We start from the raw sequence: 144179 nt of genomic DNA, 5'->3' as shown, positions 1-144179 counted from the left end.
TAAAGAAAAAATAATAGAAAGAAAAAAAAAAAAGGATAGAAAGATAGAACCTTGGTGGAATCACCAAGGGTTCCTTAGAATCACACCAAAAATGGTGGAGAACTCACTTCACTCCATGAAAGAAACTCATTCTTTACTCATCAAAATCTTAGTTCTTTTAAATAAATAAATAAACCTAATACAATCTATATAAAGAAAATAAATCAAGAATCATAATCAAATTAAAATACCAAATAAATAACTTTATTTTCGAAAAATTTATTTCTCTTAATTTCCAAACCCTAATAAACTTAAATATAAGACAAACTAAAGTTACTAAACTACCCTTAATATTATATTAAGACCATAGGAAATAAAACATGAAAATAAGTATAAAAAAAACATAAAATTAAAGTCCTAAAACAGGAAATTAAATAAATAACCAATCTAAAATAATCGTGAATGATAAAATGATAAATCTAGACCCAAATAAGTGAAAACCTAAATAATTACAAAATTTTCATCAGAATCTAGAACGTTGTCTTGATTTGCATTCCGCATTAGATTTCCGTGGCACATCTTTTGGGCATTGCTTCGCATCCCAAAAGGTCTTTTTTGGAGGTATTCTCATAATCACATTCTGGGTAAGATTTTGTTATTCTTGTTGATTGGAATCCACCTTATTAATGAGGCATACTCATTATAATCCAAGAGGTTTTTTTTTCTTCTCTTGATTGTTGCTTGTAATTTTTCTACTCATTTTAAATCACGCAAAGAGGGAAAGAAGGTGAAGTTATTCCCAACACAATCCTTCTTCATAGCTTAAACTTGCAGTAGCATATGATCCTTCATGAAGCATTACAAACTTTTCTTAAAACTAACATTAAAGGAAACAAACAAAAGATTTGATAGAAACTATTCATATTGTTGATTAAAGAGTAAATTTTGTACACATAACATGATACTTCTAGCTATTGGAAAATGAAAAAGATTTAAAAAAAAAAACAGTTACGCCTCAAACAAATTTATTTTTATAGAAATCAAATTTACCTTTGGATTCACTTTTCTGATCACTCCCTTTGGGAATTTCCTTTTTATTTTTCGGATAAAAATTCTCATAACCTATTATGGTCACATAAAAAATGCAGAACTAATCAGTAAATGTCAAATACGTGCAACATATAAAGCATTCGAAGCTGAACAGATTTCTTTTTGAAAAAAAAAAAAGTAACTTCCAACTTACTTTTCTTCTTCGGGGTTTTACTGGAGTAAAATCGATGGATTCTAGGATTCGCAAGAGGGGAAGTCAAATCTGATAAATATGTCTTCGAAATAATCCCCTTATTAGCTCCTATTGAAGTCATATAACCTCTTAAAATCCCTAATCCGCCATTCTCACAGCCAAGATAAGAATTAACATGTGGAGATAGCTGAGGCACCTCGTTTAAATACGTAGAAATTCCTCCATTACAAGCCAAAAAACCACTCTGCGATACAGAATTCGATTAACTAGAAACAACAACAAAAAACTTACCTAAAAATCAATCAAAAATCAGAAAAACCAAAATAATAGATAAAATTCTTACTCGTTCGAATTTATAACGCGTAGACCGTGATAGAGATCTTCCGATTTTTGAAAAATTCATCCTTTTGTAGATCTGAACATGAATCAGTAGAAAATTTCGTAGACAAAATGACCTAAAGCGGGAAATTTGGGGATCTAGTAAGCTTGCAGAGTAACTAAAAACGAGAAATAAAAAGTGGAAATCGAGAGAGTTTTATTTACTCGTCTCTGGTTGGTAGTTGGTTGCGAATTCTAATTTTCTTTGGCGGAAACGGTACATAGCTCTGCCGCACGAAGCTCTTCGAGAAACAAATATCTTGAGCGATCGGTTTCGTGCGCAGAGATATAGTTTATTTATCCAATAAGATCGCGCCACAGCTGCCAAACAAATCACTTAAAGACCTTATTAGCCGGTTCTCCTGGTTTGTTTTTTGTAATTGTCTTTCGAAGAATGGTAACCGGTTCTCTGTTTAACCGATTTCTTCTTTTTATCTATTTACCTGTCAATGTCAGGTTCATCGTTCGATACGAGAAGCCTACCAACTCATGTCCGAAGTAGAATGCAGTTCGCTGTCTTTTATGTAGGAAGAGTTTGATGTTATATTGTTACCTGAGAAGCTCTTGTGACATAACTTTTGGGTTTACTAATTGAGTCGTGATAAGCTGACTCCACCACGTGGCATACTCAAAATACTCTCCTGACGTGGCAAGTGCTAGGTTTTATGCCTCGGGATATAAAATGGTACATCCCCATAAATATGTGAAGTTGTGTATCCCGATGAAAGAAAATTTATGATTCTGGCACATCCTACGTCGGGAGAATATTTTGAGTATGTCACGTGGTGTAAGATAATCATTACTCTTGCTAACTCTCATGATCGATTTGATTTGTATATATTCTAGTAATTAGATTTTCTAAGTTGGTTTTTGTAATCCACCCACTAACGGGAAGGTATTCTTGTCGATGGAACCTAATTACCTGATATTCTAAAATTGATTAGTCAATTTTGAATCTATCATCATAGATCGAGTGCTGATTCTGTAACTTAACTTGACAAGGTAATTCAAAAACTCACTAGCGTGGCAACTACAAAAATCGTAAACTTTTTCCCTCGGGATACGAGACTGCACATATTTTATGGGAATGTGTTCACTACGTGAAAATTGGAAAATTCCACGGAAAAAATTGACGAGCAAAGGCTCACGAATTTAAAAAACTGAATTTTGACGGTTTAGAATCGTCGAAATTCTTGATGTTCCCAGATTTAACAGCTTAGAGTTGTTGAATTTCTCCCATCCTTCGTTAATTTGACAATTTTGGCCTATCGAAAAAAAAATTTTAAATAAAAAATTCGATGTCAATTCAACTTCTTGATCCGTCGAATTTTATGAAATTTGACAACCAAAGACCATCAAATTTGAACTTTCTTCACATTGTGATTGTTGTGTATTCCGAGGGAAAATCTATTGTTCCTGCAGGGTACACGTTAATTGAGTTTTTTAGTCACCCTGTAAGTTGAGTTACACAATCATTACACTTATGAATTCGATCATTTTAGGGTCCAATTCGAGATAGTCATTTTAAGATCAAATAAGAATTGGCTCTTGTAAATTTATTTTATTTTCAAACAAAAATTAATATTCTATTTAAAATATATCATATTGTACTCTTAACAAAAAAATAAAATATAAAGAGAATGTCAAATTTTATTTTTGCCTTTTATATACACGAAGTTCGTACATTTTCCACATTCTTATACAAGTTCAACAACAAATAAATATTCTATACCATGGTTTTCTAAGATTTTATACTCAAAATTTTGTTTGAAAAAATGAATGTCAGTCTTGACTCTTAGTTGAGGAATTACAAGTTAAATTAAATTATTGCAACCATAAATAACTGTCTATTTTATCGGATATGATTTTTTTCTTATTCAAAAAAGAAAAACATTATCGATCATAATGTGTACTTGATGGGTACCTGTAGAGTCAATTCCAATTTCAAGGATTTCATACTCAAAATCAAAACCGATTAAAAACGACACCAAGGTTTTATTTAGGTTCTGGTACCCTATATGAGGAATCAACCAAAAATTGACTTGTTGACACCCTTGGGTATTAATGGCTTTAGTAGGCCCCAAATAATAGTGACAATGACTATAAAGACCTACTTTTGTAAAATATGTACTAAAAAGTCCCTTATGAAAAAACGTACTCTTTAATATTCATTTTATTAAATTTTAGTCTAAAAAGGGGTTTTGAAGCAAAATTGCCCTAACTACCCTTTTAAAGATTTTTGAGGTTTAAAGAAATATATTTATTTGAGAATATTTGAGGTACTCATGTGTTTTAAAATTATTGACACACCCCTTTACTGTGACCATTTCTTGTTGATCAATGGAAAAAAGATCTAAAGGAAAAAAAGAAAAAAAATCCTTGTTTTCTTTTCCCAAAGTCAATAATCTTTAATTCACATATATGATGATGACTACAACAATGACAACGACGATGATAATGATGGAGATGAACAAGAGAGGATTTACAATGGGGGCACTTACCCACAAGAATTTTCGAAGTCTATGGATCAGCGAGCTATTGTGATAAATTCTAGTGATGGAAAAAAAAAATCTGCCACTAATGTCCCCACAAAAAAATAAAATAAAAATCTACTCTTAGTTGCCCCAAGAACTATATATATATTTGCACTCTTAGTTGTCCCCATAAAAAATGTATACTTTTGGTTGCTCTCACATGAGTAAAATTCTAGCTCCACCTCTGGAGATGAGTATGATTACCATCATTATCTTGTCTACATACACACACACACACACACACATATATATATATATATTAGATTATTAAAAAATGTAAATAATTTTAAATAACTAAAATATGAGTTTAAAACTTGACTTGAATGTTTATCGAATTGATTCAACTCAAAAATTAGCAAGTAGACTCAAATTAGTCAAATAAAATTGTATTGAATTCATGAATAACTTTTAAAAAATGAAAATATTATTATTTTTTTATTTTTATTTTTATTTCTCACAGAAATATTCATAACCAAATAAATTAATCCAAGTTTTTTATTTGACTTTGTATATTTTTATATCAAATCACTTTGTAAAATTGTTAAAAGGGTATCTTTGGTATTTTTCTTAAAAAAATCTTCAAAAGATTTTTAATGGATTAATATTTTATTAAGCGGGACTTAAATGGTCAATATTCTTTACTATGAGACCATTTGGTACATATTCTCAATAAAGAGTCCTTTAAAGTCGTTCTCCATATAAATAATATACCATGAGGCATTTAGACAACATAAAGGTTTTATGATATACATACAACATCAACTTTCCTTTCAAAATCTAGAAATTCATTTTGATTAATGCTGAAGTGACCTCAATGGGGACATCTTGGCGTGGTAGCGCACGCATGCCCATAGATACATTTCTCCGAGATACGAGTAAAATGTATATGTGGACTTGCGCACACCACCACATCAAGGTGTCCCCCGTGTGTGTCCCCCACTGAGGACACTCTAGCATGATTCATTGATTTTTGGTTATGGTTATTTTTGTTCTCAATTGGACGACAAACCCTCTCATCCTAGTTGACAATTCGGAGGAGGGATTGAGTTTAGGGATGTTAATGGACAGGGTATGATGGCAGTGTTATTTGGGCCTCAAACCACAGTCCAAATCCAACTAGAGTAGCCCATCCAACGACAATGCCAGATTGAGTCGTGTATATATCACTTATGTCCAAGCCCAATGCGTCCCACAGGTGCTCGGATCAATTTATGGACCAGGAGAGTCAAGAATTTTTACTATTTTGTTTTATTTTTTACAAAAAGTAGGGGTATCATTGCAATTATCAATAATGTTTTTCATATTTAGTTATTTACAATGTATTTTATCTTTTTTTGAAAGATCAACAGGGTTAAGGCAGACCCAGACCAACTACAACTGAGGGAACGGGATACCACATGCATCCTGATAAATAACAGAAACAAGGTCACTTGAAAGCAGCCCACAATCTAATTCAGTACAACCAAAGTTATTCTGATAGGAAGCTAGCATATCGGCAGCCTTGTATTTTATCACATATGGAAATAGCGAGTATTTTGATTTTTGAGCTCCAACGTTAGATCGCTAAACTGATCCAATTTAAAAGGTTATTGATTGTAAAAAATCCACCAATAACCCAAATCCCACCCATGGTCTAACTATAGTAAATTATTGAATTATTTATGAACAATTTCTGCACCAAACAAATAAGTGAATTTTTTTTTATTTTTTGAAATTATATAACTAAGCACATTGCTCTTGGAATATTCGTGATTTTCGGTAAATTAGAAAACAATTCACATATAAGAAATAATAATGTCAACTTGTCTTGTTCAATTACTCATCCTCTATCTTGTTAGCCTTGATCAAAATTCCCTCAACAATTTAGAGTAGTTAAGAAGAATAGGATTAGATTGAATTCTCTTGGATAAGTTCAAAGAAAGTGACTAGCGAGAGTGGATAATCACAGAAGTTAAAGTAGGCTCAACCATAAGGGAAAGAAGAGTCAATGTAATTGAGGAATCAATCAAAGTGATCTCGCCTTGGAGAAACTGAGGCAATCTTATTTATGTACGGTAAAGAAGTTCTCATCCCAACTAGAAGATTTCACAGAGTCGATTAGCAGCCCCTTCAATGAACCTAAATAGTAGTTATGTAGAAATTCATAAGAAGAGATAAAGGCTATCTTATATGATCTAATTCATAACTATCCTAATATGCTAATATTTATAAAATGGTATGGTGTTACATTACATCGTAATCCCTCAGACTCATGGCGATTAATAATTTAATCTCATGAAGATTAAAATTTAATCTATACCTATATTGATTTTATCCTAATTTTCGTGAAGTATCACGGTACACCATATTATATTATATCATAACTAATATTCTATCAACTTGATAGTAAAATTCCAAACATTTTGTTCTTCGTCTAATGGACAAGGTACAAATACAAGAAATTAAAAGTCAATTTCAACTTGTTCTTGTTTCTCTTTTTGACATGACGTTGTTTCTATATAATAAAACACAAAGGTAGATTCCTATTTAGTTACAATTTTGTGTAGCACAATAATTGAGATAAAAGAGCAGAGTCTTCACAATCCGAATTTATTGCTTTACCTCTCCTTCGTCATTTAATTTTAATATCTTTTTTAATATTATCTCATCTAACTTTACAAATTTTCATCGTTTACCCATTTAACCCTAAGAGGATGCTCGTGGCTACTATAAGTAGTTAATTAGTCTAGTACTCACTCTTCCTTAACTTTGCTAATATGAGCGAACCCCTTAAATGATCAAAATCTATTGTCATGGTTATATAATCAACCATACAACTAACAAGTGTTCCAAAAACAAAAAACAAAAAATAATAATAAATAAATAAATAAATAAAAATAAAAAAAGCTTTAAAAATAAAAAAATATTAACATTAAAAGTATCTTTAATTAAATTATAAACTACCAGAAATTTTTAATTTTTTTTTAAAGTAACTTTAAAGTAATATTTCAATCTTGAATGACTTTTGTTTTTTTACATTATTACCATCACCAAATTGGTAATCTTTGAGTAAAACTCAGAAAGTTGCGTTTTTCAACGTTCACAGGTAAAGTATGGACGTGGCAATAAATCATTCGACCAAAATCATTGGATTAAACACTTTACACGACATATATGTACCGTACCACCATGCGCTTACGTCACACTGATGGAGACACAGATCCATTTCATCTCCCATCAAAGATTGGCCCACAAAAGAGAGAGGAATTTAAAAATAAATAAATAAATAAAACAAGGGGTTATTTTTTTCAAAGTAAAAGTTTTCAAAAAACTTTTCCCGCGCACTCGCCCACCCAAAGTTGGCGCCGACTTATACGAAAGAACAAAACGTGGCGGAACGTGGATTACGTATCAGACACACGTAGATAAAGTCCCACTACTTTTGTGACACGTAGAAGACACGTGTGCTGATCTGTACTCCATTATTGTTTGGAGCTTCTTGAAGAAGCTAACCCATTACTTTCGACCTATACAAATTGCAGAACCCCCTCTCTTTGCGAAAATTCGTTTTCTTTGATTTTTAACAGAGAGAGAGAGAGAGGTGTTTGAAAGTTGAGAAATGGAGATGAAGTTAGGGTTTGAGATGATAGAAGACGGATGCAAGACTCCAAAGCACGACGAGTCTCAGATTCCAACAAATTTGGAGTGTCCGCCACCTCCGAAGAAGAAACCCCTTTACGGGAAAAAAAGAGATCCACCAAAGAATGGATATTTCCAACCACCTGATCTCGAGGTTCTGTTTTCGATAACGCCAAGACGAGAAGCTTGTGCTTAGCAATGGAAATCAAAGGGAGATTTTTTTTTTTTTTTTTGGTTTAAAATGTAAATATGTACTACTAGTCTTTTGGCCCTTTTGTTGTAGTAGATTGATGTAATTTTTTGTTAATTTATTTTGTGGGAATGTTTTAAACAACATTCTTTATTTTCTTATTATTTGTATTTCATTCCTCCCTTTTTCAGTTATTCTATTTTGTTATTTTGGGGGGAGTTTGATGATAGGCGTTTTAAAAAACGGACTAACAGAGGAAAATTAATTTTGTTGGAAAATAAATCCTCAGAGAACAACCTTTTGCAAGTGAAAATTAATTTCTTACGGATTGGGATGAGAAAATATTTTCCACTGGTGGGAAAATAAGTTTCTGAAAAAGTTGGTGATAAAGTTATATTTTCTAGAAAATGTTATTATCAAGCCATTTTTCTTGCGCAGTCATACAGATTTCAGAGTGACAGACCCGGATCCAAAGCGAATATTTATTTGTGATACCGAAGGATTTTTTACTTTTTTACTCCTTAGCATCATAATCACCATGTTTTCTGCATTTGGGATGATAAATAAATATCAGAGAAAGTAGGCAATTTCCAGAAAACTTTTAGTCAAGCCCATTTTTCTTTGGAAAATGCCAGCGGTTGAGGATCTTTGGGATTCACAAGAAATATATATCTTAAGGAAAATGTGTTTAAATCCCTAGAAGATGGGAATAGACAACTAGGAAATCTGTGTTTTCCTACTCTGTTTTTTCCATCTATCCGTGGATCGCATATCCACGTGTCACCAAGACATGATCTGAAAACTTAAAAAAAAAAACCAACTTTTTTTCATTGGATTTCAATTTTGGATTTTGTTTAAACTTGTGACCTGTAGGCACACGTGCAATAAATACACTTTGGAAATTGAATTTTATACTAAAATGTCGTTTCACAAATTACTTTTTACAAAAATACTCCTAGATTCTAATTTCTAATTTTCAAAGTGTATTTATTTTACTTTAACCTTTGCCTTGAGGAAACACGTTAATAAGACCCTTCAATTTTAAATTTGGGAGTTCAACGGTCATAATTGAACAAAAATAACTTATTTTTTATATAATTTTTTTTCAAATCTAATCTAAAATGGTCGAGGTATCTGTTGACAATAAATTTTACAAATTTATCTGGAGATTCATGAAATAAAATTGTAAATGATTTTATTTATTTTGATGAAAATAAGAGTAAAATCTCAATGTTTTCCTTTGATTAACAGTCAAGTATAAAAAGATGATGTATTTAACTTTTCTTCTCTCTAGACTTCTAACTTTATCGGTTGAGAAAAATGCTTTTGATGGTGGTTTTATTTGTGCTTGATCTTCTATACATTTTCTTATTTCTGGACTTTGTGCTTTATCAGTTGAGAAAATTTTATTAACTTTTGAATAATGACTTTTGAGCTTGACCTTCTGTAGAGATTTATGTAAATTTTTTTCTCTCTAGACTTCGCGCTTTATCGATTGAGAAAGTTATTTTGAGGTGACTTTTTTGTATTTGATTTTCTTAGAGATTTATGTATATTTTCCTCTTTCTGGGCTTCGTGCTTTAATTTCTTGACTTCTGAAGAAGGACTTTTGAGTTTGCTTTTCTGTAGAGGTTTATGTAGATTTTTTCTCTTTGGATTTCATGTTTTATTGACTGAGAATGATTTCTTAGCTTTCGAAGAAGGGTTTGATATTTAATCTTTTCTTTAATCGGAGTTCAGATTTCTGAAGAATTTTACTTTGTCTCTAGAGGAAAGTTTGAGGGCTTCTTCTTCTCTAGAGGGAGAACTTCTGTTTTCTAATAAAGTGATCTAAATCCCCCTTCAAATGAGGGGGGCTATTATATTTATAGACTTAAAAGATAATTTAACTTGCCAATTATATCCCAATTTAAAGAGATTTGATTGGTTTATTTAAATTTTAAACTTGTCCAAATCCAATTTCAAGGATTCTATTGATTGTTATTGGGTCAAACTCATTCATTTTAGTGGAAGACCCAATATTTAATATATGGATCATTTGAATTTATTGGATCGTGGACTTTATTTGTGAAAATCCAAACCTAAATCATATGAGGTCCGTCTCGATTAATGGACCCCCAATTTAAACTTGTGGGCCAAATTTGATTTAAAAGGCTTTTTGTTAATTTAAAAAGTTACGGGGGACCCGTTTAAATTTTGATGCCTACAATGTCATTTGGACTTGTGGCAATCCATATCTTACATGAGAGGTTTGGTTTAGGTTCTACATGGTTCTTCAACCTTTTCACATATGTATGAGGAACAAAAGAGGAAGATAGTAAAGTTAGAGAGGGGAGTATTATTAAAAAATGAGTAAAGAGAGAAAAGCCAGTATAGCTAAAGAGAGAAAGTGGGAGTGGGAGGGGGATAGGAGGGAGGCAATACAATGGATCGTGTGGACCTTACTCATTTTTCTCAATCTTTATACCTACAAAACTGTAACAGAGTGGGATATATCGTTGTTTTTTATTATATAGATTAGAGTTCGTCTGTGCCTACGGCATGAGCATCTTATATAGGGTTAAGGAGGTAAAAGTGAAAAAAATAAAGTTAGGGGTATTGTTAAAAAAATTAAGGTTAAATAGGTAAAAGATGAAAACAATAAAGTGGTTTAAAGATGAAACATAATAAAGTTAGAAGGTTGAAGAGTAAAACCAATAAAGTGGGTCCGTTGAAAATTGTAGCTGAATGGGAGGCTAATCCCCACAAACTTGTAACGGATGAAAATTGTAGCTGAATGGGAGGCTAATCCCCACAAACTTGTAACGGATGAAAAGTTTATCCACCCCACCCCCTCTCCCCCTCACAAAAAAAAAAAAAAAAAAGACTATAGCAATCGTGGGTCCTACAATTATGCATCATAGCTTTCACCCATAATAAACTTCCTTAAAATTTAAATCAACTAAGATCAAGTCCGAAAAAAAGAGTAAGTACAATAGATTTCTCTCTAACATAAAAGATATAGGGTGTAAATCTAGTATTGATACCCAAAAGGAAGAATGATCCATAAAAATTTATGGTCAAGCTAGAACTGAGACATAGTAATTTTTTTCCTTTATTTTGAGTTTACTATTCATGAGGATGGAGAGAATGAGAAAAATGTTGCCCATAGAGTAGATGTATACTTCTAAAGTGCAATGTAATAAACATATATCAATCAAATTAAAAGAAATTTTATAGGATAACAAGAAGATCACTATACTTCATGGAGCTAAATGTTGGAAGATAAAGAAGTGTCATTTTAATAAATTGAGCATAACAGAAATGAGGATGTTTAACAAATGTTGATTCTAGTTATAGTTAAAAGAGCAAAAGGAAGAAGGCTCAAAAGAAGAATTTTTTTTAGCCCACACTACTGTAGCCCTAAATCAAAGGCCCACACTTTTAGTCATTTTCCTGGCACAAGAAGAGTAAAACTGTTTAATTAATGGGCCTGAGCCTGTTTTAGCCAATCCATGGTGAGCTTTTTATAGGAGAAAAATCTGTCTAATTGGAGATTTCAAGAACTGACTAAGATTGGCTCGTTTCTTTTCACTTCTCAAATCTTCTCTGTTTTATTTTTATTTTTATGCTTAAACGATGTTTCCTCACTTTTACGTAATATTTCGTAGTACAACTATACAAGTATGGTATAGCAAACTAGTAAAATCAGGTTCAAGAAGATTATGAAATTTAGAAATCTATTTCCATAATTTAATTCTGGTAACTCAAAATCAGAGTGGCTTCAAAATTAGGTCTGTCAATGGGCTTGGAGGGTCATAATTGGGTGTCAAATTCGTATCCTTAGACCGATCCATCTAATAGTCAGGTCGGACTGAGTCAAATAAAAATACACACATGTCCAAGCTCAGTCTTCAAGTATTTGGGCCTATTTATGAGTCCAATTGGCCTCAAAATTTTCAAATAAATATTACACATTATAATTTAAGTTCTTAGTCAGGCCACCTGATGGGCCTAGCACACAAGCAAAGTTCCAAATATGAATTGGACCCTTCAATGCCCAATAACTTAATCGCCTGGTACACTACCCATACCCAATCCATGGTAGTTTAAGCAAAACCCCAAGTTTCCCTAATCACAATCTAACAACCCAAACCAAATTCTCATATATGACACCTTGGCTTATAAAATTACAAAATCTTTGGGCTTACAAGAAGCCATTGTACACTGAATGGAAAAATGTGTCAGTTTGAGTCTATATTGGCACCATTGTGGGTACATTTCTCTTCTTATAGAGAGGCTAATATGGTGGGTTGCCTTGTTACATGACTCATACTAATTGGCTTAAGGATGAAAGAGAGTACGGGTACGGATACGGATATGAGTATGGGTATGGATATGGGTATGGGTACGGGTACGGGCACCCTTTATTATTTTCTTCTTATGATTAAAGCTAAAGCCTGAAAGGGTACTATGTCCTCAAATATCTTCACCTTAAAAGCAAAATAGATTTTGTCTCTCAGGACAGGTCCGTGAGATTATAATTTGGCTTTGGATCCCATTCACGGAGTTTGGTGTCTAGATTATATGTTTCAGGAGGCTATCTCACTTACTACTCATTCTGTCCAAATCTCTAAGGATCTGTTCTTTTATTGAGAATATCACTGGCACCATCAATTTCCCAAAAAAATATATGTAGGACCATGATTTTATTCAACATTTATGCGGTACGAATGATTGCAACAAAGTTCAGATTCAGTAATTATTCAGCCAGGTTTAATTTGGTTAATTCGGATAAATTTGGAAAATTTTTGGTGAATATGCTAAGGTTTTTTTTAATTATCAAAATCCACCATCTTCAATCTTTTTTAATAACCCTATCTTGTTATTGACATTTGAATGTTGAAGAAAATAAAATTTTGGAGTGTGAAGGATAAAAATGTTACCTTATTCTTAGATTAATTGATATATGGTCAATTAAGTAGTTAATTTAATTGATCGATCTCTAATTCAAATAATTTTACGGAATTTTGTGACTTTGGCCCTTCTTGGTACACTAGAAATCATTTGCAAAGCAAATGTTTTGAATGAAAATTTTACTATTGCTTGGTAAATCTCTTATGAAATTGTTTTTGTTTTTGGTTGATATTTGCAAGTGGAAACAAGTTTAACTTACTCTACCTCATCAAAGAATTTATTCAAATTTCAAAAATACCCTCAATAAATGAATTAAATTTTTTTTATTTATCAAAGGTATAATAACCTACATATTGAAATTGCAACAAATACCTATCATCAAAGAAATTATTAGAATTACAAAAATACCTTCAGCATTTGTCACAAAACATGAATATGAATTTTTTTTTAAAACCATCATGATGCAGGGTCTTGTTGTAATTTGATATGAAAGTAAATGTATATTTGATGAGACGTATTTTTGTGAATTCATATTGTAGCAAGTGGTGGAGGGCTATTTTGTAAATTAAAATTTTCTTTGATGAAGGTTATTTTGTAATTTCAATATGCAATTTAATGTATCTTTGATCAGAGGTATTTTCATAAGTTTGAGTGCATATTATTATAATAAGACCTGAGGGTATGCTTGTAATTTCATTAATTTATTTGAAAATGGGTAATTTAATAATTTTGTACTGCATAGATTAGAGTTGAATAATTTTGCAAATGATTTGCAATACTTTTTAGTGCCGCAAATCATTTATTGAAATTTCTTAAGAATTTAGGTGATTCATGCAAAAGTTTTTGCAACGCAAATCATTGTATTTTGTAACTAAGAAGCAATAAAATTGATTTTAGAAAATTATTTGCATTTTACAAATGAATTTGCATCATACCATGCAGGGCCTATGGTACAAATATCTAAGATTATATTCAAAGATGATTGGTAGTTCCTATTAGTAAGAGCAATTTTTTTTTTTTGTTATGAAATTTGTAGAGGTTATTTATAAATGTATTTCAAATACCTCACTGACAGCTTTAATTGTGAGTCTATCTTCCTTTGTTAAACTGGGACATCGATATGGTACTTGCCAAACACCCTCAAATGCTTAAGTTAGAATAAAAGTTGTAGGAAATTCAATCGAATTTTAAAAAAAGTGTTCTCCTTTCCTATTTATAGGCTCATCTCAATTTTTAATCATCCCCTACTCCTTTTTCCTATTTATGGGGATTTATAATGAACTTTTTTCCTCTCTAAATTTTAGGAATAGCTAACGAAAAGTTATTAGAAAATACGAAGTTATCTACTTAGAAAAGAATATGATTTGACACAGTCAATCACTCTTAGATTTCAGGGATAATCTTTCAATTTAATTTGAGAAATAATTGAATTCTTCCCAAGTATCTACTCTTCTAACAAGTAATCAGCTTGACTGAATTATGTTGAGCTGATTAGCATCTCAGTTACCACGGGGTTGAACTGTGCTGGATTATCGTTCTGCCTAAACTTTCAATCCTCCTTAGATTATGCCACGTGTAGAGCCTGGATCTAATTCGAATTGTATCATATAAATAATTTAAGTCCGAAAGTCAAATTACTTGCCTTTTTAAAAAGTCCATGATGGCAGGTAGAGCTTACCACTTAGTTAAAATTTTCACCTAAGCAAGGGTCTAGATATCATAACGTGAGGCAAGGATATGTTCGAACTTGTGCAAATGTTACATAACTTTGGGAGCCACTCTGTCAAGCGGACGGTTGAGATGATGGGGATTTTCAAGGAAATTATATCCCTAGAAAAAATTATACAAATCTCATTAGCCAGCATTAATCTTGAGGAAATATGTATTTTTTTTGCTTTTAATCCATTTGTTTGTACTTTGTAGGAGAGCCTACGTTTGAGGCTCTACATTAAACCAACGGTTCAAATGCTAAAGATTCTCAAGAAAATGAATTCTTAGAAAATAAGTATTAATTCCAAGAAAACAACTTCGATCTCTAGAAAAATTGCCTCTCATATCAACTGTCGTGGGCTAAGTCTAGAAAAGTCCCACTTGTCCGGGTAGAGTCAGTAAGGGTAGTTGGGTTTTTGCTTGGATTGTCACATTGGGCAATCCAACATCACAGCCATCTAAATTTATTAGTATAAATCAAATTTAAAAAAAATTCAATAAAGAGAAAGTTTTTTGTGCTTGATTCAAAATGGACAAAAACTGACATTTCAAATCTAAAATTAAAATTCAATGAAAACATAAAAAATAAAAGGAGTCGTGATTCCTGACCCAATTTTTCACTCAATGTGTAGGTGATCGACGTAGCAAGGGCAAAAAGCCATAGATTTTTTTCTTTGGGACACACAAGAAAAACTATTAATGGTTTTGTGCCCTTGCCATGTCAGCTGAATACTGATTGAGTGAAAATTTTTGGGTCAGAAAATCATTAGCGAAATAAAGAAGCTTTGCGTGGATCTTATAAAAATTAAACTTTATTGAAAGTTTTTGGATGATCATTATATGATTTCTATTAGAGTATTTAATTACATTAACAAAAATATAAAATGTAAGTCTAGTTTAATAATCCTAATTATAATTATTGTTTCTTATATTTAAATTTAAATATCTTATTTATCAATATTAATAGATATATTTTAAATCTATCTCACTCCACGACAATCTATCATCTGTGATGAGATATGCTGACAATTATACAATGTATCACATCCATCTTAATACGATGCATATTATTCTCTTACAGTTAAGAGATAGATACAACATCAATTGAACTGCTCAAGCTTTGCAACTAAAACAAATCTAGTATTAAGGATTTCTTGGTCCCTTTGAAGAAATAAGGTTTTCAATGATTTATAAAAAAATAATCCAAGATTTAGGAATTCTGTTGTTGGCCACAAAGAAGGCACGTAGTCCCCACTCATGTTAAAGGGATATCTCAGCAAATCGCTGTGATGCAGAGCCAGCTTTGCTTCTGTCATGAATCTCAGATGAGCCGAATGGAGAAGACACCTTTATTTTCTTTGTTCTTTATCAAGCTGAGAGAGAAAAGGAGGTGATGATAGCTAAGAGGACGATCTCTTTCTTCCATTGTAAAAGTTTGATTTGACAAATCAGATTGTGAGAGCTACAGTTAGAGAGAACAATGACAGCCAAGTTCTCCAAATTAGGTTTAGGTTTGAATTTTTTACTCTTTAGTATGAGTAGAGTTATGGGTTATGGGGTCATTTTGAGATTATCCCCCCAAAGACCAAAGTATTAATGTAATGTTAATTAATGGTAGTAATGATATTAGTGATTCTTTAAAGAAAAAGGGAAATTTTTTTGACCTATAAGGTCCAATTTTACGTGCGTCTTCGATCGAAAAAGAAGAAGATTGAGATACTACCTCTTGGAATCGTCAAAAAAAAAATAGTAGAAATATGTTTGAGCAAATTAGCATTTGTAACCATGTTGAAGAAGAGTTGTTTTAGTCACCAAAAATAGCTTCTTTAAGATGGGTTCTATAAGAATGAATAGAATACACTTATGTATAAGAAAGATGCATAAGTAAACAAACATTTGAAATTTTTGGGTCAGATTTATTAAGAGATTTAGGCATTGGATCAAACACTAATCTCACATCAATGAATAAAAACATGTTCAATCAACCAAATGAAACTCATTTGCAAATTAATAAAGAAAAATTATGGATCAGTAAAACACTAGTATTGTATTGATCATTAAAAAATGTTTAATCAACTCATTTGGTTGATTAAACATTGAAATTTATCAAAATAAGTTTACATTTCAATATGGATAAAAAAAACCAATTACTGTTTTACAAATTAAAGGCATCAATCAAACAATGATCCAAAAAAATAAAAATCCACCACAGATTTTTCAATATAGAGGTGAGCTAGCTCATGTGCTTTTTTCCATTCTTTTAACCGATTGTCATAAAATGCGAGGGTGTTATGGATGAAAATGGGGTTATGTGTTTGTATTAAGAGATGGGGGTATTTTGTTATTCTTAAATGAAATTTTGCATGTTTAAAAAATGCATCTAAGATACAATGCCAACAAGGTTTGAGTTTCCTCATTACACAAAGCTTCTCAATCTTATACATTTGTGTTTTTATTTTTTATTTTATTTTTCTCAACAAGCTAGGGGGTGATAAATGGCATACACTAAGCAAAAAAATTAAAATTAATAATGAATGGGAGACATCCTAAGAGTTTAGTTGCTACTTTAGTCCTCACACTCTATTCCACATGACAGATGATTTAAAATCTATCATTGAGTATTGGTGAATTTTAAAAGAAATAGATTCGATTGATTTCCTTGATTGATTAAGTACAATAACCCTAGCTAATAGGGTTTAGGTAAAAAATGTAATCAATTAGATAACCACAAACATAATTTAATTCTAACTTAATAATATCTTTATCTAAGTTGATTTCATCAAGTCCATTATAATCTTCTTGGATTTGATTTTGGTTTATCTTAGTACGTCATATTATATTGTCTCCTATATCTTCTATCCCAATGATGATCCATTAGACCTAGGCGTAAAATCACCATGATTATTATTTTTACTTGAAATCTGATTTTTTTTCACTGTGATCATCACGAATAGATATCTATGAGAGGATTATATATGGACATATGTTGATTAAGAAATAATTCAATAAAACAACAATCAATTTGATTCGATCTAAAGAATAATGGGCCAAAGATACATGGATCATTGGGCCCCATATATAGAATGTGCCCACATGACATGTAAAGTAGCTACACAACTCCGAGGTGCATATGAAATATACTCAAGGGTTAATTAATTAAATGATACGTAAATGTTTAAGGTGGCGATTGAGATTTTTCTAAAGGAGTAGTGTGAAAAATGGGTCTTATTAAGGATGTAAGAAAAAAAAAACTCAACACAAATAGAGAGATTCTCTTATCTTGTCATTTCATATCAGATCATGGGATTCCCCAAAAATTAATTGGTAAAATAATGAGGAAAGAAGAAACATAAATTGGGTGCTCTAATTAGTTTCAACGTGATCTATAGAGGTACAAATATAATAGAAGGATTTGGGATGAAATAATGCTAGTGTGGGGAAGAGATGTTAAAGTGATGGTGAGGTGGTTGGTTGAAATGTAAGGTCTGTTCTTTACAGAAGCTAGCTCCAATTTCAGAAGTCAGCTTCTAGAAAAAGTAGAAGCCTAGAGTCTGAAAAGCTACATTCAGCAGAAGCTTGTTCGTTACAGAAGCATTTAAGATAGAAATTGATGTTCGTTTGACAATTTTTTATTGCTAGATTCTAATAAAATGATCGAAATACCCTTAATGTTGATAATGCACATAGAATGCACAAAAAATAACTAGAATATATATATATATATATATAATATATATATATATATATATATATAGATATAAATTATAAAAATAATTATTTTTAATTTGAATAAATATATAAATTTTATAATTTTATTGAAATTTCGACAACATCTCTTCTTAAAAATGGACAAAAGAAAAATGACATTAATGCATTGCCATCATTATCATTGTCATCGTTATTATTGTCTCATTATCATTATCTGTATTATTTTATATAAAAGGTTGAAGATGACTAATTTTCGAAAGAAACTTCAAATTTTTTATAAAAAAAATCTAGGATTTCATTTGGTGATTTTTCATTAATAATTGAAAACAAATTATACTAGTCCCTAAATAGATAATATATAGTCATCTATGATAAATTTTAGTTATTTTCCTTTGAGCTCAACCGTCATTTGATGAACATTAAACCTCTTATGCTTGTCTTTGCATTCTTAGGCTAAAAACAATAAACCTAATTTTATTTTATTTTATCTTAGAATTTGAGATGATATGTTTTTAAGAAAAAATCAAGACTTTTTTTAGCTAAGATTAAAGACAAGGGTATTTCCATCATTTTATGTCAATATTTCATGGAAGACCAAAGAAAGATTGTGTCATTAATTTGAACTTTGAATTTCAAAACACACAGGATTATCTATAATGAGAACTTTTATTGGCACCCCAACATTTACTTACAACACCCCATCTAAATTTTATAGTCGATGGTGGCAATGTGAAAATATTAATTCCTATTTTAAATGCCTTGTGTTAATTTTTTTGTTGGAAAATGGTGATAAATAATTTAAAGTAATTGGATTGTAATAAGTAAAAGTTGAGATGCCAATAGAATTTCTCCATAATTTTAACAAAGAAAATCAAATTGCTTCTGGTAAAGTCATAATTAATGGTGTGTTAATAACACATCTTTTATTTATTTTCACATCTTTATCACTCACTCTCTCTCTTTCCATTACATGTGGCGGGTCCATCTGCCAGAAATTTTTTTTCCTTAGATCTTAATCACTCTCTCTTTCTTTCCATTATATGTGACGGACCCATTAGCACAATTTTTTTATTTTTTTATTCTTAAAGAAGAAGGGCATTTGGTGGAATATTATTTAAAGAAGAAGGGTAGTTAGGTCATTTTAAGTAGAGTCGTTTTCGGTCTTTGCTTCGTGCAAAAACACACATGCCTAGCACTTCTAAGGCGACTTTAATTTGAAGCCCCATCAGCTCTAAAAGCCCAAATGAACAGAATCCAGTGAGTTTTTTTAGCTTAAAAGCAGTAAAAGTTAAAAAAGCCCAACTCCAAAGCCTAAACGAGCATGACCTAAATGTTTAAGGTTGCGATTGAGATTTTTCTAAAGGAGTAGTGTGAAAAATGGGTCTTGTTAAGGATGTAAGAAAAAAAAAAACTCAACACAAATAGAGAGATTCTCTTATCTTGTCATTTCATATCAGATCATGGGATTCCCCAAAAATTAATTGGTAAAATAATGAGGAAAGAAGAAACATAAATTGGGTGCTCTAATTAGTTTCAACGTGATCTATAGTGGTACAAATATGATAGAAGGATTTGGGATGAAATAATGCTGGTGTGGGGAAGAGATGTTAAAGTGATGGTGAGGTGGTTGGTTGAAAACGTGTTCCCACGCACACAGATGGAGATGGAGACGGAGATGGAGATGGAAATGGAGATGGAGGGGTACGTGTTTGTTTCTACAAGTAAATGGAGTGAACCGTACAGGTGAATGTGTAAGCTCAAGCAACTGGGCTCCATTTCACTCCTCCTCATTTGACGCACCACCTCTCTACATCTTGAATCGTCCGTACCATTCGAGGTCCATCAACGTCTTGTCCAGCTCCCCTTCCCTTCCTCTCTCTCTCTCTCTCTCTCTCATAAACTCACTCAAAATCTTCTTATTTCCAACATATTTTATCCAAGGTGAAAGTACTGAAATATCCTCATTATTTTCTCCATCCACCAAAATCTTCTCTTCTCATGAAAACTGTGAAAAGTCGTTAGTAAAGAGTATCCCAAGGATTTGGGATCTACTGAGCAAATCATATTCCTTCATTTCATTCTACCAAAACTTATAATCATGTCTTTTGTTATTGAGAATGTGTTCATATCTCTTTTTACTATCTCAATTCACTTTTTTTTTCTCCACATTAGCTCTTTTAGAGCCTTGAACTTACATATTCTTTTTTGTTTATTGGCATTACCCTTACACTTTTTAAAATACATTAATTTTTTATATTCTTTCAAATCACTTATCTCAACATACTTCTTTTTAAGAATTAAAATGATTTATGCAAAAATAATAGATGACAAGAAGGAAAAAAAGTGTCCTGGGAGACGTAATGGAACTAGAAGTACAATTTCTGCATGTCCCTTGCCAAATCCCTCATCCATGTTATACTCAATTTATTAATATGAGGCTTCTTGACACATTCCAACATTCAACTCAATAAATACGTCTTGTTTCATAATTAGTATGTGTCGATTGCATAGTAGTACTCTAAAACTACACAGCCATTTTAACGATCCCATTCTTATCGTATGGGTAACATTTTCCTCAATACCCCCAAGTCGCAAAGGTATCCTATGTATAATAATTAGTAGACTCAATTTGGTCATTTCCTTTTTAACTCTTCTCATTGATAAGAAACAATATTTCAAGGAAAATTAAAAAAAACTAACTAGATTGGTTGAATAGTGATCAAAATTTGGTTTGATCAATTTATATTTATTGACAAATATTGAAAATATGAGTAAGTAATTTACTTGTGAAACAAATTAAGAAACCTTCAATAAGCATCTAGCTAGTGCATATTGTGTTAGAATATGCATTGAGGTGAACATATATATATATATATATGGGGGGCGTTCAAGGGCCAACTTTTTGGCAAAACATTTTTCAAAACATGAGTTAGAGGTTTTGGAATGGGCTGATTTTTGGTGAGGATGATCTCCTCGGTGTAGAGATCATTCTCACCAAAAATCAGTTCATTCCAAAACTTCTAATCTCATCAAAAACAGTTTACAAAAAATGGACGGTCCACAATTTTTCAGCTTGTAAATTTGGGTTAGAAGTTTTGGAATGGTCTGATTTTTGGTGAGGATGATCTACTCACCGTAAAGATCATCCTCACCAAAAATCAGCCCATTCCAAAACCTCTAACGCATGTTTTGAAAAATGTTTTGCTAAAAAGTTTGCCATTGATCGCTACCCTATATATATATATATTCAAAATATAACACTAAATTTGTACTATTTAGTTTTGATTAAAAAAAAATCTTCCTATTCTGGTAATGATATTATCTTTCCCAAAAAATCTTATATGGGAAAGAATTTTTCCAATTTTTTTTTTCTTTGGTGCTTAGTTGGTTAAAATAGGCCAATAGTTTACTCGATTTGATGGTCGAACAAAGAATAGAGGATATGAGGAGGAAAAATGTTATTTTTTTTATCGGTAAGCCTATTTAATGAGTTTGATAACTCAATGTTGGTGGGATTCGAACCTAGGTCTCTGGCATCATCACCGAAAGAATTTTACCAACTAAGTAGCTGGCACCTGCTGGAGAACAACCATAATTGAATTTTTAATTCTTGCCGAGGAAAGATGATTATTCAGTTGCTTGACTTGACCATTGAAATGTCATTGGAAAGTATCTAGTGAGGAATTTTTAGGCAATCAGGGGCCAAAAATTTGTTACCTTGTTTACCTAAATAAATTAAGGTGCATCTCCAATGTCTTGCACGTGGATTTGACTCCAATGTTCTTCCACTTCTCATGGCTTGATTTATTTTATAAATTAAATGCAATACGACGAAGATATGAATTGACATCTTGAAAACCTTTTTGATTCTTTTCTTATCGACAACAATCAATTTGATTTCTATAGTAATTTCATTTCAGATTCTCCCACACAATTACTTTCAAAAGTTACTCTTGAAAAAATAATATACAACAAAGGAGTGTCATTGTCCAAGGCACTTGCAAGTTGCACTGAATTAACATCTGATTTAGGATAAAGAAGATCATGTTTGCTTAATATTATGACCTCTAATGATTTCAAATTGGATGGCTTTCAAATCTACACATAATAGTGAGGCGAATTCTCTCGAAGTGAAATAGTGTAACCTTGTAGAAGGACAATAAGGTAATAAGTGACAATCTTAGTAACCTTAAAGCCACAAAAGTAATTGGGCTATTTCAAATAAATAAATAAACAAAAATAAAACTGAAAGAAAAAAAAAATTCATTCAAACCTAGAATTTTTGGATGAGTTATTTCAGAACTTTAACTTGCACTAAATATGGTACTACACATAGATTGTTTATTTCAAGAAAACTTTAAAATGCACTAAAAATGGGAAAAAATGCACTCAAGTAAACTTGTAGAGCAGGGTGAAGTGATAAGGGAGGGATTATCTCAAAAGACTTGTAAGCTTAGATGGGCTATATCTCAAAAACTTCAAAAAGAACTAAATATGGTTATAACTAAGACATCGATGTGTTCTTCCAAAAACTCAAAAAGCACCAAAAATGGTGTAAATAAGCCACTCTAAGTTGCCATTAAGAAGGGGTAGATGCTAGAAGCTAGTTTCTAAGAAAGATGGAAGGAAAAGCAATAAGTACCTATAAACACAGATGGATTTTTTTAAAAAACTTAAGAAGATACCAAATATGGGCCTAAGCATAGATGAGTTGTTTCAATTTTTTATTAAAGAACCTAAAAAAGTGGGACTAGAATAGCACTCAAGTAATCGTGTAAAAGGAGGAGAAGAATATCAGATCAGAAACCTCGTATGTTGAGAAGAAAGAACATAGTACCAAGTAAACATCGATGTGTTGTGTCAAAGATTTAATAAAGCAATAAAGATAATAATTAACATAGATGTATTGTTTCGAAATTAAAATCCCTAAAAAGAGTCCAAAACAAAGTAGTACTTCAAATAACTTGTTTAAGGAGGAATTGGGAGACTTAAATTTGTGAACAGAAGTGTCACAGGTGCCAAACACTCCTGTGAAGAAAGAAAAAGAGACTGCTATTGGTAATTTTTACTTATTACACCTTAATTTCTTAATTTATTTATTATTCCCCAATGAAAGATTAAAACACAATCTTCACACATTACAAAGATTTGGCTCAAATTCTAATCTCAAAATTACAAAACATTAAACCACTCATTCAAATAATTTCAGTAGTTGTAAACAATTATGATTAAGCTCATATAAAATCCTAAACTCAAAAATCTAAAAAAATCAAAAAACAAAAACGAGAGAGCTTCCATTGGCACCCCCACTTTTACTTATTCTTAATCATTCACTTATTTTCTTTATTTTTAACTGGGGTGAAATAAGTAAAATTTGGGGTGCCAATATCAGTTATAAAAAAAAGTTAGTAACTTGGAAAAGTGAAGAAAGGCTTTATTTACCAAGTAAGTTAGAGCTCTTGTTTCAAAAAGTAAATGCCTTGAACATGGGCATAATAAACTGAGGATGGATAATCTCAATTTAACAACTTTAATAACCCTATGTATGATGTTTAAAACGCTAAAAAGAGCTCTCTACAAACGGTAAAATAGATTATAAAACAATGAACAAAGTTTCATAGTTACTTAGAATAGTGAAAAATAAAATAAAGCCATCTCTAGTGTTTTTTATGAACACAGATAATGGGTAATTTGGAAAACTTAAAAAAGGGGTTGTTGCAAATAAAAATAAAATAAGGAAAACTTGAAAAAAGGTCTAATTAAAATTGGCAAATTATTGAGGCATTAAAACAAGGAACTAAGATTCCTAGAAGAGGGTACCCCATAATATTGGTGGTCAGGGCTTTGTCACTTTGAAATGCTTGTAGTCGAAGCAACAAATCCTTGAAACCTAAACGCCACTATTATAGGGTAAGTTCTATATTCCTTTCTTAGAGGCTAGTATTTACTCGACATCTGTTACAAGTAAGTGGGCAGGATCAGGAAGGATTAAAAGTTTTTGGTAATATTGGAATTTAAGATTGTGATGGATAACTGTAATGGGTACAACACACCCTCACCTCTCCTAAAAAATCTCACCACACCAACCAATCCTCTGATCTCGTATTCATTACTCATCCCATTCCCTCCTCCTGATCGTACTATATTTATACCCTCTCCCCCCTTCAATCCTCCTCACAACTTTTCCCTCACTCATCTCTCTATCTCTGCTCTATGTCTATCATCCCTCTCTGATCCTTTGATCAAACAACCTTTCAATTCTTTTTCTTTGTTCTTGTTTCTTCTCTCTTTCATAATTCTTTTATAGTGATTGTATGCAAATGGTGCTTTTCCCAAGTGGGTTTTATTTTCTTCTTGTTTGTAGATGTGAACTTTGTTACTTTAGAGATTCTTCCTGTTTTCCTTTACTCTTTTCCTTCATTATGGGCTAGGGTTAGGGTTAGTATTTTTTTTAAATTCTTCTTTTGCATGAACTGATGACGATAAAGAAATATCTCAAGACACCAGTCAGTTTTTGCTGATGCAGCATCATCAAGATTCACAAACTTTAAGAGCCATGTGAAGTGGGGGGTGCGGGCCATAATCCTCCACTTTAATGTGCTCTCTCGAGATGAGAATCTTGATGATGCTGCATCGGCCATAAATGACTATTTAATTAGTTTTAGTTGATTCTCCAAAGCATCAGATGTTCATGCCCATGGAGTAGGTTGTACACGTTACGGAAATGAAGAAGAAATCATGAAGGTAAAACGATTTTTTTTTTCTTTCTTACAGTTTTTTCTCTTTTTTTAAGTAATTCTAGTTTCTCACAAACCCTAATTATTTGTAGATCATTCATTGAAACCCCTTTTTTGTTGATTTGAGTAGTTGTTATTAATCACTTGTGCTCATGAGTTGCTGACTGATCTAACATATGAGCTATGCAGAACTGGTGAGGCTTAGGGTTTGCGTTTGTTGAGGCTAACGTTCACCATGGATGGCAGTATCCTAAGGAAGACTGCTATACCATCCCTAAGTTAGGAAGGGTTTTTCTCAAAATATGTTGTAATCTTGTGGATCTTAAGATATTTGGTAGTGAAGGAGTGATTTATCTGACCTTTTTCTGAAGTTTTGTGTACTTGAAACAGTTGAGACTCTTTAGTGTCTGTAGTTAGTTAAATTTTATGCTCAAGAAGAAATTATGAGTTGCTTTTTTCATGGTTCCTTTGGTTTTCAGACAATATCTACCCCTTTTCATCCCTCTCTGCAAAACAGTCTATCTGGATAATTTGATAAGTGCTTGACTTGTTTTTTTGTTGAACTCTCTCAGTTCCTTGACTTTAGTGGGTTAATCCTAAAATGGGAATTTCAGCTTCCATTGTTCACGTTTTTCGTTTTTCTTTAGGGAACTGCAAGGTATCATAAGTTTACTCAGTTTAAGGTTTGGAATATTTCAATTACTATCTCTAAAAAACTTCTCTTCTTAACCAAATCTTCTTTATTCCACTATTAATTTATTGTAAGTAATTCAACTCTAAGTGTAGCAGTTTGAGCTATGCTTAATCTTGGTAAACATAATTGCTGTTCAACATTTCATTTGAAAAAAAGTTGAAGAATGTCTGTGAAAATGTTGATAGAGCATTTACAATCTTATAGATGACATTGGAAACATATTCATACAAACTTAGCTCATCAGTTTACGAAGGTTTGTTGATGAAGATTGGGCTTGGGATTTTGGTTTCCGTATGGCATTCAATTATTGGGAGGTAGAAGAGGTTAGTGGTTAATCGTTGGCACTTCCTCATTTGGTTCTGATGTGGAGAGAGAAGACGGCGAGTGTGGACAGTAAGCAAGGAATGGAGGTTGTCGGTAAAGTCATTTTATCATTCCTTGCATATTGGGGAAGGGTCCTATTTTCCTTATGTTGCTATTTGGGGTCCAAAAGTGCCATTAAAGATCGCCTTCTTTGCTTGGACAGTTGCGCTGGGACGAATTCAGACGGTAAATCTTTTGATGCAGATAGGTTTGTGTGGGATAAACTGCTGTTTGTTGTGTTTAGGGCCACTTTTGTAGTTTGTTCGGAGTTTTGACTTGTATGCCTAGACGTTGAAGGAACTCTTGGCTTCTTGTGATTCCCTTGGCTTTTATTTTGCCGGTGCAAAGAGTCTATTGTGGAGCATCACCCCATTCCCATTGTGTTGGGGGATTTGGAAAGAGTGAAATAACCACACCTTAGATGGAAAAAGTAAAGATTGTAAAAAAACATTCTTAATTATCCTGGGACTTGTATTTTTTTTGTCTCAGGTATTCAAGCAATTTAGGTTTTTTTGTTGTTGTTGTTGAAGATTTTATAGGTAATTGGGAAAGGGTGTGTTGTATTGCTATTGAGTAGTTCTCTCTTGTATTATTGGTCTTCACTTGATTGGTCATCTATGCCGATCTCGCTTTTCTATTAATGAATCCTTGCTTATAAAAAAAGGGATTTGATGAACTAATTTTAATGGATTCAATATTTATGATCCATGGCTCCTGTTTTAAGGCACATCTACCTCTATATAAAACTCTTCTTCCCTCCTTGTTCCTCTCTTTCTCTCTCTCTCTCTCTCTCTCTCTCTCTGAAAACTGTGTCAGATATGGAGTATGGGATATTGACGGTAATGAGAGAGACATCCTCGTACAAAGGTTAAGAAATCTATGTAAGCAAGATTCGCTTTCAAGTTTTCCAGATGGATTTGTTGAACTTTTTGATGGGTGCAAAAGCGGTGTCCAAGAGAATAAAGAGAGGAAGAAAAAGGAGGGGAGGGGTGGGGGGGGAGCCCTTAAACCTTGTAGCTTTATTATCATAGATCTGTATTCTGTGCATAGGTTTCATATGTGAATTGTTGGTTTGATCTTCTTATTAGGGTTTGAATGTACTTGAGTGTTCCTCTTCTCGTTAGTCTTAAGGACCTTTTTTTTCACAAACCCTAACCTCGAAGTAGGGTACTGAGGCTCATCATCAAACAAATAGCTGAGATGGGAAAATGTTCTCTAAGGAGGCCTAAATAGAATGGATCCTACAGACATGTACTGATCCATAGAAATCAATGACTTTTGCATCTCGTCCAAATGACAACGATAAAATTGAATAAAATACATTGAAGTATAGCATATATGAAGTTAGTTTAATTAGCAGAGAATATATATAGTATTTTTGTACTCTCTTTGAATTTATATGGTACATAAAATATAGATTGTCCATGTCAAAATTATGGCTTTCATATTAGCTTTATATTATTATGTTACTTCTCCTGCTGTAAGAAGTATTGGTCTTGTTACACCTCAAATAAGGTGTTTAAATTTTTTAGCATGTAAGAGATATCCATCGATTGGTAATAAAAAGGAAAATTGTTTTCTTATATTTATTTTTAGATCCATATTTCAGCTTCCAATAAATGCAAATTCCAAGAATCAAAAAACACTTTTTTAAGAAGAAAAATGTCCAGGCTTACACAGGTGCCTGAGTTGTTAAAAAAAAAAATTAATTACCAAACAAGAGATATCCTTTACAATCTATATGCTAAATATTTTTAAAATGCTTATAACCCGATAATCTCAGTTTCTAAAATCCCCATTCTGTAATTTTTCCTATAAAAATATAGGATTGCATGTATATAGGAATATGAGATCATTGGCTGCTGGTCATCAGTTATAACCATTTGATTAGTAGCATTGCGTGTTTATTGAAATTTTAATTTACAAACGTTGGATAGTTTAGAAGAAAGTATAATTCTTAAATGTTGGGGAGCAATCAATGGGGTTTTTCTTTTTCCAAAGGTTGGTGAAATGCAAAATCAAATATCAGATAATGTACTCATTATCTTACACATTGTTTTACAACACATTCCCTAATTATGTATCACCATAGAATCTCTCTATTTATTTTATGACCAAGGTGTCTGGGCCTCTGAGAGCGTCTGACCATCCTTGGGCACATGTTGTCGCCTCCCCCCACACGCACTGGGTTATTTATGGGATAAATCTTTGAGGGTTGTTCCTAAAAAGTGATTTGAACTCAAGAATTCCGCTTCCTTAGGGTTATTTATGGGATTAATTCTTGAGAGTATTTCCTTGAAGGTGATTTGAACTCAAGAACTCCCCCTTTCTTAGATATTGTCTTGGCCGTTCGTGAATCCTTTAGGGTTTCATCATAGAATTGTGTTGTTTAAAGTATTTCAAAGTATCTTTGGCTAGACTAAAATTCAACAACACAACCCTTGAAAACATATATTTAATCATAGATCTCAACCATTTGAATCGTTGATCATTTATGTTGAAATGTTGAGATCCGATTATTTATAGTTGTTGGTCATTGTAAAAGATTGATCTCGACAATGGGAACAAAGATTGATCTTCACAATTCGAATCATCAATCTTACCACTTAAATGGTAGGGGGGTGATGGGGCATTAAGAAAGAAAAAGTTCAATAAATTTACTTTCAAATTATTGTGGAAAAATTATGGGTGTTTAGAAAGAAATCCCTCTGCCTGTAAATTTCCTTGAAATTTGTGGGTGTAATTAAATAGGGCAACGTTGTTGAGGCTTAATGCTGGAGCTGATTAGAGCTGTAACCTGGGTGGGCTGGCCAGAATTCAACCCGGGTTCAACCTGATTGATGGGCGAGCCTGGGCTAAGTAAAGCAAAAGATGAGTTGATCCTGAGTCAGAATATCTCAACCCGACCTCAATTCAGGTTGGGGTTTGGGCAACCCAACTCATCTTTATATATTTGTAGTAGTTTGTAACTAAAGATTTTTTTTTTTTTTTTGCACTTTTCTTTCTGTTTGAGTCAATTCCTACATATGTTTATATATAGTAAGCATAAATTTCTTAAAGATGAAGAGTTATTTTATTAATGATATTGATAGCGAGGATTAAGGAGTGAAGGGAAGCATCATACAGATATTTTTTATTTTTTAGGACGGGGTGTCCGAACTTACATCCGACTAGTGGGATCGGGTGAGCTAGCGCTTGGATCAAGGCATATGGTTCCCTCCCCCTGACACGTACAATGCCTACACATCACATGCACCAGGTAAGTGAGGGTACACCCTTGCAGGTGGCCTTGAGAAGCCATTGCTCATACTAGGTATTGAACACAACGTGACAACCTATGGACTCCCGCTGTTTTTTTTTTTGTTTGTTTCATTTTACTATTGTTGATTGTGGACAATTGGATATTATTATTAATGTGGGCATTGGTTTAGTTTTAGTATGATTTATTTAAATATTTTTTCAATGAAGGATTTGGAGGTTGTATGTGATTTTATTTTTGACGTTTTATTTCTTATTTAAATATACAATTCATTTGCTAATCAAAATGAATTTAAGATTGTTCAACGTGTCAACCCATCTGGTCCACCTAAAATTGCCTAACTCGAGCTAACCTGAGCTCAACCCAATTTTAAAAGCTCAAGCTCAAGTTGAGCTTGGGTTAATGAACTCAGGTCAGATGGTCAAGTTGAGTTGAACTTGGGTTGAAGGTGAGCCTGGGTTTACCCTCTAACCTGCTCAACCCTCCCAGGTTGCAGCCCAGAGCTGACACATAAGCTGGACCTGGCTTTGTTTGGGCTTAGGTCCAAAGCTATATTATTGGTTGGACCCATGTTATTCTTTAAGGCCTAACAATAACATAGATCCGTATGGATTGAACATTTGACTATCACCTGGAAAGTGAGCCTAGACCCTTAGATCTTTCAATCTTGCCAAACAGCCCAAATTCTGTCCATATGCATCAAATTAAAGGATGTTGAAGCCGAATTATTATCATTTTGTTGTGATGGAATTTTGCAGATTATTGGATTGATCCTTCATGGTAAAGGGATGTCTTCTATCAATTTAAGTATGTTCTTATGACCTCTTAATTACTATCCTCTCTCTCTGGCATGTGTTCAACAGTTAAAAATAGTCACTTTTATATAAAGGGGAATATAGAGATTCGAGAGCAAATCCAGTTGCCCTTACCATCTCAATTAACCCATGGTACCTACATTTCCTCTCTCCGATGTAGAACCTTCAACTTGTACGTTCATTTTAATATAAGATATTAATAATTTTTTTTTTTTGTCCTACATTACCAAATCATCACAATCAACCGATCATTTCTTATTTTATATTTACTATTCTTTCTCTCATCCATCTTAACTTCATGATCCATTACACTCAAATCAATGAAAAAATTATTTATTAATTATTCAACGTTCAACTTCTTCAAGAATAGATGATCTTACTACAATCTTCTAGAATTTCGTATTCTTTATTGAGATGCATTGGTCATAGAAATACCCCTTTAATTTTGAGCTGATACCCCCACTAACTTTTAAATTTTATTTATTTATTTATTTTAATAGGATAAACTTATCATTTTTATAATTTAAATTCTCAACCTAAAACATCCCTCTTGTTTGTCATTTGATGCTCTCCATTAAAGGTAGAATAATGATTTTCCGACACCCCCCTCTAACTTATGTCCTCATCACAGAACCGTAGATCATTTGCCTCAGGATACACATGAAAAAATTTATGGTTATGTGTATCCCAAGGAAAATGATCTACGGTTCTATGACAAGGGCGTCAAATTATCATGACTCTTAAAAGTATGACTAAGAGGAGAGGAAAAACATATGTTCACCTTGCTAGGGATCTGTTTTCATATTATAGTTGATTAGTGTTTAAAATAATTTGAGGGGAAGATATTCTATCTCAACTAATTATTAAGAATCATAGATACTGGGGGACAAAAATCAAAATCTAAGATATAAAATAATCCTTATTTTACCATCTTTGACGTTATGTTGGTTATCGAAATCTGAGTTTATGTTAATTAATTATTATTAATAAGATTTGACACTATATATCCTATGGTGGTACATATTATATTGTTAATTAATGGGGGCAGATGTTATATGGCTTTATTCTAACGTGATCTTATGCTTTCCATTACTATTCATTCATGCATTTCTTTTGATCTTCTTGTCTCTGTTCTTCGGATTCTTACTTTGACCTGTTAGACTACTTTAATACAGAACTTTGGAGGTTTGACTTTGGTCTTTCAATGCTTTTACTCTGAACTCTTAAGTTCAAATTGCCTGAGACTTGTCAGGTCTTTTGTGCCTGAAACATGACTAACATGGTGTCATGTGGAACTTAAAGGTTAGATTCTTAGGCCACATGACTGGCAAAATAAACAAGGAAACTTTGATCACCAACTGAGAGGACCACAATTTGCACTCTTTTGATCTCATTGACTTGTCTTTTAATTGTTTCTAAACATTAAAATTATGGTGATTTACCAAACAAAACAAGACGAGTGGGAAGTTAAAATTATTTTTAAAATGATCAGTCCAAGTCGTATATACCACACCTCAATTTATGCCACGCAAACCACAATCCGAGATATTAATTCCTAGAAATCTCCTTTTTTGTTTTTAATTTCCTCGGATCATGACTTATGTGACATGTATTGAGGTGTGAGACAAGGATTTCAACCGAAGCGGATCCTATGTAGCATTCTATAGTATAATTTCAACGGTTGAAAGAATGCCACATCCGCGATACAACTAGATCTGACACTTAAAATATTGAGAGTTTAGTAACCGTTCATTTTTTAGATGTAATTTTTTTCTAAAATACCTCTCTCTCATCCATTAAAACTGTGCTACAGGAACCTTGTGTTACAGAAGATCCGCTTCCGATTTCAACCCTGCACCTAGGGGGTTTACGATTGGGACTCTTTTAAAACATTTAACTATTCAGTAATAAATAAATAAATAAAAAACAAAGAAAGTCCGAGCATACTTAAATTTATTTTTATATTAAAGGTTTTTATTTGATTTTAAAATAATGAATAATACAAAATCCAAATAATTTATTTATATATATATATATTATATATATATATATATATATATATATATAAATAAATAATCTATTATTATAAAAGGGATATCTCCTATCTTCTAAATATTTTAAGAAACACATGGCATGGAAATATTGTTCTTTGGAATGCCATATTTTGTGGTTTCCCTTAAAATTATATCTGATTAGTGACTTTTATTAGTTGGATTCAAACATTTTCATCGAAAACTCATTGACTAGCATCTAAAATTTAATTAATTAAGACAATGGATTAGCAATATTAATTGTCCCCATTCCATCATCTCCATTCTTAAACTGTTCTTTTTTGTTCTGTTTTGGGTTTTTTCCCCCCCTTGTGGGTAAGCTTTGATTCGTGGAATGTGTCGTTTTGACCGGTCAAATCTTTCAATCACAATCAAAGATACCAATCTTTTTTGTTATTATTATTAATTTTTAATCAGAGAATCCAAGGGAAGGAAACATAGAAGATGTATCAATAGTTATTTAGAAACTAAAACAAAATCCCTCCCATTAAACATGGCCAACTTCTAGGGGAGTGGGGAGCACCATTTCTCTCTTTCAAGAAAGATTCAGCAAATAACTGAACTATGTTGAACCATTGGTGGTACATATAGAGTAATCTGAGAGATACTGCTGCATCTACTCAAGGAAACATAATTGAATTTCTCTGTGTTGTAAATTATATGTAACAGAGATAATCGTAAATCGAAAATAATGTTTAAAAAACGACATTGTTGTAAACATGGTGCAGGGGCAAATGCAATAAGCATAATCCACAATTCAATGGATCATACATATCCTAGTTTTTCTACAAAGTAGAAGATACATTGCTAGTATTTAGGCTTGATGGACTTGCATAGTTTATCGGTTAATAATTTAATATCGTGTGATATGTATTGTGCAATGAATCAGAATGTAAAAAAAACGGGACACGCAACATTGATTCGATGTGTTTTACAGTTTTTTCAAACTATGGTCTATATGATTAATCATGCATGGAAAATGGAAAGAAAATCCTTTTTTCCCGGAATGTGCAATTTTCCCGCCCGTATGATTGCACTTATTTAGGCAAAAATCATTTTCTTCTAAGAACCCAAAAATAACAATCCAAATGTATAGCATAATATAGATGAGTATATTGTTGTGTAAATGTCTTGTATTCTGTTGCGTTACGCAGAGTTGCAGGACAGTGAAGATTGATTGCACTAGTGTTTGTTTGAAAATCGATTTTATTTGAAAAATATGTCTAAAACCATCATACATATCCTAAAAGAACAATCACTTTACACTATTAATTGAAAATTAAAAGATGGGATACTTGAATTTGTTAGAAAAAGTGGGATTTGAGGATTAAGGTAGTCTTGGAATTGGAATAAAATGAAATTCAGCGAAACTATTGTACCCTCCTTGACCTTGGGATTTTCAATGAGACATTTGTCAGATCAAAATAATTGAATCCAAATCCGATCTGGCTCGTGTTAGGACTCAATCAAACCTGTTTTCTTACAAATATATACTCTGATAGACACTTCTTCTTAGGATACAAATATCCATTGTTCTAAAATGAAAATTGGTAGTATACTAATACGAAAATTTCCCAAAGTCCGATAATTGACACCCATTGTTCCAAAGTTTGGAAAATGAAACCAGGACTACTCTGAATAAATTCCCTGAGATTTTTCGATGAGTCGAACATTTGGCTCCGAGGTCCCGAACCACCACGATGACTCACTCCACATAACAAGCATTAGGTGGCATAATTTAACAAATTTGTAAATGTTCTTCAATTTAAAAAATTAGACGTTTCTTTTCATAAATGTGGTATGAAAAATGAATGAGTAGGGACAATAGTAGCTTAAGAAATAATGGGCATTAATGCCATCATAATAGCTGGTACAACTCATGTCCATTTTTCTAAATGCAGCAATACATGAATAGGAAACTTTGTTGATGTAGAGAGAGAGAGAGAATCAGAAAATGATACAATATCTTAGAATATTATATTATATCTCATGTTCACTTTTGTCTTTGAGGAGCAAAACCTAAAAGCTATGGTTCACAACATATGGGCAGAAGGGCCATGTTCTTTAAAATATCCACATTTTCCAATCCTTACCTTCCAACCCATACCTATTTGTTTCTCAAGACAAACCCCTCATACTTTTTTGGACATTCTCTTGATATAAATTACAAATATGTCAACATTGAGGGACTCCCTTAGTCATGTTATAGAAAAAAGAAAAAAAAAAAAAAAAAAGAAAAGAAAAAAAAAACTAAATTATTGGTATAACGGCAAAAAAAGCACGCCTGGGAATTATTTAAGTAGGTAAGTTGTCGATAATAAACTTTGTATCCTTTCTTAGTATGCATGAAACAAGATGACAAAAATTTTAATATATTGATTAAGATATTGATGCACACCTTAATTTTATTCATTCAACGGGAGATTCTCTACTGATTAACAAACCAAACTTTTGTAATAAAGAAGATGCCCGATTAGTGCGTCCCTTGATCATCAAAAGATGCCGTGTATCATTTTGGTAGAGAAGATGAGGGTCAATCAATATCCTTTTATTATCAATAAATTGATGAGAAAGACAAGGGCCGATGTTTCTTTTTTTCTTTTCGAATTGCTTGTTTTATTGACTTAGAATGAAGATTTTTTTCTAGATAACGACTTGAACGTTTGATCTTCTTTGGAGATTTTGCTTGACTTATCTTCTTTCCAAATTTGAAATTGATCGACTTAGAAAATTGTTAGGCTTTTGGAGAAGGACTTGTAAGATTGAACATCTCAAGTGTTAGAACGATAGACCCACATTGTCTCTAAAAATCTAATCCGTGTTTTATATAAGAAGAAGGCAATCCTCACCTTATGACTATGATTTTGAGGTTGAATTAAGCCCGTAGACCTTAATATCGAGAAGCCTCATTTAAGGTTTCTTATTTTCAAGTTTGAGCTAATTATAAATTGAATGAAAATGCTGCTAGGCTTCTACAGGAGGGGCTTGTAGATTGCTTTATCGGATTGTTAATATAATTTACATAATTTCTCACATTTTATTAATTAATGGTTCATGGTCCTATCAGTTCAGGTACTGGTTGATCCAAAACAGATCCGACAGATGGTCAAATCAGATCTTCATAGGAATCCAAATACGTGATCCAGATCCGAAGTTATTGGATCGGAACGGGTCTGATTCGATCCATCAATCCTAGTATCTCTAGGAAATATACCTGCTGGGCCTGGTTATGTGCACTGCAGCCCTTCTCCATACCAATTCGGCCTTATAAGTACCCCCCAACCCTAACTCTCCTCTACTAACTACTAAACACTAACTTATCTCAACAAACGACAACACAACTACTCTCTCTCTCTCTCTCATGGCTGTAGCTTCTCTTCCTCAATTCTACATGGACGAAAAGTGGAAATTATCGAAGAAGGAAGGATCAAGAAGGAGTTACTCTACTACTTCTACTTCTACTTCTACATCTACTTCTCCTTTTATCAGAAATTCATCATCATCATCGCAAAAGAGGAACTCATTCAGTAGGAGGTGTGCGAGCTTGGTCAAACAACAGAGGGCTAGGATCTATATCATCAGGCGTTGTGTTACAATGCTCGTCTGCTGGCACGACTGCGCCGATTCTTGAATGTTGAATCAATCAATCAATCAAACAAACAAACAAACAAACAAGCAAAGATCGAAATCACATCTCCATCCCCTATTTGTGTGTCTCAGACTCAGAATCTTACAGAGAGAAAAAGAAGAAGAGCAGAATATGTTTGTGGAATATTGATTCAGCCTTTATTTCCTCGAGATATGTGTGGATCTCGATGTGCAGTTAAGCTCACTGCCACAATCGTGAAGAGGACATATTTTCATCGATCTTAATTCTTTCTTCTTCTTTAATTATTATTTTTTTAATTGACGATTTTTTTTTCTCTCCAATGAAGGAGACGGATTCGAGATGTTGATGTAATTGTGAACACAGTTGAGATTTTGTTCTGATTTCTACTTCTATTTCTCTTTCTTTCTTTGATTGATGTTTGGTCTGATTGGTCTCTTTTTCTTTTTTTTTTTTTTCTCTCTCTCTCTCTCTTTAGGGTTTGCTGTTTTTAGAAGAGATTGGTATCTCTCTGAGATTTTTTTTTTTTTTTTTAAATTTGATTAGTATTCATAAATTGGATTAAAATATATAATATTGTTATGTATGGGAAATACAATGCTTTCTTCATACTTGAACGTACTCTCCAGGATCCTAACTGTTGGATCGTCAAGGAATTGTGATGATCATCCACCAGTCCACCATTACACGACAGCAACATTGCTCGTTACTACCAAAATGTCCTTCGCAGTAATTTTTTAAAGAGATTTACCTGTCAGACCTTATTGTTACAGTTTTATTACAAAAACTCCTTCGGATTTATGACAATTCCAAAAGAACCTTAATTTATAAAGTTTGTTACCCACCCAACTATATTTTATCAAGTTTGTTAGCCAACAGACCTTCGAGTGAGAATCCATGACATAGAATTCAAATTGTTGCACCTTTGAGTGTTTCCTAACCACGTCAATTTTTAGCCTCCAAAAACATGATCAAATGCCACAAGGTTTTTAAGGACAAACTTTTAAGGACTTAAAAAAAAAAAAAAAAAAAAAAGGAGAATTTTTGCCATTAGATTTTATTTTAAATTTGAAAGTTGAGTAGTCATCTATTTTCAATACCTTCAATCAAATTCAAAAATGACCTTTTTTATATTAAAAAAGAAAAACTTTTGAATCAAAAGTTTCTCATGAAATCAAGAAGTTGTAATGTTAGATTGCCAATTTTATAATTCATGTGGGCCTAATGACCTAGTAAGATTTGAATTCTTACTAGCCTGATTCATATGTAAAATTTGTTTAGCAACAAATTTGATAAAGTAAATAAGAACTCTTTTAAAAAGTGAGAGAGATAATGAGTTCGATCCGCCTTATTGATTAAACCATAGGATTTTTCCCTACTTATGCAAACGTGGTTTGTGTTGTTCGCTCATGAATCTCTTGTTTTTTTTTTTTTTAATTCTGATAGCTAATAAAACAAGAGTGTTGCTATTGCCACCCTAACTTTTGCTAATGCCACACCAGTTTTTATGTAAAATACAGCTGGGGTGGCGTCAGCAAAAATTTATCTGTCAATAATAGCTCTCTAAAACAAATGTACAATAATGAAAAGTAAATGTAAAACCACTCCCATCATGTTCGCATGACTGTCCATTCACTGGGACAGTTCTACTTATTGATAGTTTTAGGCCGAGAGCTGTAGAAGTAAATGGGCTCAAATTCCGAAGTTGACAATCAGATTCCCAAATATACTTTTGACCATCAAAATACTACTTTGACCTTGAGATTCTCAAGAGTTCCTTTGTTGCATGGGTATTTTTATCTCTTATAAGAGTACAATGCTTTTAAAGACTTCATCATTGAAAATTAATTTATATATCTATATATATATATTCTTCAAAGATCATTAAATTAATTAATTTATTTATATTAATTTTGATAATATGATCATCTTGATGTAAGATTACAATCATTAAATATAAGGAGATTAAAACATACCCTCATTTCTTTTGTTAAATATTTGAGATAAGTTATTGTATTTTTAAAAAGTCATTTTGGGAGACTTCGTTTTTCACTATGTATCACATTACACTGACGAGGAGATACACACATAAATATAAATGTTTTTCACTTGTATCTTGAGAAAACACATCTGTGACCATCACATCAATGCAATGTGAAATATAGTAAAAAATAAAGTCCCTTATGATTTTTCATTTTTAAATTGATGATGTCGGCAAACTCCCTTTGATAAAGTCTAGGAGACTACATGAAAATGAATTGAATACTTGTCTTTAACTTTGAGTCCAAAATCTTATATTTGTCTTTCGTAAATCTAATATTTTCAAGTTCTAATTAATATCATACATATATTTATCCTATTATTTTCAAAATTTTCTTAATTTCTTAAAAATATAATCTTAATTTTTTTAGTCAAAATTTCATCATCTTTTACTTTTCTTATAAGTTCCATTTTATCCTTAGATTTAAAGGTTAGGAAGGTAAATTTTTTTAACTGAAGGTTAAATGATTAATTTAAAAATGTAAAAAAAAAAAAAAAATCTAAAAGTTCTAATTAAATGAAAAAACTTGAGTTATTTTTCAATTCAAATCAAGAGTCCAACTTTGAAGTAGTCAGGTCGTTCCAAAATTTTGGACGAATCGTCCTCGTAAGTGACATATGTTTTTATTTTTTTTATTTTATATATATATATATTTGATTTCCCAATTTTTATTAATATTTAGAATTACTCTTTAAAAATACCACGTGTAATACAAAGGAGAAGGCACCTCATCATTGTCAAAACATAGGGAATCTCAAATATCTACCAAACTTGACCCTTAAATAACTCCCAGACTAAAGATGGTAGGACATAATTAGTCATGAGGTGTAAGAAAAGGAGGAAAAAAAGCATCAATCGGTGATTGGACAGCATTGATTGAAAGATCTCATAAATGTAAATCTCGATGAGATGGCAACCTGGATAAAAAAGGGCGGGAGCTATAATAGGACTCGTGATTTTCGGACGCACCCTGACGTGGCATGGGTTAAAATCACAGTCTTTTTCCTCGGGATACAAACTGCACATCCCCATAAATATGTGTATTTGTGTATCCCGAGAAAAAAGATAATATTTCTAGAATTTGCCACGTCATAAAGCGTATGAAGAGTATTTGAGGTGCGTCAGTAAATCACTATTCCTTTTGTAATTCTTTAGAGAGTAGAGTAGTAGACTAGGGAACTCAGAGACTCTAATGGGTCGAAGAAAAAGCGATAACATGCGGATTGCCAACCCATCCAACCACTAACTAAACAATGATTGCAATTTGACTAACTAATTAAAAGCAGCCAAATCTCATCATTTTCCCCTAAACAATCTTAATTAGTTCAAACTTTAAAAAGACCTTGGTCAATGGTCGTATCACCCGACAATCACTGATACGAGGCAATGGCTCCATTCCACGTGTCATCTTCTTATTTGCTAAATATCCTAATAGAAATTTCTTTTGGATGTTTGGTCACGTGGTGTGGGTTCATCTTGCCGCGTGCCTCTCACGTGGGTGAAGGAAATGTTTGTGTCGACTATATGAGGACCCATAAGTTTTATATTTTTGTGTGAAGTGCAATGGATGTTCATTAGGGGACTTTGTTGGAGGGTGTTAGGAGGGTAGGGAGTCCCATATCTTCTTGAATGAATGGTGGTGTCCCCCTCTTATCAAGCATTTGTGCAATGATTAGGGTTGTGGGTAGCCCTTCTAAGGCCTCTCTTTCCAATAAATTAGCTTCCGTAGCCGCAATGACAACCAATCCATGCTAAAGTTTTTTTTTTATAAATAAAGTAGAAGATTTGTTATTTTTAATGGTTTTTTGTTGCTAAATAGATTTGATTTCTACTTGATATCTTCAATTGTTCTTTTTTCACATGTAGAATCAAATTTGTCAAAAAGGTCTCTTTATCTATGATTATTATTTATAAAAAGATTTGAGAAGGCAAAAGGGAATCTCATATATCCAAATTGGACTCATTGATTGGGAATGCCTCATACGACCTGGCCTTGGATTTTCACAGATAAAATTCAACATCCAAATGGCTATATTATTCACGCCAGACAATGAGTTTACACATCCAACAAGATAAATTAACTAATGATTGGGTCAACAAACTCATTAAAATGGACTAATCTAAAATCAATTAGCCTAGTTGTAGGCCCCACAACCAAAGAGATGAGTTGGACCATAAAAAGTTTCAAAAATGGCAAAACTACCAAAATTGGACCTTTAAGATTGGAATGTCACCTGTAGATGCAATTTTTTGCATCCATCTCAACATCTACAACCTCCTTGTTAGTGCTCCCTTGCTTATGTGATTCCTCCTGGATCTACCTACACCACAAAACCTCCAACGCCCAAGTTAGACTTCAAAATTATTTCAACAGAGTTTTAATGCAAAGAATTTCATACCTTTGATTAACATGAGGGTGTCCCTTTCATAGATTGTGGGATAGAATCTTCCCTATTAAGCGTTTCGTGATACATACGAATCTTGCTTAATTAGGGATTCCTTTTTTTAGACAATTCCTTTTTTTCCCCCCAGGTTGCAGTCCTATACCTCACTAACTGAGCTCTAGGCCCTCTTCCCCTGACCTATGGGCTCAGTACAACCTAAATTCCACCAACCTCAGCACATCTCAAGGTGACATGCGTTGCAATCTACGCGGCTTGCAAATTTGACACTCTGACATTAACGATTAACCTTTAGGTCGATTAACAAAAACCCAATTGCTATCTTTCATCCTTGATATGGGAAGGGCATAGACAAATAGTTTGCTTTTGGATAGTTGACAAATCCTTTTTTTTTTTTAGGAAAGTTAATTGATCGAAGTATATTTTCTTCTTGAGCTAATTGCTTCTACTTCTCTATTCCTTACAGGGGAGTCTCTTGAGGATGCTATAAAGCAAAGAAATTAAGGATTCAATTTAGTCATGAGTTTCCCTTCACCTTCATTGGCTCCCCTTCGATCCCCTTCTTTGGGGGGTCTACTCTTGTTGCGTTGAACTGCTCAACATTGTTATTGTTATGGTCATATCGATATTTGTTGAATGTTGCTCTACATTGTTATAAATTAACAGTTAAACGTTATGCGTTGAACTGGTTCGACAAGCTTTAGACCTCAATTGTGGGAGAAGACAAAGCCTGTTCGATTTTTCTCTTCTATTGCACCTCTTAGCAACAAAATTTATCAGTTTTTCTTTTTCATTTTAATTTTCTCTTTGATAAAAAATAAAAAAATTTCATCTTGAAAGTGTTTTTGACGAAAATACATTACTAAATTTCAACAACATTTGATGCTGGTCCAGGTCCACTCTAGCATATTGCTTCATATTTTAATACGGAGTGGTGCTGAGGTGACATAGAATGACACAACGATGTGGTGGTGCACACATAACATAACCGTAGATGCTTTTCTGCAAGATACAAGTAAAAAGCATCTATGGTTATGTGTGTGCCATCATGTCATTTGTGTCACCATATATCCTCGTTTGTGTCACTCCGGCATTGGTTTTTAAAAAAATAATGTCCGTTAAAGAAACATGAAAAAAGAGTTTTCAGCACAGACAATGGAGGGAAGAAATCTCCACAATCATCGTTCTCCACACCAGATGGATGAGGTGACGTGTGTCCATATTCCTCTGCCACGTGGCGAAACTAACCGATCTCTTAAGAAAAGTAGAATTTGCGGATGAGTTACGGGCCTTTCAATTTGGACATGCTGGACTGTTCCTTGGGCTTTGTCTTGGACTTTAATGGAAGATACTCTGGCGTGTGGACTTAGATGTCTTAGGTCTAGAGCCTTTTACTTGGACATGGTGGAATGATCTTGGGCTTCGTATTGGGTTGAAATGGTCCATCACGTGAGGAAGACAGCCAGGTGGCAGGGGCCAGGGAATAAGCCATTTACACTGAAGGACAGGACGGGTCTCCCATATAAAATAATGCTCGTCTGTGTGTGCGTGTGTGAGAGAGAATCGAAAGGGTATGGCCGCCAACTGCATCTCTTACACACACGTTTTGTCCCGATATTCCGAACCTCCCATTTCGGTTCCGATAATCTCTTCGTTCTCCTCCTCAACGTATCCCCATCGGTTTTGATCTTCTTCAGTAAGTATCGAACACTTGTTCTCCAAAATTATGAAACCCTAGCTCTTCGATTTGTATTACTGTTCTACTAGGGTTTACAATTTCACTTTTGTTTAAGCTCCAATATAAAATTTTGACCTTTTCGGTTGGTTATCTATGAATTATTGACTTTGTTTTTGTTCAATTTCTGGGTTGTAGTAAAATCGTAATTTATTTGTGTGCTACGTGCCCAATTGGATTTAATCATAATTTACTTGTTGATGTTCATTGTATGTGTGGTGCATCGAGCAGATCAAAGGATCAGACAAATATTCTCTTTTTTTTATTAACTATATATGGGCATTTTTTTTTACTTCATTTGTATTAATTGATTTAGGTAAAATTTTGTTAAGAGAGTACCAGCAAGGAAACCGGAAACATTGCTATGTGTGGGTTGTGGAAACGTGTTCAAAATTTTCACTGGGCTTTAGAGTTGGTAGAGGCAACAAGATTCTATTTTTAGGAAGATTGTTGCAATTCTAATATGATAAATTTGATCATTGAAGTCTTTATGGTGATTAGTGATGATGGGGTTTCTTTTTTTGATAAGAGAAAAAGAGGGAGGGGGTGCGACACGCATGGTTTAAATCTCCTTCGATACGTCTCAGTATCATCCACCAACGAGACGGACAGACAAGTCAAATGTATCGGACGAGATTTGAAATCATAGTTCATTTTTCTCATTTTTGAACCAGACGTCTCAAACGTATCAGAAATCTCATTTGAGACAACTCGGTCTCTTTCATGGACAAGACGTCAAAACGAGTTTTAAAACCATGACAACACGAGGACTTCTCACGAGATCAATCATGTTAGGATCCTTGGGTTAAGACTTAAACTTTCCACTCCTTTAACGTCTAGGTATTTTTGGAGTATGGTTTGGGTCTTAGCATTTGGTATCAGAGCCAACCCCACGTCCAAGGTTCGAGTCATGGGGAGGCGAGGGGAAAGAAATAAGGGGGCTTCTCTATAGTATGGGATATGGAAGGGGTCTTGAAAAAAAAAAAAAAAAAAGGTCTTCATTGTAATCTGGTACATGGAAGGGGTCCTTGAAAGAGAGGGGGGGGGGGGGGGGGGGGGGGCTTGCCATAGTATGGGGTATGGGATATGGAATGGGTCCATCAAAGTAGGCCACCGTTATTGGTTTAGGAAGGGGCGACTAATGGAAAAAAGAAAAGGGGCTACTTGGTACTTGGAAAGAAGGCCAAGGGACTAGGGGACTTGCCATAAAGTGGGCCAAGAGCGTTAGCCTTGAAGTGTGGGGGTATGTTAGGATCCTTGGGTTAAGACTTGAACTTTCCACTCCATTAATGGCTAGGTATTTTTGGAGTATTGGTTTGGGTCTTAACAACTCATACGACAGGGTTTCTTGCAACTGCAGTTTTAGGAGGAAGTTCAATGGTCAGGGACTTGAGAGTTAATTATCTAGCGGGTCTTATTTTTATGGAACAATTTTTATCTATGCTTTTCTTAATATTGTGCTTGATGGCTAAATCTCTTGTAAGCTTGCTCACATTTGATCTAGGTTTATGTGATTGTTCCTTGGATTTCTCACCCAAACATCTAAGCCGGTTTGCTGAAGCCGCATTCTTTGTTTCTCAACTTGGTCTTAATTATTTTTTTCTGGTACAACAGGCTATTAAGACTCAAGGGACAATGGGAGATACGATTGATTTAACTGGGGATGGGGGTGTGATGAAAACAATTGTAAGGAGTGCCAAAGCTGATGCTGTTACTCCAACCGAGAACCTTCCACTGGTGGATGGTATGCTTGAATTTCTAGTTTCACTATTTTACTTGTGTTGGCTTCAACTAGTGAACTAATTGGATGGTGGGATACTTTATTTTTCTTGATCCACTTGTCATATCTGACTATTGAATGGTTAAAATTATAAAATTGGCCTGTTTTTTTATTAGTTGGTCACCACCTAGTTAAGATTGGTATTTATCTGTCACGATCCTCAATATCAAACACCATAGTAATTTTAACCTCTTATGTTGATATTCTATCTTTTTTCTTCTGCTTTGATAAGAGTATAAGGTTGTAATATCTTATAGTTTATTTTGCTGGTGGACATGTTTTACATTGAATCTTAGGAATTATGATTTTTGCAAATATCTTTAATAAACAACTCTGCTTTTGTAAAATATGATCTATTGGATCTGATTGGCAATAAACTGTCATTTTCAATTTATATCATATTTGCCTGTTTCTAACTTTCCATACAAAGAAAATGTGTGTGGTTTTTGGAGTCATGTACCAGATTGTATAATGTATAAAGACTATATATTCTATTCATTAAAAATAGCCTATGATTTGCCCATTTTCAATCTTCATGGTGCACATAACCATTGATTCGGACCTCAACTTAATGGCTCCCCCTAGGTAGTCAGAGCAATCGAATACTCCTCAGGTCTCACTATTAGATCAAGCTTCCTACTTTTCTTTTTTGATTAGTAAATGTAACTGTTATTGGGAAAAAGTGAAGTCTATGCGAAGGAACTTTCCAGAGCATAATTGGTAAGAAATGTTTAGACTTCTATTCTAGTTAAGGATATGGTTGATGAGTAAGGAATCACCTTTCACCTTATTTGGTTAAATGAAATGGAATTCAAAGGGGCCTCTACCATTTAATCCTTTAGATTAGTTGGATGCTCGATATCGTCTATAAAGGTGCCTTGTATTCCAGCAGGACTGGAATGGCCTGGCAGGCTTGATTACTAACTTCTGTTTTTTTGTTTTTTTGACAAAGAGCTAAGGTAGAACAATTGGTTTTCTATCTGTGTTGTTATTTGGAAAATGCAGTCAACTTTGAAGAAGGAAAATTGCCTACTTTTGGACAGTAATTAAAAGCAATGGACGGTAGTCCACAAAACATTTTTTTATCAGAAGGCTAAGATAATCCTATTAGTTTGAATTTTGAATAATCCAGATCAATCGATGTCTGTCCTTAGCAAACATAAACTTTTTATCTTTTCAGAAGGTTAAAGTGCTCAACTGTGCTTCTCTTGCTGTTTGTTGAAGTTTATTTCATCTTCTACTGGGCTTACTTATATGAGCTGTGTACATTTACCACGGACTGCATTTGTTGAAGTTTATTGAATTGCCGATGAATTTTCTATTAGTATTAATAGCATTATAATTCTTTATAGATTCTTTGGTCATGGTCATCATCTTGGTGTCTTTTGAGCAGTTCATTATGAAGGGGTGCTTGCTGAAACCGGTGAAGTTTTTGACACTACACATGAAGATAATACTGTTTTCTCTTTTGAGGTCGGGAATGGCTCCGTGATTAAGGCTTGGGACATCGCTTTAAGAACCATGAAGGTTAGGATATGCTTTATTGATTTAATTCTCAAATCAAGTTGGAATTTATCCATTACTCTTTTTTTCTTTTTTCTTTTTTCTTTTTGATTCATTTAGGTGGGAGAGGTTGCTAGAATCACTTGCAAGCCAGACTACGCCTATGGAAGTGCAGGATCTCCACCCGAAATTCCACCAGAGTAATTTCGATTGTTCTGTCTCACTTTTCTACATTCAATTCTCTTTTGACATTTAACTTTCTAGAAGTGTAACATGTGCCACTCTAGTAGACCAGGAAGATTATAGTGGTTTAGCTAGATACGCAAGTGGTTCAGTCTACCCTAAATTTTTGGGATAAAGCTTTGGTGTTGTTTATGAGGGAGTTGAACCAAATCGATTTTGAGGCCGGTTCCAAGGTCGAACCACCCGGTCCGAAATGATTTTGTAACAAAAACTTTGGCAATTTTTTGAAAACTGGGCTAAATTAGTTGGTTTGGGCAGAACCAACTATGCTAAACCATCTGTACCTTTTAATTATCTAATGGGTTTGTTGGATTTTTTCTTTTTTCCTTATAATTGCCTCGATGCAATGTCTGTTATGTCCATGCCACACAGTGCAACTCTTGTTTTCGAGGTTGAATTGGTGGCCTGCAGGCCACGTAAGGGATCAAGTCTCGGTAGTGTTTCAGATGAGAAGGCCAGGCTGGAGTAAGTGATATTTCCATGGTTTATTTTCTATTTTCCTTCAGAGCATCACTTGCTGTTCATTTATGGTTTTGTTTATGATCCATTTTTGAACTTAAAATCAGGGAACTTAAGAAGCAGAGGGAGATGGCTGCGGCAACCAAAGAGGAAGAGAAGAAGAAGAGAGAAGCAGCTAAAGCCACCGCCGCTGCTCGTGTGCAGGCAAAATTGGATGCTAAGAAAGGTCAAGGAAAGGGGAAAGGCAAAGCAAAATAAGGGTCTCTGATGATCCCCATCTTCACAAAGGATCTTTGAAATAAACAGAAACGATAGATACTTCATTTATTTCTTGTGAGTTATGTAGTTAAACAGAATCTTTTTCAAGATCATAAATATTTTAGTTGCAGATGCAATATATAACCTATTTACAGTATTAGTTGATAAGTATTGTTCAAATTCTTGGTTGATGTTTGGTTTCCTAATCAAGCATCTGCATCCAAAAATGAGAATTCAGAGCCCAGAGAACGACACGTATATAAGTTGGGTTCTGCCCATCATATAAAAGTGATTATTCCCTAAAACTTGTTTCCTAATTTTTTTTTTTTAAATGTTATTATGTTAGTGTGATCGATGGCTAATTTTTGAGGATTATATCAATCAATTTGTTTGAGTTTGGGCGTTTGGTTGCTTGTAGTAACCAGACTTATTGAAGTGGGGCTTCTGTTTTCGCAATTAGTCAGAACAGAAGAACTTTTTTTTTATTTCTAGTTTAAAATTTCATTAATTTTTGTGGAATCAAAATAATCTTCTTCGTTACAAAATTTCTAGCAACACGAGGGTAGAAGGTTAACACTTGGGAAGATCGGATGGTGGAGGCAGCAGCTTCTGATTGGAGCGCTTTCCGTCCATAACAATCCATGCCATCTTCAAGCCCCAGCTAGTGTGGACCTCCAGGTGGCAGTGCATAAGCCATACACCTGTCATACATGGGATCATGATCCCACAAAGCTAATTAGCACATAAATAAGAAGACTTGATCAATTAGGTATATTAGATTGGATTCATCGACTGAAATTTATAAATAAAACCAAGTCATCATCCAAAATTTCAATGAAGTTTGTTTACTATACTCACCAGGGTTGTCAGCAAGGAATCGAATGGCGACCCAACCGCCAGATGGCACACCAACAGTGTTCCTCTCCATAGGATCCACAAGATTGAAATTTGAAGGATCATTCTTTGGATCATAGTTACCGAACCCTTGCCCAACGATGAAGAAGTTGAAGCCATGGAGATGGAGAGGGTGGCTTTCGACACCAAGGATGCTAGTGTCCTGCATCACTAACTCCACACTAGTATTGAATGGGAGAACCACCACCTTAGTACCATTGCTCACCATAGTATTATTTGGTGGGGTGCCAGTGTAGTTATATGGGAATTGTGGGTTGGTAGGGAAGTCAGTAGTGTAAATCCCATTTGATTGCTTGAAGAAGTGAGCTTGGAGGAGTGCTGTTGTAGGGAGTGCAAATGAAACATTGTTGATTGATGCTGCCAACATTGTGTTATTGGGCCCTTGGCATGTTTGGTTAGGTGGGCATGGGTTCAAGCCCAGACCTACAGTAAAGAAGAAGCGTTTGTTAATGGCTTGGGGTACTTTGGCTGGGAATTGAGAGTTTGCTAAGCTTCGGAGTTTCTTAGTGAAATTTGTTGCAAAGGAAGTGTCATTGAAGAATGGAAGGGTTGGTCTGAAGAGAGGGAGTTTCTTGGTGGACACAGCCGGTGAAGAGGAATTGGGCCGAATGTATTCAAGGAACCCTACGGTAGTGGAATTGTCGAAGGTGGCGAGGCCAGTGGCATAGGATCTAGCAGCCATGAGGAAGGTGGCATTGGGGAAGTCGTGTTTGGTATTGAGAAGGACATTGGTGGTTTGTCCCGGGGTGATTAGAATTGTATCTGTCTTGAATGGCTTCACGTAGATGGCATCAGCTTCCACCACGGTTAATGTATGGTTGGCAATGCTAAAGAAGAGCTCATCATTAAGTGCAGCATTGATAAAACGAAGGAGATACGTCTTCCCTGGCTTCACACTGAGCTTGAATGTATCTGGTGACCCCGATCCAACACGAGAACCAAAAGAGATAAATAAAATACTTTCGATGTCACTTAAAATATAAAAATACTGATGATTTACATAATATACTCGTTACAATTCAATCTGTATAAAAATATTTTAAATTCTAAAAAATAATTGAAATGACATGAGTGTATACATAATGTAAATTGTTGATAGAGTATTAAAGATAGTGTGAATGCAATTCATTCCAATTACGAGATTAAAGAGCCAAATATTGTTATTTATTATGACAATGAATTGTATTTATACAATCTTTAATATTCTTTTACCATTTATGTGGATCATCATAGTGTTCCATACCTTTGGCAGAACAATTATATAATGGCCCCGGGAGACCATTGATGGTATATGCATCAGAAACATTAGGGGCTCCTCCACTTTGCAAAGCTTGATTGATAATTGTCTCAGTATCTGCATTCCACCACTCACCTGGAATCCCAAATTCAAATTCAAATTCATGTTAGTGAATCAAGGTAATGGGATTAATCTCTAAATAATGATCATTAAAGATCCATCTCAGTTATGTTTTTTTTTTATATACCAAATATAATAGGGACTTCTTTGTAGGGTTTAGAGAAAGGATAAGGGACATTGCGCTTGGGGAGGATGACAATGGGTCCATAAAGAGTGGACCTAAGCCATGATATGTGGGCATGCCAAAACAAGGTCCCTCTTTGCCCAACGATCGTAAAATTGTACACGTAGCTCTGCCCAGTCTGTATGGGGCATTGGGTCACGTAGGCAGGTCCATCGGCCCATCCGGTCCTTATCTGTCTGATTCCGTGCCTGTTCTTCCCATCAAAGAAAAACCCAATGTAAAGTCTCTCAGGATTGTTTAGTTAACTTATACTACAATTTGAAGAGGGACATAAAAGGAATTCCTACCAATGTAGGGTGATATTGTTTTGAACATGGTTAACAACTTTCACGACCACCTGATCGCCTTCCCTTGCAATGATTCGAGGCCCCGGAAACTGTCCGTTGACAGTCAAAATATTCTTACTGTGGCACAATCTCGTAACTTTCTGCAGCTTGATCTGCATGGATAGTTCAAAATGGATTAATAAGAGAATTTCATATTTTTCTTAACTTCTTGGATACAAGTAACATGTTAGACTATTTAATACAATGTTTATATAAGAAAATAATGAAAGGAAATCTAACTTGAAGTGACTTGATCTAATTTTCATTGGAACTTGATTTGATGTATCATTATACACCTTATTACAATAATTCATATTTAGTACTCTATAATTATAACCTTGGATGTGATATAAAATATAAAAGCCATGCAACACATACATCGAACTTGTAATGCCTTGTTACACGAGCATGCTTGGCTTCTATGAGCTCGGGCAAAAGCCATAAACCACTTAAAGCAAAGAGTAGTATAACTCGAAAGATAATTGACGAGGGAAGAAGAGCAACACCCATCTCTCTCTCTCTCTCTCTCTCTCACTTGTGATGAAGATAAGACTCTAAGATCAAGTAGTTGAGATACTTGGGTACATGGCTGTGAGAGCTTCTTAGGTGATTTTATAGAGCATGTTTGGTTGATTAGGTGATGAGATTTTCAAATACTTAAGAACTGAGGTTAATTAGTTTGGGTTGGCAAATATTTGGTCCACGCGGCTTTTTGGTCGAGCTTAACTTTAGAGTGTTATTAAAGTCAGATTGCTGGATTTGATATTCTTTCGTTTTCGGTCCAAAATTTTCAAATGGAAGAAATTTACCGAAATGCCCATCAAAGGTTTTGCCCCGGACAAAGATGGTCCTCACTCATTTACTAATATCTGATATGTGTAATGATTTTCTAATTAACTCAACTCTAACATAATTACTCAAAAACTCACTTACGTGGCATGTGCAAATACTGTAGGTTTTTTCCTCGAAATACAGAACTGCACATCCCCATAAACATGTGTAGTTGTGTATCCCGATGGAAAGATCTACGGTTCTTACACATGCCACATCAGTGAGTTTTTGAGTTATTTTGTCATATTGAGTTAGAAAATCAGCACTCATTTGATATTTGTTAGTCTAGCCCTTGAAAATCATGGTTTTAAAACTCATTTTGACGTCTTGCCCACCATGTGAAAATTTAAGATTTTGACAAGAAAATTCGACGGGCTAAAACACACAAATTTTAGAAATCGAATTTCAATGTCCCATGGTCATTAAAAGTTTTCATGTTCCCCAATTCCACGGCTTAGAGCCATCAAATTTCTCCCATCCTCTATTAATTTGATGACTTTGATCCGTCAAAAAAATAAAATTTGACAATGAAAATTTTTGACGCCTTGGTCCATCAAATTTTACAAAATTCGACAATCTTGGACTGTCAAATATAGGATTTTTTCACATTGTGATCTCATCTTGTTCGTGAATGAAACCAAGTCGTCTCGAACGAGTTTTTCGATATGTTTGAGACGTCTCGTTCAACAATGTGAAAAATGAATGTGGGGTTTTAAAACTCATCTGTGAACGAAACCAAGTCTTCTCAGACGAGTTTTTCGATACGTTTGAGATGTCTCGTACAACAATGAGAAAAATGAACGTGAGCTTTTAAATCTTGTCCGATACATTGACTTTCTGTCTGTCTTGTCCATGTCTGATATCGAGATGACTCAGATTATACATCTTGATCTCGGATGAGTTTTGAAACCATGTTGAAAAATGAACTAGCCATTATAACTATGAACAATACCATCTTATGATTAGTTAAGTGTCATGTAATTGTTAAAACATGAAATCCAACGATTAGGATAAAAAAAATATATAAAATGTATCACTAAGATAAATCCAAACCATTGGATTTCGTGTTTTTAGTGTTGAGATTGCATTTTTTACGAGTCTTTTTTCATAAGTCCATGGCTCCCAACACATAACAAAACTGTCCCACAATTTATAGTAAAAGTTGACAAATAACTATACTTTATCCTGATGTACAAGACATTTGTTACATAACAATGGAAGAAGTTCCCCAATAGGTCATTAGAAGGAAAATCAAATAAACTAATAATAAAAGGGGTATTTTTGTAATTTAGAAGAGAGCAATCATGTCAATTTAATAAATAAAATAAAAAAAAACGTCATTGGGTAGTTCGATTGAAGAAAATAGCCTTCTTTGATCTAAAGGGACTACTGAACTGGGTGGGTCGTCACGTAGTAGCCTTCAACCTCCTACCGTTAATTCTTGGTTGTGAAGCCAAATCAGTTGGGTTACCATCTTTCTCGTTTTAATTGTCGGTTGTTTCTAAATTAATAATTTAATGTACTAAGGCACCCACACAATGAAATGTTGCTGTTGTTGTTGTTCTTCTTCTTCTCCACCATCTTCCAACAAACCTCATTCACATCAAACTTATGATCGATTAGTTTGAAATTTATTAATTGACATTTTAATGTTAAATCATTAATTTTTTTTTTTTTTCAATGAGTTTATTAAATTAATGTTTTGTCAATCCTCAATAAAGGTGGCAGGTTGAGGAAAATTTTGTAAAACCCTTGCACGTGGATCCAAGCTTTGTGATTCTTGTGGAAAAATGAAGTAGCAAAGATAAGACAATGGTACAAAACACAAGGACTTGCCTAGTTTGGCAGTGTGCCTATGTACATGGAATAGAATAAGAATAATCACTTTTTTCTCGTTAGTTTTACAGTCTTAGATAACTCTATTTATAAAATCTAGAGTTATCAAAATATGTAAATCTCCCTAAAATAGAAATCCCCAAAACATTTATTACTCTTGAGAAAATATTACACGATTACCCTTTTCACTCCTTAAAAAAATTAGGACTGCCCCCCTACAACCAACTCTGGGTAGCACAATATAATATAAGACATTTACACAACAATTCTAATACTATTTATATTTTATATTTTGAGTTGCACATGATATCCAGAATTGTTGTTGAAAGGACTAGTTAAGAATGTTGGTGCAAATGATTTTTTAGTATTCTTTTTAGAATCATAATCACATTGATAGAGTATTATTATGATTTGTAATTGCATTGTATGTTTGATTGCACATGGAAAATAGGGTGGAAAATCAATTTCCATGGAAAATGACATTTTTCAAATGTTTGATTGCACATGGAAATGAAAATTCATTTTCCACCCCAATCAAAAAGTCCACCAAAACATATGGGTGGGAAAGTGAAATCCACCCATATTTTCCATCTCCAATTCTTTTCTATTTATATATTCTTCTTACTTACCACCACCACCACCATTACACTAATCTCGTCGTCGTCACTATCGCTGTCGTCGTCTCCGTCATCATCATCTCCGGTTATCTTCTCTCTCTCTCTCACTTCCTCCTCCACCGCCACCGCCACCACCACCACGTTCTTCCCCCATTTTCCTCATCATCTTCTTCCTTACTTACCTCCGTCATAGCCACTATCACCACCACATTCTTCCTTCTTCTTCCTCACTTATCTTCACCGTCGCTGTCGTCGCCACTACCACCGCCACCACATCCTCCCCCTCCCTCTTCCTCATCATCTTCTTCTTCCTCTCCCCCTCTTCTTCTTTTTTCTCATATTTTTTTTTTATGATTTTATCCAAGTAAAATTAAACAATGGAATTTGATTTTTCAACCTTACCTATTTTCCACAATTATTTTTTCATGGATTTCAAATTTCATGGAAAATCACTTTCCATGCAATCAAACATAAATGGTATGTTTGATTGCATGGAAAGTCACTTTCCATGGAATTTGAAATCTATGGAAAATAGGTAGGATTGGAAAATCAAATTCTATTGTTTGATTTCACTTAGATAAAATCATGAAAAAATATGAGAAAAAAGAAGAAGAGGAGAAGGAGGAAGAAGATGAGAGGAGGGGGAGAGGAAGAAGAAGATGACGAGGAAGAGGGAGGGGGGAGGATGTGACGACGAAGGCGACGGCGGCGACGACGGCGATGGTGGCGACGACGGAGGTAAGTGAGGAAGATGGGGGGAGAACGTGGTGGTGGTGGTGGCGGAGGAGGTGAGGGATGGAGAAGAAGGAGAAGAAGAAAAATAAGAAGAGAGAGAGAAGGTGGTTGGAGACGAAGCCGATGACGACGACGGCGAGGTTAGTGTAATGGTGGTGGTGGTGGTGGTAAGGAAGAATTGAGAATGGAAAATATGGGTGGATTTCATTTTCCCACCCATATGGGTGGGAAAGTGAAATCCATGATTTAGTGGACTTTTTGAATGGGGTGGAAAATGAATTTCCATTTTCATGTGCAATCAAACACTTGAAAAATGTCATTTTCAATGGAAATTGATTTTCCACCCTATTTTCCATGTGCAATCAAACATACCCTAAGTTTCTTTCTTATGAAGGAAAGTCTTTTTCAAAGATTGTATACGAATTCCTATATGAAACCGACCGAGATAGTTACCTTTCAACAAGTTCTAACAATGGTGGTAGATACTTATGCTTCATTCATCAAGATATAATCGATTATTAATTTTAACTCAATTTTGAAACTCATGTAAATGAAATTAATTATAATCTCTTATGGTTACCCAAAGAATAAAAAGGAAAGATTTACAAGATTCCCTCGAGTAAAATAAGAACAACCCTACATTCAACAATCTCTTTCTAACTCTTTTTTTTGTTGATTGATAAAGGGAAAATACAAGAGACAAAAGTGAAGGTCGAGATGACCTATCCAAAAAGAAAAATAAAAAATAAAAAAACAAAAGACCTCCGAACAAGAAAATCCTCAAAGAAGACCCCTTAGAATTTCTTGAAGATCTTACACCAAAAGAAAAGTAACCCAAGAACGGAGATGAAGATCTCTTGGCTTTGATTGAACATTTCCTTCAAAAGTTTTATTATTATTATTATTATTATTATTATTTTTTGATAAGTAATATTTCATTTAATAACAGCACTAGGCCTGTCGAGGTGATCAACCAAGTAAAACCTTACAAATATGATATTACTCATGAGAAATACATCGAATCCCATCCCAATTATACATAAAATCCTCGAAGAAAATCCCCCTAAACTCTTTATATACTTTGGACCAATAAAAAATAAGACCCGAGATGGATATAATCGTATCTGTATAGTCTTTCTATTATTTCTTTCCTTCCAACACTAACAAGAACTTGCTTCAGTTGCATATCATAAGGTATTTTAACAATTGCTTCAAATGTAATATTTGGAAGAGTCCAGATCGTATACACCCAAAGAGTAGGGCTAAAACCCCACTCCCACGCCTTACATATTGCGTACATAGATGCTACACACACACACACACACACACAAATTGTTTGTTATTATCTATGTGAGATGGATGGACACTCAACTCAATTACCCTTCGATTCATGAAGCCTTTCAAGCTTATGGATGGTAAATGAGTTATCCTCTAGAATGCTTTATGTGGGATGTATTCTCCTTGGTCCTTTGTAAATCTTTTGAATGTAAATACACATTACAACCTACAAAGAAGATTAGCATTCCCCCTATTTTTTCTTTGTTGTGGAGCATATTATTCCCCATAAAACCACTGCCTTCGTTTTTCACCTATCCTCCTTCTCTCTAAATAAGTTGAAGTAGAGGATTTTGATAAAGATGCATAAACAAAAAAGAATAGAAATAAACAGCCTCAACAGCCCAACCTCGATCAAGTCGGGGCCTTTGAAACATATGTTTTCATATTTCTGTAATATTGTTTAGCAATGCATTCCAATCAAAATAGAAGGAAAAAAGAATCTCACTTGGTAATCATGTTCGAAAGTAGGACTATGTGATTGATAAATAACAATAACAAAGCCATATCCCGAGGATCTGAATTGGCTAAATGAATCTTGTTCTTTCATTGTGTTTTGTCTAAAGACAAGTTTTCTATCATTGAAAGTGTGTGTATATCTAGTTTCATTATATTCTTCTAGTTAAAAAACGAAATAACAAAAAGACAAACAAATGCACAAGGATTTACATGATTTGGCAGAGTGCATAAGTCCACGGAACAAAACAAGAACAATCGTTATTTTCTCATAAGTTTTACAGTCCTAGAGATCTCTATTTGTAAAAACGAGAGTTATCAAAACATGTAAAACTCCTAAAAAAATCTCGAAAAATAGAAAACCCTTAAGAAAATATTACACGAAACCCCCGACAAGGACACTCCCCCCTCCAACCCGGAAATTTTATGTAATGCAACAAAATACAAGACATTTACACAACACATCTATGTTCATATTAGTCTTCCTCTCATTCTTTTGAATCTTCAAACAATGTATTTTTAAAGAGAAATTATGAAATTATTAGTCTTAAGAATTATATGTTTAGAAAGAAAGAAAAAAACAGTCAAAAAGCCAACATACAAAAGTTGCACTTGTTACGTGTAGAGAGATAAGTGAAAACAATTACAAAATATAAAGGAATATAAAGGGTATATATATAAGATGAGTGGAAACAATTAGAATTTGAAGGGGAGCGGAAAGACTTGAATTGAATCTATTACTTGTCAACTTGGCCAAGCTTCCCAAGGCCATTGCATCGAGCGCAAACGATCTGAGTCTGGTCCTTTCGAGCTGCATTTGCCCGCAGAGTCACACCTGATTTCCTCACAAATCCTGCCCCATCGCATTCCGGGCACCTATGGATTGTACCCGTCCCACACAAACACAATTCAGACTCTTTAATTCAATTCTACTTCTACAAATAAATATTACAAGTCTTATATTTGTTACTTTCTTTTCAGGAAAAAATATTAAAACCAATTTTATAAAAAAAAAAAAAAAAAACAGAGAAGATAGTAATTACAGATCCTTGCGAGAAAAGAGGATGGGAAAAGCGGTTCCGAGAAGCGCCACCGCCACCGCACCAGCAATCAAATACGTGGTTCCCTCAGCCGATACATCTCCCACGGCCGAAACCACCGTCAAACACCTCTTCTTCTCCATCCTCCTTGAAACTAATACACCAACACGTGCCGGTCTCACAGAGGACTCCTTTGTGGACAGCCTAGTAGGGGCACCGGCTACTGCCGGTCGTATCGACGAACAACTAGTACCTAGGACAACCGGAACAGGAGCTATAATAGACGCCATTCTTCTTCTTTTTCTCTGTTAATTTTTCTTGAAATTGAGGAGGAGGAGGAGACAAGATATTATTATAGATAGATATGTATATAATTTTGTTGTTTCAATTTCTCAGTTTCTGTGTGTCTATCTGACAGACTATCTGAGGATGAACAAGGAACACGTCGCTGTTTTTTTTTTCTTTCAATGGTGGGGACTTAGTTGGTGGATAAGGCCACGTCAGATATGGGATATTCAAGAGGTTGTGTTATGTGTGGATAAGGGGAGGGCCCACTCAATTTGTTGATGTGGATATAAACTCGGATTGGAGATAAGGCCATGGCCCAACTCACCTAGCCGTACCTGTTTCCAGCCCAGCCACGGGTATGATATGCTCAACCCAAGCCCAACTGAAGTCGTGCTCGTTGGGTTGTTGGTTCAATCCACAATAATACTAAATAATTTACTAATGATAATGACTTAAATAAAAATAAATGTGGTATGTAAAAAATAGTTATCTTTAAAATAGGTTTCAAAGTTTAAATACATTTAAACAAATGTAAAGAAAAAGATGACGATGATTAGCTAAAGTTTGCAATGTGTTTATCGAATGATAAAGAAACATAGATACTCAGGCAACCCAATGTCTATGCCTGAACCTAACTCTATTTGATTGAGTCAAATATTTTTTGCCCAAACTTGAGTCCAAACCCAAACTAATTCTCAAGTTCAGATTCAATCCATCGGGTTCAGAATTGACCCGCCCAAGTTGCAGCCCTAATATGAACCACACATCTTCAACCTTTTCACTCATTAGATTCTCGTTAGAATACCTTTAAAGTGTGGGGGAATACTAGAAAAAAAAAAAAAAAAGAATTTTTGTGTGATTCAATCCAACCCATCTGCTCGACCTCTTCAAGTATATTTATTAAATTATAGATAAAGTTTGTTGAGTGTAACTAGGCGTGCATTCAAATACGAGTGAATAAGTAGAATGGGAGTTGAAGGAACTTTTTTTTACACTTTAAGGAGGAAAACTAATTTAAGTTAAATCGTGGGTGTATAGGTATTTTGCCAAGCAGACTCCCTTCACCTCAAATTGTAGTTAATGATAGTCCTTCCTTCTTCTTCTTCTTCTTCTTCTAGAGAACTAGGGTACCGGTGTATTAAACTGATACCTATCGAAAATCCTCTAATACCCAAGTGAGCATTGTGATTAGCAAAAAAACGTCTCTCTTTGCTTTTACTTGATATATCTATCACAATTTAAGGATTGATTGTCAAAGAGTTTAGTCGATAGGGCGGTTGGAGTACACCTCAGAGATCTACTTTGTTAGAGGGCTACACGGTCCTATTCACAATTTTTTTTTTTTTTGTTAGAGATCTAGTTTGTTAGAGAGACTTTCTTTAATTTTGAAATCTAGACCCATCTCCTTTTCTTCGTCTAATTCCCTATTGAATTCATTCATGAGCCCGGTCTTAAAACAAGATGGTATCTTTGTTTCTTGATTAACCAGGAGACATGCAATCTAAATTTGGATAAGAGTCATGATTTACTAACATCGTCCCGCTCCCTCCCCTCTGACATACACTCCCTAACATGGCATGGACTAGAATCATAGATTTTTTCCTCAGGAACGCACAACTGTACATCCCCATAAATACGTGCAATTGTACATCCTACGGAAATAATTTGGTCCTAGACGGGGGCATCTGAAAATCATTATCCTTTGGATGAATAACCTTTCCCCTTCAACCAGTCTCTATATCTCTAAATATAGAGATAGAGACCTCCAAACCTAATTTCAACTGATCTTTATATGTCTGACAAACCCTCTATTTCACTATTCACATCTCTAGATTTGGAGAAGTTGCCGAAATTTAGAGATGTACTCTATTTCAATATCCATCACATGTAAGTACCAATTGTGTCCCACTTTTTTACATAAATGTCCTCTTCTTGACTTCAACTTTTAATAAAATATGTTTTAAATATAATTTGTCTCCTATTTATTTTCAATTATTATTATTTAATATTTTAATTTTTAAATAAATTCAATCAATAAAAATCTAAACAAATTAAAAGATAATAATTTTTAGTTAATTTCTCTTAAAATTAATTTTTAATTATTTTAAATGGTTTATTTTTATTTTTATTTAAATTAGGGTGTAAGAAGTAAAGCTGGGTTGCCAATAGCAAGATTATTATTTTTTAATTACGTGAACTAATAGAGGCATGAATAGTGATTTAGAGGGTGGCGCCCAATTTGGTTCGAAGATGCCAACATAGAGGCAAAAAGTAGAGATTTGCGTTGGAGTTGCTATCAGCAGTTTGTAGAAAGTATTTCTTGTTTCAAGAGTACTGCAAAATCTATACTTTAGCTTATCAAAAGTGAGAGATGCCTTTTAAGTTGGAATAGAATCAAAGCTTTTATCCAAAGAAGATGAGATATGAAGCTTTTAAAGGTGTGGTGGTATCATGCAGCACGATACATAAATAGTATGACTGTTAGTGTCCAAAGAAAAACAACTCAGGGTTGTCATCCATAGTTAAACACCGTTGGATCTTTTTACCTTAAGATTCATGGCAGCCTGAGATACACTAGGATTTTAATCACACCAATCCTGCCCACCACCTACCATCCACTGGAATTTACCCAAGGACGGTAACCATCCTTGGTTGCCCAAATCCAAATCCATAAGAAAAAAAAAACTTGGCCATCATTCTTGGATGGATACGAACATTATTCATAATAGTACAGAAATTTAGCTAAAATCCATCTGAAAAGTATAAGCAAAGATGATATCCTGAAAAATGTCTCTCCGTCCCCACAAAAACAAGCAACACCATCCCGAAGAAACTGTCTTTTTAAGATCTAATTGCCTCGCGTATTGGACACTCTACTGGAAAGGAAGGTAAGGGGTGTCGTGGGGGGTAAGAACCTCACCTTCTCCTGGCTATTTATGTGTTGGGATAGAATAGTGGCACCGTGGGACAATCTAAATTACCTAAAATGACAATGCCAACACCATTGTTGCATCTATCGCCATCACTTCTTAAAAGTGTGTACTAGGGACGTGAATGTAATTTCCAATAATCATATTAAAAAAGTTTGACTTGCCATTAAAATGATGTATCCTTTCTAATACATTTGTATGTAAATCTCTTCTATCCTCCAAATATTAGAGTTGGAAGAATTAATCCAATTTCACCATTCAACCCCATCTATAATATAACCTTACTCTCAGTAAAGTAACCATTAGTCTTCATCAAACATGAATCAAATTTCTTTTGTTTTCTCTCTATTGAGACTATTCCAAGATTCCCTTTATCGTCTGATTTTGTCATTTAGTCTTTACAACTCATTCATCTCAACATCCTCATTTCTGTCTAAGCTTATAATTCCAACAACTTTAATTTTTGACTCCAGTACCTAAAATTTTGTAAAGTTTCCCACGACCACTTTTCTGTTCTATCAATGCTTTTGGTGGTTGCAAAAATATAACATTGTCAGCATTCATGAATTATAGCAATCTGGACAAACAAAAATGAAAACAAGAACCAACCACCGACATGCATGCGAACCATTGGACAAAATTGAACCAAATCCTAATTTGTGTCATTGTTATTAACAGAGCCAATTTTATTTTTTGCTTCTCTGATAACATCTGTATGACTGTGCCCTAGACCCTAATACATCTTTGGAGGAAAAAAGAAAAACAAGCCAACCCCCCCTAAAATTCCATTGTAAAACCCATCACATAAAGGTAATCCGAAAAGACATAACCCACGCATGAAAGAACCCTAATTATTGAAAATAATAAGGTTTACACTTACAATTCAACATTCCAGAACACTAAAAACAAAAAAAAAAAAAACCCATAAAGAGAAAGAGATCATATTCATCCCACAATCTTCATAAGATTAAATACAATTCAAATGTTCCTGAAAGGAAAGAACTTTAGATAAATATACCCAACTCACATTAGAAACAGATTACTGAAGAGGGCAAAAAAAAAAAAAAAAAAAATTCATACAGAAGGTATATGTAGTAAAACAATCTAACAAATGTTTTTAAAACCATATTACTAGCAAAGGCATAGTTGGTACATGAGGGCTGGTGGTAGTAGGTACCTTCTTCAATTCCGACCATCTCAAACTGCATATTGTCCTCTTCTTCACCGGAAATTCAAATTATTTCCCCAAATCTGATTGCATCCCATGAAAGAAAAAAATATTCTCCTCCACAGAATTCTTAGTGGGAAATCCATTTCTTTCTCATTGCCTTCTATCATATTTACATTTAATAAATAAAAAAACCATGCCTTCTCAAATCTTTCTTCCCTAGAAGGACAATTACCATGGCTAAAGATCAGAAAAAGACAACATTTTCCGCTGCCTCCCCAAAATTACCATCTTGCACCATTTACGGAGACCCAAAATATCTGCTGTGCCTATGTGAAGCCCTACTGAAAACTGAATTGGAGCTAGATCGACTTCTCCTTGTGGTTCCCGATTCCAAATTAGAATTAGAATGAGAAGATGAAGATCTATGCCTCCTAAATAAGGATAAGAAATTACGAAACACCCCACCAATTCCACTACTTTCTCTTGATCTACTAACTCTCGATGTCCACGAAATTCTTCTTGGAGCACCACCAGTATTAAACCCACCATCCATTTCGGTGTAAACCACAGGGAGTTCCCGCTCCCCAGCCCGTCTTCCCCCAGAAAACCTCCCAACGGCAAACCCTCCACCAGGAAGCCTCCATATTGTCAGCCCTACAGTGTTTTCCTCCGCAGATACTGGAGATTGCTCATCTTGACTTGTCTCGGATATGGGTGAATTCATGCCACCACGAACGTCCGTAGGCAATTCGTAGCGGCAAACGGGACAAGAATTCCTAAGAGAAAGCCATGGGAGGATGCAATCTGAATGGTATATATGCTGACATGGCATTTCGCGTGCCTCTGAGCCAAGCTCGAACTGCTCCTTGCATACAGCACAGTGAGACTCGGTGACGATGTGGCTGGAACCAATTTCAATGGTGGGCATCGATTCAATGGCAGCCTTCGATGCTGGAGGATGATCGCATCGCCCAACCCTGTTAATCTCGATCTGTGCCAATTGATCGAGTAGGCGATCAAAACCAGAGCCCATCAAGAAATCAGACATGCTTGCTGGCAATGGCCGAAGCCCCGAACCAGCACCATCATCATAGTACAGCTCAAAGCTTCCCCTCTCATCACCACCACCACCACCCTCAGACGCCCCACGAAGAACAATGACTGGATTGAAAGGCGATCGATCGCCTCCACTCCTTCGGCTATTACGGCGAAACCCTGCACTCGTGTTCTGATCCGAATTAGGGCGATTTCCGAGCATGTACATCGCCGCAGCAGGAAATCGTCTTCGTCGAGACTCCACATGTGTGGATCTCTGAGGATTCTCGACTTCTTCAAGAAATCCTCCATTACAATCAGGACAAATGATAGAGTTTGAGCTCCAAACCCTAACCAATCGGTGACATCTGTAGCACCAGTAGGAAGACCCAGTTGAAGCCATCAATAAATAAACCCTAGAGCTTTTCTTGCAGATCTAAGAACTAAAAACACTAAAAATCTGAATTTTACTTCAAAATCTCACCGATCGAAGATAAAAAAAGGTCTTCTTCGATCTATTTATCTGTCAACGATCTCATAGATCTCAGAAATTTCGCACTTTCAACAATAATCTCAGAAAAGCCCCCAAAAAAACAAAGATTATAAGTAGAAATGAACCTTAGATTCGTTTTATTTGTTCAAATGACTTGCAGATCGAACGAAAAAGAAAGAACTTGAATCGAGTCACAAGTCTCGAACAAGTAATGAAATATGTTTCAGATCCGAAGAGATGGAGACTCGAACCCTAATTTGTCGAAAAAGTTTACAGATATTTAGATGGAAAGAAGTTGTTGGGTGAGAGTTGGACAGAATGGAAGAGAGGATGGAGGCTTTTAACCTCGTGTGGAAGACTCAAACGGTGAAACCGCGTTCCTTTTATTCGCGTGTTGCCTACGCTCACGAAGGGGTAATTTACAAATACTCCTCTAGTTTTTGGTCTATGTTAGAGATACCCCTTGACCAAGGCCTTCACTCGAAAGTTGAAAGTACAGTGAATGACCTAAATGCCCTCATCTTCAATCTCAGCTACACAACCCCAAAAAAAAAAAAAAAAAACTTTTGAGTTTTTTCCCTAAACCCAGTCATCTTCAACCTCACATATAAATACTGACATCTTCAACCTCTAATATAAAATCCATTGCTTTTCTTCTCAAAATCACTCTTATTAATCTTAAAATAAAAAAAATTTACCCTCAATTTTTATTTCAAAGATGGGTGTGTTTGAAAGTAGTTAGTTTAGTGTGAGACTTTTGACATTCTAAAATTGAATTTTTGAAAGTTGAAGGTGAAAGTTAATTTTAACTTTCGTGTTTGGTTGTCAGGTTCAAGTTAGAGTTGCATAGAACAACTCCATTATTAAGAGATCTAACTTCCTAAATATAATCTTTACCTTTGGTTCTCCATCTAAAAAAATATGAAGAACAATGAAAAAAGGGTGAAGTACCTTTCTTATTCATCAGAAGACAGTGGTGGAGACGAGATTTGGGGTTCCACACCAATTAGTTGCATTCAATTCAAGTATTTGAAACCTAGGGTTATGATGTAAAAGATCTGAGTTAGTTATTGGACAAAAGGTCAAAGTTAGGATTTTTAAAATTAGAAAAATATTTATTTTCAAGAAGAAGAAGGGGAGCATATCCCTATTTTCAAAAATCAAGAAAAAAAAAAAAGATGAGGGGGGAGGGGGGTAACATTACTTGATTTTTCTTGAAGACAGAGGTTCTAAAAAAATGGCAAGAGTGAGAGAAAAAAGAGTTAAGAGAGTTGGGATTTTAGAATTGGAGTTTGAATCTTTCAAACACAAATGTTTACCAATTCATGCAAGTCATGAACTTTCACTGTGAACATTCTCTTTTCAAACACACCATTTATCTTCTTCAACTGTCAAATCTCAATGTGACACCGATAGGATGAATATTCATCAAAAAATTATGGTATCTTTTTACCATAAAAGTCTTTACCCCTTATTTGAAGTTTGTGAAACAATATTATATATGTATGTTCCATTGATTGCCTATCACTCTAGGTAATCTCCCTCCAAGTTGGTTGGAAATTAGCATCATTAGTTCTTTAAACTTGGTAGAGAATTTCAATATTTATTTACTCCGAACTACACTAAGCTCAAACTAGTACCAGGCTTCTCGATCTTGTTCTATAACTATTCCTAGACAAGAAAGAAATTTTAAAGAAAAAGTTGAATTTTTTCACAGACAATCATCTTCAATCTATGGGATAAAATCTCTTATCCTTACTTTCTAACTTTGAGTTTTTTAATTCATGTAACAATCCTCCCAAAAGAAATAAAATTTCTAGGAAAGTAGAAGATAATGATCAATTCTAGATAGAAAAATAAAAAATTTCCTATTGTATCTCAGCATAAAGCCATAGATATTTTCCCTTATGTATCTCAAAAAAAAATATATACCTATGGTTCTATGTGTTGTTAAGTGAAGGAGCGTAAAAAGAGCATTAGTTTATCACGGCTTTAAAAGTAATTTTTCATTGAAGCTAATGGATTATTGAAAAAAAAATCAAGTGATTTTGGTTAACAACTCCAAAGATGAAAGATTTTTTTAAGACAGAAAAGAAGTTTTTCCTAAGATTGAAGGTAAGGGTATTTTGGTCATTTACTTTAGTCAACAGCAAAACCTAGGTCAAGGGAGCATGTCATCACTTTGAGAAAAAAAAAACAGAGGGGTATATCTAATATTAATCAAAAGGCTGAGGAGGGGTGTGTCTAAATCACCCTTCGTACAATCGTAGTGTCAATTAACGGCATCAAAGGAATCGTTGACGTAGACCAGTCATTGTTCGTCAACGAAGTTGCGAAGAAGGAGATCGGACATGTCGTCATTTTCTTTAAAACATGTGCTGAGTAATATTAATCAATGGTTTATTGGAGTTCCACGTGTCTTATATGGATGATCAATAAAACAGAAATCACCGAAAGTAAATTTTGTGTGTTATTGTGCCAAACAATCATAATATCACGATTGATTGAGGTTGTGCCACGTATAACTTTATATCGAATTCCGTCCAACACACACAAAAAACATCTCATTAACATTCTACTCTTCAACTATAACCAAAATGGGTAAAAAGCTCTCCCTACAATTTTCTTTTTTTGTCTCCATAGGCATAGAAGACGGATCTAATGACTAACATGCGCCAGAGGCGCAAAATGATGAAAAAGATTTTCCAACTTCTAGACAAGAGAATGGCAACACTGAGCACTCAGGCTCAAAATAGCAAAAAAGAAAAAGGAGTGGATAGCCTTTTGACACGTCATTTAGGAAAAGTAGGGAGTGCGGTGTGTGTTGAGTCCATCGCATGCTGAGTACGTCCAGTAAAAAAAGAAAAAAAGGTTTGTTTGTAAGAAAAGGCATCTTCTTTCAGGAACGCACATGTAAGCTTCTTCGAGTAAGAAACTTTAGATTCTGTGTCGTAGGGAGGTAGACTGGGTAATTTGCTTAACGAGTTCTTTTCTAGTTACCTCGACTCAGTAAATCACCATATAATTTGCACACACTAGGGGTGCCGTTAGTAAAAGTTGGTGTGGCAATAGAGGCTTTCATTTTTTTTAATTAAGTAATGATTTTTCTGATGCCCTATATGACACAATCCCTGATGTGTGTGATGTGCTAGAATCATAGATTCTTTTCCTCGGGATACAAGATTGCACATATTTATGATTCTTTTTTATTATAGGAATATTGTTGATAACATATCTATAATCAAAATGGTTAGGGGTTCAATCCTATTAAATAAATAATTAAAAAATAAAATAATAATATTATTGATAAAATATCTTTAAATCGCTTTGAATCGAAAATGAATTCTAAGGAAAATGTGCAGTCATACACAAGAAAATAATATTTTCTATTCATCTTTCATGAGTAATCAATATTAATGAAATATTATGTGTGGTGTGTGACTAATGAAAATTGGTGTGATAATAAAAATTCTCTTGATTTTTTAACAGTCTTCAAATTGATTCGACCATCATATTCAAAATCTTGTTTAAACTTGGATCCCTTGGTAATGAGGCATATTTGTTATGTCTCCCTCGAGGAGGAAAATCAAAATTTTTTAAAGCTGACGGAGGCACAGCAGAATAATGTTTAAGGAGGTTAAAGTAAAAACGAAACGATCAAAAGAGTCAAATAAAATGGGCGAAATCACGTGTCAACTCTGGCTCGAGTTCTGAGTCGACTCGGGGGTTTCTCGCTGTCTTCCTCCACACAATCTTTAATGGGGTTTGCTTTTGAGACTTTTTCAAAATTTTAGCCAAAGTTGACCACACGTGACTCTCACAACGACAACACGAGTGGAAACTTCCAACTAAGACTTGTATAATACCATTTATTATGATAATAGAAATCTTTCAAATTGATTAACTTTCATACTAATTTAGTTGAATTTTTTTATTAAAAATATTTATAAGGAATGCATTATTACATTTTTCTCATGATTCCTACAACACAATTGTGTGGGTAAAAAAATTAGGAACACATCAACACCGCTGGATACAATGGTATTAAGGATTTTCTCATAATAATAATAATTATTATTATTATTTTTTTTTTTGCTAACCGAGCGTCCGGACCAGCTTGCGCGCACCACGACTAATCTCGGGGAGGACTACCACAATAACCCACCGCCATGATCCCCCAGTTAAATCATGAGAAAAATCCAATAAGGGAATCGAACTTGTGACGTGCGCCTAACCTACACTTCATGTACTCCCCCTTACCACTTAGGTAACCCATAGGTGAGTCTTTTTCTCATAATTATTACAACAATGAAAAAAATATAGGACACGTCTACACTATTGAATAAAAAAATTAAGAATTTTCAACAAAACGTGTAACAATGGGAGTATTCATTAATCAGAATTTGTGGGGGGCAATGGTGATAGATTTTTTCTATCCGTCGTTAATATCTATGGCAATAGCTCATTAATTCATAGACTTTGAAAATTCTTGTGGGGGCAAGCGCCTCCCACTGTAAAGCCACCCTTGACTAGACCTAAGGAATGCTAGTGCCTTCAACCCTAGGTTAGAGGTATTGAACGCCTATTTTGCGGGACAAATGAGATGAAAAGGTGTTTGTCTACCAAAAAGCATCTTGTCTTGGGTATGGTAGCAAGTTCTAAAAAGGGTTTTGTTAACGTATGCATTAAAGTACAATAAATGCACCTTGGGAATAAACATTTGGAAGGGTATTTTAGTATTAAAAATAAGATTTTTTTATGGCATTTTCGATACAAAATTTAATTTTTTATCCATTGTACATTTCATATATTTTGGGATCAAAACCCAAAATCTTGTTATAGATCCTAAGTTCAAGATGGGTTATATTTTATCCAATCCATCGACAGCCCTAGTGGTGACACCACCTCATCTCAAATACCACCACTAATAATTATTTCTTGAGATATCAAAAGGTTAATTGTGTCATTTTGGTGGATGTGGACTTCGTATAGTTGTAACCAGCTTTCTTTCGAACCAAGAGCGACTTTGACATATAAGATTCCTTTATTCTTGGTGTGGCTATCCAAAATTAAAGTTTTTGACAGAAAAAACAGTTGGATGAGAAGAGAATGTGCAAAGTTGGAATCCAAGGTGACTTGTTGAGTCTTCTTTATATCTTCTTCCAAGCTTTTCTTCGAGTCACTCACCTTTATGGCCATATCCATCTAATCAAGTAAACTTCTAAGAACAAAGAAAGAAAATAAACTTGCTTTTCTCTCTTTGATTTCTACATCACTTTTATAAAGTCTATTTGGATGCTCAAAGCCTCAAATTAGATTTTAATCTAATTTATTATAGGCTAATGATAAATAGATTCGTTAAAAAATACATGGTCGGTAAACAGATGATGTGGCAAGGGCAATGACTCGTATATCTCTTTCTTTGTGTATCTCGAAGAAAAAAATCTATGATTCTATGCCCTTGCCACATCATCCATATATCTTTAGCACGTTGATTTATCTCGATTCTTTATTATATTGGCCAATTAGGCATATTGGAAGGGGGAGAACCTCATAATAATCCTCAATCCCCAAATCTTAGTTCCAAGTAAAATTGGATTATTCAGCATCAAATTTTGATAAAGTAAAGCTTGGTGCTTTACAATAATATATATGAAATTCATTCTATCATTACTATTGTGCATTTCCCTATGAATTTAGATTTAAATCAATTAGTTTGGATTGGTTGATTATCTTTCCATATTGATAAACTCTTTCGAATCTATATAATTTCAATAGGATTAATGTAATTCATCCAAAATTTCAATGAAAATGAATTTCTACAAAATGTGTCATTATCTAATAATAGTGTTTTAGTTCTTGTTTTGGGTGAAAACTCAAACCCCCTAAGCTATAGTCACCCCTTGTATCCATTGTTAGTTATGGGGAAAGAAGTTTGTGTACGGTTCACATTTGTTATTTAAAAAGTTTAAATAAAAAAAAAGAGAGAGAGAGAGAAAAAGGAAACTAATTACTTATTTAATTTATTTCGTAAGAAAAACAAGTTTAAGAATAATTTTTAGATAATTCTAGTATTTGTGAAACTTTGAGCGTGATTTTGACAAATACTGCTCTTAGTCGGATGAAATTGACAATAATAAAGAGAGAAAAAGTAACATAACAAGAATTGCAACTAATTTTATGGTAGGATTTATCGCAAATCCAACAATTATGTCCCTAGACTTTGAAGAGTTGTTCTACCTTAAATTGAGGCATACGTTCCAATATCAAAATATGTGTTGGATTGAACTAGAGACACAAACTAACACTTGAACACATCCTTAAGATATGAAAACACATTAAAGCCACATGTCTGAATTAGATTTTATACAAACTCATACATATACAATATCCATATGATGTGTATACGAAAAAAATTCTCAGTGTGTGTTTGGTAACATGTATAAAATCTGAATGGAAGTGATCCACTTTTAAAATTCAGATTTTAGAAATTTTATTTTCGTTTATTTTGTTTTAAATTTTAGATTTCAGATTTCATAACCTAAATTCAGAAATTTTGAACCAATGATGGGGGATGCTGGATGAAACTTCTGAAGTCTGATTTCTAATTTCCTAACTTCAAAAGTGTTACCAAACATAGCTAAAATACTCTTGCTAGAAAATATGTGAATTTACAAATTTTTGAGAAATTTAGCCATATGTTACTCTCTCTCTTTTTTTTTTCTTTTTAATTTTCATTTAATAAATGATACTTGAATGGTCATATCGATCAATGTGCCAACTTGCTAAGTCGCTAAAGTCTATAAATGATGTCAAAACCCATTAATCACAACCACTAAGCCACTTGCTTATACATATAATATAAATGGTCATAATAGTGGTCCAAAGGCTCTACGACCACAGCCCACAGGTTTACTACACCATATATGGTCCCATACTATAAAGTTTTTCAAACATACAACGTTCTAAAATTAGACGTAACCGATGATCTGATAAGATCCAATAAGAATTTGCAAGAAAAATAGGTCAATTCACATAGAATTGAATTCCTAAAAGAATCGTCATTTTTTATTAAGCCGATTGTTCAACTGTTTGAAGAGAGTAAAACATCTGTTTATGTCATGATAATTTCCATAGATAAGACCCTTTAATAAATAAAAATTTTAATATTATAAATTTAACATATTTTTTTTTATGAAAATAAAATATTGTATAATTTAAAAAACTATTCTTCTGCAAGTAAATTAGTCAAATATATTTTTGAAAATTTGAACCACATGACACATGCTATGTTATAAAACTAAGACATTTCACCTACATTGAGGCACACATATGAAGATGATATGTTGAATTTACTATTTGCCATTTTAATAAATAGCCAACTGGACCCTTCAAAAATATCTTGTTGGGGTGTTGTACTCACAGGCCTCTCATAGTCAATCATTAAATATCTAGAAATTGTGTAAATGTCTTGTATTTTTATTGCATTACGCAAAGCTGCGGGAGCAATCATGTAATATTTTCTTTAGAGATTTTCTAGTTGTGAGGATTTATGTTTTGAGGAGTATTACTTGTTTGGTAACTCTCCATTATATAAATAGATATCTCTAGGGTTGTAAAACTTAAGAGTGAAATTAGTGATTGTTCTTGTTCTGTTCTGTGGATGTATGCACACTGCTAAAACAAGTAAATCCTTGTGTATTTGTGCGATTGTGTTATCTTTACTATTGTGATTTTTCACACTAGATACATGATCATACCATGGTTTTAAAACTCATTTTGACGTCTCGTCTTGTCCATAACGAGATCGAGTCATCTTGGACGAGTTTTCGATATGTTTGAGACATCTCATTCAACAATGAGAAAAATGAACGTGACTTTTAAATCACATCCGATACATTGACTTGTCCATCTCGTTGCTAGTGATGTCGAGACAACTCGGGTGAGACGTCTCAGTCTCGAATGAGTTTTGAAATCATGGGTATACTGTACAAGAATAAGGAAGTTTTTGGTTTGAATTATAGAATCTCATTATTTCCCATAATCCAATTCTAGAAACCGATATTATATTTGGTTCGGATTATAAAAGTAATTCTTTCATAATCAGAATTAGAAATCGATTAAAATAAAAATAAAATGAGGCAAATTCTGCTTCTTGTATTTTTGAGCTAAGATGACATGTTTTCTTTTACACATAGTCATATAAGATTTTGTATTATGACTGTAGAAACAAGATAACCTCCCCCCCTTTCCCTGTTGGCTCAATGGCAATTTCAAATCCTATAAGCGGCGGGAGCCCGTAGGTTATGTGTTTGATATCCAATATGAGCAATATTTCTTTAGGGCCGCCCGCGAGAGTGTTCCGTCACTTTCTTGGTGCATGTGATGTGTTGGTGTTGCACATGCCCAAGGGAGGGTCCCATTTGCCTTTGTTCCAACCCTAGCGCATTCGATCCCCCTGGTCGAATGTAAGTCCAGACACCCCCATTATAAATAAAAAAATAAATAAGGATTTTAATTCTAAATTCTAAATTCAATTTCTAAACCTTGTAGTCCAACAAGATTTTGGATTATGAAAATCTGCTTCTATAATCCAAATCTAACAATATAAAATCAAAATCTAACAGGCCGAAACAAACTCTCCCTAACTTGTTAAACTGTCTCAGTTGCAAAAACAAACCTAGCAAGATGCCCATATGGGGATATAAAAGAAATCGCAGGCCAATCAAAATTTGTCATTAATAAATGACAAAATTAATCAAAATTCAATGGATGATATGGTTTTGATCATTCATTTGGATTCATTCATGATGTGTTGTCGTGGCCACATCATACTCAAGTATTTGACACACAAATCCAACATCCATTTTGATGTATTCAGGTAACACAGGACTAAAAGGATAACAATTGAGAACAAAACTAAAAGACTGGATGAGGATTATCTTGACCCCAGTGTTCATTAATGGGAAGCAAGCCATGTGGAGCTACCTAGGGATTTACAACACTTCGACCTATCACATGGTGCCATGTGGCATCCAATTATGCTACATGGATTATTTTCATCACCTCCTTCTTGACCCCATTCATCAATATAAGTTGACCATATAACATAGTTTAAATTTAATTATTTCATCTTGATCTCATAGTTTGTGTTGTATTGGGTCTCTTAGGGTGTTGGCTTTCAAATATAACCATATTTGGTTAGAAATCTATTACTACCACCAACTTTACGACTATTATTAGCTGTGGTAGGTTTGGATATATGACATTTGGAGCTTCCAGGCAAGAGTGCCAATCCTTCTCTTCTTCAAGTCAATTCCAATAAATCAAGTAAAAATAAAATATAAAATAAAGTCAAATGTCCTATTGTTGATCTTAAATATTCTAGAAGGATTATTAATATATAATATTATATATATATATAGCTCACATTTTTAAACCTTCATCAATCACCAGAGTGGCCATGTTGTCTTTCGTAAATTTAAAGATTTGTTTTATATAATAAAAAACACAACAACTTAGAGAATCCTAACATATATGAGGAGGGGGGGTTGACTTTAACTTCCTGGATAATGAGACATATTTGAACTAAATAAAGCCACTAATGAAGATAATGTTTAAAGCTGACATCTGTTATCATTAATAAGATTGGAGTTTTTGTGTCTACATATACCTTGGAGAGGACCAAATGTTCATGGATTATTGAATCCAAAAGAGTGTGTGAATTGTAGTGATTAAATTAAAGGATGAAAGTAAAATAATTACCAAATTAATCTGGTGAACAAGAAAAGAAATCTTTCTTTGATGGATGGAAGTCAAAAGAACAACTGACCCACCACTGATCAAATATTTTTAAATCAACTCCCACCGATTGGCTCAATGGCAATTTCAGACCGATAAACGGTTAATGCCCGTAGGTCGTGAGATCGATATCCAGTCTGAGCATTAATTCCTCAGGGACCACCTGTGAGGGTGCACTCTCAGATTCCTAATCGTGTGATGTGTTGCACGTGCCCTAGGACTAGTCCTTGGACAAGACCATGATTTATGGACTGAGCAAAGTCCAAATACATACCCGGTCCCTTGTCTATAGAGGTAACCCAGTTACTATAAAAAAAAAAAAATTGTTTAAATCAAGGGAGAGACGTTGAATATGCTTCATCGTCTAGGGCTATGTAAGCCAAACCCTCAAAAATAAAAGAATCTAGAGATTGATGAATATGATAATTAATTTGGTAATGATGAATCAAATTATAATTATATGTTATATTAGATTCTTCAATATTTCTTCTAACCTCAAGAAGACTTTTGCCGTGGTTGAAGAGGGCATTTTATGTTTTTGGTAGTAAAATCAAGGATTTTTTATTTTATTTTATGGAAGATAGAAAATGATGCATTTGAAATGAAGTGGAATGGGTTAAAGAAGAAATTACCTTACAGATTGAAGAGTTTGAGGATGCCAGATTTTTTCGGATTAAAATCAAAAATATTTGGGTAGAGGTTTAAGATAACGGCATTTACATCATTTTTGGGTGGTCTGTTATAAAAGATTGCGGTCAAGGAGCATATTATGAGTTTAAGACATGGTTCTAAAACTCAGTTTAGCGTCTCGTCTCGTCTCATCCATGCCAGATACCAAGTTGTCTCGACAAGTTTTCTGATATGTTTGAGACGTCTCGTTCAAAATTTAAAAAAAAAAACGTAGGGTTTTAAATCTCTTCTAAAAAATTGGCTTGTCCGTACATCCGTCTTGGACGAGTTTTGAAACCATGGTTTGAGAACGCTGAAGAGCCATCTCAAATATTCACCAAAACCTGGAGGTGTAGTTTAAAATCTAAATTTTATAATTGCATCTGAATGCATGGAGAATATGGATTTTCTTACGCATATCCCATATCTTAATGGAAAAAAGGGAAGAAACGTGGGCTTTCAAAGTCCAACCCATATTTAATTGAGTTTGGGTCTCAATTGGCAGCCTACTTTTTTTTACTGGGCCAATGATTATCTCAAAAGCCCAGCAATATATATGATAAATTAAGCTTTGAGCATGGCATGGAATTTAAAAAAATAAAAAGATTAAAAAAAAAATTGTTCCCAGAATGGTCAATCTGGGATTTCACATAATCCCGGATTGACTAATCACATGAGCCCACTTGTATTGGTGGCATCTCAAATTTACAAAATTTCCATCGTTAGGTTTCGTATTATTGGTCATCCTTGATTCAGTGAAATCCTGAATTGACTTTTTCTGGGAGTGAAAAATCTTTCACATGGCATGGCCAGTAAACAATTGAATGGAGTTCGTTGTGGATACACTTAATTGAATGTTTGTCACACTCTTCGGAAGAATTACACAACAAATGTCCTGATTTCTAACCAATGGGTTTAAGGATTTATTTCCACATGAGCTTAGAATCAGACCCATCATTGGATTTTGAGGCCATGATCAGTGAATTTAATTAGCAAGGTGTGGACCAAACATATGTAGATTAGTTGCTAAGTAAAAGCCCAGCCCAGATTGCTCACTTTAACTCCAATGGCATTGTTGGCCCCTTACACTTTATTCGGGCCACAAATCCACCTAAAAATGGGCCTACCGAGCAAACGTAAGCTGTGTGCGTTAATCCCCGGCGTTAACCACAAGTAAGAAATTGAGGATACGTGTCGAAGAGCCCATACCATCTTATCATCTTATTGATGCTCTTTAAGTTATGAAGAATGGTATGTAAAGAGAAACATATACAAATTGATTGGACATTCATCATATCACTAGTATAAAAGTCCATCAATGGGTGGGCTGGGCTGGGCTTAGCAACTGAAGCCCTTTATCCATATTTATATACCCATAATGATATAATGTGAATTTGAAATTGGGCAATCCCATGAGATCAACAATGCAACGACGACTAACCTGGGATGGAACCGAAGAGAGGGAATTGAAATAAGAAATTATTTGGTGACAAACGATGAAATTAGCTAAGGTATGAGAACCTTGATTTCCTTCATGATAAGGATTTCCTTCTCATTTCAAACATGCATCAATCTCTATTTTCCTTGGATTTCCCATATTTGCAACATTCACACAAAATCATTTTATTTCAAAAATAATACAAATCCATGATATAAATGAATATTCAATCAAAGAATCATTGGTTCTTGTGCATTTTCTCGCTAATTAATTGTTCGCCCCTTCGATTACCTCACTTGGAACATGCACGCATTTTCTATTCAAGCCATAATGAATTCAAACAAAACCACGGTTCCCAATAAATTATCCATGGGACTGCCTTCATTGATGCAAACAGGTTGTAAAAAAGCCGAAAGCCCAAAAAAAACTATCCCAACAAAAAGCCCGGTCTGAGTCCAGCCCAAAATGGCTATGGATGGGCTTGGGATTTGACCCCAAGTCCGAAGCCTGATCCAAATGAGCCTACCCTAAAAAGCCCAAATTTCTTTTCTTTAATTTCAAAATTCCAATTTGTTGCCAAATATGTTTTGGGTAGAGTTGTGCAAATGATAGTTAAGTTATTGTGCCAACCTAGTTGAGATGTACTAAACTTATTTATTGTGATGCAATCCCTTACTCACTAGTTCAATATTTTGATTTTAGTTTAATTATTAAAAATTTAGAGATGTAAAGTAATGATTAATAAATAATCTATTTTTTTAATTAAATAAAGAGGTTTTATTTATATGAGTTTCTATTATTTTAATTTTGAGTCCAGCCTGAATTCGAGCTCAATCCGAAGTCCAAACCCGAAATCCGATATTCTATTGGACATTTGGACGGACTCGGGTTTGAGATTATGTATCTAGCCTGACACAACATTATATTTTCACTAAATGACCCGACCAGAAAGGCCCAACCCTACCTCAAGCCGAACATTTATATTTGTTTCTTTGATGTCCTCTAGCGCTCATTTACTAAATCTCATGTCAATGAAGATGAGATTTTTTTTCGTATGTTTTTTGACATCCATGCCAACACAATGCATTTTTGTCCAAAATGTATTTTTATGTTCTCGCTTGCAAACCAATGTAATCCTAATTACAAAACTTTACGATAAGAAGTTCTATATATTCTATAAAAGAAATTGAAGAGGCATACAAAATTTACCACATTTTTAAAATTAAGGAAGGCTACCAAACTCTCACAAATCAATGGTTATAAATCTCATCAAAGTTGTCTCAGTGTCGTTCACTGATGAGACAAGTTGAAAAGTTGTCTCAAAGACATGATTTATTCTAATTCTAAGGCATTTTTTTAAATATCATCTTAGACTACTCAAATAAATCAGATATCTCGGACAAGATATCCAATTTATAGTGGCCACAATTCAAAAAGTCATCTTAGGAAAAATGTTAATTTTTTATAGGTAAAAAAATGGGAAAATTATTTAAAAAAATCGAATAAAAATATTATTTAAAAAAAAAAACCAAATTTATTTGAAATTAGCAAAAAGATGAAAAACCGGCCATTGCGGTTATTGTCTCTCTCCTCCTTCAATTATTTAAAATAAAAAAAAAAATCGAATTTTTTTAAAAAATAGGTCATTAAATAGCCGGTTGTATTTCTCTCTCCTCTATTTAAAAAAAACGATTTTTTTAAAATAGTTCATTAAATGACCGGTTATATTTCTCTCTCTCCTCATTCTCTCTCTTCACTTTCTCTCTCTTAATTATTAAAAAAAAAAACGATTTAAAAAAAAAGGTCATTGAATGACCGATTTTATATTTCTCTTTCCTCTTTCTCTCTCTACACTCATTCTCTTGATTATTTAAAAAAAATCGAATTTAAAAAAAAAATCATTAAATAACCGATTTTTTTTCTCTCTTTAAAAGAGCAATTACAAATAAATCCTTAAAAAACTTATGCCGTTTCACATGCCACCTTCTAATTAATTAAAATTAATATTATACATATAGGATTACTTTATGACATAAACACAGTCAAAGAGCAATTATAATAGCTATAATCAATATATGATTCATCCTACATCAATGTTATTGGAACACCTGAGACAACTAAGATAATAAGCTATTTATATTTTAAGAAACATTAACGAGATTTACATGTTTGGAAGAGGTGCTTAACATGAATAAACACTTGGAATATATAAAATATGTCTTATATATTTAAGTTGCATTCTAAACATTGATACGTTTACTCTTATAATTTAAAATAAATAACGTTAACATTAAACCAAGCAAATACTTAATATAAAATAATAAAAAATCAGCAAATATTTAATATATATTATATGTGCCAATAGAATTTCTTTGATTTTATATTAAGTATTTGCTTGGTTTAATGTTAGTGTTATTTATTTTAAATTATAGGAGTAAACGCATCAAGGTTTAGGATGCAACCTAAATACATAAAACATGTTTTATGTATTCCACGTGTTTATTCATGTTAAGTACCTCTCCCAAACATGTAAATCTCGTTAATGTTTCTTGATATATAAATAGCTTATTATCTTAGTCGTCTCAAGTATTCCAATAACATTGAAATAGGATGAATCATATATCGATTATAGCTATTATAATTGCTCTTTGACTGTGTTTATGTCATAAAGTAATCCTATACGTACAAATTAATAAGGTGGCATGTGGAACGGCATAAGTTTTTAAAGGGTTTATTTGTAATTGCTCTTTTCAAGAGAGAGAAAAAATCGGTTATTTAATGATTTTTTTAAAATAATCAAGAGAGAGAAAGTGTAGAAAGAGAAAGATGAGAGAGAAATATAAAATCGGTCATTCAATGACCTTTTTTTTTTAAAATCAATTTTTTTTAAATAATTAAGAAAGAGAAAGTGGAGAGAGAGAACGATGAGAGAGAAACATAACTGGCCATTTAATGATCTATTTAAAAAAAAAATCATTTTTTTTAATAGAGGAGAGAGAAACACAACCGACCATTTAATGACCTGTTTTTAAAAAAATTCGAATTTTTTTTTATTTTAAATAATTAAAAGAGGAGAGAGACAACAACTGACCAATCAATGGCTAGTTTTTTTTATCCTTTTACTAATTTCAAATAAATTTGATTTTTTTTAGAAATAATATTTTATTTGATTTTTTTTAATAATTTTCCCTAAAAAAATTAATGTTTATGTTTATTTATCGAACTATTCATTTGAACTTAATAATTCATGAATTATTCCCAACAATTCAAATAAGGGAGGATTTATATATATTAATAAAATGACCTAATAATGGAAAATCCACAAATTACAAACAGTTAAGGATTTGGGCGTTTTATGACCAAATTGACCTTCATACGTCACCCAATTTCATTCGGTAGCCCACCACATGCAACATTGTGTACGTGGCAGCTAACTAGCAGTGTGATGCTGATCTAACTTTCAACTTCATTTAATGACTGGCCAAACAATAACATAATGAAAGATAATGAGAGATGCCGGACTTAAATACATCACGTATGAGCCCCTCTCCATTTACGAGGCTTTTATTTAATTTATTCTCTCTCTCTCTCTCTCTTTATTTCTTTTAGAATAATTATTTTTTTTTTTTTTTGGGGGGGGGGGGGTGCATCATTGTAGATTTGAGCTTTGAAACCATAGAATGATTAATATTATTTTGAAAAAAACTTTATAGATGGCCATTGAGTGCATTGAGGATGATACACCAGAGACATACTTGGCTATGTAGAAAAAAAAAAAAAACAATAACAATTTTTATTATATGGGTTAGGTTCGAAAGTCAACGTCAGGAGCCAACACATTTTTCCTAGATGGCTTAAAAGTTTTGTACAATGAGAAGATCATCCTCAATCCAAAATTTGTAACCTTGTCAAAAATAATTTAGAAATTGTGGACCATCGATTTTTTATCGAAAATTTATAAATCACTTTTGATGGACTTATAAATTTTAGATTGGATTGATTTTTTGTGAGGAAGTTCTTCTCGTCATAGAGATTGCCCTTACAAAAAATCTTCTCAATCCAAAACTTTTAAGTAAAATAGGACAAACATGTTGGTTGTCAAACGCCATCCTACATCTTATTGTCACAATTTCAAAATCTATGTTCATCAAATTATTGATGCTATTGCATCTTGTATTTTATGGTCAACTTTCCAGGAAGAGTTTGCATTCCATTGGGGATATATATTCATACAACTCAAAACAATAATTGTAATCAAACAATTAAGAATCTATTTTTTATTATGACCAATGTACATATCGATTAGTATGATTTTGTTTTAATATTTCTATGTGGATTAACTAATAATGACATGACACCCAAAATGTTGGAAATGTATAAGAAGTCCAAATGCGTGTTGCTGACAAGTTTTATCCCGATGGGAGAATGAGATCTTAGAATGTAAAGAAATTAGAATTTTAGGATTTTCAGGCACAAAAATTTCACTTTCTTTAAGACTTTATTTGTCCCCACTAATACAAGAGTTTGTTGATGGATTACCAACAAAATAACCTTTAGGATACAACAAAGTGGCAATGATAATTTGCAAACAACAATCTCGAGAATTCTCTTATCAAACAAAATGCAATCTATGGTTTAACAATTTGTGAAAATAAGAACACTTGATTGAGTTTTTGAAAAACTTGAATTGAACTCTCAAAAAACATTGGTTGAATTCTAAAAACGAGAGAGATTCTATTGTCACATCAACTTTTGCCAACACCTCCCTAATTCATATGTAAATTGCCAAATAGTAGAACATATCTGGGGGGTGGCGTTAGCAAAAGTTGGTGTGGCAATATAAACTCTCTTCTAAAAATTATGAATGGTTTCTTCTACTTGCCAATCCAATTTATAGAGATTGAAGGGATTTCTAGGTGTCTCGTCATGACGACACTTGAATAAATGGATTCATTTATGATTAATCAATAGGTATGTCCATTTAGAAAATACCCCAAAAGGTATATTCATTTAAAAAAAAAATCAAAATGATGTGATTCTCCATAAAAATGCCAGCGTTTGCACAACTTCAAAAAAAAATTATTTAATCAAAAAATATTTTATAAATAATAAAATCCCAACATATCCAACTTGTTAACTATGAAGTTATTAGATTTTGCCCACACCTATAACATAAGCATACTCATTGGGTTTAATGCAATGAAAAAAGGAAGGCAATAAAATTGAGAGGTTATTCGAGGAAATAATATAAGAGAAAAAATAATATAGTTGTGGTATTTTTTAAAAGAAGATAAGAGAAAATAAAATAAAGTTGAAAGTTATCGTCAAAATGTGTTCTTTACAGGGGGTAACGATTGAGATAATAAGGGGAGGGGGCAAAAAACCATCCTATCTTATTATATGGATTATAATAAACATGCATAATTAAAAACAATATATATATATATATATATATATGGGTCCCGTTCGGCACCCTAAGTTTTACCACACACTTTAACAACGCGTTTTGTCCTACATGGGTTAGAAGTTTCGGAATGGGCTGATTTTTGGTGAGGATGATCTCTATGGTGAGGAGATCATCATCACCAAAAATCAGCTCATTCCAAAACTTCTAACCCCATCAAAAATGATTTACAAAAAATGGACGGTCCACGATTTTTCAACGTGTAAACATGGGGCTAAACATTTTGGAATGGGCTGATTTTTGGGGAGGATGATCTTCTAATTATAGAGATCATCCTCACCAAAAATCAGCCCATTCCAAAACTTCTAACCCATGTAGGACAAAAAACGTTTGTTAAAGTATGTGGTAAAACTTAGGGTGCTGAACATTTCCCTATATATATATATATATATGGGGGGCGTTCAATGGCCAACTTTTTAGCAAACTTTTTGGCAAAACATTTTTCAAAACATGAGTTAGAGGTTTTGGAATGGGCTGATTTTTGGTGAGGATGAACTCTATGGTGAGGAGATCATCATCACCAAAAATCAGCCCATTCCAAAACTTCTAACCCCATCAAAAACAGTTTACAAAAAGTGGACGGTCCACGATTTTTCAACTGGTAAACATGGGTTAGAACTTTTGGAATGGGCTGATTTTTGTTGAGGATGATCAACTTACCGTAGAGATCATCCTCACCAAAAATCAGCCCATTCCAAAGTCTCTAACCCATGTTTTGAAAAATGTTTTGCCAAAAAGTTTGCTAAAAAGTTTGCCCTTGAACACTACCCTATATATATATATATATATATATATATATATATATATATAGGGTTAGGTTCAAACGACAACCATTTCAACACACATATGGACAACGTGTTTTGTCTTATGTGGGCAAAAATGTTTGGAATGGGCTGATTTTTTGTGAGGATCATCTCTGTGGTGAGGAGATCATCCTTGCCAAAAATCAGCTCATTATGAAACTTCTAGACCGTCCAATTTTTGTAAATCAATTTTGATGGCGTTATAAGTTTTGGAATGGGATGATATTTTGCCAGGATGATCCCCTCATCACAGAGATCATCCTCACAAAAAATCAGCCCATTCCAAACATTTTGCCCATATAAGACAAACACATTGTCTATATGTGTGTCACAGAAAATATATGAAAATTTTAAAATGATTGATTTATATTACAAGTCGAATTAATTGGAGCTATAATCACAAATCTCATTTAATATCAAGTATACATTTAAATTCTAAAAATCGATTATGCATAAATAAAAAAAAATCAAAAACTATTTATACTGGTCATCTGGTTTGAGTTTTCAAATATATTGATCTACTTGAATCAGGTTTTGGCGGGTTCAAGGGAATCTCTTCACAAAGGTTGGATCGTTCAAATCATGCTAATCTCGTTCTTAATCAACCGAGTTTTAAAATAATAATAAAAGGACTCATAGAATCCTCCCATCCAAAACACAATTCAAGATTAGTTTTTAGATCCTACCAAAAAACACGAATGTTTAGGATCCAACTCACGCCTAAGCCAATTCAAGATTAGTTCTAAACTAGTTTGGGTCCAATATTATTATTTTTCCTTTCGATAAACCTATTTTTAATGGGTTCAATAGTCCGATGAGGGAAAGAATTGAATTCAAGTTCTTGGTCTCATCATCCATATACTTTATAAACTAAGCGAATTGGTACCTTCTCCAATATTAAATGAGTCGTGTTGGGGTGACACAAAGGGAGATAAAAACTCGTGATGTCGTACACATTACCTTAGATGCTCTTCCATGAGATACGAGTAAAAAGCACCTATGATTATGTGCGCGCTACCACATCATGTTTGTCACATCCATTTGTGTCATTCCAACATTTTTCATATTACATTAGTAATTTTATTATTTAAGAAAATGAAAGATCCTCCATGGATTTTCCACTCATGTCTAAGTTGGTACTATTTAGACACATTTCCCAAATCAATTTAAGATCCCATAAACATAAAAGTGGGAAAAAAATGTCCATCTCTCAGTTGATTAGAATCCCTAGGCATACTGTCCCAGAATCTACCCATTTCGTGATAAAGGAATCTAATATCAAATATGCCATGAGTTCTTTAATATTTTTCTCTCAATATTATATACTTCCAAAACTACCCTTACTCCAAAAAACAAAGAAATGCAGTCAAAATTTCTAAATAGGAGACAAAAAGAATATTTTCGTCCAAGGTTAATTTGGTCATTTGGACAAGTTATTGTGTCCTTACGTGGTGAACTCCTAAGTTTTGGACTAAAAAGCTACTGTATCCCACGAGCGTATCTAACATGTATACGTGGCAACCATATATGCATTGATAACGTAGAAGAAAAATATCTTTTATCTCTTCTACTTCTTTATGTCAGTGCTCCCATACTTATCTAGTTTTTCTAGAAAATTTATCCAAAAATATTTCCTGATAAAAAAAAAAATATTAATCTTTTCCAAATAATTGTAGATCTTATTAGAACAGAAATCTTTTCGACGAAGTTATTTTTATAGAAAATTATTTTACAAAAAGAGTTATGCGAGAATCATTGGAACATAATTTCTAAGACTAAATATAATTTGTAGTGCCTTTGGTTGTGCATTTCATGAGAAAATTATTTTATAAGCTTAATGGTTTATAGCAAAATCTTTTTCTTTTTGGAAATATTTTATCGAAAATTATGCGCACCCGTTACTGAAGGACGTTATTACCATACGAAAAGAGGACAAAGACACATTTAGTCTAACATTTTAACTGCTCTGTTGTTATTAGGGATAAAACCCTAGAGGGTCGTGTAAGAACAAATCCTAGCAGGGTCAATCTGCACCGTTAATCTTCTAATCCAACGGTATAGATTCCCCAACTAACGCGCCTATAAATTCTCTACTCTCAGCAACCAGTTCTCTTCCTTTCGCTCGCTCTTTTGCCTTAATTTCTGGTACGGTTTCATGTTGTTGTTGTCTATCTTCAAAATCAATAAAGCTTTCATCTTGAAGAGTAAAAAAATTTCGAAGTAATAGTCGATAAAAGCGAATCCAGAGTCAGAAAAATCGTTCATGTCGTATTTGATTGTTCAATTTCTGGGTAAACTCGAAGCCAGATGAACAAATTCTATCTGTATAATCTCTTTTGATACTCGATCATCGAGTGATTGCTTATTTTGTTTAAGATTATAGTTGTTCGATTAAAAAAATGAAGTTTTTCTGAGCTCGAATGACGAAAGATCGGATTTTTATTACTGTTTAGAGAGATTTTTAGTTAGTAATTTGTAGGTGAATAGCAGTTGAAGGTTCAAGTTTCAACTTTTTTTTGTAAGATTTTTGTTTTTTCATCTCTGATCGTGGGATGGTTACAGAGAGTCCTCTAAAAATGTTTTCTGAGATGGGTATGCGACCGATTCTTGGAAGCAGCGATGGATCATCGTTTGGAGAGGATTTAGGGAAGGAGTTAGGGATTTTGCTTCAAGAGCAGAGGCGCCAAGATTCGAACGATCGAGAGAAAGAGCTGAACCTTTACAGGAGCGGCTCAGCTCCTCCAACTGTTGAAGGTTCGTTAACTGCTGTTGGAGGTCTGTTTGGCCATGGCGTTGATGCTTCTCTTACAGAAGAACAACTTAGGTCTGATCCAGCTTACCATTCTTACTACTATTCCAACGTGAACATGAACCCTAGACTTCCACCTCCGTTGCTTTCGAAGGAGGATTGGAGGTCTGCGCAGAGGTTTCAGGGTGGGAGTTCTGGTGTTGGAGGGATTGGAGATAGAAGACAGGTGAATCAAGTAGAGGGTTTGGGTAGTAGATCACTGTTCTCGAAGCAACCTGGGTTTAATTCGAAGAAAGACGAAAGCGAGGTCGACTCGAGGAAACAACAGGTTTCGGCAGAGTGGGGAGGTGATGGGCTTATAGGGTTACCAGGGTTAGGACTTGGAAGCAGACAGAAGAGCTTTGCAGATATTCTACAGGTGATCTTTTGTTGATTACTCTTCCGTCTTTTTCAATCAGAGTTATTTGTTAATTTGGTATTTTGTTTCTCGAGGTTAATGAATGATTGCCCAGATTAAAAAAAAAAAAAAAAAGGTTCTTTTTTTTTTTAAAGGTTACTGTTGCTATTTGATACCTGTTCATCCATTTATTTTGGTGTCTGTTCTCCTTGTTTTAGTTGTTTGCTAGTGTTAGATTATGTTGGTATCTTTATTTGAGGTTAAGTTTAGATTTTGTAATTTTGAATTTTTTTTGTTTCATTTCCTAATTATGAATGTTGATGATCCGTTTTTTTACGCTCCAGTGGATTTGTATTTGTTTAGATATCGATCCCTTCCATGGGCAGCAATTCATTTATTGCCAATACACTTGTTATAAATGGAAATACTTCTTTCTTTAAGCTCCCATATATTTGGTTTTGTGCCGCTATTTTTTGAGCCAACCATGATCGAATCATCTGTCTTTCAGGAATTATAAATCCATTGGGTTCTTTTCTCTTTTCGCATTTATGAATCCAGCTTCCCTCATTCATTCTAATACTAAATTTTTTACCATTACCTTCTTTTGGTTGTTTATTCATTTTTGCACTAATTAGATACCTATATATGACCAAAGTGCATCCAAGCTTGGGTCAAGAACTTTGCTATTTGACTGGAGTAACATTCTATGTCTATTATTCATACCAAATTTGGTTGATGTTTTATGTACCATCTGTTCTCCATCACATTGTTGAAACAAAAATATGGGCTACATCGATATGGAAATATTTGGTAGGTCAAGCCACTGTCTAATATAGGTATATATCTATATCTTATATGGTTATATATAAACTGATCTTTTTCTGGGATCAAAGAAAGATATTAAAAAAATAGACTGCTCCTGTTGTGACTCAGAATAAACGTTTCATACTTTTGTTCCGTGTTCTGTATAAAATCTATAATTTATATATGTCACATGTTCCTCGAAATATTTTGACTCAACTTTTATTTCTTAAATTATTAAAATCATGAAACTAAAGCTTCTGTTTTTTAATTAATTATATATATATATATATATATATATATATATATATATACCAAAATACATTTACTATTTTCAAGAAATTGGATTTATGATTCTTCTGTTGTAGTAAGAATTTAGCTTCGATGCAGGATGGCTTGGGGCGTGCAACTCCTCCCTTGAGGCACCCTTCTCGTCCAGCTAGTCGTAATACCTTTCATGACGGTGTTGATACAATGGATTCTGCTGAGGCCCAGCTTGCTCAATTGCATCATGAATTGGCATCTGGAGATGCTTTGCGATCTGCAAATGTCCATAGGGTACAAAACATTGGTGCATCCGCTTCTCCTAGTTTTGCATCTGCTTTAGGTTCCTCCTTGTCTAGAAGCACCACTCCTGATCCTCAACTTGTTGCTAGGGCTTCTAGTCCTTGCCTTCTCCCGGTTGGAGGAGGGAGGGTTGGTGCTTCAGATAAGAGGAGTATCAATGGTCCAAAGTTATTCAATAGCATCTCTTCTGGTATGAGCGAGTCTGTGGACCTCGTAACTGCTTTATCGGGCATGAGCCTTTCAGCAAATGGTGTGGTTGACGATAAAAACCATCAGCAATCGCAGATTCAACAAGAAATTGATGATCACCAAAATTTCATGTTCAATCTTCAGGGTGGTCAGACTCATAACCATAGCAAACAAAATCCGTACTTGAGGAAATCTGACTCTGGGCATTTACATATGGGTCAAGTCAATGGTGTTGGTGTGGAACTTGACAATTCTTCCAAACCCATTGGTTCTTCTGCTAATTCGTACATGAAAGGACCCTCCACATCCGCTCTTAATAGCGCAGGAGGAGGATCACCTTCTCACTATCACAATGTAGATGGTACAAATTCATCATTTTCAAACTATGGTTCAAGTGGACCTTTGGTCAATCCAGCATCGCCGTCCATGATGTCTAGCCAACTTGGAAATATTAATTTGCCTCCTTTGTTCGAAAATGTAGCGGCTGCATCTGCAATGGCAGCTTCTGGATTGGACTCTAGGGAATTTGGTGGAGGTTTTCATTCGGGGTCGAATTTATTGGGGGGAGTGGAATTCCAGAATCTTAATCGAATGGGGAGTCACACAGCACCCGTCGTGGATCCATTGTATGTTCAATACTTAAGGACAACTGAATATGCTGCAGCACAGGTTGCAGCTCTTAATGATCCTTCTATTGATAGGAGCTACATGGGAAACTCATATGTGGATTTACTTGGACTCCAGAAAGCTTACCTGGGAGCATTGCTTTCACCTCACAACAACTCACAGTATGGTGTCCCCTATTTAGGTAAATCTGGTAGTATTAATCATGGTTACTATGGACAACCCACGTTTGGCCTTGGTATGTCATATCCCGGAAACCCTTTGGGAAGCCCCATTCTTCCCAATTCTCCCGGACATGGTAGCTCTTTGAGGCATAATGAGCGAAACATGCATTTCCCTTCTGGAATGAGAAACTTAGGAGGGGGTATCATGGGACCCGGGCACTTGGAAACTGGTGGAAGCATAGGAGAAACTTTTGCATCCACACTACTGGAAGAATTTAAGAGCAATAAGACCAAATGTTTTGAACTTTCGGAAATTGCAGGCCATGTTGTTGAGTTCAGGTACAATGTGGTCATGAATCTTTTTTTGTTTCCTAACTTTATCCAAGCTTCCAATTGTCTCACTCAGTGTCTTCTTGAGCAGTGCTGATCAGTATGGAAGTCGGTTCATCCAGCAAAAGCTTGAAACAGCCTCCATGGAAGAGAAAAATATGGTTTTCCAGGAAATTATGCCTGATGCATTTTCATTGATGACTGACGTGTTCGGTAACTATGTGATCCAGAAGGTATCTATTCTTCATTTTACCCTAGCCCTTGTATATACTAGAGTTTGCCTGTTCCTATGGCACATGCATCCTCTTTGGGGTTAAAGGGGAAAAAGAGGAAAGATAGTAAAATTAGAGGATATTATTGAAAAAAAGGGGTAAAAGAGGAAAAATAGTAAAATTGGAGGGATACTTATTGAAAAAAGGTTTGGGTGGGGGGGAAGACAATAAAGTTGAAGGGGTATGACGATGGGAGGTAGTAAAGTGGGGTAGTGTGGACCCCACTCCATTGTAGCTACAGTGGGACGTTTATATCGCACGAAATTGTAGTTTGAGTGGGACCTACTGTTGTGTTTTATTATATATGTGTTTTTTCACTTATACACTTGCTAACAATTGGCGTTACATTTAGTTTTTTGAGCATGGAAGCACATCTCAGAGAAGAGAACTGGCAAACCAGCTCACTGGTCATGTGTTGACACTTAGCCTTCAAATGTATGGTTGTCGGGTGATCCAAAAGGTACATTATCATCATTCTTTTGAGTTGTGATCTGACATACAACATTTTGGAGCAAAACAACTTGATGTCTGTCCAGTCAAAATTCAGCATGACTGATTTTTTTTATCCATTTTATCAGTAGACCTTATTTGGAAATTTTATTTGATTTTCTCGCTGTCTAAAGGAATATAGTGAGCTAAGACCATTTTAGTTCATCCAATCATGATGGTTTTTGGCTCTGTGTCCCTGTGGTGGGAGCCATTGAATAGAGTCTCAATCCATTGCATGCCAGTTACAAACGATCATTTAGAGTCTGAGTAGAGATTTCCCTTTGGATAGATGCAGTTGCAAAAAATATTCCATGGGTTTCTCTCTATTCTTTTGTAATTCGAATAGTGGCCTTTACCTTTAGAATAATTTTCAGCCATTTACTTGTGCTGCAAATACTGTCGGGGGAGGATTTTTGTCATTATTAGGCTCATAATTTCATGTTTGACAGACCCATCATCCAACTTCTGAACAAGTGAAGTTTTTGTAGTATTCTTGATAACTGTTCTCTCACACTCTTGCCAGTGCGCCACTGGCTGGATATGTGGCTTCAGACCATGCGTGGCACCTGGTTTCATGGTGGAATGGTAGGGAGGGGGGTGAAACTTAGTCCCACATCGGTCAGGAACTGTTCAAGATCCCAGGCTATAGGTGAGACTTGGACCTTAGGTTGTACCGACATGTTTTTCCTGTAAGGGGGAAAGCAAAGCCGAGAGTAGGCCTCAGCTCGCAAAGCGGACAATATTGTTACATGGTGTGGGTCCCAGCCATCACATTTTCTTCCTAAAACCACACTAGAGGTTTGAATTATAATAGAATATGGACATTCAATATCTTATGCATCATATTCCTCTTGGGTTGTTTAGTGTGGTGTGAATTGCAAGTTCGATATTAATTGGAAAAATGACACCCTGAACCAGATAAACTATTTTAGGGGAAAGACTTCAGAGTTCTGTTTTTTCTATTGCTGCTGAATATCTTGTTGGGATCAGTTTGGATATCTCTATATTTGTGACCTATATATCGGAATTCCATACCTCAACCTGCAGAAGAAAGTGCATAACAAGGCTTTTTTTTTTCCATTTTCCGATTCTATGTATCTATTTTTCTGGATAAGTTTTATTTGAACGGAGACTAATTCAATGTAATCAAGAGCTTGAACTGATTGATGCAGGCAATAGAAGTCGTCGATTTGGACCAGCAGACTAAAATGGTTGCAGAGCTCGATGGCCATGTAATGCGTTGTGTACGTGACCAGAACGGGAACCATGTCATCCAGAAGTGTATTGAATGCGTGCCTGAAGATGCAATCCAATTTATCATTTCATCCTTCTACGACCAAGTAGTGACATTATCCACCCATCCATATGGCTGTCGTGTCATACAGGTTAGAAGTGATTTGCCTGTCTTCGATTCTCATTTCTTTGTTTATAGATTAACCTGCCTTTGTTGCTGAAATAGTATTAATTTAATGTCACAGAGAGTACTGGAGCATTGCCATGACCAAAACACCCAGCGTATCATGATGGATGAGATATTGCAATCTGTTTGCATGTTGGCACAAGACCAGTATGGGAATTATGTTGTTCAGGTTTGTTATGTTTTCAGAAGCTTTTTAAGTTGAGAATAACATCTGTGGGAATTAAAGTCTTGTTTTTTCCTGCCCAATACCTCGCCTCAAGAGAATATTTTAAACTTTGTATGTGATAATAAATGCAACACGCATGACTGCAGCAACTATTGGAACATAAACCTGAGTCACACTATGAAATTAGATGAAAAACAGTGGTATAATAAAAATTAAGACAAAAGCAAAGATATCATAATACCAATTTGTCTTTGGGTGCTTCAATCACGTTTTCAGACTAGAAGAAACACATGCACATACAGTTGATCTATATGCTCCCCAACCTTTTAGAATGCCGCAGTTCTGCTCACAATATCACTGAGCTATGGGTCTAAGCCCTTCCCCACACCATCTATACTTGTAAACTGTTGACTTTGCAGCTTCATGTGCTTAAAATAATATAGTTCACATGTTCTTTCAATTGATTTATTGCTTTTATTGGTAACAGCATGTAATAGAGCATGGCAAGCCACACGAACGCTCTTCCATAATCAAGAAATTAGCTGGGCAGATAGTTCAAATGAGCCAGCAGAAGTTTGCTTCCAATGTTGTGGAGAAGTGCTTAGCTTTTGGTGGTCCTGCAGAACGTCAGATCTTGGTGAATGAGATGCTTGGCTCCACTGATGAAAATGAGCCTCTTCAGGTTTGCCAATTCTGCAAGATTTATATCAGTAGATGTGGTTGGAAAGCATATCCTAGTTTCTAGGGCAAGCATGTATAGTCGCATGTTCATTTTTCTGTACAGTAGAAACCATAATTTAAAATATTCTTGGCGAACTTTCGACATTCATTTCATGTTTCATTATTATTACTTAATTGTTGAGAGAAATGACGTGGATTATGAAACAATCCTTGTGCTAGGGTGGGCACCCCACCACCGGTATAGTATTAAAAACCTCTTCAAAAGTTTCAAAATGGATTTGAATTTTTAAAATTAAAGTTGAACTTATTTAATGGTAAAAATAACATCCTTTAATTAAGTTTGACACCACTTTTAGCAAAACCTAAGCACTTAAAATTAACACCATTTTGTGATGCCTCGACAATTATTATTTGCAAAAATAAGGACTATTTTGGACAATGAAACACCTATTTAATGGAACACTATTATGTTACGGAAAAATCGAACTGTTCATGGGCACATAATGGATCTTATTTTATGTTGAATGTTCTTGAAGTGGCTGGAGGCTTGCATCTTTATGCCTTACTCGAAGGGACTGTTGAAAAGGCTCCCACATTTGGGGATGCACAAGAGTTTTTGTTCCTTTTGATTAAGGCATATGCCTTATGGCGATGTGATATATTTCTTTTTAACCTTTTGTTGTTTTTTTAGTACAATTATCTAATCGTCCTTCTAATTAAAAAGTTGTCATTTATATAACATTTATTTAGATAATGTCCTCATTATATATCAAATCTTTTCTTTCGGCTCTAATATACACCGGCTTTAATCAATTTGCATCTCCACCAATCTCTAGCGCTTCCTCTTATGGTCTTTGGTATCTTTTCTCTTTCTTTTTTTTTCCATATGTTGAAGTTTCAGCTTTTCTATTCCATCTAGTCTTAGAGTAGCATTACTCTTTTTTAGTTAGAGTTACATTTTGTTTTGAGTTAAAAATTAGAAAATTGAAAGTATGAAATTATGGATATGGTACGATTTCAATTTGATTTTGTGTGTTTGATATTTGGATTTGGATTATGAAATATAGTTATACTCTGTTTTTTTTGATTTTTTTGTTGAGATTTTCCCTCATTTCTCTCTTTTATTAAATTTGTTTTTTCTATTTATTTATTTGCATGTGTAATTATTTATTTATGCTGTTTAATTTTATTAGACTTTTGCCTCAAGGCCTTGGCTTTGTAAAGTGTCTTGCCTTATCCTTAGCGTTTAAAAATACGGTTTAATTTTATAATTTTGTTTTAAACCAGGCCTAGTGTTTTTCATTTTGCGTATATAGGGGAAAAAATTGTTTATTCTTTCAACCAGTGTTTGTGAACCTAGAAGTGAAAATCACAAACAACATATCTGTATATATTCTAGAAGTGAAACTTTTATTTGTCGTGAAATGGATCTCGGATAACCAATCGGCATGAAGCAAAATATTAATGTTGGGATAAATTGAAGCCATTGGTATTAACAAAACAATTGAATGGACGACTTCCGAGCATAAAATGACATTTAGGTAATTACAAAAAATTGAATGGAAATGAAATATTAGATAGGAGAACTAACTGTGAGAATCATTTCTTAAAATTTTAAACAAAGTTTGACTCTATGGTTTTGCTGAAGATGAAAGACTGTTAATCTCTTGCAGGAGCAAAATATAAAATCACCCAACTATGATCCTTGTTTTGCATCAACTTATTCAAACTCTTCAGCTTAAATTATACATTATTTGGGTCTAAGTAGTGACCAATTTAAGGCTGAGTTGAGAAAAGAAGGAAAAAGACGTAAAGACACACAGCCCAACCCCACCTGTACTAATCTATAGGGATGTTACAGACCCAATCCCATCTAACGAAGAAGTCTTTAAAACAGACACCTATAAAAATTCCTTGAACAGCAGTTCCATCATCTCTTCTTTCAAATAAATGGATTATTTAAGTAGGTATAATGACTTGGATATTGTTGAGAGAGAATTATCTCATCGATTGGGGAAATTTATGGCTAGGTAAATTTATCAGTTATGGGTGCTCTTCTCATGCCACATGTCTTGTAAGGAATCCATTCAGTTAATGCTTTTAATTGGTCTCTGAAAATATTTCAATTAGTTTATGCTTCTATATCTTTCGTTACTGCCCTTGCCCATTTTATTGCTAAAAGCAGTGACTCAATGACCTTTGTACCCTTTTTGTTTGTTTTTACTTGTGCTCTCAGGCAATGATGAAAGATCAGTTTGCAAACTATGTTGTACAGAAAGTGCTAGAGACATGTGATGACCGGCAACGTGAATTGATCCTCTCACGAATAAAGGTTCACTTGAATGCGCTGAAGAAGTACACTTATGGAAAGCATATAGTTGCTCGTGTAGAGAAGCTAGTTGCAGCTGGGGGTACCAGATCCTTTTCCTTCTACTCTCTCTCTCTCTCTCTCTCTGTCTGTGCATACGCACACATGCGGGCGTGCACATGTGTGTGCTTACCACAAAGAGGACCCATTGTTGACCATTGAATGGATGGGCACATGTACAATGGTCCATGCTCCATAGACCAAGAACCGGAAGATCACTACCATCCAAAAGATCCCCATTTAGGTCAAAATGACATGATATGCATGCAGTTTACTAACCACTTAGCAGCCCCAACCATCACATGCATGTTTTCGTGGTTTCAATGCATGGCACACGGCCATCCTTGGTAAGAACCACATTATATTTCCTCTAATTCTCGTCTCCTTAGACATTATAGAGTATGGATGAATGATGGTAGTTACCATCAGGGAGGAGCTAGTAAGGAGCTGGTGGGGGCAATTGCCCCCACAGAACTTTGAGACACCCTTATATTTTCAACTAATTACATTCCCCATTTGTCCCCACTCCCTCACCTCTCTCCCCATTTGCCCCCACACCCTCACCTCCCTCCATGCAAGTTCTTCAACTATACAACTAATCATAGTTTTCCCCCACTACAAGAAAATCCTGGCTCTGCCCCTGGTTACCATTATGGTGGTATCCCCGTCTACGCAATAATATTAGTAGCTTGTCACCTCCTACCGTTTGAGCACTGGACATATATTATTGATGTTTGATATTTTCGATATTTTCATACTTTTTAATAGTTCTCTATTTATGGAAGCTCTCTGACAAGATTCTTGCTTGCAGAAAGGAGAATGGGTGTTCAATCTCCCTACGCATACTCGATGGCATAGGAAGGAAAGTTGTTGTACAGCTAACTGAGGCTAGTGTGCGAGCTCCCTCTCATCTCAATTTCTCTGTTCCTAGTTACCGTTTTATGTATTTGGACAGGTACGAGCTGATTGGAAATAAAATAGCTGCTTGTACTTAAAATTGTACATTGTGTAGTTTGCGGATATAACCTTAGAATCAGGCAAGCAAGGGGGGAGGGTTAGGTGTTGAATATAACCTTGATATATGCCCTTGCAGAGGATATAAAATGACTGTAAAAGTTTTAAGGGTGTAAAGTGGCTGTAAAAATCTCTCCATGTAGAGAGCCTTTGATGTTTTTAGTTCAGGTCAGAATTTTTTTGTTTTGTTTTGGAATCTATGGGATTTTATTATGTTCCTATTTAAAGCACATTTTTCTGATGTGGTTTTGAGGACTAGTCTATAATATTAGCATGGTTTAACTTCATTTGCATGCTTTTATTTATTTTCTTGTGCTCCTTGTTCCAATTAGGTTAAACTTCAAATATGTGAAGAGTCGTGCTCCAGTGACCTCAAGATTGTACCTCATATCTCACATCCTGAAATGACTGTAGGAATCATAGATGCTTTTTTTACTTATATCTCGACGAAAAACATCTATGGTTCCTACACACTTTCACGTTAGGATGTGCGATATGAGGTGCAATCTTGAGGTCACTTCAGCATTATTCATATGTGAATTAGAATCTCATAGAAGTGTGCGATTTGGGAGAGTTTATGGACCGACTTGAACCCAACCCGAACCTCAAATTACCAAACCTGAACAAAACCTCAAATCGGATTTGAGTTACCCAACCTGGCTCATTACCATTTCTGTTTGTTTTCCTTGAAACCTTTTATAGTCTTATTAAGTTCAATTGCTCTGTGAGCACCTTATTAGAAAGAGAGAGGTGCACGATGCTGATGGGTCTGTTTGTGTGGATCGTATTATAACGAATTGGCTATTTGTGCTTTGGGTGGTAATGGAGCTGTGATATCTGACAATTTCTTTCAGTTTGAAGCTATTGAGATGGATGTTGATTTTGCTATAAGCGTGAGCTGTGATGTTGGATTACCAATGTGGTAACCCATTTGAGCAAAACGACCCTTTGTAAGGCTTAAAATCTAAACCAAGGAAAGTATTTTTCTTTAGGAAAAATTACTTGTGGAACCTTGGCACAGTGATTTCTTTCTAATTTGTCCCCAAATTTTAGGATTTCTCTTACTAGTCCATTTAGTAAAATTTTATTTTCTGATCAATCCCTGAATCCTATTTATCACATCTCTCAAAATTGAATGTCCTAACCGGTTGTTTTCACCGTTTTCATCCCAAAAATTGTACTTCCAACATTTCAATTGAATTTTGAAAACTCCATTCCGTCGAAAAGGATTTAAGAAGTCATTTTAAAACTTTTTGAAGATGTAAGTAAAAAAATTAGGGTATTTTCAAAAAGAATTCTTAGGATGAAAATCGATCAATGATGGTTCTTTTGATTTGAAATCATCTAGATAAGTCGTTATCTTTAGTTTTTAGTCTATTTTTTTTCTTATATTTTAGTCAAAAAGTAAAAATGGGTGGATTTTACCAACATCGATTTCTCTATTTTTTATTGGCAAGTTTAATATTTTTTAAAAATTGTCGAATTCAACAATAGAAATGTTGAACTCAACAATCGAGTTCTCTATTTTTTATTGGCGAGTTTGACATTTTTTTAAAATTGTTGAATTCAACAATAAAAAATGTCGAACTTAACAATAAAAATGTTGAGTTTGATAATAAAAATATCGGAACTCCACAATAAATAAAAATTGGCCACCTCACCAATAATGAGGGACCATTAAAAAAAGATTTACCAAATGGACTAGTCAGAAACTACCCAAAACTTGGGGACTTTAAAAAGAAATCCCTCCATCAGGATTCTTTAAATAATTTTCCCTTCTCTTTATATAAAAAAGTTCGTATCATAGGCACCCAAGTTAAGGGTTAAAACCCGCCTATCACACCCCCAATATCTTATCACATAAATCTCCTATTAAAAGCATAAAATATATATATATTTAAGATTAAGGGGGGTTAGGTAGACACCCAACTAGAAAAAAAAGAAAAAGATAACAACCTTTCATAGACATGGCCTCGAGCATTCTTACATAAAATGTTCTTTAGCTCTCGAGGGAGGTCCATAGGATCCAACACCATGCTACCTAAGGAAGTTAGGTAGGGGACTGAAAAATCGACAGCTTGTTTGCTATCCCTAAAACAGAATGTAAATTTGATCATTTGGAATTACGTCGTTCTAGTTTTAATGGCTTTTACGATTCTCTCTCTCTCCAAGACACTTTCGACTTTCCAAAATGTCCTTTATATTACTTTTAGGTTTATATAAAATATTGCAACATTTATTTTTAGGGATTTTAGGTGGATTAAGATGGACACAGACTTGCAGGGCTAAGTGTGAGAGGTTGAATATTTACCACCTAATTTACAAACTGAGCGATTTTCAAAAGTTTTCGAGTGATTCTTGGGATGAATTAATCGATTGTTCGGTTTGAATTCTTATTCATTGTAAAATCAATAAAAAAAAAGTTTGATACATGAAAAATGAGGGATTCGAGAATTAATATTGGGTCGAAATCAAAATGAAAGAGAAAAGGTGAGATGTACATTAGATATATCTTTATTTGACCCCCCATCTCTATTGAATCAGATTAGAAAACTTTTCGTGCTCTTCTTAGGTCCTGAATTATTCTATAAATTTTTTGTTGAAAGAAAAACAACTTTCTATGGATAAACATCCCTGTTTTGTTTTTTTGGTCCATAACATTCTATAAATTTAGAGAGTTTCCTTCTATTAACACAAATTATAACACACCAGTCTATATGTAATTAGGTGAATTGCCAAATCGTGCACCTAATATGTCGAAATTCCAATTTTAGTATATTGTTCATTTTAATTCCCAAAACATGGACACAGTATACTGATCACTTTTTACGCGTCTATGAACTCGTAAGTTCGTCACTTTTAAACTTACGAGTTCGCAAATGCGAGAAAGTGAAGAGTGTACCAAGTGCATATTTTGGTAAATAAAATGAACAGTGTATTGAAATTGTAATTAGGATTGTGCATGTTTTTATTGGTGTGTTGTAAGTAAAAGTTGGTGTGTTCTCTCTAAATTTATTATTAGAATAAAATATCGTTGTCCAACAGTGACATCATTTCTAGCTGATCCCAACAATCTAAAAAGTCCAAGTAAATAGTGAAACTCAGTTTGTCCAATAAAGAACGAACACGAGTCCATCGATCTTATCGAATAATCATATTTCTTAACCACTAGTGAATTGTGATGAATAAAGTGTCAAATTTCTAAAACGCACTAAAAAAGTTGAAAAAATAATTCGAAAAAGCGTACCTAAAGTAAGTACGGAAAATGCTGGAATGACACAAGCGGAGACAAAAATAATGTGGTGGAGCGCATATAACCGTAGATGATTTTTATTAGTATCTGGCGGAAAAGAATCTACGGTAAGAGGTGCGACACCACATCATTTGGTCACCCTTGTGTCACCCCAGTACTCGGTTAAGACTTCCACGTGTACATTTCTACAGGATTCGAGATTCGGATTCAAAATATCTCGCAACTCTCTCTCGATTTCGTCTTTGGATCTTATATGACAAACCAAAAACCCTAATTTTACTTGAATTCGACAAAAATTCTTCAATGACTTCGTGTCTTTCCTCTGGATCTCTGCTTTCTAAAAACCCAAATGTCTTTTCTAAATTAAAGTCTATTTTTTATTCGAAAGCTTTCTTTCAAAGCTATTATTAATGATATCTGAAACTCGAATTTTAACTCAAATATCAATTTCTGATTCGAACGAAAATGGAGGAAGAAGTGCGATTACGAAGGCCATGTTGGAGGTGGAGATGAAGAAAGAGTACTAGAATGGGAGGTCGGGTTGCCAACTGCTCTTGATCTCACTCCCTTATCTCAGCTTTTGGTCCCACCCAAGCTTGCATCGGATTTTAGTATAACAGCTGTAATCGAAGCATGCTCGATGTGAATCTTGCATTGCAGAGCACAATTTCGAGCCTTCGTCGAAAGAAATCGGACTTCTCTTTGAATAATTTCAAATCTTTGCCTTCTTTCACAGAGGAAAGAAGTCGAGATCCGATAATTGTAGAAGGGGGAGAATATGATCTCGGGAATTCTACAGAGGATGGGTTGGAAAAACGTGAGGCTCAGGGATTGGAGATAGCCGAGGAGGCTGATTCGAATTTGGGGACGGTGAATTCGAATGATCGAACTTTGAAGCGCCCCCATTAGTGTGGACTCCGCAGCTTCATAAGCGGTTTGTGGATGTTGTAACTCATGTGGGTATTAATAATTCTGTACCAAAGTACATAATGTAGATGATGAACATGGAGGGCTTAACACGAGAGAATGTTGCGAGCCATCTCCAGAAGTATCGGTTGTATCTCAAAAGGATAGAAGGGTTTACGAATGATGGGCCATCATCATCTGATCAGCTCTTTGCTTCGACCCCTGTTCCACAGAGCGTACGACGAGTCAAGCGAGATTGGTCTGGTAATGTGTTTGGTTCGAGTGTACCGTATCGACATGTTACTCCTAATGATAAATGGAATTCTTAGACTTTAATTGACACTGTGGTGATTGGTGAGTCTCTCTATCTTTCTTGTTCTTCTGTTAATGTTATTAATATTATTAGTAGTAGTCTTTCTAACTTTCCTTCGTCATATTATAGTAATAGAGGCTTGTTAGTGAATTTGATCAATTAAACCTATACAATTACTCAAACTAAGAGTTTGTAGATGCAATTTTTAGCACTACCTCAAGATCTCCCTCAAAGTCTCCTTGCCTCGTTGTGGGGCCTGCAACTCCGACGATCAAGTTAGAACTAGTGTTGAACTATTAAAGAGTTCTTTAAGAAGACTTTTTCTAACTTTTGATTTGAATTATAACCTGGTATTTATAAGAGTCTTGATTGATAGATTTCTCGAGATACTCTTAATGATTCTACTCAGAGTGGATAACCTGCTTTCTGTCCTGACAACTGTAGGAGTTGTTACAACCGCCCTGACAGGTCTGCGGTGGTTACAACTGATTTGTTAGGCTCTGGGTTGTCACGCTTGTCTCATCAACGGTAATGCTGTCAACGCGGTCACGTCAACGTTAAGTGATCCGAATTAACTACATCCGTCTTACATGCCTCAGTAGTACTTCTAATATGCGGTGGGTCGGCACCTCTTCTACTAATAACCACGTGTTAATAGCTTCGAGAATCGCTATCCACAGAGTTCTCCACCAAAACTTGGATTTTGTACTTGTAGCTGAAGACATAGTTGTTTTCGATTCAATGGGTTCATAAGGAATTAGAATGCTATATTTTTTAATGGAGGTTCACAAGTGTGTGCAGTGCAGTACAGCCCCAAAGTGGAAGAGGCCTACTTGTAGTAGCTTGAAAATCAATGTTGATGTTATCTCAATCGTTAATCCTGGTCAAGACTTTAATGGTTGCTAATGGATAATATGGAAACATTTTAAAGGTATATTCCAATCTAATTGTGGTTAAAGACTATTTAATTGGGGGGGGGGGGGGGGGGTTGACGGCATCCTATGTGATATTTCATCCCATTTAATATCACCTTCAATCATTTTAAAGTTCATCTTTTTATGTATTAGAGCTCATCCATAGATCTCATTTAGTGTATCGTTTCTAGAGATTCTAGTTTCTCTTAAATAAACTGTTACATATAAAATAAAGGCTCTAAAAGATCGACAGGAAGACCAAAAAAGATGTTGATTGAAGTTTTTAGAAGATATAAACCACTTGAATCATAGAAGATGTTATTATTTGATAGAATTGAGCTTTGGCAGAGGCACACTAACGGATGAATAGAAATGGGACTCTAAAGAAAGCACAACTGTTTGGGGAGTCCATGGGCCCTGTATGACCTCATAAGATTGAGAAAAATGAATTCTTTACAGTACCGATGGTTTTATTAATTTTTATTTTTTATAGTATGAGCTCATATGACTTCATTTTTTTTTGTTATTGGAGTTTAAGATTGTTTCTGGCCTCGGGTCGTTCTAGAATGGCCAGACTCTAAAAGTCTGTTTGTTACAGATTCCAGTTTCTACTTCAGGATTTTGTGTCTAGGAGAAGCAAAAGTTTAGAGTTTAGGAAACTGCGTCCAAGAGAATCTTGTTTGCTATAGAAGTTAACGAAGAAGTTATAGAGAGACGTCGAATTGATTCTATTGTTTAATTGATTAGTTAAGAAGAATGAGGAGATACATTTTTCATCGGTGTTAGTTTCTCATAGTGGCACTAGCACGAAAGCAGCCCCAGTAAGGCTTCTAAAGAAACACAGTTTTAGACTTCTCTCAAAAGCCAGTGAAGTAGAAGCCGTTACTAACAAACATGCTTCTTCAACTTTTTCAGTTCAAAGCCAAAAAAAACTGTCGAAAAAAGCCATAACAAACAAGCCCTAAACAAACATCTGTTGTTTAATGCAGGCTAGCTAAAAGCGATTATTATCAATTTCATATCTTAATTCACATGTATGAGAAAAATTAGACTTATTGTATCTCTTTGCGTGGATCCTCAAGCTTTCATATATGAGGGACCCTGAAAACAACTAAAATTGTCGGATTATCTTCGGAGATGAGATGGTAAAAATATATATCCCACATAATGCCAAAGTGGTTAAGTTGATGCAGAACCCAATTGGAAATGCATGGTTCATCATTTATAACAATGGTCTTAGGTGTTCTGCTAGCCTACAATGAGAAGTGTTCCGTTGGGTATATAATCCTGCCGAAGAAATGAAATTTAGGTGATAGAGCTCCTCATCATTTGAAACAAGTCCCGAGTCAATGCATCATCACCCACCTAAGAAAAATCCACAAATAACGATTGACATGTTAACCAATTGAGCTTTACTATTACTATTGGTAATTTCATTTCTCTACCTAATTGAACACTTTTCCTGCTATTCCTTGTTGATCACAATCTGAAACATGGAACTCTGATTCATCCAATCTTTCTCAATCCATTTTATTGAATTTTTATCCCTTACACATATTTAGGTACATATTGAATTTCAATAATAGAAGATGTAGTTCTAGACATAATGGCACAGAGGATCAAGATTCATTAATCTATCCCACATCTGTAGAATATGGCTTCGAGGATGATGATGTCTTTCAAGGAACTATTAAAAAAGCATTGATGTCGAAAACCTATTTGACAGGCATGTGATCTAATCATAACTAGGGTGAAAGTCTATGTCTGAGATTTTTTTGGGCATTAACACTTTTGGAGTCTACTACTCTACTGGGAAAACCATTTTCTCAAAATTAGTATGAACTTTATTTATTTATAGCTGGGTATCTCTGTAAACAGCGGACTGGACTGGGCAGACCATGGTCTTGTCCAAGGACTAGTCTCGGGGAACGTTCAACACCCATGTATCACACACACCAGATAAGTGAGGGTACATCCTTACGGATGGCTCCTGAGGAATTAATGTTCATACTGACCTACCGGCATTAACCATTTATCGATCTGAATTCCGAAATTGCAATTGAGCCAACCCATGAGCGTTAAATTAAAAAAAAAAAAAAAAAAAAAATTTGATTTGGAGTTTATTTTCTGTCAGTTGAGAGAAGATTGTAACAGTCCTTGAGAAAAAAAATTGAAAACCCCATCGGGCGTTGATTATGAAAATAGATCATGAATTGCATATGTTTCCAAGAATGCAGAACTGAGTGTCCTGAGATTAGAAAATGGAGACATGAAAATGGGTTTTGGGTAAAATTAAATAATGATGGGGCTTGGATTAGGAGTTATGATAATGGATCCAAAAGCATGATGGCAATATACTTGGCAATCAAAGATGAATTATTCTGATGTTATTTTCCAAGTTGGGACAATATTTTGAAATTGGGGTACAATTCCATTATTTGGACAAATCATCGAAAGACATTTATCAGAATCTTTTTGACTTGTCTATTATTTGGAAAATGCAGGAATGACATAAACGGAGACACAAAGGTGACAAAAAAAATGATGGGGTGGTGCACACATAACCGTACATGATTTTTACTCGTATCTCACGGAAAAGAATCTATGGTAATGTGCATGACACCACATCATTTTCTCACCTTTGTTCCCCAGCACGACTCTTCTTATTTTACCTGGTATGAGACAAATTTTCAATTTTGTATGATGCATTTATTTTAACAATTAAAACAGCAAAAAATTATACTCTTGGACGCCAAATCTTGTTTGTATGTATAGAGTGTCTACTTGCACAAGGGAGAGCCGGCCAATGGTGGTGGTGTTGCCATGTGGCTTAATTGATAAGACCTAAAGGAACTCTTGATAGCTTGTATTGTATACAAAGCATAGACATACTCAAATGAAATGAAAACAATTGCACATTTGCACTTCTTCTTCCTACTTGTGTTGTTCCTTGTTATGGCTGAAGATAACCAGAAAACAGTCGACCAACAGAGTAAGTCCATTTTCTTTATTCTATAATCTCCTTTTATGTGCGTTGAGTTTAGTCCCACATCAGGACACTCATTGCCTTTTCTCTCTCCTTATAAGCTCCTCGTCACTCCATTCATTACCAATTGGTTTTGGGTTCAACTCCCACAATTATCATGGTATCAGAGTGGGTTTTTCTCTCCTCCACATGTTTTGGCCTAGTCCGGCCCACACATGTGGGGGCGTGTTGAGTTTAGTCCCACATCGGACACTCGTTGCCTTGTTTCTCTTCTTATAAGCCCCTGAGCCACTCTCCTCATTCATTATCAATTGATTTTGAGTTGGACCCCAAATTTATCAATGTGTTTATATGGGTTGATTTTTGAATAAGAGATCTCCCTTGATTTTTTAGGATAAGGCCTTGATGATGATCTCCTAATAAGATCAATATGAGGGAGGTGGATCTAGGATCTATAGATTTAATTGTTGACCATATTCTTGTTATTTAATAGTCCTGAATGAATTATTTTTGAAGTGGGGTTGGTTGTTGGTTGGTCACAGATGAAAGTGAATCATCATCAGGTCCAAAGATAAAGTGGGCAGAAGTGGTGGGCTTGACCGTAGAACAAGCACAAAATAAAATAAAGGAAGATATGCCGATGGTTCAATTCCAAGTGGTTCCACCTGATCACTTTGTCACCATGGATTACCAACCTCGTCGTGTCCGATTATATTTGGATTCCTCCCACAAGGTTGCAAGGCCTCCCACAATCGGTTAACTTCAACTTGTCTCAGATCTATCTATCTATCTATCGATTGATGTGTGTGTATGGTTTAAAACTCGTTTTGATGTCTGGTCTCGTCCATGAACAAGACCTAGTTGTCTCGAATAAGTTTTTCGATACGTTTGAGTCGTCTTGTTCAACAATGAGAAAAATAAACTGTGATTTTAAATTTTGTCCAATACGTTTGACTTGTCTATCTGTCTCATTGGTGGACGATAGGAGACATATGGAGCGAGTCATCTTGGTCTCAAATGATATTTAAAACCATGTGAGTGTGTGTGTGTGTGCGCCCTTGTTTTTTTCAAGGTCTGAATGAGAATGTAAACAAAGACTGCAGAGAAAGTTGAAAGTCATAATCATTATTATAAATGATGCTTTATTTTTATGGGTTAGTGCCCTCCCGCTACTTTCACTTCTTTTCAAAGAGTTTAATGGTGAAGATGGACGGAAAGGGATAATTTTGAGGTTGGTCACTGGTGGTGCAGCATGCTGCATCAGTGTATACATGACCCATCACATTGTTAATCCTAGCCGTCCCCATGCGTGAAAATGTTTTAATTAGCAATTGTTCAAAATCAAGTCTAATAAAAATATATCATTTTTTAAAACCGTCGATTTGTGCAAATATCTTAAGAATGCAAGTTGTATCTGCTTTTCATGCTGCGTTGCATTATCGTTCGTGCACACTGATTAGTCCACCCTTTGGTGCACCTATACAAAAAAATCGGCCAACTTAGTGATTTCTAGCCAATAAAAATCATCATGGTTCATAACGGCTGGGCCGAATCCAATGGCGAGAATCACCAAACAGGCTTGACTGTTGGATTGGTATTTGAGTCTTCATGGGTGATTGAGTAACGTAGGTACAATTGTTGAAATTGGTGGAAATGTTAGATCACTAAGCACGATATAGCGAATACTCCATGAGACTCCAACGTTAGCTCTGCAACATTGTGATTTCAGGTCATTTGGGAAAAAAAAGAAAAGGCTAGAGCCTAATCATTATTTAAGTTTGAAAACCCATTGTTTAATGAATAAATAAAATACAAAACTAACATTGGTGTGCAAATGTTATAACAATCATTATGAATCTAACCAACCTACATTTGTTCCATGCTATTCTTCAAAATATCTTGAATAGGTCCCTGGCATTATTGTTATTACTTCCATTATATCCTCACATTGAACATTATTTTAAACTTCTAACCATGTTGAGAATAAAATCATAAACACTAATAAATCTAATTATCGAAATAATTATGAAAATTAGACTGTGTTTGTTTCCCTTGCCATGATGCCTAATTCTTGGTGTAAGATACATTATCCAAACATTTGGTGTTTGTTTCTCACGTGATAAATATTTAATTAATTTAGCGCATCCCACTCACTTAGAGCATAGGCAAGAAAATCTGAAAAGTGAAATCCCACCAAAAGGCTGAGATTCCTCAGTCCCACGTCTCTCCTTTTCTCATTTAGTCGAGAAAACATTTTCCTTATTAACTTAGTAAGATATGAAATCTTACAAAGGGTCGTTGGGTCCACCTTTGCTTGTCACATTGGAAATCCAGCATCATAGCCTAGTAGATTTTATGGAAAAATTCAGATTCAAAATAATAATAATAATAAAAATCTGCTTTGAGTACCAATGGTGTTGAAAAATATAAGGCTACTGAACTCACAAATTTTAAAACAAAATTCAACTGTGAAAAATATATATATTTTTAATTTTTTTTTTTAACTTCTTAAAATTTCTTCCTCTACATCCTAGTGGCATCTGATCATGTTTTTGGATGCCACGATATGAGCTCATGATCCTTAGGAAGATTTAAAATCTTACCAAGTGAAAAGATTATTCTTACTTTACGTCCTCCAAATTTAAAATATCTAATGTATTAAATTTCTTTAACAACATATTTCTTCTATTCAACAAAAATTGAATATGAAGAATTAAGATATAAATCAATTTTTAAGGATAATAATTATTTTTAAAATTATAAAAAATATTTATTATGACAATGTAATATAAAATTGAAAAATTATGACAATGATATATTTATTATTTTTAAGTAATATTTAAGATTTTGTATTATGATTGCATTTTGTAATACATATTGAAAAGAATTGTGATAAAACAACACATTGAAAAGAATTGTAATAAAACAACATGCTAAAGGGTACGTGGTCTACACCGAGTGATGTGGCAAGAGTACAAATCCATAGATCTTTTTCTTCATTATACACAAGGAAAAATATTTACAACATGTCCTTGCCATGTATAAATTGCATGTTTTAATGCGTCATTTTATCATTAATCTATTGAAAAACTTATAGACTAATCCTAATTTAGGATAAATGTCACATAAATAGTGTGGAAGTTAATCTAACTAAGGGTTTCCATTACAAGATCAAGAAAAATCCAATTCAAGATATGTAAAACAATTTTTATTGAGGTCAAACAGACCCTTAGGGATTGCTGATCCATAGAAGGCATTGAAAGGGCTCGTAACTTTTTCTATCCATCATCCTTCTTTCCTGCCAAAGATTGGTTTTTTTTTTTTTTTTTTCTTCAGGAAATTCAAGAACACTAAAATGTGCTAAAAACAACTTCGATTAGTTCATTTACAATTAGATAAAATTAAAAAAAATAATAATAAAAATCAAGAGGCTTCTTTCATCAGCCATGGATCGATTACTACGATCCGCTCCACTGAAGAAGAGAAAGAGATGAAGCAGAGGGAGCTTCAACATCAGCATCTCCAACTACTGGAAACGAAAGCGAAGACACCTTCTCAAAAGACGAAGACGGATACGAATGAACAAAATCATCGAATCCTTCTTCACTCTTCCCTCGTTCATACTCCCCTGGTGCACTCAACACTTCGGGAATCTTCGTCTCCCCTTCCAAATAACTCACCACCTGCCTCATACTAGGACGCGCCCTTGGTGCACAATTCGAACACATCAACCCCAATTTTAACACCAACACCACCTCCCCCTCATCATACTCACCTTCCAACCTTGTGTCCACCACATCAAAGACCCTCCCGTCCATCCATTTCTCCCATACCCAATCCACCAATATCAACTCTTCAGGCAATGCTTTAGCATCTATGGGTCTCCTCCCACATACTACTTCAAGCAACATTGCACCAAAAGCAAACACATCAGAGCTCGTCGTGGCCTTCCCTGTCCGTGTCAACTCCGGCGCAAGATAGCCCAGAGTACCCACTACTCTAGTCGTGTTTGGGTTTGATCCGTGTTCGTATAATCTAGCGAGCCCAAAATCGCCTACTCGACCATTTAATTCACCATCTAACAACACGTTACTTGCTTTAATGTCTCTGTGAATTACGATTTGTTCCCATTCTTCGTGTAAGTATAGTAGTCCTGAAGCAACGCCTTTGATGATCTTGAACCTTTGTTCCCAACTGAGAATCAATTTGGGTTCATCGAATAGGAACTTATCTAAGCTTCCATTAGGCATGAAATCATATACGAGGAGGAGATCACCTCGTCTACGACACCATCCCTGTAATTGAACCAGATTTCTATGACGAAGACGCCCAATTGTGGCAATCTCAGACACGAATTCTCTCAACCCCTGTTTCGATTCATGGGAGACTCGCTTAACCGCAACTTGGGTCTTTGATTTCGGTAGCGTTCCTCTATAAACTCGACCGAATCCTCCAAACCCAAGTAGCTCTTTATCTCTAAAACCCTTTGTTGCGAGCTTGAGTTCTTGGTAGGAATATCGATGTGGGCCGAGATTGAGCTCCCACTCTTCGATTACATCTGCGTTCTTGATCTTCCTGACAAGGTAGATAGCCAAGGAGATCACAGTTAGCAAGACAACTGCGGCTGAAACAGAGACTCCAATCGTCAAGGCGACCTTTTTCTTCTTGGGTCCTGGAAGCGAAGGGAGGGAAGACATGTCGAGGGTTCGTTCGACTCCATTCATCTTGAAACTCCATCCAAAGATATAATGGGAGCTCGCGAGCACACCCGTCGATGAAGTGAAACCAACAAACATGTTGTTTAGGAGGATTGGCGAGAGATCTACACGAAAAGATATAATTGGCAATCTAGGTTTTGAAGATGAAGGAGAAATAGTCACATTAAAGAGATTTCTCAATGAGTCGTACTCGATCCAGACCTGAATCATCTTCCCACTTTTGAGATTAAGGTCTTGTTTAGTCTGATTGTTGTCGGTAACATACGTGGCGGAAGCAGAGGCGTTGGATTTCATGTCGTCGATGTCGATCCCAACATGGTTATCGTTGATGTCTTCAAATTCGAAGTCTTGAACTGTGTCGAATTCAACAGCGAAGATATGGTTGGAGACGTTTCCATTATCGCTTGAGTTTAGTAATCCAAGATACTGACTTGGAAGAGCGGTTTTGAGTTCTTTTGTTGGAGAGAGAGTGAAAGCGAAGCCATGGCCACCGAGTTTTGGGTACTCGGGAACAATCGCGAAGACGAAAGAAGTAGAGAAAGAGAAAGCTGAACCATCTGTAGAGTTCTTGAACTTGAGTGGAGATGGGTAGAAAGCTCGACCAATTAATCTTCTTGTATCGTTCGTTAATCGAACAATCCCTCTTTTATTGATCTCTGCAATTCCATTTAAGCTTATGTTGGATCCACTGAAACCATTATAGAAAAACTCATCAAATTGAGAGAAAATGAGAAATGGGTTTGAGAGAAAAACGAAAACCCAGAAAAATTCAAGCGATTTCGCCATTAAACAGACGAGATTCAACCGAGGAAGGAAAATCAGATTTGAGGGTTTGGTGAGGTTATGAGCACAATCGAAGAAAAAATGTAAAATAGGAGAATGGTGTGTTATAAGTGAAAGTTGGTGTTCACAAATTTTTAACTGAAACCATGGATTCGACTCTGTTCTTCTTAAGTTCACATTCTTCTTCGACTTGTGTATTTATTGTGCCTTAATAGACCTCTAAAATGAAGTAAGAGAATATTAAAATGACACGTGCCTTTGTTCTCAAAAGTCATTACTTATCACGTGATGTGGGACCAACTTAGGCAAGATCACAATATCGGTGGACCTGTTTGATTCGTTAATCACGCGTTGGTTCAGCTAAGTTTGTCGGCGGATTGGTACACTCCACCTTTTATTGCAATCCATGTGTCTTTAGAATGCACGGTTGGACCAAATTTGTTCAACTGAGATGTACAGCGGACGAATCTTCATGAGTGTTGCGGGCCCAGATATATCTAGTGGAGCAGCTAAAAATCGTACTTCCACTGTCGAGTGTTCGAGTAGGTATTAGGTAAGCGGCTTTCGTGCTTTTTATCTTTTTCGATAGCTTGTTTGACAGATATTAGTAAGGGAAAGTTAATAGACCCTTCAATAGGGGCGTATTTTTAAATACACTTTTAATTTTGGGGGTGGGATCTTAATTCTTAATAATCCAGCTAAGTAAAGTAGGTTCTTAAGTAAGTCTAGCCTTACTAACTTACTATGATTTCAAATCTTACTAAGGGTCATTGAGTCCTTTTTGTCGCATCCAAAAACTTGATTCGATGCCACAGGGATGTAGAGGACAAAATTTTATGAACTTAAAACAAAAACAAACTAAATAGATTATTTGTTACTATTAAATTTTGGAGTTCGTGAAAGTTCACTAGTCCTCTATTTACAAAAATCTTGGATCAAGCATAAACAAATTATTTTTGAATTATCATTTTTGGATCTTAGTTTGTCCATGAAATCTAGAGGGTTGTGGTCATAGTTAAAAAGTTCGAGTATTTGATAAGTAAAAACTTTGGAAAAAATCATAGAAAATGGGTTAAAAACGAGAAAGAAACAATGAAACATGAAAGATAAAAAATATATTAAAATGATGAAAAATGTATATATTTAATAATACATAAGTCATTTCTTTTAATTTACTCTTTGTTTCCAATATAACATATTCTGGAACATACATAAACATGTTATGATGCAAAAAAAAAAAAAAAAAAATTCACTCATCAACATCTCTTTTTTTCAAAATAATATACTATTAAAAAAAAATGAAAAACCTTCATCAAGATATTATCATCAAATTCCATATTTATACAATTATGAATCACACAATTCTATTATGTATCAATTCCATATTAAGAAAGAAAGTATTTAATTTATTTTTATTTTTGAAAAAAACTTAACTTTTTCAAGAAAAAGTGATTTATGTTTTGAAAAAGTCAGCATATATATATTTTTATATTATTTTAATCGTCATTGGTAGAAAATGTGTTTTAAACATGAAAGAACATCTTTTTCTCCAAAAGAAAAATAAAAAAGAGTTTTGTTGGAGTATCATTAAAATGTACATCGATTGTCACATTGCTGATATGCGGATATGCACATAACCATAGATGCTTTTCACTCATATCTCAATGAAAAACATCCATAATTTTGTATAGACATGCACGTCAGAGGTGTGAGAATCGATGTACATTTTAATGTTACTTTAACATTTTCCTTTAAAAAAAAAAATACTATTTTTTCTTATTATGATTACAGTGTTGGACTGTCGATTTGGACTCAACCACCTGTAGAAAAATTAAAAATCTTATTAAATTAATAAAGAAAGTGTTTCTCTAAAATCTTTCTTCTTTATTGCCTCTAAAAATGACAAACCCATCAATCATTCAAATTGTCCATCCTAGACAATTTGAATCCTTAATATTATTCATGTTCAAATGTAAAGATCACTGATTTATAATTTTTGATCTCGATGGTTGTAAAAGATTGATCTTGACAAATGATCTCAATAATTTGAATCATTGACCTCACCGATCGAACAGGAAAGGGGCAGGGGCATTAAGGAAAAAAGTTAACTAAAATTATGGGGGATTAAAAAAAAATCCATCCTCAAGGGTGCATTAAATAATTTTTCCTATTAATAAGTTAGTGTGCTTTTATCACATTTCTGTTTTGGAAGTCCCATGTGAAAACTTAGAAGAAAAATAATTGGAAAAATATGTTTTTAATAATGAGAATATCTATTGTTTGAAATTTAATAAAATACAAGTATAGGTAAACGTAATATATACTAACTTGCTAATCATGGATGCAATATTTCTACTTTCATAATGATAAGAAAACATTATTATTGACTTGGAGAAATCAAACAACAAAGTAGTAAGAAATCTAAAACGAAGTTTCATCACAAAAAATGTACCACAACCAATTAAAGGGACGAGAAAAGAAGAAAAAGAAAATGAATAATAATTTTCTGATGTACACCCCATGATGTGGCATGGGCTAGAATCATAGATCTTTTTACTGATGATACACAACTACACATATTTTTGGGGATGTACAGTTATGTATCCAGAGGAAAAGATCTATGACTCTATCATGCCACGTCAACGAGTGTATGTCAGAGGGGGTGTTAGAAAATCACGAGTCAAAGAAAATGTGTACATAAACTAGTACACAAACTACATACCTTCCCTAGTTGCAATAAAAATAATAATAATAACAACAAATGCATATTTCCATGATCCATCTCCATTTTTGCCATTATCATTCCTTCAGACTCATGTCTATAAAAATAGAAGTAATCATTAAAAAAATAATTAGAGAAAAAAAGAAATAGAGATATAAAAAAATAACATCATTTTGGTGAATCTTAATCCCTCTCATTAGGAAATATGCATCAAGACATAATTTAAAATGACAAATGTATTTTGCATCACTCCATATTTTATAAAATTTGAAATAATATAGTACAAAAAATTTATACAAAATTTTAGTATAAAAAAAAAAATCGATAATTTAAAAAATTCTTAAATAATTGTTAACGTTGAGATATCTTCTATGTTTCATAATTTAAATTGACATATTAATAATAGTATAGTCAAATGTGTCAAAACGTGTTAAGTAGGTTGATGTTCCAATCCTAGACCCAACCCATTTAATGGTCATGTTAGACGGATCAACACGATTATGAGTTAAATCCAATTCGATTTGACTCAAATTCACTAATTTCTTGTCGTTTCTGAGTCAGGTTCACATGTTCTTTCACTTAGGTCACTAAAAACAAAAAGGAAAAAAGAAAAAGAATCGGAAACCAGCAATATAAGCCACTTAAATCAGCTTTGACTCGGTCTATGTCGTTTTAGTCCACTAGGTCTGGCCACTGGGTTAATATCATTCGCGTGATCAAGTTGGTCTTAATAAAGTCAGCTCTTTTTGACCCATTAGAAGAAGGATTTGGAGCAAAAAGTCTAGTCTAAAAGTAGAGAGGAGACGACTGGGGTCATCTCTTTCTCTTGATTTATAAGTTATAACTCTCCATCCATATCTCTTTATACCATTTACAGATCTTCAACATATCTACATACAATGTACATGTATAATTTTATGATCTAGAAGTTTCTCTGCCCCTTTTACCTCAAAAGTCCCTATCAACTTTATTTTTTCTTCATTCTTATCATAGTTGAGCTTGAGGTTATTTGGGTCTTACTATTTTATGAGTCAAAAATAAGAATTTGATAGGGTAAAATTATAATTTTTTTTCCTTTCTATATGGTCTTAATTTTTTATTTTTTTTATTCTCTTAAATTTCAATCCTAATATAAGTTAAAATGAAAAATAAAATAATTTTATGTAAGTCAAAAGAATATAAGGATCGATCAATGATTATGTTGGTTGGTGCAAGGTACACAAATATATATTGATTATTTTGTTTATGATCGATTTGATTATCAAGTGATTTCAAAATCTGTTAAATGTTAATTAATTACATTGCTGACTCCATTTACTAATTGGTGTTCAAAAATTTCTTTGGAAGTGATATATATCTACATACTCTTCGGTGACGCATTTGATTGGTAAATGGGTATAATGGACTAATAATTTTTATTAAACATTCTTACTTCGCATGGCAAGAACCCGGGGGGGAGGGGGGTTCAATGGTAATTTTGAATCCAATAAGAGATGAAAGTACGTAGGTTGTGTGTTTGATATCCAGTATGGGCAATATTTCCTTGGGGCCACCTTCGAAGGTGTTCCCTCACTTACCTAGTGCGTGTGATGTGCAGGTGTTGCACGTGCTAGGGGGAGGGTCCCATATGAGTTGGTTCCGGCTCTGACTCATCTGATCCCCCTAATTGGATGTAAGTTCGGACATTCCTGTTGTTATCAATTTTTTATTTATTTTTGCATGGCAAGACCTTCACACATGAAAAAAAATCATGAATATATATTATTTTATTGTATTAAAGTGGAAAATCAAATCCTTTGAATTACTTAAATTTGTAAATTGTTAAACCACTTAATTACAATCAACTATATCTATCTATGCGTCTTTCTAAAATATAATTTATTTAAAGTGTAATAATTGAATGTAAGTTGATTTTTCAAAATATAGAACCATCAAGCTGTTCTCACCAAAATCAAATAAAATATAGATTATTATTTATATTTTTATGATGTTCTTAGAAATTTGTCTTCTATATTACTAACATGATCAATGTATAATTTCTCAACTAAATATGGCAAAAATGAATCTTTCTTATTATCACTAATAATTTTTTAATGGGTGGCAGTTGGAGACCCTAAAGAAAAATAAAAAAAGAGTCAGGGTTGGAGTAACATTAAATTGTACATTGATTCACACATTGTTGATATGGAGGTGCACACATAACCATAGATGTTTTTCACTTATATCTCGATGAAAACATCCATGATTTCGTACATACATCCATGTCAACGATGTGAGAATCGATGTACATTTTGATTTTACTTCAGCGTTTTCCAAAAAAAAAAATGCTATTTTTTCTTACTATGGTTATGGTGTTGGATTGTCAATTTGGGCTCAACCAGTAAGATTTAAAATCTTATTAAATTAGTAAAGAAACTTAAATCTTTCTTCTCTAACGCCTCTAGAAATGTTGAACCCATCAATCATTCAAATTGAACATCCTAGACAATTTGAATCATTGAGATTATTCATGTTCAAATGTCAAGATCACTGATTTATAATTTTTGATCTCGATGGTTGTAAAAGGCTGATCTTGACAAATAATCTCAACAATTAGAATCATCGACCTCACCTATTGAACAGGACGGGCATTAAGAAAAAAAAGTTAACTAAAATTATGGGGTGATTCACAAAAATCCATCCTCCAAGGTGCATTAAATAATTTTTCCTATTAATAAATCAGTGTGCTTTTGTCACATTTCTTTTTTGGAAGTCCCATGTGAAAACTTAGAAGAAAAATAATTGGAAAAATATGTTTTTAATAATGAGAGCATCTATTGTTTTAAAATTTGATAAATTATAAGTATAGGTAAAAGTAATATATACCAACTAGCTAACCATCGATAAAATATTTCTACTTTCATAATGATAAGAAAACATGATTTTTTTATGGTTTTTATTGACTTGAGAAATCAGACAACAATGTAGTAAGAAATCTAATTTGGAAAAGAAGTGAGTTCTAAATGAATAAATTGATATAATAAGGACATTTCCGTAGTGATTGTGATTAGTGTGAGTATAAAACAAAGTTTTATCACAAAAAATGTACCACAACCAATTAAAGGGATGAGAAAAGAAGAAAAATAAAATGAATAATAATTTTCTAATGTTCCCCTTTGACGTATGCCCCCTGACGTGATATGGGCTAGAACCATAAATCTTTTTCCTCATGATACACAACTACACATATTTATGGGGATGTGCAATAGTGTATCCCGAGGAAACGATCTATGATTCTAGATCATGCCATGTCAGGGAGCATATGTCAGAAGGGATGTTAGGAAAGCACGAGTCAAGAAAAATGTGTCCATAAACTAGTACACAAACTACATACCTTCTCTACCTATGAAAAAAAAAAAATATATATAATAATAATAATAATAAAAGCATATTTCCATAATATATCTCCATCCTTTCCATTATCACTCCTCCAAGCTCATGTCTATAAAAAATAATTTGAAATGACAAATAGAGATATAAAAAATAACATCATTTTGGTGAATATACCTCTCATTAGGAAATATGCATCAAGACATAATTTAAAATGACAAATGTATTTTGCATCACTCTCTATATTCTATAAAATTTGAAATAATATAGTAAAAAAGTCTACTAAATTTTAGTGAAAAAGAAAGATAATTTAAAAAATTCTTAAATAATTATTGATGTTGAGATATCTCCTATGTTTCATAATTTGAATTGACATGTTAATGACAACAAAATCAACTGTGTCAAAATGTATTAAGCAGGTGGACATCTATATCTTATCCTAGACCCAACCCATTTAATAGTCATGTTAGACGGATCAACACGATTATAGACTAAATTCAATTAGACTTGACCCAAATTCACTAATTTCTTATCGTTTTCGAGTCAGGTTCACCGGTTTATTTTTAACCCAAGTCAATAAAAAAATGGAAAAAAGAAAAAGAATCCGAAATCAGTAATATAAGCCACTTAAATTAGCTTGGACTCAGTCTAGGTCGTTTTAGTCAACTAGGTCTTGCCACTAGGCTAATGTCATTCGAATGATCAAGTGATCTTAATAAATTCAGCTCTTTTTGACCCATTAGAAAAAGGATTTGGAGTCTAGTCTAGAAGTGGAGAGGAGACGACTGGGGTCGTCTCTTTGTGTTGATTTATAAGTTATAACTCTCCATCCATATCTCTTTACACCATTTACATATCTTCAACATATGTACATACAATGTACATGTATAATTTTGTGATCTAGAAGTTTCTATGCCCCTTTTACCTCAGAAGTCCCTATCAACTTTATTTTTTTCTTCCCCTTTTACCTCAAAAGTCCCTATCAACTTTATTTTTTTCTTCATTCTTATCATAGTTGAGCTTGAGGTTATTTGGGTCTCACTATTTTATGAGTCAAAAATAAGAATTTGTTGGGTAAAATTATAATTTTTTTCTTTTTCTTTCTATACGATCCACATGATTGGGTTTCTAATTTTTGTTTTTTTTGTTTGTTTTGTTTTTTATTTTCTTAAATTTCAATCCTAATATAAGTTAAAATGAAAAATAAAAGAATTTTATGTAAGTCAAAAGAATATCAAGATCGATCAATGATTATGTTCGTTGGTGCAAGGTACACAAATATAGATTGATTATTCTGTTTATGTTCGATTTGATTATCAAGTGATTTCAAAATCTGTTAAATGTTAATTAATTACATTGCAGACTCCATTTATTAATTGGTGTTCAAAAAATTCTTTGTCAGTGATATATATCTCCATACTCTTCGATGATGCATTTGATTACTAAATGGGAACAATGGACTAATAATTTTTACTAAACATTCTTATTTTGCATGGCAAGAACCCTGAGAGGGGGTGGGCGGCTCAATGGTAATTTTGAATCCAATAAGAGATGAGAGTCTGTAGGTTGTTCGATATCCAATACGAGCAATATTTCCTTGGGGCCACCCTCGAGGGCGTTCCCTCAGTTACCTGGTGCATGTGATGTGCAGGAGTTGCACGTGCTTGGGGGAGGGTCCCATATGCCTTGGTTCCGACTCTGGCTCATCCGGTCCCCGTAGTTGGACGTAAGTCCGGACATTCCTGTTGTTATCAATTTTTTTTGTTTTTTTTGCATGGCAAGATCTTCACACATGAAAAAAAATCATGAATATATATTATTTTATTGTATTAAAGAGGAAAACTAAATCTTCTAAATTACTTAAATTTGTAAATTGTTAAGATACTTAATTACAATCAACTATATCTATCTATATGTCTTTCTAAAATATAATTTATTTAAAATGTAATAATTGAATGTAAGTTGGTTTTTCAAAATATGGTACCATCAACTGTTCTCACCAAAATCAACTAAAATATAGATTATTATTTATATTTTTATAATGTTCTTAAAAATTTGTCTTCTATATTACTAACATGATCAATGTATAATGTCTCGACTAAATATAGTAAAAATGAATCTTTCTTATTATCACTAGGCATTTTTTTAATGGGAGTCAAACATATTTTCAATTTATGGGTTAGAAGTTTCGTAATGAGCTGATTTTTTGCAATGAGGAGATCATCATCACCAAAATCAGCTCATTCCGAAACTTTTAACCTCATCAAAAGTGATTTACAAAAATTGGATGATCCACGATTCTTCAATTTGTAAGTTAGGATTAGAAATTTCGGAATGAACTGATTTTTTGTGAGCATGATCTCTTCACCATAGAGATCATCCTCACAAAAAATCAACCAATTTCTCAAAGTACGGGATCTTATTAAAAGTAGGGCTGGCAATGGTCATAAATATAACTGATGTTTGAACTAGTTGGACTCGATCTAATCTGAACATGAAAAATTAGATTTTTGGATTGGATTCGAATTGAAATTTTAGATCCAAAATAAATTTAGATTGAAATCAGATGTACTTCAATCAGCTTCGAAAAAAATTCGATCCAAACATATTTTAATTATTCTTAATTTCATATAAATACATATAGATAAAATATTTTAGTTATATATATATATATAGGGAAATGTTCAGCAACAAACATTTTGCAAAACATTTTTCAAAACATGGGTTAGAGGTTTTGGAATGGGCTGATTTTTGGTGAGGATGATCTCTATGGTGAGGATATCATCATCACCAAAAATCAGCCCATTCTAAAACTTCTAACCCCATCAAAAATGATTTACAAAAAATGGATGGTCCACGATTTTTCAACTTGTAAACTATGGCTAGAAGTTTTGGAATTGGCTGATTTTTGGCGAGGATGATCTCCTCACCGTAGAGATCATCCTCACCAAAAATCAGCCCATTCAAAACCTCTAACCCATGCTTTGAAAAATGTTTGTCAAAATGTTTGTTGCTGAACGCTATCCTATATATATATATATATATATATATATATATATATTATATATATATATATATATGGGAAATGTTCAGCACCCTAAGTTTTACCACACACTTTAACAAACGTTTTTTGTCCTACATGGGTTAGAAGTTTTGGAATGAGCTGATTTTTGGTGAGGATGATCTCTATGATTAGAAGATCATCCTCCCCAAAAATCAGCCCATTCCGAAATGTTTAGCCCCATGTTTACACGTTGAAAAATCGTGGACCGTCCATTTTTTGTAAATCAATTTTGATGGGGTTAGAAGTTTTGGAATGAGCTGATTTTTGTTGAGGATGATCTCCTCACCATAGAGATCATCCTCACCAAAAATCAGCTCATTCCGAAACTTCTAACCCATGTAAGACAAAACGCGTTTGTTAAAGTGTGTGGTAAAACTAAGGGTGGCGAACGGGACCCATATATATATATATATTATGGGAAATGTTCAGCACCCTAAGTTTTACCACACATTTTAACAAACGTTTTTTGTCCTACATGGGTTAGAAGTTTTGGAATGAGCTGATTTTTGGTGAGGATGATCTCTATGATTAGAAGATCATCCTCCCCAAAAATCAGCCCATTCCGAAATATTTAGCCCCATGTTTACACGTTGAAAAATCGTGGACCGTCCATTTTTTGTAAATCAATTTTGATGGGGTTAGAAGTTTTGGAATGAGCTGATTTTTGGTGAAGATGATCTCCTCACCATAGAGATCATTCTCACCAAAAATCAGCTCATTCCGAAACTTCTAACCCATGTAAGACAAAACGCGTTTGTTAAAGTGTGTGGTAAAACTTAGGGTGCCGAACGGGACCCTATATATATATATATATATATATAATATGGGTAGCGTTCAAGGGCAAACTTTTTGGCAAAACATTTTTCAAAACATGGGTTAGAGGTTTTGGAATGGGCTGATTTTTGGTGAGGATGATCTCTACGGTGAGGAGATCATTCTCACCAAAAATCAGCCCATTCCAAAACTTCTAACCCCATCAAAAACAGTTTACAAAAAATGGACGGTCCACAATGTTTCAGCTTGTAAACATGGGTTAGAAGTTTTGGAATGGGCTGATTTTTGGTGATGATGATCTCCTCACCATAGAGATCATCCTCACCAAAAATCAGCCCATTCCAAAACCTATAACTCATGTTTTGAAAAAAGTTTTGCCAAAAAGTTTTGCCAAAAAGTTGGCCATTGAACGCCCCCCTATATATATATATATATATATAGGGTAGTATTCAATGGCTAACTTTTTAGCAAACTTTTTGGCAAAATATTTTTCAAAACATGAGTTAGAAGTTTTGGAATGGGCTGATTTTTGGTGATGATGATCTCCTCACCGTAGAGATCATCTTCACCAAAAATCAGCCCATTCCAAAACTTCTAACTCATGTTTTGAAAAATGTTTTGCCAAAAAGTTTGCTAAAAAGTTTGCCACTCATATATATATATATATATATATATATATATGGGAAATGTTCAGCACCCTAAGTTTTACCACACACTTTAACAAACGTTTTTTGTCCTACATGGGTTAGAAGTTTTGGAATGAGTTGATTTTTGGTGAGGATGATCTCTATGATTAAAAGATCATCCTCCCCAAAAATCAGCCCATTCCGAAATGTTTAGCCCCATGTTTACACGTTGAAAAATCGTGGACCGTCCATTTTTTGTAAATCAATTTTGATGGGGTTAGAAGTTTTGGAATGAGCTGATTTTTGGTGAGGATGATCTCCTCACCATAGAGATCATCCTCACCAAAAATCAGCTCATTCCGAAACTTCTAACCCATGTAAGACAAAACACGTTTGTTAAAGTGTGTGGTAAAACTAAGGGTGGCGAACGGGACCCTATATATATATATATATATATATATATATATATATATATATATATATATATATATATATATATATTTATTTATTTAAATTTTTTGAATATTTGATAATTTGAAAATAAGGTATATGTTCAACTCAGATCGGTTTCAGATTAATGATGAAAAAAAACGGATTTGATTTGATTCACATGTTCATTAAATTGGATCGGGTGCATGTTTAAGAAAATTTGAATAATTTTTTAGAGTGGTACTGATTCAATATCAAATCGATCGATCCGTCGCCAATCCTAACTAAAAGTCCTACTATTTCTTAGGAGATTATACTAAAATGCCCACTTTTAATTTTTAATGATAATGGAGTATATGTTCAAGTTAGGTGAAGAGGAATCTCTCCCACTTTTCAAACTCTCATTGTCGTTTATGCTTAAATGGTTGAAAATAAGAGACCCACTCAAAGAACGGTAGTTGATGTAGAAAATCTTGGATTTAAATTCTTTGTCAAGAGATTAGATGTAATGGATATTATACTTACGTGTCAAACTGGTGTTGGGTTGGGAGAAAAGAATCACTCGAACCTGACTGGATCGATCCCTACTCTCTGAGTTGGATTAAATTGTTTGAACCTCAAGTTATTCCCTTAAAAAAATTTCACTAAAAATATTACATTTAATAACACAAAATTACAGAACACTAGTTGACTAATAATACTATCAACTATTAGCAAAAATCTAAATCTGATACAAGCAGCTTCCATCGTCACTCCTAGCCGTTGGATCAAAGTTTTTCGCTGATGGGTCAGTGCATCCTTCTCGGACAGGAACATGCACTTGTTGGGCGGCTTTTCCTGCATCAAAACAATAGTGAAAACATAAACAAAGACATGAACATACCATACCCATCAAGGTTTAATAAGATTTATGGGTACTAACCATAGAAAGATCCATTCTTAATAGAATCTTCATTAGCTTCTCCGAGGGCGGCCTCACTCAAGTACTTGTCAGCCAATTGGACTCTCTTCACATTCTCTTGTTCTTGGACAAGCATGTTACCATACTCGAGTAATTGTTCTAGAGTCATCTTGGGTTGCTTGAAAGTTGGGGGTCCTTCCTTTGAGTTCACAAGTTTCTTCCCAATGGTCTCAACCCCAACACTTGATATCCATTTCCTCACCTCATCGTCATAAACTCTTGCCCTGAGGGCACCGAAGAAATCTACAAACAATTGCAAAATAATGTTAATCTTTCCATGCTTTTCGGTTTCTTTCTTAGTAGTCAAGGTGAAACTTACCTATGGATTGGCCAGGGAAGGCATCAACAAGTTTGACAACATCCTCCTTAGGCACATTGTCGGTCCTGAAGATACCAGTGCAGACACCGATCCGATCTTCACGTGTAGGGGCCCAATAGAATTTCTCCATACGACCATCACGGATTAGAGGGGCGTACAATGTGGAGAAGTCGTTACCAGTGACAATGATTGGGACACGGGGGTTCTCCTCCTTGTTGTACATGCCAGGGAGTTGAACGTTAGTCGGGTTATCTGCAATGTTCATGAGGGTGGCATTGACCATTTGGTTGTTGACGGTATATTGGGTGGTTCCACCGAGCCTTCCTGCTCCTGCATCGAGATCGTTGATAAACAGGCAGCACATCTTCCCCTTCCTAATAATGTCAGCTGCTTCACGGTACCGTTGCCTGATCAATTTTGCGGGTTCTCCTGCATTCCCACTTTCCAATTCTCCGGCACTCATCATGATGGGGCTGAAATTACATCATCACAAGATCAAATTTATCAACCATATTAATAGATGTTAATCAACCAACTACTCCAAAAGACTGATCTATCGGAGAGGGGGAGAACTATGAATATAAGAGTGTCACAGGGCTTATCTGGGGAATGACATACCCGAGTGTGTAAGAAAATATACACTCAACACTCCCCCTGACCTATAAATGTGGAAAGAATCGAACCCATGACCTATATGAACCTAGTACTCTGATACTATGTTAACCAACCCCCTACTATAAAAGACCGATCTGTTGGAGAGGGGGAGAACAACGAAGGTAATGGGGCTTAACTGGGGTATGACATAGCCGAGAGTGGACGAAAACATACACTCAACAATAAACAAAGGGAAGGAATTCATAATCTAAGGTTTTTTATTTAAACTTTTGTTCCCCGAAATGTGTTTTGAAGAAAACCACCATCAATTCTATTTGTTCTTCGCTTTTGATCGTCTAAGGTTCCAAAGCATTGTGAGAAGATAAGAAGAGTGGAGAAGATGAACTCACTTGATTCCCATCTTGGCGAAGACAAGCTCACATTGAAAGGATTTTCCTTGACCTTTGCCTCCCCAAATACCTAGAATTAGAGGAACCTGTAACAAATTTGGGGAACCAACCAAGATTCTTGAGTTATCCATAAGAAAGTACCCATTAGTATCCCATAAATTATGAATTGGCACAGCTAGCAGACCTTAATGTTGGGCAAGTTCATGAAGTTCTTGGTTATGTGAACAACAAGCTTGTCCATGAAAGCTGGAGCAATGTAGAATCCATCCATGTTGTTGTCCAAGTTGTACCTGGAGCATAGTTTTGCATCTTTTGATCAAATTGAGATCTTCATAGCTCACATCAGATTAAACATGACAAACAATTAGAAAACATAGCATTGTTATACGTCTTCTTTATCAAGTTTACTGATTAGTGATACTCGAATGAGATATACTACAAGGTTTGGGTCGGAAAAAAGGGCTTAGCTTCTTAGTTGGGTAGGATTCAAAACAGTATTTCATTGACTGGATTCCCATATTGCAAACACGTAAATCCCTCACTTTAACTGGCAAATTGTTGGTTCAAGGCTGAGCAATTTTGAGCAATGCAGGGTAGTCCGAGGGGTGTATCTTAGTGTGCAAAGAAACCATGAATGAATTAAGATCACATAATTAGGCAAAAAGTTCATACTGGCGAAGTCCTGCGCTGATGTAGTCATGGGAACTCATTATGGGATTATGGGTTCCAGTTCCCATGGGAGCTTGGAAGACAGAGTCGACCAGTCCCTTTCCTCTGGTGATGTCTTGTTGGTCATCGGAGGTGTCAAAAGCAAGGCCTCTCCATTTGTCCTTTTTGGTCTGCTTCTTCTCATCGATTTCGGCAACAACCTTGAAGTTGCCCGAATAAGTCCTTGGGTTTGTGAAACCAGAGTTCACCTTCTTCAAGCTACTGCCCAAGAAGGCAGAGCTTGGGATGGAATTGCTAGAGCCCGAGCTGTGCACGCTCAACTGCATAAAAAACACGACCCCTTCTTATACCAAACAAGGGTGATTTACCAAAACATGCGCTGAAAATTAAAAAATCACCAAAATGGCACATTGTTCATTTTAATGTCAGAATTGGTAATTTAATGTTTTCAGAATTAAAATATGAATAATGCCGAAGTGAGCTCAAGATTGACATCGATTCTCACTTTGATGACGTGGATGTGTACGGAACCATATATGTTTTTCATCAAGATACAAGTGATAAGCATCTATGGTTCTGTGCGCACCTCCACATCAACAAAATGTGAATCGATATAAGTCTTGAGGTCACTCCAGCACAACTGCTTTATAGAATATGAATATTTTTGTCCACTTCAACAAAAATATTTTAATTCCGAAACGGCAATTCTAAAAATGAACAGTGTGCTGTTTTCGGAAAATTTCAATTTTTGTCTACCTTTTTGGGAATTTTCCCAATAAACAATACAATTGAAATTTTTTTACAGACCATCTCCTCTTAATCAAATTTAAACAACTTCATAACTCAAGTCAAAAAGACCAGTTCAGATCATCAATCTCGAACGCATAGAAAAACTATTAAGAAACCACACGATTTAAAAGAAATCACAGTCCAGCATTTCTGAATCAAACTAAACAAACTAATAAAAGAAAAGAAGAAAGAAATCTACAAATCAACTCAATGGGTTTGAATAAAACGATATCCCATGAAAGCATAAGAACCCATGTACAATTATCGAAGCTAAACAAACCCAGGAATCAAAAGATACAAAAAATACATCCTAGTTATTCTACAAACAAGATCAGAACCGTAATTCAAATTTGGGAGATGGTTTTTTTTCTTTCTGACATGAAGAACTAGTAAACTAAAAAGAACCCACGAAGTTAAATGAAACAAAAAACAAAGAATTTCAGTCAAATGGAATCAAAGATGAATAAGATTTGAAAAAGTGGAGAGAAAAACACAGTACCAGTGCTATGTTAACAGTTGAAGCGGTTGAGACAGCTGAAGCCATTGATTTTGGTGATTCGAAGGGCTGTGATCAAATGAAGAGTGTCTGAATAGAGACCAACTGAAACTGCAGTGTTGGTTGGAAGAGAGATGAGTGGAAGAATGAGAAGAGTTGCAGTTATTTGAGTTTGAGAGCGTGGGGAGGGGTTTAAATACTGTGGATTGGCTTACGAATTCTTAAACGGCCACAGAATTGAATCGTGATATCATAGGCCACGTGGCGATCTCTAAGGCCAAAGCTGTTTTGGGGATCACTTGCATACGAACTAGAGGGTTCCAGAGGCAACTTTCTGGTAGCTTCTCTTTGATCCACAAAAATTAGGTTATTTGATTGAAAATTTTTAGAAAAATTGAATTGTAAGGGTTTTCAGGTGATTTTTAAATTCGTCTTAATTAAACGAGACCAACTCACAAAGTATTTTGAACGTGTGTGTGTATATATATATATACATTAGGTCTCTTTTGGGGTCTCACTCCTACTATTATTTTTATTATTTTAATGGTAAGAGATTTGTAAAGTCTTAGATGATCAAATCTGGCAAAAATTAAGATAAAATAAGAAAATTCGAAAAAGAGAAAGTTTCATAGCTTTTGGCATTCATAGGGAGAATTTTTTTGAACATCTTAGAGTTTCCATTTTAAGTAATTTTTCAGTACACGTGGCGTTATGCTTAGCACAAAAATTTATTAACAACAAATGTGTATTTCTTTTGTTAGAAACATATGCGTAAGTAAGTGAATTGACTTGTATTGTCCGATTGATATCATTATTTCGAGGGACCATCCACTCTTGTTTATGCTCCCGAATCTCGATTAGTCCCTACATGCACATTGCCCATTTTTTTTATTATTATAAACACCCCTCTAAAGGTTATGTTTATTATATGACGTAGATTTTTTCTAAGGTATTTTACTAAATTGTGCATAAAAAATTTATCAAAATGATACATTATTCATTTTAGTTTCCAAAATGATAAATTACCCTTTTTGGAATTAAATTATTTTATCAAAATAGTAAATTGTAGAGGGAACAATGTTTTAATATCAAAAATGCCCTTTTAACGTCCTTTTATAAAATAGTATACATATCCCATGTTTAAGTAGAAAAAGATAGAACTATAACTATTTTAATTAAGTGATGTTTTCTTTTCAGATTTAATTTATTTCAGCACTGGACAGCCTTGTAGGCAATTTTTGACGTAGATGGAAATCTAAAACCCACAAATTCCATGCTTAAAACAAACATGTATATTGTTTTAATCCTAATCATATATATTTTGTTAGGCTAAACTTGGAGATCTAAACTCTATATGTGTATATTGTATTAACCATGGAATCTGTGGGTTTTCAAATCTCTATGGATATAAAAAAATTGCCTAGACCGTTGATGTATTGGGATAAACTAAATCTTAGAGTCGTGGTAATCTGACGCTCTTTTTTCAAATGCCCCCATCACAGAACCGTAGATCCTTTGCTTTGGGATACACAAGAATTTTTTTTTATGATTTTGTAATTGTCAAGTTAGGGAGCGTATAGGGGTCGTCTAAAAAAAGAGTGTTAGATTATCATTAGTCTAAATCTTAAGGAAACATCTCAGTATTAAAATAGCTATATTATATATATATATATATATATTGTTTTATAAAAGGATGCTAAAAAGGCATTTTCAGTATTATAACATTTTTCATTCTAAGATGGCAAGATTTACCATTTTGATAAAAATATTTTAATTTCAAAAATGATAATTTTTCATTTTCAGAATTAAAACAACAAATGCATTGTTTTGGTAATTTTTCAATTTTGTTATTCTGATTTGATAATTTGATCTTATTTGGATATTTATGAATATTATGATACCAATCCCTCAAATATTTATTAGAATGGAAAACAAGTTAGGGGACAACACAGTCTGTAAATTGAAGGAGAAGCATACCTCTGCTATGTGATAGAGATATCATCGGTTGAGATAGCAACAAACTAACCAATCAAAATCTCATCACAAGTAAATAGACACGTGTTGCCATGAGAGCAAGTAGTTTATTGTGGTCCCTGCTGTAAGAAGACAGGTGATCAAGACAGCTTAGTCTCTACACTTTTCTTTTTTGGATCTTCCCCAACTTTTATTTTTTCTTTTTTATTTTGGCTAGTCTCTATGTTTTTCTATTCTTGGACTTCCTCATGTTTAAGTTTGGAGTTTTGGAATCTAAAAATATTTTTTCAATTTCGTAGTTGATTTTCTTTCAATACACTCTTGTCTTTTTCACTAAAAAATAAAACAAGAAAGGATATTATTGAAAAAAAAATTATTGGACAATACTAATATCCCCATGAGATCTTAAATATATTTATGAATGTTAAAATTACCTTTAATTTGCAATTAAAAAAAAGTATGTATCATAGCATAAAAAAAAAAAAAAAATTCTTGCTATAGTGATTTGAAATAAATTCAAAATTGACTAATGATAATCAGACACACTTTTTCCAGAAACCTCCGATATGCTCTCTGACCTGACAGTTACAGAATCATAAATCTTTTTCTTGCGTATCCTGAAGCAAAGGATCTATGATTCTATGATGGGGGCATCTGAAAAAAGAGTGTTACATCATCATGACTAATTCAAAATAGCATTGTGGGTAAAGAACCGATTTTTCTGGAGTCTACAAGATTCGAATCTTTGATTTTTTGTGCACTCAATTAATACTCTCAATGCTACTTTGAGTGTTTAGACACTGTAACAAGGCTCTTATGAGTGGCCTTTTCATCATTTAAAAATAATAATGTTTTAATGGTATTGGAGGTTGGTTCAACACCATTGGATATTATAATTGTCCTTTTACAATTTTAATATAAATTTATAAATAAGGGATAATCATGTCATTTAAATTCAATAGTTATGTGGGAAGATAATTTGTAATCAAAAGTTAAAAAATTAAGGTTATGGTAAAATTATTTCACTTTCAAGGGAAAAATATAGAAAAAGTACTTAGGTTTGAGGTATGTTGAGTCAAAGACTATCTTATATTGAAACTCTATATGAAAGCTCGGGAAATTTAAAGGTTACCAACCGTGAGGAGCTAACTCAGCTCTTCGAACTAGAAAAAAAAAGGGCAAAGAGCCTAGGACCTTGGTCTTTAGTAAGAAAAAATGGGTCGGGTTCATAACTCACAAGCTCGTAAAATTCAAGTTGAGAATAGGGCTTGTCGACTTGCAACCTCACTCAATTCGATCTAATTTTTATTCTACTCACACCATTATTGTTGTTTTTATTTTCACGGTTAAGGCTCACATAGATATCATGTTAGAGAATCCAACTATATCATGTTAAGTCTCAAATACTCTTTGGATTAAAAATCCATTAATTATGACTTTTATAGCTTAAAAAAGTTGAAGAACTTTAACAATTCATTTAAATGCTATCTTAACCCAAGGTTTCTTTATATTAATTGTAATGTTAACTTTTTTAGTCGTGCCAAGTGACCTCAAAAGTTTTACCTCATATCTCACTTTCCTGACACGAAAATGTGTAGGAACTATAGATATTTTTTCACTCATATCTCGATAAAAGCATTTATGATTCATACACTTCCACCAAAAAAAAAAAAAAAAAGTGAGATATGAGTTACAATCGTGAGGTCACTTCAACATTATTCATGATGATGAATGTATGGTTGAAGCGTCCAAAATATTATTTAGAATAAAAACTTCTATCATGAAGAGGCTTGATGTATGTTAGGGCTTATAGCCTAAACCCAATCTTTGATCACCCTACAAAGAGTCGTGCTGGGGGGTGACACAGGATTTACTGTGATTCTCACAATTCTCATGTGAGCATGCATATATAACCATAGATAATTTTTACTCGTATCACAAGGAAACACATCTATGATTATGTGCACATCCCACGTCAGACTTGTGAAAATCACAATAAATTCTTTTTTTCATTTCAACATTTTCCCCCTACAAATGGTTTCCCCTAAACGGGAATATTTGCTGTTATGAAATTTTCAAAATTGAGAGATTGTATTGTCACACCAACTTTTACATATGAGTTTGTAAAAGTTGGTGTGGCAATAGAAGCTCTCGTTCAAAATATATCTATTAGCTATTTCTTATTTAAAAAAAGAAAAAAAATTGTATTTTAGAAAATATTTTGTAGTTTTAGAAAATATGAAAACAAAACGGAAACGGTTTCAACTAAGTTTGACTCGTGAAACACGGAGACGTTACAAAATAAACTAATAAATGAGAACCATATACTACCGGTCGTTTTTGTTATGTGAGACACTCCTTGATGATGTGATGTACCTTTGACCAACATCTTCTCCGAAAGACTAACAATGAAATGACATAAATACCCTCACCTTAATGAAGATGATTTTGGAAACAAAAAAAAGTTTAGAATTGTTGGATAGAGGTTGAGGATGCATTTAGGTCTTTTTTCCATTAGTCTATTGAAAAGAACCAAGTCAAGGGGTATGTTCTGCGTTTAAAAAAATAGGGGTATCTTGAATATTCACCAAAACCTGGAGGGGTATGTTTAAATCACCCCAAAACTAACGTCTACTTGGAGGACGTTTACGGGGAAGCCTAAAGCAAATATCCGTTACCAAGTAACTGCCATTCAAAATAAATATTCTTTCCCCCTCCTTCGACTCTATAACTGAGTCCTCCTCACTTCCCGCTCCACAAGACAGATCTCTCTCTCTCTCTCTCTCTCTCTCTCTCTCTCGCTATATATATATATAATCTTCCAAGACAAATAGAAAAAAAAGGGAAGGGTGTAGAGAGGGAAAAATAAGCTTCAATAAGGCTTACAAATCCACCATGGAGAACAACAACAACAAAAACATCATCTTTCACAAAGATGGCAAAGCTAAAGGAGGGAAACCACCAAGCAGACTACAAAAGCAAGCTCCACCAATCCTTCATCTCGATCCCAGCGTCAATGGAGGTGGAAACCCCTTTGCCTCCTCCTCTAACATGTATTCTACTTGTCCAATTCCCTTACTCTCGCCCCTTATCTTGTCTCCACATCCATTACCCGAGCCCGGAGACAAAGGAAAAGAGGGATGTGAGAGGGCAGAGCAACAGAACGACGAAAATAATGGTTGGTCTGCACCACCCGGTGGATGGCAACACCCGGCTGCACCGGCATTAGCCGAACCTTCGTCTCTCTTCTCCTTCTTTCAATCACAATGCATGCTTGTGCACCACGTACAATGAGCTTTGTTTTTGTATGGAATTGTGTCTTGTTTCTTGGGTTCCCTTCATTCCGAGCTTTATTAGGTTTTTTGTTGGTAGTTTTTTTTGTGACTCCTTGTCTCCTCCCTACCCTCCTCCTCTCGACCATCGATAGTCCTTTGATTTAAGCAAAAGAAAGATGAGAAAAAATATGGCTTAATTTATCCATGTAAGTAATACAATATCAAGATTCTTTCTTTCCAATTTTGGATTTTCTTTTCGGGTTATCAATTGGGTGACAAGAAATCTGTCTGCATCTCAAAAATTTCAAACAAAAAGATGGTCTATATTATGACCTGTTGCTATTAAATGTGACTAAATTCCATCTTAAGATTCTAAAAATTGAAGACAATCTTGAATTATGTTCAATTTATGATCTAGAAATATCCCTTAGCGGCCAATTTTGTTATCTCGAATCTGTTATAATATATAATATATATATATATATATATATATATATATATATATATATATATATGGAGATTGGGAAGATATTGTCCATAGAATCAGAGTTGGGTGGATAAATTGAAGTTGTGCTTCTGGATTACTTCATAATAGATGCATGACAATCAAACTAAAAGAATATTTTTATCAGTGTTATAACCAACTATGTTGCATGAAATTAAATGTTGAGTGGTCAATAAACGTCATACCAATAAATTGAGTGCTGTAGAGAGGAAGTTGAGATGTGTGATTGAGAAGACTAGGAAAGATAAAATTAGAAACAAACATATTTGAATTGAAATAACTTTAATAGGTGTAAAGTAAACTTACTTGGTTTGGGCATACTCAACAATAGTCAATTACAACCACAATTGGAAGAAATATTAAAGTTGAAGGTCCTAAATGATCAAGAGAAAGATCTAAAAGAACTTGGAAAGGAGATAGTGAAAGTAAATGTTAAGAGAAAAACTAGGCTTTTGATAGAGTGGAATGGAGTAACAAGATTCATTAGTTGATCTAAAATCTTTGTTGTTGTCCTCATCGTTGAGATATTCTACTTTTGAAATTCATTGGTTTTGTTGAGAAGGGATGCATTAGTGCATTCTGCACCAGGGGAATTACCATGAAGTTGGGTTGTCTACATTTTTATGTTATTTTGATAAACAGTGGTATTTCATTAAAAAGGAAACAGAAATAAAAGCCGAAAAAAGAACCAACTCAATCAGAAATGATTCATCATAAACACCATCTTGAAATGCTTTATTTGCGATAGCACATGACCTTGCAACAGCAAACACACTCGGAAAAAAAATAATAAAATCAAATATTGCAATTGTGAATTTGTGCGACATAACATGTATTACTTTTTGTATTACTGAGATAAATTAACAGAGGCATGCAGAAAGACGCAACACAAGTGATTCTTACAGCAATACATAGTTTACCGATCATGGGAACCAGATCTAAATTATGGTGTTTCATCAGATAAATAAAATGGGCAAGAGTTGAGTCAACCCTTCAATTGATTAGGCCAAATAAAAAAAAGATTTCCACCACAACTTTTATGCACTTGAGATCCACTTCAAAAGTTATTCCTTCTTTTGGGAAATCAGTAGATGAATATGGTTGTGAACCCAATTCTGTAAATGGCCTCCCCAAGAGAGCAAGTTGACATTATTCAAATGGTGATCTGTACTAAAATCTCCACCAAAAATTTGTTTAGGGTACATTGTTGTTGCTAGGACTCTGAAAAACCCTTCCGTGATTCTACTTCATACCATCAAAAGAACAGTTTTATGCTCAACTTGACCAGCACCAAAGCCAACAGGCAACAGGAGTTAGTACTAAATTGTCCAAAACAAAAAATGATTGTATCGTCCCAGAAGAATTCTGAAATTTGATGAAAACTTGCAGTATTTGATGAAAACGAGTTGGCTAAGTTGCACACCCATTGGAAAACTTAGAACCTTGTAAGATATACTGCAATGCCTTTCTAGTAATCCCCAAAAATACATGCAAAGAATGTAATAGATTCCAAAAGATATCCAAAAACAAGTGTCATTAGTAACTTGACGAATAAGAAATATACACAGTGAATAGACTTACATATTTCACCAAATAAATAACTTAGGGTCATCGTTCTTTCTTCTCACATGTACACTATCCATCTAGTAAGGAACCAATCATTATATTATCTACCTTTGTGCCTTTCACCAATATATAGAAAGTATCAAGAACACTAAGGAGGCCCCTCTCTGAATTCACTCTTCCCATAGTTATCCAAGATTTGTGGGGTGAAAGTGAGTAGTCATCTTGCTAAGAAAATCAGAATTCAAATTCCCCATTTGCCTGCAAAAAGTGGGTATTAAGAGAAGCTCTCAAAACATTGAAATCCACAAGAATTCAGCCAAAGATCTCTAATTAATAATATAATAAGCAAAAACATGAATCATATTGAAAGATCTATCCCTTGAAACAAACCTTGGAGAAGAGAATGTCCTTATTGTCAATGCGTATAATGCCATCCTTGAGTGTGCATTTCCATCTGCTTTTGGTCCGTGTAACCTATTTGACCAAATTTGTAATATAACAAGGAGGTTATTAACAAGAATAACCCTAATTAAATCTTACCGTCAGTATGCATAAGAACAGTTTACCTTCTCAAACTGAGCTAGAACTAAATGCTGTGTGTTCTGCTCCTCTCCTTCATCCACATCATCTAAATCGTCATCATCATTTTCATTCAGAGGCGGCTCATCATCATCATCTCCAACTTCAATTTGTGGGCCAGTAGAAGTGCCTGCTTGTAGATCTAAGAAATTGATAAAGAAAGATACAACAGTGTCAATGTTTATCAGAGAAACAAACTCAGTGTGAGAATTGTTAAAATGCACGCTGATTATATTTGCCAAAATGGTCCATATACTTGATCAGAGGATCTATCCACACTTACCATGGCCAGCTGGAGTGTTTACTGTGTTGTAGTCGTCATTGATAACTCCTTGATAAGGGTATAACTTCAAAAAGAACAACAAAAGCAGCAATATGAGAATCATAACGCTGAATTCAGTAACATAAGCATAGATAAACGTATAAACAGGTGACATGTTGCATAGACATGATAACTACCAGCATGTGGCCAACTGGCCACTGATCAATGCCAAACTCAACATTGAGCTGGCTATTGTACAAATCATAGCATCATCATCATCATCATTGAACTCTATCCCAAAGGTTTTGAGGTTGGCTGAAGGAATGCTGTTCCTCAATTCAATTATATCCAGAGACACGTCTATTGTTATTGGAAATCGGTTTATATCCACTTTCACTACCTCAATATATCTTCTGTTGGGTTTTGCATGCATTTTTAGAACATTCAACTTGCTTCAACTTGCAAATTCCTTCTAACTAGGTAATAATTTGCCTTCAGTTGAATGTGGCCAAACAATCTCAATCGTCTTTTCTTTTATTGCCTATTGGAGCTACTCATACATTTCCTCAAATGAAATAATTTCTAAGTTATCTTTCATAGTTTTTCCATATATAAACTAAACTTATTCCTCTATTAAATTATATTTAGAGCCACACACCTGTTATTGGAAGTGCTCATATTTGCTTTCGCTATATCAATCCACTTTCTTTTGGTTCTCCCTTCTCACTCTTTTAGAACATTGAACTCACATGTTCTTTTATTTGAGGCTGCAAATGGCCTTTGTTGATGGTGCCCAAACCATCTCAATCAACTTTCTCGTGGTCTATTTCCTATTGGAGCTATTCACACATTTTCTCAAATTTGTTCATTTCTAATTTTATCTTTTTAGTCTTTCTACTCATCCATATTATCTTCCTTGCATCTGCAATGCTCAATCTATTAACATGATGCTTCTTGATCAACATTCAATTCCATAAAGCATAGCTTGGTCTTATTATCGTCTTGTAAAATTTCCTTTTAATTTGATTGGTATGCTTCAGTCACATAACATTCCGCAACACACCCCACTATAAGCATATAGTTTCAATTCTATGCGCAGCATCTTCATCAATCTCTCCATCCTTACATATAATAGACCTGTATAACAAAAATGGCCGTTTTGGAATAATTTCAGACAATCAATGTTTACCGGACATACTTCATGGGTGTTAAAAGTTACACTCTACATATTAGGTCTTGGTTCTACTTATTCTATATTCCATGGACTCCAACACCTCTCACAATAATTATAGTTTTGCATTGATTCCCTTTGTAATCTCATCAACTAACACTACATCATCTGCAAAATATAAACTAAAAAAAAAAAAATTTAATTGGGAAGTCACATAGCAATGATGTGATTGCTACATAAGTATAATGATTGTCAATTCAATCTATCCAAATACTAGGCCAACCCTTCAACAAGCCACAGCCCACAATTTACTACACTGGAAATATTCCTAAATACTCAACCAAGTGCCTCCTTTTGGACCCAATGTTATCGAATTGCACATGCAATGCCGATTACGCATGTGTAATCAAGCAATAGCATATGCCGTTGTATATGAGGAGAATCTATTCTAAAAAGAAGAACAAGAAAAAATGACAGAAAGCATGTGCGATCGCATAATGACCAAATGGTCATAAATTGGCATACACGATTGTATTGACCAAAAATAGCATATGCAATCACATATGACAACTATCAAACTTTTTGGCCACCTTTTCCCTATATACACCCATCATCATCATTTATCCCAAAGAATTGGGTGCTGTCTTTCCCTATAAAACTACATGTAAATATTTAGTGATAGGATAAGTCATAGCATATGATCGCACAAATCAATCAGGTGATCTTAAAATCTTGACCAACATTTTTCTTCTAGATTGTAAATAAAACAGTGTATTTTTCCACATACACACAAAAAAAAAAAAAACATAAAACATCCTTAAACCATAGGATTCATCTTGTTAACCCAATTTTCAGGTTCATTCAGGAAGCTGCCCACTCAAGTGAAGGGCCAAATCTAGTACACTCTTGGGCTGGCCATTCCATGCATAGATGGGACAAATAATATAGTATTTTTAAATATGCGTTTAGTGATTGCATGCATGTGTGTATATGTATACTCATGGAATTTTACACAAACCCTTCCCATATCGTTCTCTTCCACAATAACATAAGGGCATCTCCAAATTTCCAATTCAATGTCACAAGATAGATGCTTATCTGCAGTGATTGTAAATTTCTTCAGTGACTGTAAATTTAACACAAGAATTCCATCTTCTGAGTCATCATTATATTTTCATAGGAAAGTTTGACCCAACATCAATATGCACACAATACGCAACGTTTCATGTAGACAAAGATGAAAACTAACAACTAATGTAGGCAACGAGAAAGTACCTCTGTTTGCAAAACTTCAAATGTAGCATCTCCAGCTCCATCTTGTTGTGGTATATATCCGCCCCCATGAAAATGTGGAGCAAAATCCTCACGTTTCCGTTTACCAGAAGGCACCGTGAAGAAGTCCTGGATTTGAACTCCATTAAAATCAGTAATGAACTTATGTGAAAACTTCATCAGTGTGGAAGGATAAAAAAGGATATTATTTCCTTGGCTAAAGAAAATTAACACACATTCCCAAAAGAAGAGCATACACCCTAAACCCAATTTCATAAATAAACCCTTTTTCATAAGCACCCAATAAACAAGGAACCCCCAAAAGACCCAAACATTCCCAGCGTAACATAGGAAATACGGGTTTTTAGTGTTTCGGGCTTAAATTTCAGGTCCCAACTCTTCTAATTGGGTATTTCACATGATGCACATCAATGTTATCTAAGGAAAAGGACCACCTGTGTCGTGGGTTGATGAGAACTTCCTCTGTCCACCTCATCCCGTCCCTCCACATAAGCTACAATATACAAACCCAATTATTACAAAAAAGTTAGGTTGTCCCCAACTATATTCAAAAAAATTAAACCATTGTAATTCCTTTAGTCAAACCTATTATACTTACGGACATTAACATCAACACCAAGAGGTCTTTGGTTTATCCAAGGAGAAGATGGTTGCTGCGAAATCAAGGTACGGATATCAACATTTACTTCATCATTAATTCCACAACTAAACAGATATTTTGCTTCATATAAGGAGCAAATATTCATTAAAGATAGAAACTACTACATAGAAAATTACCATATATGAAGTAGGCCTTCCAGGTTTCACCTCAGTCACACCGCCATTATCATTTACAGTAGAATATTCACTAGGTGTGGGAATGTAATATGAGTGGTCTGCAGTACCTGGCAAGGGTGTTTGAATGGGAGTCTGTAAAGGTGTCTGCATTGAAAAATTACAAAAAATACATATAAGAAAAATTTACAAAAAATATCTCAAACCCAATTCATTAAACTACAAACTTGCTTGAAGATTGTCTGCAGTAGTAGAATCTTACAGGTGGAAAGAGCATATCAGCCGTAGGAGTTTGGAACTCCTCTGTTCCTTCGTAAGGAACATTTAGATCATGAACAGGGGTAATCACACCGCTGCTCGAAGCAGTCGGTTTAGGCAGAGAGGATCTCTCAATCGGTCCACTTATACCACCACATTGCATCATTTTCAATTCCCATAACTGAAAAATTCCATAAAAATCAACAGAAATCATTTATAAATAAATTTATGAAGAGAACCATCAAACCCTAGAAATCTGCAAATCGAAAAACCCTAAAACTCAAAAAAGAATCAATAAAATTAATCCTTCCACTAAAGATCCTCAATAATTAATCAAAATTGAAACCCTAAGAGAGAGAACGAGAACTGAAAATCGAAAAACTGAAATTACCCCTTGAAGCTCGTTAAGAGAAGTTTCGTCGGCACCGGATTGGATGAACTCATCTCGAACCTTGTTGATTACATCTTCGATAATATTGATGTAAACCGCACTCGTCATCGACGCCATTTGCGATTAATTTCGAAAGCTAAAGAAAAAGAAGATTTTTAGGATCGAAGAATTGGGGGAGGTTTCAGAGTGGGAGGCGTAAGGTGGCAGAGAGGTAAATTGGAAGAATTTGGAGGGCAAGAGATTCAGGTGAGATTTGCCCACAGGTCTAGGGCATTGATCCCCAACTTAGAGAAGAGAGATACATAAATGAATTATAATAGTTTGACACGTGTTGTCAACGTGTTCGTCTTAGCTGTATTGTCAATCGTGGAAGAAAACAAGTCCGACTGTTATCAGCGACCATGTGTAGTTGTAATTACGAGAATACCCCCACCCCTCTAGTTTCTTCTTTCATTAATTACTATTGTAGCTACAACAGGTAAATCCAGGCTAAACCCTCAACCCAAACTCAACTCGACGATCGGGCCTGAATTCATTAACTCAAATTCAAACTCGAGTTTGAATTTTTGAAAATCAGGTTGAACTCGGATTGATCTAAGGTAATTTTGGGTGGATTAAACAACCTTAAATTCATTTTTATCAACAAATAAATAATATATTTTAAATAAGAAATACAACATTTAGTACAAAATCATTAGTAAATAAAATCGAAACCTCCAAGTCCATCAGTAAAAGAATATTTAGATAAATTATACAAAATCAAAATCCCATTAATAATATCTAATCATCCGTAAATAATAAGATAAAATCAAAAGATTAAATTCAAAAGAAATTCTTAATGATTCTTCCCTTCATTCCTTAATCCTTAATGTCAGTACCAATATTTAGATAAATTATACAAAATCAAAACCCCATTATAATATGCATAGAATTCTTGAAGATGAATAGCAATTTCACTAGCATGTTACATCAATGATCAAACTCATTTTTCAACTGATACCTAATAAAGATCTAGACATGATTTTAATCAACAAAAATCCCTCAGGTTGATTGCTTTAAACCCTCCCTCAAAGTCGATTAGTGATAAACTAACACTCAAATAGAAAGTCGACTAGTGATAAACTGACGCTCTTTGTAAACTCTCTACCGTGGCATGTGAACAGAACTATAGATCTTTTCCTTGTGTATCCCAAAGAAAAAGATTTATAATTCTACGCACTGTCACATTAGAGAACTTACAAAGAGCGTCAGCTTATCACATCTCTTTTTCTAAAATGAGTTATGATTTTTTTACTCGAAAATTTTCACTTGACTTGCACACGGCTGATGTGGTAAGAGCACAGAGCCATAGATCTTTTCGAGTTAGAAAAGCATTAGCTCTCTAAAAAATCTTGATCAACAAGTGGGATGATTTTCTTTTAACCAATGAGATAGTGACACTTATGGACCCAACGTAGAAGACAAAATCCTTTCAGAATATAAATTCCAAAAAGATGGAAAATTTAGCTTTCTTTATTTTTTTCCTCAACATGTTTTAAAATTTTTCTCTTTGGTTCTGTTCTTTGTAAAACTTAGGTCTTGTTCACCTGGAAAGAAGATGTTTGAACTAAGAGACTCAGTTATGGATAAAATGTACAGAAAGAGAGATAATATTCTTGGTTTCTTGGATAAACTTATAGTGTTTCTATTGTAGTAGGGGCCATTTAGAAACTATTCTGATTAAAAGCGTTTCTACCTCTAGAAATTATTATCATTCTTAAAGAAATTATTCCGAAAGTTATAATGACAAGAAAATTTAAAGTGATTCCCATGAAAAATCGTTTATAAGAGGTAACCATGACTCAATCCAAAGTCCACAACATTGCCAGTACGAAGATATTGATGGATGATTTGATTACATAAGAATGCAATTTCTTTGTAACCCATATTGAGTTGCCATTACATCTTCACATTTACAGAATTTCCTAAAACCAATGGAATTATAGATTAGTCAGCATGGTTGTAAAGCATGGTCCTCGTTCTTTTGATCATCACAGACACATCTCTCATGTTCGGTCACTCTTCTGGTGCTTCCCCAATGTTTATGACCCAAACAAAGCAATATTCACCCCACATTTTATAATCATCCATCAAGTGTACATCCAAAACAAAGCAATATTCACCCCACTTGTGTTGTGCAACCACTTCTCCAAACTCCCATTTGGCATGAATTGCAACACCAGTGCCTTGAACTCACTAGTTGAACATGTACTTATGATCTTAACCAAGTTTCTATGCCGAATGTTCCGAAGAGCTTCACATTCGACTAGAAAACTCTTAGAAGTTCCATGTAGGTCCATGTTAAAGACTTTTATAGCCACATGAGTCCCGTCCCTAAAAACACCCTTGAAAACAGTTCCGAAGCTCCCTTCTCCAATCAAGTTTGGTAAACTGAAATTATCAGTTGCAGCTTTTAGTTCATAGTGAGAATATAATCTGTGGGTACTCTTAAGTGAGATAACACCATCAATCTCTGGTTTTCCCTTTAGTTTCCCCCTCCAATGGAAGAACAACAGTCTCGTTTCGATCTATCTGAATGTCTTATGGTGGTAGGGTAATTGGGTAGCCCCATTATTGGAACACCGCCGCAAAGATTGAATTTCCACCGAATTTACAAAGATACCTTTTTTGGGTACCTCTCCTTGGAATTGATTGCCAGAAAGATTCAAAAGCTGAAGGAATTGAAATAAATCTACAGAAGTTGGAATTGAGCCAGAAGGATTATTAGATGACATATTGATATACTCTATACCTTTTAACTTAGCTAATGAATCTGGAATCCGTCCTTGAAAAGAATTGCCAGCCAAATCAAGGTACAAAAGATTTGAACAGTCACCAATCGGGGCTGGAATGGACCAGGGTAGCTTGATATTGGACATATTGATCCCTTGTACCGCTTTCAAACTGCCAATTTCGAAAGGCATTGACCCAATTAGAGAATTCCATGACAGATTTAAAAGTGTCCCTAGATTTGGTTAACAAAAGATTTCTTTGGGAATGCCTCCTTGGAGCCTGTTTTGAGACAGATCCAACATATGGAGTTTTCGGCAATTTGAAAGGCTAGAAGGTATTCTTCCTGTTAAAATGTTGCTGCTGAAACCCAATTCAAACATTTCAGTCAGGTTAATTTCCCAACGATTCGCGTATTGGCCCCGAAAAATAGTTCAAATCCAAGGCAAGTTTTTGGAAGTTTTTTAGATTTCCAATTGTAGAGGGAAAGTTTCCAGTGAAAGAATTAAATTCAAGGGACAACTCAATCAGACTACCCAAGTTACCAATTTCTTTTGGTATGTTACCTTCAATGTGGTTTTTGGCCATCACTAATAGAGCAAGACTGCTTGAAAGATTACCGATGGAGGAGGGAAGCCAACCTTTCAATTGATTTGTAGCCACAGAAAATACTTCTAGAAGCGTAGAGTTCACCAATGACCTAATAAAATCCAATCCGCGCTCGTCATCAATCCCCAACTGATTGAACTCAAGATTCAAAATTTGAATATTAGGAAGATTCAATGACATGGGAACTTGTCCTGTAAAGCTGTTGACAGAGAGATCGAGGCGTTGGAGGTTTGTAGCATTAGCGAGAGATGCAGGGATGGGTCCTTCAAGCAAATTCCCGCCCACGAAAAGGGTTCCAAGATTGGGTAATGTAGCGAACAAATTAGGTGGAAGACGGCCTGGAATATAATTTTTTGCTAAGGATATAAAGAGCAAAGAAGAAATATTTAACAATGAAGAGGGAAGCTCACCCGACATATTGTTAACTCCTAATTGTAGGTGCAACAAAAGTTGGAGATGGCCTAATTCAGTCGGAATCGGTCCTTGAAGATTATTTGACATCAAAACAAGGGTATTGAGAGAGGAAAGATTTCCAAATGAAAATGGGATAGAACCTGTTAGATTATTCTTTGCGAAATTCAAGTCTTGAAGTTCTGATAACACACCCAATTCAAGTGGAATTGTTCCTTGGATTTGGTTATCAGAAAGATAAATTTTAAGAAGCCTAGAACAATGGCTGAGAGAGGAAGGTATGGTTCCATGGATGACATTGGAAGCTAGAATGAGTGTTTCTAAGCGATATGGACAGCCAAATTGTATAGGAAGTGAACCACCAAAGCTGTTGTTTTGCAAGTCCAGAAGGTGAAGGAAGGATAGATTGGTAATGTGGGGTGCAATGGTACCAACGAGAGAAAGGTTCGCAAGGGCGACACCAGTGACTCAGTGCTTGGTGGGATTACAAATGACTCATTTCCAAGTACAGAATGATGTTTTTGGATTATGGATGGCTTGAAGGAAAGGAAAGCGTCTTGGTCGGTTGAATTGTTAAGCCGAGGTCGTAGTAGAGCTTGTGAATGGCGAAGTGAGCTTAAGAAGAGAGAAAGGATGATAAGAATGAGAGGATTCATGATTCAATCTCTGATTCTGATTTTTGCTCGGAGAGAAGGATTTTATAAACATAGAATTAAAAGAATCATGAAGTGGTATAGTTTGACCACCAGAACCAAAGTTTGAAGTTCTGAATTAATTATACAGTATAGAGCATGGTTTTAAAACTCGGTTTCCCGTCAAGTCTCATCCATGCCAGATACCGAGTCATCTCGGATGACTTTTCCAATACGTTTGAGACGTGTCATTCAAAAATAAAAATAAAAGAATATGGGATTATACATCTCATCCGAAAAACTGACTTGTCCGTACATTTCGTCCATGTCTAATACCGAGTGACGCGGTCGAGTTTTTGAAACCATGGTACAGAGTGTAGACTATCCCCGTTGACTTTTCTTAAGTTTTTGCCTTTTTGTTTTTTGTTTTTGCGTCACAAAGTTTTGGATCATCTCTTTCAATGGGAAACTAACTTTTTATTTTTTATTTTTCCATTTTACAAGTGGGAGATTCAAGTCTCAATGCGTACGACAAGGTCGCCATTTAATCCTCTGACTTTGGAGTGATTGAGAAAGTTTATCTCCTTCACAGTTCAACGGCTGACTTGTAGTCAACCCTATGGGGGTACGGCAAAAGAAAACTCTACTACATTTGGTGACTATGGAAAGTGTTAGAAAAAGCACACCCTAATCCTTGAAAAAAAGTAGGTGCGATTTGATCAACTTTGGTAAGTAGGTGCAATTTTGAAAGAGTTGTGCTGGGGTGACACAAAGGGAGACACAAGAGGGATAAAAACTTGTGTTGTCGTGCATATTATCGTAAATATTTTTCTTGAGATACGAATAAAAAGCATCTACGATTATGTGCGCGCCACCAGATCATTTTTGTCACCTTGTGTCTCCGTTTGTGTCATTCCAGCATTTTCCTTTTTGAAATATTTACATGTAAGACCAAAATGTTGAATTCGAGAACAATACCCTTATCGTTGGTTTGACTTTCGAGTGAAGTCTCTTGAAGTTGGTGATGAGCATGTTGTCTCTATCACATGAGTTTCTAGTTGACTAGATTGGAGTTTGCTTATAAAATTAGATACCCAATGTTCTGACGCTTTCCTTTCTTCTACATTATCTCCTTTAGATGATGAATAACAAAATCGGATTTTAATCCCTGTGAAAGAACTAAGTTTTATCGATGAATTCTTGGATGAATATTACATAAAACCTAATAAGGTATTTATGGAGACTCCATCTACCAAAAAAATACTAATTGATACATTCTGGGGACAATGACAGCAAATTGAAAATATGTATAAAAAAGTCTCGTCTAAAAAATTATGGACTCTTTAATATCCATTTGATCAAGTATTAGTCTAAAAAGGGCTTTTGAAGTGAAAATGCTATAATTACCCTTTCAACAATTTTTAAAGTTTAAAGAAACATGTTTATGTGAGAATATTTGAGGTACTCTTATGTTTTAAGATTAATGACATGCTCCTTAACTATGGTCATCTCTCCTATCGCATAGAATAATGACAAAAATGATCTAAATGAAAAATAAAAATCTTTATTTTCTCATCCCAAAACTACTAATCTTTAACTAACATAGATGATGATGTTGATGTTGATAGAGAAAAGTATATTACATTTATTAAAATATATAAATAATTTTAAACAATTAAACATAATTTTAAAACTCAACTTGAATGTTCAACAAATTGATTCAACTCAAAATTTAGCAAGTCCACTTAAATGAGTAAAATAAAATTATGTCGAATTTATGAAGAGTTTTTAACAAATAAAAATACTTATTTTATTTTTATTTTTCACAAAAATATTAATTACCAAATAAATTGGTCAAGTTTTTTATTTGAATCGGTATATTTTTAAATCACACCACTTTGTAAAGTTGTTAAAAGAGTATTTTAAGTATTTTCCTTAAAAAAATCTTCAAAAGATCTTTTATAGGTTAATATTTTATTAAGTGAGACTTAAATGGTTCGTATTTTTTACTAGGGGACTGTGGAGGGAAAATTTAATAGTCTCGGAGTATTGGCATGTAGTAGAATGGTCATCCGATCCATCGAAGAAGGCACTAGGAAAGAAAACGCGTCTTAGGGTCGAGAAAGCGTCCAAGTCCAAGATTCCTAAAAATATGCTAAGGTGAATAATTCTATTTCAACTGGTGAACAATCAGGAGAAAATCAAGGAAAAATATGATTCGAGATCAAATAAGGAATTTGTGGTAAGCCTATAAATGAGAGTCAAGCATTACGAAGAAGGTACAAAAATTGATCATATCTAAGTAGAGTCTCATAACCTGAGTTCTTACTGACTTAAGCATCAGAGTCTTTGTGGAACAGGGGAAGGAAGAAGGACCCAAGGATCAGACGATTGGTACATCATGTAGTTCGGGGGTATTCTTAATAATTGCCTCCAAAATTTGGCGTCGTCCATAGGATCGAAAATAATAACATGAAACGGAGAACCTATGGGAGTCTCAACAGCACAAGTAGTCCCAAGAAGACGATGGGATGTTATAGCCTGGGGTGTGGAAGGAAATATGGGGGAGGTTTCAGGATGAGTAGTGCTAAAGGTTCCAAGAGGAACCACGGTGTAAGTAGATATCAGAGATCTCGGGAGCGTTGCACCCAACTCGACACCTGAGGGACAAGGGCTTCTACAGATCATGGAAACCCTGCTCTCTCGGATGAGGGCTGAACTGCAGCAAGGGCTCGTTAGTCAAGCATAAGAACTTTGAGCCCTAAAAATGGATAACGAATAGATGAGGCAACGATTAGCAAAGGAAAACAACTGAGACTACAAGATAAATCGGGGAAGAAAGTTCAAATCTCGATAGAAGAAAAAATGAGCCACAAAACGCACATAAGTTTTCCCCACGAGAAAACCTTATAACCATGGGAGAGGTAGAAGAAATGTTCAAAAAGAGGGAGGACGATGCTGCAAGGGGGGGGGGGGTCAAGCTGGATGGTTGGCTTGGTCTATTGTAAGAGACTTACAGTCCTCAACCTTCTTGGAAGAAATTTTCTAGGCCGAGCCCCCTAGGAAGTTTCATGACCAAAATTCAACTCCTTTAATGGAATGCGTGACTCTATAGAACGTATCATGCATTACAAAAACCAGATGATTCTATATCAAGGGGATGATACTCTAATGTGTAAGATGTTCCCCTCAACGCTTAGGTTGACATCCATTTCTTTGTTCTAAGGGTTGAAAACTGACTCAATAAGAAGTTTCTTAGAGTTGGAAGAATCCTTTGTGGTTCAGTATATCCACAATCGGAGGAGGAAGGTAAAAACGAATGTGTTGTTCAATCTAAGTGTAGATATCCCATTTTGCATTTGCTCGATTAATCAACTCGTCAACTCGATTGCGATGGTTCCTAATGATGGATGAATATTTTTAAAGTTTTTATTTGTTACTAGATGTGTTTCACAAGACTCATATGAGATATTTCAAGTAAACAAACTTTATAAATTACATTACGTTAGTAAAATATGATCCAAAACATAGAAATCATCATTTTGAGACAAAAAAAAATTTACGAGAAAAATTATCAAAAAATGATTAAATTATCAAAATACCCCTGACGCCATAACTTCCCTAGAAGCTATATTATGATTAGGAAAATCCTTCTGAACACATAAAATAATAAACAAAAATCGAATAAACTATTTCACCAATTTTCAAAGGATCGAGATCTTAAACTGCTATAGAATCAGAGATCTTAAATTGATCCCTGATAGAGTCCTTGTTAGGTATGGAGGGAGGTTTATAGGATTTCTTCCCCATGATAAATAATAATGCAAAGAAAAGAAAGCGAAGAATGGGAAGAAAATACCTGAAAGAAAGAAAAAGAACAAGATCCAAGCAAGAGGGTACTAGGCAAGGGAAGAAGGCAAGAGAGCAAGAAAGGGGGATGAAGACAGAAACAAAGTGGTAAAAGAGTGTCAAGACACTCTTTAAATAGGGAAAACAACTTCGGGATCTGCAAAAATATCAATGAACAAGGAGACATTTAGATTCAATAATCCATAAGGGATGATTCTCGAAGAACGAGACCATCAAAGCTGAAAGACATGCATAATGGAGAACAAAAGTCGAGATGACTATGTGACAACGACGCCTCACTAAAGCCAATGAAAACAAAACGCGTGTGCTTAAGAGACGTGCAACCGACATCACGATGTGCAAGGTGGAGTATCGGACCTTAATTACTTAGTTAGTGTAGTAAGTGCGACCAGTAAGAAAGTGAGGGGTGGGCTAAGCACTAATACGATAATTACTACGCAACAAATATGACCGTTCTATCTTCGATATGCCACTTGGCCTACACACCAACCCTTAAGGGCAAATAGTAAGTCTCGAGAACCCATGTTATACCTCAGTTCCTAAGAGGGGGCATTGTGGAGGGAAAATTTTATAGTCTCGAAGTATGGGCACGTAGTAGAATGGTCAATTGATCTATCAAAGAAGGCACTAGGAAAGAAAGTGCATCTTAGGGTCGGAGAAATATATGATTTGAGATCAAACAAGGAATCTGTGATAAGCCTATAAATGAGAGTTCAACATCATGAAGAAGGTATGAAATTAAACCTATCTAAGTAGAGTCTCATAACTTAAGTTCTTACTAACTTAAGCATCGGAGTCTTTGTGGAATAGGGGAAGGAAGAAGGACCCAAGGATCGAACGATTGGTACATCACGTAGTCCAGGGGTATTCTCAATAATTGCCTCTACATGGACTATTCGATATGTATTCTCAATAAAGAGTCCTTCACAATCATTATAACTATATTCTAAGGAAAATGTTGAAGTGAGTGTGTAGGACACTGTGTTACACTTTGTACTGATGTGGAAGTGCATACAGAATCATAGATGCTTTTCTTGGAGGTGTGAGTGAGCAAATCTACAATTTCGGGCACACCTCCAAGTTAGCACAATGTGTAATGCAATGTTCTGCACAGACACTCAAGCATGATTCATATTCTAAATATATCATTTTTCATCACAAGCTTTTATTTATGATGAGATAAATTGACAATGATACAATACATCTTATGTTTCTTAATACGGTGCATCTTATAATCTAACAATCCTTGAACTTTGGAGTTAGGGTCTAGAACGGTGCTTTGTTCCTATAATAAAGGTAAGGTATCTACGGGGCATGTTTTTGTTAGAGTTTAAAACATCTATGGCTCTTAACCCAAACTTGCACAGTCTAAAACATTGCTATAGGAACATGATACCATTCTAATTAAGATCATTATGTCACTATCAATTGATTGAGAATGAAAAGTGTAGCTTAGCTTGCATCTCAAGGTGATGTGGCCCAATGAGTTGACATCAATTAGTGGTGGTGAACTTAGTGGAAGTTCATCACCACATTGGACGAATCCAAGTAAGTTGATAATTTAACACACTCGGAAAACTATCCTCTAAGGAAAATCTTATAAAATATTTTTTATAAGAAATTGTACTATTTTAAATTCATCCTCTTATCTTAAAAATATGGTTTCTGCTGAACTAATCATGCTCTTGTATTTATTTCTATCACAAATCATATCTTACATTGATTAAAATGTTTTTATATCGCTGTCTAAAGGAATTGCAAATAACTTTTTTAGAAATATTTTGAAAAAACTCTTCAAGCAAAGCACACCAAATATCCTTGATCAAATGTCATGTAGTTGCCACTATACATAATAATCATTAGAATATTGACATAATAAAAGTATGCTGTTAAATCAAATTAATGGCCCAACTCTGTGGAAAGTTGACGTTGATGATATGGTGACTAATAATGAACTAAGATTGATTATGCTTGGTTTAATCGGATCAAAATATCTCACCAACATTTGAAATGAAATCGGCAGAAATGCTAACTTTGGACTCCAGGACCTCTTCAAAGATATCAACTACCTTACTATAGTGATGAGAAGCTTTTCAAACTCATCAAAATTGAAAGGTTAAATTCAAGATCATAACAAAAAATTCTGTAAATGCTATCCTACAAAGAGCAAAAGGAGGGGAAACAAAAAAACTTATATGCTGTTTGACACTTTTTACAACATTTGTGTATGAGCATAAAAATCACTCTGCCAATACTGGGAAGCCATCCTTTGGGCTAGCATAAGTTGAAGAAGGATGGAGCATTGATTGTTTATATTGAAGTTGGTGGTGTAAATTATGTACAAGAGGATGATCATGAACCTATTATTATTCAAAAACATTTTGAATTCATCTCCCTTCTCACACACCAAAGCCTAACAAGGAGTTTTTGGAATGGGTACAACTCCAATCAAGCAGACTCAGACTCCTGCAAATTTCGGACGAGGGATAAGGCGATATATGGAACTACCGACTGATTGACTGCAAAAGCATCGGCTATGGTAAACTACATAAGTTTGTCAACATGCCACTCAGGTGTTGTGCACAAT

At 34.4% G+C, this 144179-nt stretch overlaps 12 protein-coding genes, 1 long non-coding RNA gene and 1 pseudogene across 17 annotated transcripts in view; 6 read left to right on the top strand and 8 right to left on the bottom strand.

Moving 5' to 3' along the window:
• LOC147399661 (ATP-dependent zinc metalloprotease FTSH 10, mitochondrial-like) overlaps positions 1-1906 on the bottom strand; it is an 8649-nt gene extending 6743 nt beyond the window's left edge. For 2 of the 4 annotated variants that reach the window (XM_086445112.1, XM_086445111.1), the window contains exons 1-3: positions 1566-1875; positions 1223-1466; positions 1030-1101 (exon numbers count right to left, since the gene is read on the bottom strand). In XM_086445112.1, the coding sequence (XP_086301238.1) occupies positions 1030-1101; positions 1223-1466; positions 1566-1625 (376 nt within the window). In that variant the 5' untranslated portion in view covers positions 1626-1875. Of the gene's footprint in view, positions 1-1029; positions 1102-1222; positions 1489-1565 lie in introns of all 4 variants that reach the window. The other 2 variants (XM_086445113.1, XM_086445114.1) reach the window with 2 other exon arrangements.
• Positions 1907-7681: 5775 nt separating this feature from the next.
• Positions 7682-8149, top strand: LOC147399660 (cyclin-dependent kinase inhibitor). Its single transcript, XM_086446607.1, has one exon. It carries the CDS (start codon positions 7733-7735, stop codon positions 7946-7948), a length of 216 nt encoding a protein of 71 aa, XP_086302733.1. The 5' UTR covers positions 7682-7732; the 3' UTR covers positions 7949-8149.
• Positions 8150-41760: 33611 nt separating this feature from the next.
• On the top strand, positions 41761-46363 carry LOC147399659 (FKBP-like peptidyl-prolyl cis-trans isomerase family protein). Its single transcript, XM_086445110.1, has 6 exons — positions 41761-41921; positions 43575-43704; positions 45134-45267; positions 45364-45443; positions 45859-45951; positions 46053-46363. The coding sequence occupies exons 2-6, from the start codon at positions 43596-43598 to the stop codon at positions 46201-46203; spliced, it is 567 nt and encodes a 188-aa protein (XP_086301236.1). The 5' UTR covers positions 41761-41921; positions 43575-43595; the 3' UTR covers positions 46204-46363.
• Positions 46364-46713: 350 nt separating this feature from the next.
• On the bottom strand, positions 46714-49583 carry LOC147399658 (laccase-17-like). The gene is made up of 6 exons (XM_086445109.1): positions 49364-49583; positions 48947-49098; positions 48603-48847; positions 48362-48490; positions 47062-48030; positions 46714-46904 (listed from the first exon to the last, which is right to left on the bottom strand). Exons 1-6 carry the CDS (start codon positions 49493-49495, stop codon positions 46774-46776), a joined length of 1758 nt encoding a protein of 585 aa, XP_086301235.1. The 5' UTR covers positions 49496-49583; the 3' UTR covers positions 46714-46773.
• A 5810-nt stretch (positions 49584-55393) lies between these two features.
• LOC147399657 (uncharacterized) lies at positions 55394-56257 on the bottom strand. The gene is made up of 2 exons (XM_086445108.1): positions 55839-56257; positions 55394-55671 (listed from the first exon to the last, which is right to left on the bottom strand). Exons 1-2 carry the CDS (start codon positions 56123-56125, stop codon positions 55533-55535), a joined length of 426 nt encoding a protein of 141 aa, XP_086301234.1. The 5' UTR covers positions 56126-56257; the 3' UTR covers positions 55394-55532.
• A 3723-nt stretch (positions 56258-59980) lies between these two features.
• On the bottom strand, positions 59981-62102 carry LOC147399656 (putative E3 ubiquitin-protein ligase RHC2A). Its single transcript, XM_086445107.1, has one exon. It carries the CDS (start codon positions 61660-61662, stop codon positions 60523-60525), a length of 1140 nt encoding a protein of 379 aa, XP_086301233.1. The 5' UTR covers positions 61663-62102; the 3' UTR covers positions 59981-60522.
• A 19929-nt stretch (positions 62103-82031) lies between these two features.
• On the top strand, positions 82032-92399 carry LOC147399655 (pumilio homolog 1-like). The gene is made up of 9 exons (XM_086445105.1): positions 82032-83094; positions 84265-85757; positions 85840-85981; positions 86373-86480; positions 87682-87894; positions 87988-88098; positions 88583-88777; positions 91013-91187; positions 91956-92399. Exons 1-9 carry the CDS (start codon positions 82480-82482, stop codon positions 92000-92002), a joined length of 3099 nt encoding a protein of 1032 aa, XP_086301231.1. The 5' UTR covers positions 82032-82479; the 3' UTR covers positions 92003-92399.
• A 3159-nt stretch (positions 92400-95558) lies between these two features.
• LOC147399654 (uncharacterized) lies at positions 95559-97593 on the top strand. The gene is made up of 2 exons (XR_015179106.1): positions 95559-96671; positions 97075-97593. It is a non-coding gene; the product is annotated as an uncharacterized LOC147399654 (long non-coding RNA).
• A 2124-nt stretch (positions 97594-99717) lies between these two features.
• On the top strand, positions 99718-101765 carry LOC147399653 (subtilisin inhibitor CLSI-I-like). Its single transcript, XM_086445104.1, has 2 exons — positions 99718-100536; positions 101073-101765. The coding sequence occupies exons 1-2, from the start codon at positions 100446-100448 to the stop codon at positions 101288-101290; spliced, it is 309 nt and encodes a 102-aa protein (XP_086301230.1). The 5' UTR covers positions 99718-100445; the 3' UTR covers positions 101291-101765.
• Positions 101766-103888: 2123 nt separating this feature from the next.
• Positions 103889-106221, bottom strand: LOC147399652 (Concanavalin A-like lectin protein kinase family protein). Its single transcript, XM_086445100.1, has one exon. The coding sequence runs from the start codon at positions 106032-106034 to the stop codon at positions 103989-103991; it is 2046 nt and encodes a 681-aa protein (XP_086301226.1). The 5' UTR covers positions 106035-106221; the 3' UTR covers positions 103889-103988.
• Positions 106222-117621: 11400 nt separating this feature from the next.
• On the bottom strand, positions 117622-121440 carry LOC147399651 (ribulose bisphosphate carboxylase/oxygenase activase, chloroplastic-like). The gene is made up of 7 exons (XM_086445101.1): positions 121257-121440; positions 119972-120288; positions 119484-119589; positions 119300-119385; positions 118296-118768; positions 117938-118219; positions 117622-117852 (listed from the first exon to the last, which is right to left on the bottom strand). Exons 1-7 carry the CDS (start codon positions 121299-121301, stop codon positions 117737-117739), a joined length of 1425 nt encoding a protein of 474 aa, XP_086301227.1. The 5' UTR covers positions 121302-121440; the 3' UTR covers positions 117622-117736.
• Positions 121441-126056: 4616 nt separating this feature from the next.
• Positions 126057-126743, top strand: LOC147399650 (uncharacterized). Its single transcript, XM_086445103.1, has one exon. It carries the CDS (start codon positions 126123-126125, stop codon positions 126519-126521), a length of 399 nt encoding a protein of 132 aa, XP_086301229.1. The 5' UTR covers positions 126057-126122; the 3' UTR covers positions 126522-126743.
• Positions 126744-128492: 1749 nt separating this feature from the next.
• LOC147399649 (uncharacterized) lies at positions 128493-133643 on the bottom strand. The gene is made up of 10 exons (XM_086445102.1): positions 133302-133643; positions 132915-133091; positions 132656-132799; positions 132477-132531; positions 132313-132371; positions 131861-131986; positions 129436-129499; positions 129140-129294; positions 128964-129047; positions 128493-128831 (listed from the first exon to the last, which is right to left on the bottom strand). Exons 1-10 carry the CDS (start codon positions 133416-133418, stop codon positions 128808-128810), a joined length of 1005 nt encoding a protein of 334 aa, XP_086301228.1. The 5' UTR covers positions 133419-133643; the 3' UTR covers positions 128493-128807.
• A 10143-nt stretch (positions 133644-143786) lies between these two features.
• The window catches only part of LOC147399648 (AT-hook motif nuclear-localized protein 18 pseudogene), a 7378-nt pseudogene continuing 6985 nt past the window's right edge, over positions 143787-144179 (bottom strand). The window contains exon 2 of the transcript XR_015179104.1: positions 143787-144179. This exon is cut by the window's right edge and continues 627 nt beyond it. The product of XR_015179104.1 is annotated as an AT-hook motif nuclear-localized protein 18 pseudogene (transcript).

The sequence above is a fragment of the Akebia trifoliata genome, chromosome 6 (genome assembly GCF_017979445.1).
Source record: "Akebia trifoliata isolate Shusen 1 chromosome 6, ASM1797944v1, whole genome shotgun sequence".
In the NCBI taxonomy this organism is placed as follows: domain Eukaryota; kingdom Viridiplantae; phylum Streptophyta; class Magnoliopsida; order Ranunculales; family Lardizabalaceae; genus Akebia; species Akebia trifoliata.
The sequence above is the reverse complement of the archived record's forward strand: the minus strand, read 5'-3'. Positions and strand labels throughout refer to the sequence as shown.

What these genes read in the sequence shown, in the direction of transcription:
- LOC147399660 (XM_086446607.1), top strand. Translation starts at nt 7,733, where the DNA reads ATGGAGATGAAGTTAGGGTTTGAGATGATAGAAGACGGATGCAAGACT.
- LOC147399659 (XM_086445110.1), top strand. Translation starts at nt 43,596, where the DNA reads ATGGGAGATACGATTGATTTAACTGGGGATGGGGGTGTGATGAAAACA. An exon ending in TCGCTTTAAGAACCATGAAG is followed by an intron (nt 45,268 to 45,363) that starts GTTAGGATATGC and finishes TGATTCATTTAG; the next exon opens with GTGGGAGAGGTTGCTAGAAT. An exon ending in CCACCCGAAATTCCACCAGA is followed by an intron (nt 45,444 to 45,858) that starts GTAATTTCGATT and finishes CATGCCACACAG; the next exon opens with TGCAACTCTTGTTTTCGAGG.
- LOC147399658 (XM_086445109.1), bottom strand. Translation starts at nt 49,495, where the DNA reads ATGGGTGTTGCTCTTCTTCCCTCGTCAATTATCTTTCGAGTTATACTA. An exon ending in ATATAATTGTTCTGCCAAAG is followed by an intron (nt 48,031 to 48,361) that starts GTATGGAACACT and finishes CGGGGTCACCAG; the next exon opens with ATACATTCAAGCTCAGTGTG. An exon ending in ATTCCTTGCTGACAACCCTG is followed by an intron (nt 46,905 to 47,061) that starts GTGAGTATAGTA and finishes CATGTATGACAG; the next exon opens with GTGTATGGCTTATGCACTGC.
- LOC147399657 (XM_086445108.1), bottom strand. Translation starts at nt 56,125, where the DNA reads ATGGCGTCTATTATAGCTCCTGTTCCGGTTGTCCTAGGTACTAGTTGT. An exon ending in CTCTTTTCTCGCAAGGATCT is followed by an intron (nt 55,672 to 55,838) that starts GTAATTACTATC and finishes TACAATCCATAG; the next exon opens with GTGCCCGGAATGCGATGGGG.
- LOC147399656 (XM_086445107.1), bottom strand. Translation starts at nt 61,662, where the DNA reads ATGGCTTCAACTGGGTCTTCCTACTGGTGCTACAGATGTCACCGATTG.
- LOC147399655 (XM_086445105.1), top strand. Translation starts at nt 82,480, where the DNA reads ATGGTTACAGAGAGTCCTCTAAAAATGTTTTCTGAGATGGGTATGCGA. An exon ending in GGCCATGTTGTTGAGTTCAG is followed by an intron (nt 85,758 to 85,839) that starts GTACAATGTGGT and finishes CTTCTTGAGCAG; the next exon opens with TGCTGATCAGTATGGAAGTC. An exon ending in GTAACTATGTGATCCAGAAG is followed by an intron (nt 85,982 to 86,372) that starts GTATCTATTCTT and finishes CGTTACATTTAG; the next exon opens with TTTTTTGAGCATGGAAGCAC.
- LOC147399653 (XM_086445104.1), top strand. Translation starts at nt 100,446, where the DNA reads ATGAAAACAATTGCACATTTGCACTTCTTCTTCCTACTTGTGTTGTTC. An exon ending in GAAAACAGTCGACCAACAGA is followed by an intron (nt 100,537 to 101,072) that starts GTAAGTCCATTT and finishes GGTTGGTCACAG; the next exon opens with ATGAAAGTGAATCATCATCA.
- LOC147399652 (XM_086445100.1), bottom strand. Translation starts at nt 106,034, where the DNA reads ATGGCGAAATCGCTTGAATTTTTCTGGGTTTTCGTTTTTCTCTCAAAC.
- LOC147399651 (XM_086445101.1), bottom strand. Translation starts at nt 121,301, where the DNA reads ATGGCTTCAGCTGTCTCAACCGCTTCAACTGTTAACATAGCACTG. An exon ending in TGAACTTGCCCAACATTAAG is followed by an intron (nt 119,386 to 119,483) that starts GTCTGCTAGCTG and finishes AATTTGTTACAG; the next exon opens with GTTCCTCTAATTCTAGGTAT. An exon ending in TTCGCCAAGATGGGAATCAA is followed by an intron (nt 118,769 to 119,299) that starts GTGAGTTCATCT and finishes ATGTAATTTCAG; the next exon opens with CCCCATCATGATGAGTGCCG.
- LOC147399650 (XM_086445103.1), top strand. Translation starts at nt 126,123, where the DNA reads ATGGAGAACAACAACAACAAAAACATCATCTTTCACAAAGATGGCAAA.
- LOC147399649 (XM_086445102.1), bottom strand. Translation starts at nt 133,418, where the DNA reads ATGGCGTCGATGACGAGTGCGGTTTACATCAATATTATCGAAGATGTA. An exon ending in CTCTTAACGAGCTTCAAGGG is followed by an intron (nt 133,092 to 133,301) that starts GTAATTTCAGTT and finishes GGAATTTTTCAG; the next exon opens with TTATGGGAATTGAAAATGAT. An exon ending in TTCTAGCTCAGTTTGAGAAG is followed by an intron (nt 129,048 to 129,139) that starts GTAAACTGTTCT and finishes TTGGTCAAATAG; the next exon opens with GTTACACGGACCAAAAGCAG.